Here is a 130,659-nt window from a genome sequence, read left to right on the forward strand (position 1 = left end):
GGCATGACTGAAAACTGAGGATTTACGGAGATGCTGTGGAGGGTAGGGAAGGGCAGCTCAGAGGAGAACAGTACTAGACTTTCACTGTTTCTTGAGACAGTTGTGGGTTAAAGGCATTTTGGTGACAATGATCAAATTTAATTTTTAATTCATTTGCTTTTCTACACTCTAAGTATGAATGTAGGTAATTGAAAGCAAAGTCACATGGTCTGTCAGAATAAACAGATGAGGAGAACCCGATCTGTGTTCCATTTCTACCTATGACCTGTTGTGTGACCTTCGTCGGCAAGACATTTCTCCTCTGGGGTCTCAGGTTTTCCATCCCTGATATAAAGGTGTGTGATTACATAACCTCCAAAGCTCCTTCTGGGTGTAAAGGTCTATGTGACTTATTATTAAATATTGACCCTGGAATGAGGGTCTCCATCCGTGACCCCTTTAATACGCAGTGTTTGAAATTTCACCTATAATGTATTCACCCCTTTGGCTTTTGAAGACTTTTTGACCTTTCATTAAAAGAACAAACAGCTAGCATCTCCATAGAGCTTTAAAGTTTGCAAAGTGATTTATTTTATATCATTTGATCCTTGCGACAATCCTTCAAGGAAAGTGCTATTATCGCCTCCCATTTTACAGAGGAGGCTAAGAGAAAGTTAAGTGTCTGCCCAGGGTCTCACACAACAATCCGCCCAGGCCGGATTCAAACTCGCATCTTCTTGAGTCTTAAGTCCAACACTCTGTTGACTAGGAAGCAGCTGAGTCCTACAGATATTCCTGGAAGAAAAAAAAAGCAAAGCAGGCAAGCGCTAACCAGCTCACAACTCTGTGTGAGCTGAGACCAAGACAGACATGATCATCAATCAGGCCCCTTCAAAAGATGGCAGGATTCAAAGATGGGGAGAATCGTAGAGGTCATTTAGTCCCATCTCCTCATTTTACAGAAGAGGAAACTGAGGCCCAGAGAGGGGAAGTGACTTGCCCAAGGTCAAACAGATAGCAAGAATCCTCAGTATTCTCTTCTGTAAGATGGGTAGGAGGTACCATAGTGCCCTTCTAGCTCTAAATCAATGATCCTATAACCCATGGTGTCTCTTTGACCTTAAGTGCTCATGGTGCTCCCAGGACAGAGAGAGGCCCATCAGTCTGTCAGTCAGTGAGCATTTATAAGCACTTGCTGTGTGCCAAGCACTGGGATAAATGCTGGAGGTACAAAGGAAGGCAAAACCACAAGTGCTTCTCATTCATTTCTCTATCTTCTCCTTGCAAGCTGGATGCTGTGGCTTCTGCTGTAACACTGCTCCCCCTGCCCCAAAGGGCTAACCCTCCTCTCCCCTCCCTCCCTCTTTCCAGCACTAAGCAGCCTCTATCCTGTCCCCTGGAGGCCCCCGTGTAGAGGTGAGGGGAAGGAAAACGTCCTTCCCTTCCTTCAGTCATTCCAAATCAGGTTTTGGGGGGTCCTTTTCCTCCTCCTGGGCTCTTGGCCTGGCAGCGGGAGCCAAGGAATCTGTTTTCCATTAGCTGTACTTTTCCCGGAGACTGAATCGTTCTTTGAACCTGTAGGAGCAGGAAACCCATTAAAACCCTGACAGGACAGGGACCCAACCCCAGCCAGCACATTCCTTCAGCTGCCTTCATCCCTTGGGCAAGGCCCTGCCGAGTTCTCAGTGGCTGCTGCTGCTGCTGCTGCTGCTGCTGTTAGGAGTGGGTCCAGGCCTCCTCTCCTCTTTGGAGACTGGTTCCCTTGCCCCACCAGCCCCTTTGGAATCTGGAGACTCCAATCAGCCTCCCCCTCTACTGGGAACGAGGAGGGGGCTCTTTGGGTCTAGACTTTCCCCAAGCTGTATCTCCTCCCCTTCTGGTCAGTATCATCACTTGGCGTCTGTATCAGACAGTGAACACCTGGGCAGGTGGAGTCCCTGCCTCCTAAGGGCTTCTAATACTTCTACGATAGCATGGAGAATACTCTGAATGGAATAAAAGAAAACCCTCAGATGTCAGAGCTGGAAGGGGGGTGTGGCAGCATGCTGTCTATCTCTTTTCACAGATGAGGAAGTAGGCTTTATAAGATTTAGAGCAGAGAAGGACCCTAAAATTTGTCATCTCACCCCTTCATTTTACAGACAAGGAAACTGAGACCCAGTGAGTGAAAAGGACTCAGCTGTCACAGTGGCCCAGAACTAGATCTTCTAAAACCAAATCCAGCATGCATTCCACAATGCCATCTTCCAGGAAGCCTTTTCTGATAGACTTGGCTCACAGCACCTTTGATGCAGACCTCTCTGTATGCTCTTCTCATGAGTAACTTTGTCTTTCCATTACTTGTTGATGTGTTTTAACTTTCTCTTATCTTCCATTATATCATAAATGGTCCTATTTAAATTTGGTGTCCCCCTCCCAGCCCCATGCCCCGTATACAGTAGGTGTATAATCCATGTTGAATGAATTGGGAAAACGAAACAAAACTGTTTACCTATTGTCCCCACTCAGATCCTGCTGGAACTTCTTGGAAGAAGCAGTAACGTGTGTTTTAGATCAGATTTTACCTGCTCTGCTCCAAAGCTGGTACAAGGCTTTGGAAGGGGCTTCAAATACAATTTAGTAAATTATGACTTCAACTTGACAGATCTTAAAGAAATACCCTCTAGGTACAAAGAATTTGATAAGGCACAGAAGAAAAAAAATCATCTAAATAGTTCCTGCCCTCAGGGAGCTTGTACTCTGTAGAATTCTGCTCCCACATACCATGGAAAGAACCCTGGATTTGGCATCAGAAGGTCTGACTATGAGCCCCAGGTTTCTCATTGCACCCTGTGAGACTTCCGTGAAGTTTTCTGTCTTTATTGAGCCTCAGTTTCTTATTTTTGTAAAATGAGAGGTGGAGGAGAGGGGGATGGGAGGGAATTTAGACCAAATGCCCTCAAAGATCACTTCCAGCTCTGAAATTCTGTGTTCTGGGAACCCATGAGGGTGTAGCCTAGGCACAGGATAAATCTGGCCCCTGGGGCAGTCCTCATTGCCCGTTGGAAGCTGCCCCCAGCCAGACTGTCTTCTTTTCCAGGAGACTCTGTTCCAATCCCCAAATACCCTTAATTCGTGTGGAATTTCTCCCCTCATCTCAGCCCTGGAGAGAGGAGACCCTCCGCCCCTTTATGAAAACAGAACAGTTATTCGGCGAAACCTCAGCTCAGTGCTTTTAAGGAACTGGCAGGCTCCAACAGGAAATTATTATAAGTAGAAACCACAGAGAGTGCACATGTTTGCGGCGGCTGCTGCCTCGGTTCCCGGGGAGGCGCCATGGGAGAACTTGGACGGACGGCGTCTCTCGCCACGAGAAGGTACCTGAGGAGCTCAGGCCCGCTGGGACAGGGGTCATTCATGGGTGACTGTACAGAGGCCTGGAAATCCCAGGCCTCCAGATCAAAGCAAATCAAAGGCGATAAAGTACATGGATGTTTACCAACTTAAAGTCTCTGACTTGTACCTGAATGAGAAGCTTTTCTACACACAGTCTCTAAAAGTGGTCAGCCAGCCTCCCTCCATCTGCTTAATCACAGGGGCTGCAAAAGACCTTAAAATCATTTGATTGCTTACCTTCCTACTTTACAGACGAGGAAACTGAGATCATTCATAGCAGGAATCACAACTTCCCAGAATCACAGAGTTGGAAGGGACCTCAGCAGCTGGGGTTGGCCAGCTATTGCCCATGGGCCAAATCTAGCCTGCTACGTATTTTTGTAAGGTCCATGAGCCAAGGATGGTTTTTTACATTTTAAAATAAAGTTTTATTGTGTTTATATCCTATTTGGACTATATTCTAGTCCAGCCCATACCTAGAAAGGAATCCCCTTTGTATTATCATCAGAATTTGCTTGGAGACCCTTCCAATGAGAAGACTCCATTTCCTCCAGAGGCAGCTCATTCTGCCCCTAACTAACTTTGCCTCTTTGGAGCTTCACTCCAAGCTCCCAGGTCCGTTGGCAGGGGAGGGGGGGGAAGGGGGCACGTAGAACAAATTGTATGTTTTTTTTTTCTATAGGTCAACCCTTCAGAGACTTGAAGGCAGTCATTGTGTCCCCTCCCCCGAAGCTTCTCTCTTTTTGACTAAGCATCCCCAGTGGCTTATAAGACACGAGCTCGAATTGAGCCTAGAATGTGTTTACTTTGAACAAATTTTCTTCGAAGGGCGAGTTCCTCCTCCTCTTCTTCTTCCCCATAGCATACATAAAGTCCTTTTGGTCTTTGTAGCCCCCGGTGCCCAGGACACTTCCTGCTGGCAGACGGCTAGATCTCCTGATGCCACACACCCAGGGATTTTTCTTCTACCCTGAATGTCATCACTGTGAACTTACTTCATCAGCTTTAACAGCAGCGACAATAGCAAAAGCTAGTAATTCTTTAGGGTTTTAAGTTTTCCAGGCACTTTACAAATCTTACCTCCTTTGTTCGTCACAACAACTAGGAGAATAGGCCCTATTGTTGTTATGATCTCCATTGACAGATGAAGAAACTGAGGCAAACAGTGGTTAAGTGACTTGATCAAAGGTAGGGAAAGAAATAAGTATTTATACAGATCCTACTTTGTGTAAGAAACTGAGGCAAACAGAAGTTAAATGACTTGCCCAGGGTCACACAGCTAGTAAGTGTTTGAAGTCGGATTTGACTTCTTGTTGTTGTCCAGTCATCTCAGCCCTGTCCTATTCTTCATGATGCCATTTGGAGTCGGCTTGGCAGAGATCCTGGAGGGGTTTGCCGTTTCCTTCTCCAGTTCATTTTCCAGATGAGGAAACTGAGGCAAACAGGATAAGAAGTGACTTGCCCAGGGTCACAGTTAGTAAGTGTCAAGGCCAGATTTGAACTCAGGAAAATGGGTCTTCCTGACTCCAGTTCCAGTGCTCTATCCACTATGGCACAACCCAGCTGCCCTAGGTCTAGCACTTCATCAATTTCCCTACTTAGCCTTTAAGCTCATTCCCAGGACTGGGGATGGACTTGCACTAGACCATCGATATTCTCAGCCCTCTTCCCCAGAGTTTTCTAGCTAAGGTTAAGGATGTAAAGTGAATTGAACCATGTGGATTCAAACCCATTGCTTAGGTTGTCTTTTCCATCAGAGGTGGAGGCAGGGTGGGTAGTAGAAGTTTCAAGGAAGTCACAGAATGGGGAGGAGCCTCAGAAGTTGTCAAGGAAGAGATGGCATTCAGTTTGGACCTTGATCAATGTGTTTAAGATGTCACCAAGCACAGCCTTGGACCTGTATCATTGAGGATTTGAAGAGGGCGAGTGAGCTAATGTCCATGGAGGTCTTTTAAAGATAATGTTTCCTAAATGCCAAGATTTGTTAATGGCGTGGGATCATACAGTGATTGAATTCAGGACATGACTGGAGCTCTTGGCCTGGCCATCGGTGGTGATGTAATCGCCGCTGTTTCATAACCTAGAAAATGCCTGATATTTCATTACCCTTGAAACACTTCAGCCTAAGTGCTTTCTGCTGGATGTGGGCACAGGTCACTCATTGCACAGATCTAGGCTTGTCCAGAGGAGAGGACGCTTGTAGGTGAGACTCCCAAAGTTAAGAAGTCCCTTTACTAGATTTCTACCAGTTTTGTAAATTCCATAATAAGACAGCAGTGATAGAACATGGACAGTAACAATGTCTTGGAAAAGGTCAGTGCCTTTTTATAGAAAAAAACTCATTTTGACATACGCAGTCTCTATGTTCATGGCACCACCCTAACATTAATGGATAAGAGAAAATAATATCTGATAAGAAGGCAACGTGGTACCTAGGGGGAAAAATCACTGTAAGTAGATGTACACTGTACACTGTAAAAATCACTGTAAAATACAGAAGGTAACACAGGTTTCGGATGTGGTCAATGAGAGGACATGTTTTGTTTCATATGGGAGGGGGCAAATTAGCCATGATAGGAATGCAAAAATAGATCAGCAACAAAACATTTAAAATGCAGAGGAAAAAACAGAAAGGAATTCAGAAGGGGACACAAACAAACAAGGCAATTTTGTTATTACCTCAGTAAAAATGAATACATGCTTTTAAAAGTGAAGGGTACATAAGACAAGTTCACAATTTAAGATAATTTTCCCTTTTTTGGTGTTCTTTGTATAGTAAATTGTGTTTGTGGATGGTTAATAAATTAATAATAACAAAAATATTTTTTTAAAAAAGCATATTGTGGGGCGGGGTGGGGATGAGAGTGGAGTGGTATTCCTTATATGCGCTGGTGATAATGACTGGGCCTGGGAGAGTAGATTGGTGTTTTCTAATGAAACAAAGAGGAGGTTGGAATTGGGATACAATTGAGTGTAGACCTAAAGGTCAAGTTAGTTTGGGAAACTGGGTTTCTCTGGAGCACCAAAATGGAAGGCACTGAGACAGAATGGAATGTTGAGTGTAGAAGGTCAATGTCAGACCAGGAGATGAGGATATTAAGGTGGCTTCATGTATTCTTTAATCTGACATTGATCACTCATGAGGTTATTGTATGACTTGGCCTCCATAAGAAACTGGCACTTTTTGTAGAGGTGAGGGCACTCTGGGTATGGAAACCTGCAGCACACTATTCAAATCCCACCACTGTCATGAAGCCTTCCATGACTGTACTACCAACTAGGGATCTCTTGTCTAGACCATCGGTTAGTCCTGTCTTGAAAGGAAACTTAACTGGTTCATGTCTGGATGTCTCATCCCCTTATTAAGTGTAAACTCCCTGAAGACAAGGGCCATGCCTCATCTCAGCCCTTAGAGTCACAGAATCTCAGAGATGGAAGGAAGAGATAGCATTCGGTGTAACCTACCCCTGGACAGAAATCCCCTCTATCACACACTCATCAAGTGGTCATCTTGCCTCTGCTTGAAGACCTCTAGAATGGTGAATCTCTACTTGCCAAGGCATCCCATTGCACTTTGGAGCAGCCCTAATTGTTGTTGATATCAAACCAAAATTGTCCCTTTACTGGTGCTGCCATGTCTCCTGATTCTTTCTCCTGGGACCAAACAGACCAAGTCCAATCCCTGTACCGCATGGCATCCTTTCAAATACTTGAGGACGGTTATATCCTCTCTAAAGTTTTACTCCTCCAGAATTAACATTCCTAATTTCTCCAGCTGATCTTCATATGTCATAATCTACAGATCTTTACCATTTTGGTTACTCTTCTCTGGACTCTTTCTAGTTTATCAATGTCCTTATTAAGACATGGACTCATAAATTCACATCCACCAAATGTCATCCTGTCCAAATGCTATTTAGGGAGCGGTGGGATGGAAAGAGGTCCCCCCAATCCTCGTTGTACAATAGTCATAAGGTAAAGTCCTTTCTTGGGTCTAAAATGCCTCTTGTATATAAGGTCCCATGGGGGAACCCAATGAATTCCTCATTGTACCCATGTAGGAGGGCCTCACAAGGAGTTGTTATCTGCCAGACATCTAAGGGCGATACCAGGACTTCCACAGACACTGTGACTTGGCTGAGCTGGGTGGTTTCTCCTTTATCTCTGTTCCTTGGCTCAGCTGTTGAGTGACCTGAGGGAGCTATTGCTCATGGCTGGTGTGGGCCCAGGCCTCCCTACCGGGAGATATTGAACTTTTAGGATGGTTGGCACCCACTTCATTCTAAACTTATGTTCAAAAATAGTCAACTTTAACAAGGCTTAATTGCTCAGCTCCTTTGGTCATGAGAGTCCAATACGAGATGGCACAGAAGATAAGAGCTCTAGACTTAGAGTCAGGAAGATCTGAATTCAAATCCAGCCTCAGACACTTACTAGCTGTGGTTGACTCTGGTTAAATTGCAACTTCTGCCTGCTGTGGTTTTCCTCATCTGTAAAAACGGGTGGCATAATAGCACCTCCCTCCCAGGGTCAGAAGAGATAATATTTATAAAATGCTTTGCAAACCTTAAAGCATTATGTAAATGCTAGCTATGATTATTTACTGATGTTGGTCCGATGATAATTATAATGATGTACAGGAATAATAGCAATATGGAACATTCATATATGGTGCTTTTAGGCTTGCAAAACACTTTATAAATATTGTCATTTTATACTCACAATGACATTGGGAGGTAGGGGTTATTATTATCCACATTTTTACAGATAAGGAAACTGAGGCAGAGCTGCCTCCTGTGTGAATGTAAAGGCATGTGCTGTTAAGAGATGCTGAGTATGACTGAGTTAGAGAATCATGGGAAAAGAATGATTTAATACATAGTGAAAAGAGCAGAATCAGAACAATTTATATTAGGATCACAGTGAAATAAAGCAAAACAGCTTAGAAAGACTTCAGAGTTCTAATCAATGGAGAGGCCAGTTAGGACTTCCAAACACTGATGCCATCTCAAACACAGAAGGGGACCATGGGTGACTAATGGGTGATCTTCATTTTTGGTCCATTTCATGGATCATTGTGGTACCACCTGGTGCCAACCCACTGGTGAAAAGCCACTTGTTCCTTAGCTAGACTGGGCTTTGGGAAGCAGATTCACATGATTATCAATCTATAAATATCCATTTAATAGGCATTCTTAATATATAGCCTTTGTCCATTGACCGAAGTCATCATATTAGCAGAGGAATCAAATGGCATCTCTAACATTAAGACCCTGAACCCGAAATTAAATGACTCCAGTTTGAATGCTGGCTGTAATGTTTGTCAGTGATGTGACCCTGGGTCAGTCAAATTGCTTCTCTGAACTAATGTTCTTATCTGTGAAATGGGGCTAACGCAACCTCTCAGAGCTAGAGGCTCCAAGACCATAAGTTGCTGAGAAGGTGCTGATCTGTACTAGTAGAGAGCGTTTCCTCTTCTGGAAGTTCTTTATGCTACTGAAATCCCAGGCCCAGTCTCTAAAATGAGATAATCACATTTTTACTACCTACCTCAAATGGCTGTTGAGGGGAAAGTATCTTTAAACTTAATCACACCACATAAAAATGAGTTATTATCTATACAGATGATTTTCTGCCAAAAATGAAACCAGGAGACATTGAAAGGCCACAGCTAAATTAGAGAGAGCTCACAGGTTCTCCTCAGAGGTGAGTGAAGAAATTAGCTTCATGTTGCAACCAAAGGCCAGGAGAAGTTTCATTTTGGGTGACCCTTGTTCATCTCTTCTCGAAATGCTCATGCTAAACATACACCCTCAAGGGACCACAGAGAAAATGGCAGCATGGACCCAACATTTGTTGTGGAGGATAGCTAGGAACTGGATTTCATTGGTAAAGAGAACTGTTGGACAAGGAAATTCCCTTTACCAATGCAGGTTGGCCTCTTGTCTGAAACACTCTTATAGAGTTGAAGAGGATGAAAAGATAAATGTATGAATGAAGAAGGATTTATTAAGCAGGAGAAAAATCCTAAGAATTTGCTATGAGATATTTGAAACTAAGTCAGCCTACAGCTAGGTACTCGATGACTTCAAAGTGAAGGCAAACATAATACAGGACGGTGGAAACTCTGGTTTGGAATCTGGTAATGAAAGAGCCCTAGAGCCTGTAGACCACTTAGAAGACTTGTGTCCGTACATTACAAATCCTTTTTTTTTTTTTTCCCAGAAGAGAATTGGAAGTCTCTGGTTGTGGTGAGCACAGTCATGCCAACAATATCACCCAAAATAAAACTATCTCTTCAGAGACAGGAAAACATTAGTTACAAATAGAGCCATATTTCCAGATCAGCTGTCTGTGGGCAATCAAAGTCATGCAAATCAGCGGTGTCCAACTCAAATAGAAACAAAGACCACTAAACTATACACAAGGATCCCTGTGGGCTGCATATTGACTTAGAAAACACAAATTAACATTATCTATGTTTTGTTGTATTTTTATTTATTTTGTCAATATTTCCCAATTACATTTTAATCTAATTCAGGCTTCCCTCCAGAATGTTGTCTCCCAGCAATTTAAGTTGGAGTATGTGACACCTCCAATCCAATCGGTTAAAGCAATGGTCAAGGTAAATATCCAATTAGAAGAAAGGGAAAAATAAACTTGGCTTAGGCAACTTCTGGGCTCTTTTGAGCTTCTTGTTGTGGCAACTAAATTTTTCTCGAAGATGGCAATAGGGCTGATGTCTTTACTTTTGACCATTTCCTGTTTTTTTGAGTCTATGGATTTTTTAAACAGGTCAGTTTGGGACTGCTGGAATCATAGGCAAAGTCATTTTCCGTTCTGTCTACTATGTCCTAGGCCAGTTGTCCTCAACCTTTTTGTGTGTCCTGGACCCCTGTGGCAGGCTTCTCTGTTTCATATCTTTAAATTCATAAAACAAAATGCATAGGGATTACAAAGGAAACCAATTATATTGAAATCCAATAATTTAAGTCATTTAAGGGACCTCAGGTTAGGAAACCTAGTCACACTATCTAGTTCCTTCTTCTTCTTTATTTTATTTTAAAATAATATTCTATTTTCCCCCAATTACATGTAAAGACAATTTTTAACATTCATTTTTGCTTTAAATTCAATATTTTATTTTCCCCAATTATATGTCAAAACAATTTTTAACATTCATTTTTAAAATGCTTGATTTCTAAATCCCCCACCATTGAGAAGGCAAGCAATTTGATATAGGTTATGCATTAATATTCATTTTTTTTTAAATTTGAGTTTCAAATTTTCTCCCTCTCCTCTCCCCTCCCTGAGATGGAAAGCAATTTGATATAGGTTATGCATGTGCAATCATGCAAAACGTATTTCCATATTAGTCATGTTATGAAAGAAAACACAGACCCAAAAGGAAGAAAAACCATGAAAAAACAAGTTTTAAAAGTCTGCTTTAATCTGCCTTCAGACCCCATCAGTTTTTTCTCTGGAGGTGGGTAGTATTTTTCATCAGAATTGTCTGGCATCCTTGTATTGCTGAGAAGAGCGAAGTCATTCACAGTTGATTTACAAACTGCTGTTACTCTGGACAATGTTCCCGGGGTTCAAACTTCTTCGTTGCTTCTACAGTGCTAGGGACCTAGTATGCGCAAGCCCCAGTCCTAGGAGGTGGGGGAGGGGGAAAGGCTAGATGAAACAGGACCCATCACGCCTTTGCTTAGTCCCCTGACCTTCAGGGTGCGGAGGGGATTTAGAGAGCCTGTTGAGAAAACTTCAGCTCTCCCTGTTCCAGACAATGACCCAAGACAACACCAAGGCGCCCATGATGAACAATGTTCTCCATCTCCAGAAAGAGGACTGATGAATTCTGGATGCAGATTGAAACAGACTTTTAAAACTTTCCTTTTCGTGTGTGTGTGTGTGTGTGTGTGTGTGTGTGTGTGTGTGTGTGTGTGTGTATGTGTGTGTTTAATTTTGTACCATGGCTAATATGGAAATGTGTTTTGTATGCCTTCATATGTATAATTGATATCATGTTGCCCTCTCAATAGATGGGGGAGGGGTGAGAGGGAGGGAGAGAATTTGGAACTCAAAATTTTCAAAAATGAATGTTCAATTTTTTTTACATGTAATTGGGAAATACTTAACGAAATAAACAAAAAAGGAGAAAAAAAGAAATTTCAGCTTGGGTTCCACCCTTTGTGGCAGGGAATGAAGGGATAGGGGCTAGATTTCACTGGAATAGGGAGCTTATCAAAAACCTATGAAAACCAGTCCTAGATTGGGAATCAGGAGTCCAAGGACTGGGATTCAAATCCGGACTTCGATCTTCACATGAGATAAAATGTGCAAAGCTGTTTGCAAACTGTCAAGTGATAAGGCAACCTCAGCTCCAAGTGATCTGTGTGACCTTAGACAAGGCTTTTCACCTTAATGGGCCTGTTTCCTCATCTGTAAAGTGGAAGGAGGAGGCATGCACAGGGGAGGGGGAGAGAGGTGGCTCTGATGTCAGAGGCTTTGGATCACACCCCATCTCTGACACAGCCTCAGTTTCCTCATCTGTAAAAAGATGTTTCCAGCACCAGGTCTATGATCACGACTTGATGGTCTCTTAGATTCCTTCTGGCTTTAAATCCTCTGACCCAGGCTTAGTTTTGTGACCCAGGGCGAGGCATGGCAACATTCTTGGACTCAGTTTCCTTATTCATAAAATGTGGTGGTTGGACAACCGTACTTTAAGATTTATAAAGAACTTTCACCTAGTTCCTGTACTTGACCTTGGGAATCTTTGCTAATCCCTCCTCATAGTAAGGATCTTTCTTCCTGTGATGTTTTGGGGTTCTGTTTTCCATTTAGTAGTTATTAGTACTTGTATACTTAGGGCAGCTAGGTGGCACAGTGGATTGGCCTCAGGAAGACCCGAGTTCAAATCCAGCCTCAGACACTTACTAGCTGTGTGACCCTGGGCAAGTCACTTCACCCTGTTTGCCTCAGTTTCCTCATCTATAAAATGATCTGGAGAAGGAAATGGCAAACCACTCTGGTATTCTTGCCAAGAAAACCCCAAATGGGGTCATGAAGTCAGACAGGACTGAAAATGACTGAACCCCAAGTGGGACCAGGAAGATCAGAGATAATTAAGAAATAACTAAACAACCACAACAACTTGGGTACTTGTCTTATCTCCTGTGGTAGATTGTAAACTCCTCAGCAGGGACGTATCTGATCTATCTTTGTATCTTCTCCAAGAGAACAAAAGGCTTTGCCTGGAAACTGGTACTTTAACAAATATTTACTTTTATGAAGGGAATTGAAGCTTGTGAGGCATGTAGAGCAAAGGATAAGTGACTTCTCTAAGGTCGCCTGGTTCTCAATTAATCAAAAAGTGATTTCTTTGTGCTGGGCACCACCGGTAAAAAAAAAAAAAGCAAAAATACATTGTCTGCCCTCAAGGAATTTACATTATAGTTCTTGCGTGTACACAGGTCTACACACAAGACATATACAGAGCAAATGGAAGGTGACTGAGAGTCTAGCACTGAGGGGGACAGGGAAAGATCTCCAGCCAAAGGTGAGACTGGAGCTTCGAGGGAAACCAGGAGATGGAGGTGAGGAGGGAGGGCATGGGGCAGAGCCAGTGAAAAGCATGGAGCTGGAGAATGGAGCAGCAAGAAAGCCAGTGTGACTGGATTGTAGAGTCCATGGAAGCGAATCAAGTGGAAGAAAATTGGAAAGGTGGGAAGGGGCCGGGTTATGGAGGGCTTTGAACCCAGAGGACTTTATGTCGGATCTCGGAGGTAATAGAGAGATCCTGGGGTTTATGGAGTAAGGGCGTAGGGCAGGACATACCCAGATCTGCTCTTTAGGGAGATCACTTTGACAGCTGTTGGAGGAGGGATGAGAAGGGGGAGAGATCCTTGGTAGGGAGTACAGCCAGAAGCCTATTGCAATAAATGGAAGGTAATGAGAGCCTGGACCGGTGTGACTATGTGAGTGGAGAGGACGGGGTGGATGTGAGAGATGGTGTGAACGTAGAAATGATAAGATTTGGTAACAGATGTGTGGAGTGAGTGCAAGGGAGGAGTCCAGGAGGCCCCAGAGGTTGTAGTCAGCCAGGGGCAGATCTAGGATTTGAACTCAGGCCTTCTGACCCCAGAAACACCAAAGGCTCCTCTGTGATCCTCTAACTCGGACCCCTGAAGGCTGGCCCCGAGTCATGAGGACATGTGGATTTTCCATTTCCTGGCCTCCAGGGTCCAAGGCCCCAGCACCTCCTTCTCCCCTCCTTCCCCATTCTCCAAGGCCGCCTCTCAAACCACTGGTGACCACATGAACGCGCTAGCCTTTCAAAAAGCTGAAGGAAAAGATTACAGATATTAAAACGAAACAAAACAGGGCAGGGAGGCCCTGAGAGTGTGGGCGGTGGGAGCCCCCTTCTCAAGCCCACAGAATTTTCTTTGCGTGTGTGGTTTTCTCCCTTCTGGAAGAAGGCATGAGCTCAGCCTTAATGACCCAGAGTCATGAGAGACAGGGACTGTGGGGTAACGAAATAAGTAGCCCTGGCATTTATGGCACACAGGACAAAGCCTGTCCACACACATTGTCTCATGCAAGTCACTCAACAACCCTGGGCGGCGGGGGGCGGCGGCGGGGAGGGCAGCAAAATCATGGGTACACTAGAGACTAGATTGCTCCTTGTCTGATGTATGATAGTGGAGATTCTTTGTGGGAATTATGGCCTGGATAATCCACAAACTGGAATAACAATTTCCCTAGATAAGAGTCCTAAATTCACAGGATCATAATACCCTAGATCAGGGGCGGGGAACCTGCAGCCTTGAGGCCACGTGTGACCTGCTAGGTCCTTGGGTGCAGCCTTTTGACTGAGTCCAAGTTTTACAGAACAAATCCTTTTACTAAGGGGATTTGTTCTGTGAAGTTTGGATTAGGTCAAAGGGCCACACCTGAGGACCTAAAGGGCCTCAAGGCCACAGGTTCCCCACCCCTGCTGTAGCTCTATAGTTGGGAGGGGCTTTAGAAGCCATTGAGTCTGACTTTATCATTTCACAGGGGAAGAAACTGAGGCCCAGAGAAATAATAGAACAATAGATTTAGAGCTGGAAGGACCCTCAGAGGTTATCTAGTTAGAGCCCCTCATTTTTACTGAAGAGAAACCAGTAGAAGTTTAAATGACTGAGTTAGGATTGTGAATTCAATTCTCTGACTCCAAATCCATCCCCTTTTCACCCAATACCACCCTGTGTTTGGTAATCAAAAGTTGCCTGCACAGACTCCCTCCGCAAAGAGGTTGTTTGATTCAAGATAGGAAGGAGTGTTGATTACCCTGAGCTGGGCCCAGCTTGAGAGTGAGAGCCTGCTGGGAGGCCCAGTGCGTCTACTACCTTGGTGCTGATGTTTGGGAAAGAAAACCTTGGCTTCTGCATGTCTCAGGCACCCACTCCTTAGGGAGTAAATCGTGGTCAGCAGCACTTCTGATGTGTAATGTACCCAGGCATTCTGGGTTGGCAATCCCTTGGCTGGGGGAACAGTGGGTGGCTGACATCATCGGACAATCAATGATGCTGAAACTGGGGCCATTTTGGGCCCCCAGTACCTCTTCTTATCTTGGTTCAAAGGATGAATCAAGGAACTGGGATTGTCTGATGGGAATATAGGAAAGAATATTGAGTGACAGCTTTTTATTAGTGACTTGGATAAAGACACAGAGGGTATGAAGGTCAGCTTTGCAGATTGATGCCAAGCCAGAAGGGGCTAGCTAATGCACTGGATAAACAGAGTCAGGATTCCAAAGCACCTTGACTGGTTAGATCATGTGACAGGATCTAATGAGATGAAATTTAGCAGGGCTCAATGTAAAGTCTTGGCACTTGGGTCCAAAATATCAACTTCATAAGTGTAACTTGGAAGAGGTAGCAGTCATTTTGAAAAAGATCTGCGAAATTCTAGTGGACCTCAAGCTCATTATGAGATAGCAGGGGCTGAGAAACGTAATGAAGTCTTGGACTATATTAGGAAGTATGTGACTTATAGAAAAGCCATTGTCTGTTTGCCCTCATCAGACCATATTTAGAATAGTATGTTTCATTCTGGGCACCATGATTATTAAAAACATTGATAAACTGAATAAGTGTCCAGAGGAGCACAGCCAGGTTGGTGAAGGGCCTTGGGTTCATGAGCATAGATTGAAGGAATTGGGCATGTTTAGCCTGGAGAAGGGAAGACTCAGGGAAAGGTGGGACATGAGAGCTGTCTTCAAGTGTCTGAAGGGTTGTTATATGGGAGAGAGAGAAGATTTGCTTTATTGGTCCAAGAAGTCAGAACTAGAAGCAATGGGTGGAAATAGCAAAGAGGAGAGTGGAGGCGAGGGATGGGATGGGAGGGGAAGAGGGAAAGGATGGGAGGGGATAGGAGAGGAAGGGGGAGGGGAGAGAAGAGGGGAGAAGAAGGGAGGGAAGGAAGGAAGGGGAGGAGAGGGAAAAGGAGGGGGAGGGGAGGGGAGAGGAAACCTACCTTGTGATTGGAAACCTTCTGAGAGCTCATATCTCTGTGCTTGTATGGACCCTCTTTACACCTGTACCCAGGCTGTGTGCTTAGAATTCATGCCCTCCTCACTTCTGCCTCATAGAGATTCTTTCTTCCTTGAAGACACAACTCAGGCATCATCTTCTAAATGAAGGCTCTCCTGGCCCCCTCCATGGCCTAGCGCTTTCTCTCCCAAACGACCTTATATCCGTTTGCATTTATTCACTTCATATTTATGCTGTGTATGTTTAAGAATATACTTCTCTCTACCATTAGAATCTAAGCTTCTAGGTAATAGGAATTATTCCATTCTCTGTGCTAGGATCCCCAGCCCTAAGAAAGTATTTGGTTCTTTCAATGGTTGACTGATTTAATTATGCCACAAGTATTGCTTAAGCACCTACTATGTGCGTGCCTGTTTTTCTAGCCAGATGGAGACCCTGAGAGTGACAGATGATGTAGTTTCTTTCAGAGGATTGTTTGAAGGAACTGAAGGAGTCTGGGGAGGGAAAGACCCAAGGAGGATAGAATCCTCATTTGCAAGTAATTGCAGGACTGACATTTGGGATTGGACTTGACTTTCTTGGCCACAGAGGGAAGACTTAGGAGCAATGAGTGGAATCCATACAGAAGCAGATTTTGACTTGGTACAAGGAAATACCCCCTAATAATTAGAATGGCTGCCCCTAAGTCCTCTCCCCCAAGGGAAATAGGATTCCCCTCCTGGAGGTCTTCAGGGCCTGAATTCCCTGGGTTGGGGAATGTTGTGGGTCAGATTCATGAGCTGGGTAGGGGTTGAATCAGGTGATTTCTGAGCCCCTATTCCTCCCAACTCTGAAAAATGATGTTCCTGTGGGGCCTTGGAGTTGGAGGCAACATCCCTTGGCATTTGAGAGTGTGGGGGACAAGCTGTTCCAGCTGGCACTGGGTAGGTGGGTCCATTCTCCACTAGTGTGGAGTGAGAGGGACAAGACAAGGGCTCCCATCGGGATGGAGCTTGGGAATGAATAGCCATGGACTGGACAGACCCAGAATCAGGAGACCTCAGTGTAAATTCTGGCTTAGGCCTTTAGGAACCTAGGCTCCCTCGTGCGGTAAGGTGACTCTCACTGCCAGAGAGAGACAGAGACAGAGATAGAGACAGAGACAGATAGACAGACAGACAGACACACACACACACAGAGACAGAGAGAGAGAGAGAGAGAGAGAGAGGGAGAGAGAGAGAGAGAGAGAGAGAGAGAGAGAGAGAGAGAGAGAGAGCTACAGACAGACAGAAGGGTCAGAGAGAGAAGGGAGGGAAGGAGAGAGAAAAAGAGAGAGAGAGATGGCTAGACAGACAGACAGACAGACACCTACATATGACAAAAGCCTCAAAAAAGAGAGGGTACCTCAGGTACTAGAGCTATAAAATGGGCATGTTGATAGCTGCCTCTGTCACAGGATAGTGAGGAAAGTCAGCAAGCATTTATTAAATGCCTACTATGTGCCATGAAGTGTGCTAAGAGCTAGATTCTGTTTGAACCTTAATCAAATACTAGATGTTTATTAAGTGCCTACCACTGAATCAACCTGTGGGAGATACAAAGACAGGAACCAGCCTCTGTCCTTAAGAAGCTTACATTCTACTGTAGAAGGTAATATGTACATATATACATATATATATCTACATATATATATATAATTATGTTGAAGTATATTTTATGGTGAGGAATAATGTTATTGTGGTAGGGAAGGTGTCAACAGTTGAGGGGATCAGGAAAGGCCTCATTTGGAGGTGACATGGGTGGAGTGTTGAGGGAAAGTGGGGATTCTAAGAGGTGGAAATGAGGAGGGAGAGCATATCAGGCATGGGGCACATCCTGTGCAAATGCCTGGAGGTGGGAGGTAAATGTATATAAGAAGGCAGTTTGGCCGAACCCTAGAATGTGGCTGAGTGGAGAATGAGAAAATGAACAGGAAAGTCTATAGAAGTGTAAGCTATTATTTATAATAATAGTAGTGTTGGGGGTGGGGGAAACTTCTCATATCCTCTTAGGTTATTTTCCTTTCCCCTGTCTTCTTTGCCTTGTTCTCTACCCCAAGCCCCAAACTACCCATTCTCTGGAAAATGCAGATGGAAAGTCGGTGCCATTCCCAGTCTTTGCTCTTTTTCCCAGACATCCGTCTCCCCTACTGCTTAGCAGTGAAGTCACTGCCTTTGTCTCCTGGAAATGGCTGTGTGCTCAGTCAGCATGTCTTGGATGCTCGGCCCCACCCTGAATCCAAACAGATGTTTTGGGAAGGAGGGGCCGGGCTGGGGATAGGGGAGGGGGGCTGCTGCTCAGTAACCAAACCTTCCCATTTTCCACTGGCAGAACAATTCCGTTCTCTCTCCCTTCGGGGGAGTGTGGGACGTGGGGAATGGGCACTGGCCTGCTTTGCCCCCTTAGGTTCATTCCTCAGCCTCAGCAGACTTCTCTCTGCCCCGAGAAATGAAGGGTGAGGATACAGGGAGGGGAGGGGAATGGCCGCCCAGCTCAGTCCCTCGGCCCTGACCCGGAAGTGACAAGGCTTTGGGATGGGGACCAAGGAAGAGAGAAAGAAAAGGGAGAAGAGAGGACAGAAGGATGGAACCTCACCCCGGGCGTCTTTGTCCAACCGATTTAACCCCTCCTGGGTATCTTCATGGGGAGGCGAAGGAGCGTTGAATGTTAAAGTTAGAGATCATCTGGTCCATCTCCCTCATTTCACAGAGAAGGAAACTGACATCAATTTAAATAACACCTACTATGTGCTAAGCACTTCAGGAATGTTCTCTCATTTGATCTGCTTGACCTGAAGCAAGAACCTTCCTTTCTCTGGGCCTTGGCTGCCATATCTAAAATGGGGGGGGGGGGGTATGACTGGGAGATAGGTGCTGCTATCATTCCCATTCTACAGATGGGGAAACTGAGGCACACAGAGGTTAAGTGACTTGTCCAGGGTCACACAGGCAGCAGAGACAGGATTTGAACCCAGGACTTTGGGCCCCAGGGGTCTTTACATTTCAGCATGTGTGTCGCTGACTTAAGTCTCCAACAGCGGCAGGTGGGAGATACTGAACAGTCGGAGATTGGAAAACGTTTATGGTGGGATTCACGTCCTGGTTCTTGCTAGCTCGGGGGACCCGCCGGCTTCCCGTAGGCTTGTGAGTCAAGGCTGGGGTGTTTTGGGAGGATCTGCAGGCTGGTGGAGGGCGCTCGTTTCCATAGCAGGGGGAATCATTGAGGGGATGAGCCCTCCTTCTCTGGGATCTCTAAAACCAGATGCCAACAGAGCCATATGCCCTTAACAGGAAGGTCTGTCATCTGGGGGGAGGATTGGACAGAGTGTGGGTAGAGGAGAAGGGGAAGGGAGAGGAGGTAGGGCCTTTAAATGCTAGATCCTTATTCAGAATCCAAGGGTCAGAAGGGCCCTCAGAGGTCTAATTCTCTGCCTGATTGGTGAATTCCGATCAATGAAAGGTTATCCAACCCATACTTGGATACCTCCATTGACAGGGAACTCATTACCTCATCCCATTCTTGAAAAGGTTTTATTGTTTAGAAAGCTCTTTCTAATAGAGAGCTGAATTCTGTATCTGTAACTTCCAGCTCTGCTCTGGGGGGACTTGCAAGATGAATCAAATCCCTCTTTGCCATGGTGCTCATTCCAATGTTCCCTCCAACACAGAATTTTGGGGTTCAAAAGACTTTACAAGTCACCCCTCATTTTAGATGTGGCAGCCAAGGCTCCAGAGAAAGGAAGACATTTGCTTAAGGTCGAGCGGGTAGTGAGTGATTTAGCTGAGACTGGAACCAAAAGATCCCAAATCTGGAGCCCAAGAGACTTCAAAGGCCATCTAGTCCAGCTCTCATTTTACAGACGAGGAAACTGAGGCCCAGGGAATGGCTTATGCAACATCACTCAATAAATATTGAGATCTGAACCCAGGTCCCGTGACCCCAAATCCAGGATTCTTTCTGCTAAATCATGGCTGTCTTGTTGCCCCTTTCTCTTCTTACTGTCTCTCATTACTTCAGCTTTCCCTCATCTGGCATGGTTTCAGCATCGCCCTGTGCTAGCATGGCCTACCTTGTCATTGTCCCATCCTAACATGCACTTCCCAGAAAGGAAACACCACCTTCCAGATGGAGCCTGACTCTGATTTCCCAGTTTGTTTGGTGAGCCATGTGTCTCGGTGAATCACTCAGCCTTTCTGAGTGGACCTATGGTCTGCCATCTGTAACCCTGCGAATAGTCCTCCGAGTTCTCGATTCGTGCCGTACCAGCGGGGTCAACTACCACCAGGGCCCATGGAACTGGCTGCCTTTTGGACACAAAGATGGCGCTATGTCAGGAGGAAGTTCACTTGCTGAGTTGTTTTTAGTGAAGTGATGATAGATTTGTGCTGGTCTAGACCCACCCTGTCATCTGACCCACCTATTGACAGAGGGTCCCAATCTACAGGATTACAGCTGCTAATCAAACAAACAGAAAAAGAAACTCACCTGGCACCGTGGAGATGGAATCAAAGTCTCCAGCTTCAACTGCATCATTGTTTGACTCCTTGGGATCGTTTCAGTCTTTGTACTTGTATCTCCCCAGCCTGGCACACAGTAGGTGCTTACTAAATGCTTATTAGCTGATGAATTAATGTCCTTAACTGAGCTCACCAGCATAGATGATCATTTCAGAATCCAGTGACCTTAGAGTCAGATAGTATGAGAATTGGGCACAACCTTAGAGCAAGAGTCCTGATCTAGGGTCACTTAACTTGTTTCACAAAAACGTTGATAATCATTCAGTTGTGAGCTCCTTGAGGGCAGAGACTGTCTTTCATCTCATTTTGTATCCCTAGCACTTGGCGTGGTGCCTGGCACATTTATTGTTCGGTCATTTTTCAGTCGTGCCCAACTCTTCATGACCCCATTTGGGGTTTTCTTGGCAAAGATCCTGGAGCGGTTTGCCATTTCTTTCTCGAGCTCATTTTACGGATGAGGAAACTGAGGCAAACAGGGTGAAGCGACTTGCCCAGGGTCACACAGCCAGATTTGATCTCAGGAAGATCAGTTTTCCTGACTGTGCTTGGCACTTTATCCACTGCAGCGCCACCTAGCTGCCCCTGCTTGGCACATAGTAGGTACTTAATGAAGATTCATCGGTGAAAATTTCCATGTAATTGATTTCTTTTGCCATCCTTTGCATTTTATGTCACGAATTTAAAAACATGATTTTGCAGAGTCCGTAGGTTTTGCCAGACTCATTGCCTGCCAGAGAGGTCGAGGACGCAAGACGTTGAGAATCCCTGCCTCGTCTGACCGCATTTGTCCGGATGACAGAACTGAGGCCCAGGGAGAGGAAATATCTGTCCAAGCTGTGTGGTGTATAAAGCGTTTTCTAATACATGTTATCATTTGATCCTTAACGATCGGACCTGTGAGGACCGTCGGCCCCCCTTGGACAGATAAAAACGCCAAGATGAAATGACTTCCCCAAGGTTGCCCAGGAGTGTGGGACAGAGCTGGGGCACATACCTGGCCCAGGGAAGATTCGAACCTGGCTCCTCTCATCCCCCGCTCCACACAGGGCTGCCTTTCCAAGACAGCGAGATCACAAGGACAGAGGTCACATTTTTTTATCCTTGTAGCTTCCTTCTCACCTACCAGAAAGTGGGGCAAGAGGGGGCCTCAGTCAGATCTCTCCTTCACATGACTCTCGTTTCAATATTTCTCAATGTCAGGTCATCTAGTCCAATTCCTGTACATTTTCTGCTGAGGAGTCTGAAGCCCAGAGTGGAGAATAGGCTGTCTCAAGTCGTTGTGGTCATCAAGTTGGTTTTCATTTTGTGACCCCATTTCAAGTTTTCTTGGCAAAGATACTGGAGTGGTTTGCCATTTGTTTCTCTAGCCAATTGATGGGTGAGGAAACTGAGGCAAACGGGGTAAAGTGGCTTGCCCAAGGTCACACAGCTACTAGGTGTCTGAAGCTAGATTTGAACTCAGGTCTTCTGGATTCCAAGTTCAACGCTGAACCACCAAGCTGTCACTATAAAAGGAGCCTTAGGACTACATGGTGCCTAGGGTTCCTTCCAATTTGAAATGGTTTGACCGTAAGAGTGCTGACTGCTAAGAAATCCAGTGAGGGGGAGAGCTCACACCCAGTTGGGAAGGTCAGGGAACGCTTCAGAGAAGAGGCAGACTTTTTGTTTTTATTTTTTTAGCGAGTCCTTGAAGGATGCAGAGAATGTTCTTAGGTAGGGATTTGAGAAGTGGGTTAGATACTCCAAGAAACAGCCTTTATTGAGTACCTGCTAAGAGCTTGGTTCCCCTTTGAAGGGTCTACCGATCACAGCAAATAAAAGATCCGGAAACAACAATACTGTTTTAGTCTTAAACTCATTTCTAGGCAGTGGATAGAATGCTGAACTTGAAGTGAGAAAGACCCGAGTTCAAATCCTGCTTCAGCTTACTGGGTAGCCCTGAGCAAGTGACTTAACCACTCCTAGCCTCAGTTTCTCTATCTGTAAAATGGGGGTGATAATAGCCCCAGCTTCATGTGGTAACATATAAAGTACTTTGCAGAACTTAAAACCTCTGTCATCACCATCATCATCACCAGGCTCTCAGATCCAAATCCCATAATGGGTCTGATGCTTCTAGGTTACATAGTGGGTCACAGAAATTCTGTCTTAGATAAAATCAGAACAGAAATAGTTTGGGAACCTGGGTCTCCTGTAGGTCTTGTCCAAGATAAGACAGAGTCCAAGACCTCCTCTAGGACATTTTGAAGAGGAAGAAATTGAGGCCCGGCAGAATGAAGTCACTTGGCCCACATCCCCATGGACAGGAAAGAGGACCTCTGTACGCTTAGACATATAAGGTCTGAGTGTCCTTATCTTGCTGATAAGACCAAGGTCCAGAGAGGGCAGGTGACTTCCCTGAGATGGAATAGCTATTAAGTGAAAGAACCAAGGTATGAGTCCAGAATGAAGGGAGTGGTGCAGAAGGAAGAGCTTGGCCGTTGAGGCAGAGACAGGATCTGCTGGCTCTGTTACTACCCGTGTGACCTCAGGTGAGTTAGTGACGTCCTCTGGGCTTCAACTTCCTCCTCTATGAAATGAGAGGGGTTGGACCAGATTCCTTTTAAGGTTCCTTCCAGCTCTGAGTTTATCATCTTATGACCTCCCTGGGCCTCACTTTCCAGAGGTCTAGGACCAAATCTATGGTCCTGTGACACCTGTGGGCCTCATTTTCTTCATCTGTAAAACAAGGTGGTTGAATTAAGTGGTCTCTGAGTTCCCTCCCAGCTCTAGAACTACGGCCCTTTGGTTCAGGCTTCAGTGATTTCTGGGGTCAAGAGCGAAGAGACAGGTCTGGTACGGACAAAAACCTCCGTCAGTCACTTGAGCCCCTTCTCTTCAACTAAGGTAGGCAGAGAGGGGAGGTTGTAAGGGGCAGGCAGCTTCAGCTATGGGAAGTGTTGGGGGCTGAATGTTTTCCCCGGAATTGCTAGGAAAATAAACCCCAAGCAATGCCTACTTCACCCTGGCTGGAAGCCCAGCCATTGACATAAGAGCCAAGCTGAGTCCACGAGGATAATTGACGCCCCTGCCCCCAAAGTCAGCCCTGCTCCCTACTCCACCCTGAAGCACCCCACCCGCCTTCCTATCAAAGAAGAAGCAGTGACTTTGTTGACTAGACATGCTAGGGTCAGGAGGCTGGGGAGAGGGGAGGCCTTTCATAAAAGCCGCTGCCCTGGCTGGGTCTGAGCTGAGGCAGGACTCAGAGACCCCGGGCCCAGAACCAAGGAAGGACAAAGCCCTCCAGGGCCCAGAACCAAGGAAGGACAAAGCCCCCCAGGGCATGGGAGAAAGAGCCTGGGATTTAGAATCTGGAGACCTGGGTATAAACTCTGACTGGGGGCCTTGTGCCCTGGGAGACCTGGGGTGGGGCAAAAGGGGGTGTTGGTTCTCTCTGCACCTTAGTCTCCTCTAAAGTTTTTTTTTTCTCATTTGCCTTTGGACACTATATGTACTCCTCCATATACTGAAGTCTCCCCTTTAAAATTGTAGGATTACAGATTGAGAGCTGGAAGGAAATACAGATAGAGCTGAGATTACTCTATGTTTGTCTTTGTCCAGGGCTTCTTAGCACAAAGATAGGCAATCTAGTAGGCAATCAATAAACGCTTGTTGTTGGGGGGAGCGGATTTGAACCCAAGTCCTCCTGATGCTACCTCCTGCATTCTGTCTAGGGAGCCATGCTGTCTCTCATGTGATCCTGTCCTCACAACAAGTTTTGTGGATGAGAAAACTGAAGGAGGGAGGGAGGGAGGAGAGAGAGAGGGAGAGAGAGAGAGAATGATTTCTATCAAAGTCTTATTGGACTCATTTCATGGACGAGAAAACTGAGGCTTAGGAAATTAAAGTGATTGGTGTCAGAGCCCTTACCAGAACCCAGGTTTCAGGATTCCTAGACCAGCGCTCTTTCGACTCTGTAAACATCCTCAGGATACCAGCTACCAAGTCAATGAACTCCTGGATTCTGGTCCTTCCTCTGCCACTTGGATGCCCCCACCTCTGGGCTTCTTCCTCTGATCTCTCATAAATGGCAGAAAGATCCAGAATTGGAATTTGTGTTGAGGGAAACAAATTCAGAAATTTTGCATGAATGTCAGCTTTGTGATTATTACATGGCACATGAAAAATATGGGTAACCGGGGCGGGGCAGGAGAATGTCCAGCTGGGACCGGGAATCCCTAAAATGGCTAACAACTAATATTTATACAGCCCTTACTATGTGCCAGGGACTGTGCTAAGTGCTTTACAATTACTGTCTCACTTGGTCCTTACAACCACCCAGGGAAGTGGGTGCAGATATTACCCATGTTTTATAGTTAGGGAAACTGAGGCAGGCAGAAGTTAAAGTGACTTGCCCAGGGACACACAGCTAATAAGTGACTAAGGCTGGATTTGAACCCAGGTCTTCCTGACTGCACTGTTCCACCAATATTTAGTTTATATTATTATGATATGCATACACTTGCATTATATAATGCTTATGTATTACATTTAGTTTAAATATACATTTCTATTTTTACATTTATTTACCAGTGAACATGTAAAAAATGTCATCTCCTTGAGGGAAGGGACTGACTCTCTCTTGTCTTTGTATATACCCCAGTACCATGTGGATGGCAGGCACTTAATAAATGCCAGTTAATTGATTGAAGACTCTGGGAAATGTTATAACAGTGGATGGAATGTGGGAACCCGGCCAGTTGTGAACTGGAAGGAAGGTCACTCAACAGGAGGCTCAGGGCTGTGGGATATGTCAGATCATAGGATCTATCTGGAAGGGACCTTCAAGGAGGTCATGTCCAGCCCGCCCATTTTATAGATGTGAAAAAGGAGTTATCTTCCAGAGAAGGTGACTTGCCCAAGGTTGCCGAGCTAGTCCATGTCTGAGATGGGAGCTGAATTCAGGTCTTACCGACTTACATTTATGCCTTTTGCCAAGCTAAGTTATTAGGTGGTGGAGGGTTACTGAAGCTGCCAAGCTTCCTCTGAGGGCAGAGGTGGAGCTTATTTTAGGAGGCACTTCTGCTAGGCTTGTCCCCAAGTCCACTCTTCATGACCCTGAGCAGCTCATGGCTGGATGAGGAAAGACTCATCAACCCAACTCCTATCAGAGACTAAACAGACCACGATTGGTTTTCCTTTTCCTCATCGAGGTCCTGCAGGGTCAAACTATCTGAGAGCTAATATTAGGGAACAAGATGCTTTTATCCGTCTGAAGTCCATGCTGTTGGCAGAGCGTCCACAAGCAACAGGGCTCTGTCCTCACTGGCTCTGGACTGACAGTCCCAGTGGGCTGGCCGCTGGCTGAGAGCCAGCCTTGGCCTCCAGAAATTCCCGCTGTCTTAGTCACTCTGCTTTCCGTGGAATCCGCAGCTGGGTGAGAGGGAGGCGGGAAACACCCTTGTGTAGGAAGGGGCTGAGGCTGGGACTTTGAACCTTTGTAATGCAGAGACTCATCGAGGCTGAGGTCTCCTTTGTCCCCAAGTCTGCTTTGGGGATAAATGGCAGTGGGAAAGGAAGGAAGGGGTGGGAGAGGAGTCAGCTGGTGGACAGTCAGTGGGAAAGGCTGAAGAGACATTTCCCTGGTGTTGGCTATGATAGAGTCAGACATACTCTCATGCTTTCTCCCAACTCAGGGTTATAGATCTAAAGCTGGAATTTACCTGGGATGCCATCTGGTCCAGGTCCCTCACTTTACATTTAGGGAAACTGAGGCCCCAAGATTTAGAGCCAGGGACCTTAGAGGGCTATCTGGTCCAAGCCCCTCACTTTACATTTGGGGAAACTGAGACACAGGTCTTTAGAGCCAGAAGCAACCTTGGAGTCCAGCAGTATCCAACTCAAATAGAAATGAAGGCCACTAATCCATACGTAAGGCTCTCTGATGGGCTGCAAATTGAGTTAATTTTCAAATATTATGTATATTTTAATTTATTTTGCTAGATAGTTCCTGATGACATTTTAATCTGGTCTGGCCATACTAGGCAGGGTTGTGGGTCGCATGTGCCCTGTGGGCTGCGTGTTTGACACTTCTAGTCCAAATCATTCAGTTAACAACAATGGAAATTGAGGCCCAGAGAGATTCAAAGAGGGGGGAGAAGCACAGTCCCTGACCTCAAGAAGCTTCCATTTTATTGACTATATTATTGATGTTATCCTCCCCATTTTATAGATAAGAAAGCTGAGTATCAATGGAGTCAGACAGTCAAGAAGTTAGGTGCCAGGCACTGAGCTAAACCCTGGGGATACAAAGACAGAAAAAAACTCAGTCCCTTCCCTCAGGAAGCTCACATTCTGATGGAAGACACTAATGTAGATAACAACTAGGGTCTATAGCACAGGCATTAGGACCTAGGGGAAAGGACAGCTGTGGGAACTCCTTAGAGGTAGAATCCATAGGACCTTAGAAACCAATTGGATAGGGGAGAGAAGAGTCCGGAATAATCTCCAAATCTTTCATGTGGGAGACAGTGAATATGAGTGCTGAATGGATGAAAGGGAGTAGATTTAGGGGGAAAGACAGTGAGCCCAGTCTGAGACATGTTGAGCATGAGGAGATCGTGGGTCATTGAGGCAGTGATGTCTGGAGGCACCCGGTGATGTGGGGGACCAATCATAAACACAGATGGCCTTGTGAAAGAGTCCTAGGTTATGTCATAGATCTGTGGTCTTATCAATGATGCAGATCCTGACACATCCATGCCTGACCACATATGAATCTTGTCCATGACCTCTCATGAGTTTGGCACGGGGAGGTGGGGTCCACCCAAGGAGCTCAGAGTTTTCCTCTAGATATCTTGATGTTGCATGAACACCAGTCCATTGGTCTTCCCTTGTTCTCATGGCATGAACAGGCCAGCTCTTTTCTGGGCCTACATTTTTCTGGAGACCTAAGATGACGGAAACATAGCTTTGGCGCTAACTGGAAGGGACCCCAGAGGCCATGAAGTCCAGTCTTTCATTTCATAGTGAAGGATGCAGAGGAATTAAATGGTTTGTCTCGGGTATACAACTAGTAAGTGACGGAACTGATCAATAAAGCAACATGCATTAATTGAGTGCCTACTTGTGCCAGGCACTGTGCTGTGTTCTAGGAATGCAAATAGGGGAAGAGAACACACAAAAAAGGTTTGAAAAGGGACTGGATAGCCAGAAGAGAAGGCAGGAGGGAAGGTTGGACAGCTTGGGTTCTTCCTTAAAATGGAGGCCCAGGGAGAAACTCACCAGTGGGAAAAGAGGCAGGTGGAGGAAGGAATATATCAGGGTGAGAAGGCTGAAAATCTGAAAAGTCAGAAGAAATGTCAGAATTTGAACCCAGGTTTTTTGAATCCAAAGATGTTAGAAAGGATCGTGTGTTATCTAAACTTTGTATCTCCATTGCACACACATTATAGGCTTAATAACTGAACCCCCAAATAAACCCATAAAAGGCCTGAAATTAGGAGATTGCTTGCCAGAGTAGCAGGTCGGTGTCAGAATGCCCGCTGGGGTCAGGCTGCCCCTCTTGCCTGTCGGCAGAGCAGTTGGGTGGTGGCCTTGCACTGGATGGGGTCTCCCCTGACCCTGCTCTGGGAGGTCGGTCACCTGGACTTTCATGAGGCCACGAGAAAAGAGGAACCTCTGCATATCTTTTTGGTGATGACACATGTTTTGGTTCTTTGGAGCCACTAGTGAAATTCCTTTCAAAGTTTCCTTCCTTCATTTATTTATTTACTTCTAGCCAAATGATTCAGCGAAATCACCTCAAAATCCATCACAAATGGGATGCTGGAGACAGGAAGGACCAAACCCTCAAAAAAAGGACCTCTGTGGGTTTTTCCTCTGGGGAACTTGACTTAAAATAACCACAATATGTGAGGGCCAGAGTTGAACACACGTGCTATGGTGGGGAGATGAAAAGGAAAGGCAGGAAGGATGGAAAAATTCAGAAAGGGCTCTGACGTCTCACTCCCAGCAATGAATTTTTTTTTAAACTACTGCAGATTACCACCTGCTCTTCAACTCGTCATCCTGAGAAATGTCTAGGGTTCCAGTGGGTGACTTGCTTGGGGTGCTACAGCCAGTATGTCAGAAATGAGATTTAATCCCGGGGCTTCCTGCCTCAGAGGCCATCTTTCTATTCATTACGCCATGTTGGCCTCTAAATTTCAGGGCCCTTGGACAGAGGCCCATATAGCCTACCCTAGTTTTGTGATTCCTTCACAGGCTCATTAGTACGAAAGTATAGAGCTGTAACAAATGGCTTTTGCATCTGGAGTGAATAGTATAAAACTCACCTTCAAATCGACCTTGAAAAATAAGTTTATTTTGAGCCTGGGTTGTTTGGGGTTTGGTTTTTTTTTTTTTTTTTGGTGTTATTCGAGCTGGAAGTACTATAGCCTCTCATAGGCCTAATCCCACTGCTGTTCACCAGGAGAGCTGGCTGGTTCTCCCCTCCTTAGGTAGGCCAGTGGTTCCCCTTCTTCACCTCTGGGATGCTCCATATCGATGTCAGACTTAGTTTAGATATTCCATTGGCCTTGGCCCCACTGCAGCTTGGAGACTCCAGAACTCAGCTCAATCGATTCACCAGCCTTAGCCTCCCCCGTAAAAAGGATTACAGGTGTATGCCATCACACCCAGATAAGAATGCATTTAAAAAATTGATCCGGGGCATCTGGAAGACAGATCCTGGGACACCAGGAAACTGCAGTTGGGAGGGCCTCAGAGGAATAGGGAAGGGTAGGGTAGGGTAGGCAGGGTAGGCTTCACCTATGTCCCAGCTTTTGGGGATTGGGGGAGGAAATAAAGTCGTTGGTAGCTTCTTAATTTTAGTAACTACGCTTGCTAACTAGTATTCAGCTCATTTCCCTCTCTGCTATTGGAGTCTTCTAAATTTTGGCATCCTGAGACACGACTCTGATTGTCCAGCCTTGGTGAACACCCAGGGGAAGCCCTTTATGTACCTTATAAAGCCTATGAAAATGGGAATCAGTCCTTTCTGCTCTATGTGACGAGGAAGACAGATACGTCTTCCTGAGTCTCCCTCCAGGGCTCACTGGCTTGACCAAGAGACACAGTCGACTCTGGGGTGATGATCTTAATAATTTTCCTCGCAACAAGCGGCCAGTCCTGGAAGGTTGTGGGTTCTCAGGTTTTATAAGTAGCCCTTCCCTTCCCTATTCCTCATCATCCTTATAAAAAAACACCCCAAACCCTCTAAACTAATAAACCAGACATGCGCAGCCTACTTTGAAAAGAAGAGAATCAGTCTCTGAGGCCATGCACACAAGAGCTCTGTTCTGGCTGGACGCTGGGGAGCGAACCAAGGAAGATAGGAACTTAATCTCCTTTTTTGGGATGTAGGAAGCTCCCCCCTCCCCCCCACCCCCTGTCTGCGAGGCTCCCCCTTCTCTCGCCCCCTCCCCTCATTTCCTGCTGGCAGATGGAAAGGCCCATGGAACCATGTGGCTTTTTGATTTGTCTGGAACCTTGCACATGACTGGTTCACGTGTTACACAAAGAATATGTGTGTGAGACACACACGGATATACACTGGAGAGAGAGAGCGTGTAAGGGGAGAAAGGGAAAAGCAGGGGTGAGGGTCATGGAGTGCTGGTCCAAGACCAGAATCTAAAATTAGCTCTGGGAACGGGAACGCTTGGGTCTCTGCGGAGGAGCTTCTAGTAATATCACTGCTCCTGATCTGGTCTCCCCACTTGGCTCAGAATATGGCCAGATCCCCAAGGCTGGGCAACAGGAATCCTCCTCCCCACCCCCCTGCCCACCCATGGCATCATCTTCTCCTCTGTTAACCACATGTCAATGTGACCCTGGATCTTCACTTGAAGGACGAGGTTCTAATTGGAAACAGGAAAGAGAAGGCCAGACCTCAGGCTCTGAGGGGAAGAAAATGACACCCCTGCCCAGGCTGGGGGATGATGAGGGACCGGGGGGCCCCAGGGGGGGGCACATGGGGAGAGGAGGATGGCGCACGTGGGAATGATCCCTTTGGAAAACTGGACACGTGAGGCCTCAGATTGAGATGGAAGAAGGAAAGTGGGAAGAAGAAGAAAGAGAGGTATGCTGGACCAAGGCAAGCCTCCACCGTCAGAGTCCCAATGTTCTCCCATGAAGCCCAGGGTTCCCTCTCCCCTTCTTTTTTCTTTTTCTTTCTTTCTCCAGTTCAGGACCTGGAGAGCTGGAAGGTCCATGTGATAGGAGCACATGTGGGGAGTGGAAGTCACGAGAAAGCTCCCTGTGAATGAGGGGCAGGGAGCCAAGGCCTGATGGAAGCAGCCCACAGGGAGCTATCCCTTACAGCCAGGACTGGAAAAGCAGGCCCCTGCTTTTCTAGAAGGCCTCGGAAGCTCCTCTCAGAGCCCCGCACCTCCTCCTTTTTCCTCTTTTCCAGATGGTGGGTCTTGGTTTTTAGGAATTTTGCTGAGACAAGGAGGAGGCTCTGCCTCCGTGGAGTCAGAGATTCAAGCACAGGCATCGCTAGGGGCTCTTAGCTTTGTACCAGCCTTAGGGAGCAGAGGAGGGGTGGATGGACAGAGAGTCAGAGGACCTATGACATCCATGAACTGTGTGACCGCTCTGATCCTTACTTTCCTTATCTTTAAAATGGGGGAGGGAGGCAGCTTGGGGACAGAAGGTCAGTCTGAAAGTCACAGCCCCCCTGGGTCGAGTCCCGTGTCTCTGACACACGTTGGCCTCAGGATTGCAGCGTGGTGGTCTACACCAACTTTCTAAGACTTTAAATCCGAGACAAATTACTGATATGAGCCAGGGAAGGGAGTTTCCACACTGAGAGTGGCCCCATGCTGATGACGTCCCCTGCACTGCCTGGAAATGTTCCCTTGAGGGCATTGCTGTGGGGAAAGCATTCCGCGGTCCTTAAATCCTCTAAACTTGTGAAATATTAATATTGAATAGAACTAATATACAGCAAGATGGTGAAGCGCGCCTAGTTTGTCTTGTTTCCCCCTCTATTTCCTATTTGGAAGATTCCTTAGGCCTATCACCCAAGGACTAGTACTTGCTTTTAACTTGGAATCTGGCAAAACAAGCAAATCCTGGCTCTGCCAGATAACTATGGTCAAGCCTCCACACTTTTGCCCAGGCTGTGCCCCTAGCCTGGAATGGACTCCCTCCTCCTCTCTGATTCCTAGAATCCGCCTCTTACCCAAGACCTTTCCTGATCACACTGGTCTCCAAAGAACACCCGCAAGGCCTCTGCTTCAGTTCTATTCTCTTGTAGTTAGTGTTTCTTGGATGTATTTTATTAATAGGATCTGGTCATTGAATATCAACCTCTTATCAACAACATTAAGAATAATTCAAGGGGCAGCTAGGTGGTGTAATGGGTAGAGCTCTGACCTTGGAGTCAGGAGGATCTGAGTTCAAATCTGGCCTCAGATACTTACGAGCTATGTGACTTTGGGCAAGTCATTTAACACTGATTGCCTTCCCCTCCCCCCCCCCCAAAAAAAAAGAAAGGAAAAATTCATCAGAAATGATCCAGGAAAGGGGCTAGGGCTGGGGTGTATCACCAGGTCGTTGTTGAGGAGGGAGGCCCTTGGTCTTCCATATTTGGCCCTGGGTGTGCTATTCGGTGAATGCTTCTCCTGTCTTCCTTGTGACTTTTTAAAAATCTTCCCAGTCGGGCCATAAGGGGAATCTTACTGTCTGGCTCCTTCTCCACAGCTTACAGTTTAGCTGCCTGGGGAGCTAAGAGGTAAGATGACCCGGCCCAGAGTCACACATCCAGTGTGGGTTGGAGGTAAGACTTGAACCCAGATCTTACTCACTCCAGGTCCACTCTACCTCAAGCTCCTCAGCATTAGGAAGTTGCATCCATAGTGGAAAGAACCCTGAACCCAGGAGAGCAGGGTACTAGCCCTGGGTCTACTGCGTATTATCTGTGAGCTGTAACAGTGTGGAGATAGTAATGGCCCCGGAGAGAGATGAGACCTCAGTTTGAATTCTATTGCCGTCCCTTCCTAGCTGGGTGGCCGTGGGCAAGTCTCTTAACCCTACATGTAGTGTTTGTGGTTCAGTTATGTCCAACTCTTCACGACCCCATTTGGGGTTTTCCTGGCATTGTTTGCCATTTCCTTCTCCAGCTCATTTTACAGAAGAGGAAACTGAGGCACACAGGGTTATGTGACTTGCCCAGGATCACACAGCTAGTGAGTGTCTGAGGCTGAGTCCTGAACGCAGGAAGTTGAGTTCCAGGCCATGAGCTCTATCCGCTTGACCACCTCGCTGTCTTCTATGTGTGTTTAACTTATCTCTAAAATGGGTGTGATGATACCTTGAGTCCCTACCTCAGAGAGCTGTCCTGAACATCAGATGAAGTCACGCTCGTAGAATGCTTTGCCAGCCTCAAAGAGGACTAAAGGCCAGCTGGTTTCCTGACTGCTCCCCATGCGTGGATCGGAGGCTCGTTTTAGAGAACGGCCCGGAGCCCACAGGTGCCTCTGAATGACTTTCAGATGGTGGGGTTTTTGTCTTCCCTTTGCCACCCAGCCAGGTTGCACATTAAAGTGTCACCAGCCAACACTGTATTCGTTGTTTTGTTTGCATCTGAGTGAAATGGAATCTCTCTCATCCCCAAGGGCCCTGGAACTAGATGAGATGGGTATCTCAGGATGCTGTCCCAGAGAGACTGATCAATGGGCAGCCCCACCACCCCCGCCCCAAGGCTTATCAGCACGCCAGCGCCAGCCCTGAAACAGGATCCCAGGGCGATTGTGATAAGTAGCTTGGAAATTGCCCTGGTTGCCATTGTATATCTTTCCGAGTCTTGGTATTTTCCACCCAAGTGCTAACTGAGATTTGGCTGGGCTCCAGGACCCAGGAAATCACAACATCGACTAGAAAGGACTACGGGAAGGCTCTCATTCTCTGCTCAAATCTTCACTGTCCTCTGGGGTCCCAATTAATCCTCGAGCCACCTTCGGCGACACGGGCTCCCACGGATGAGAGGTTCATAAGATTCTGAGTTGAAGGACTCTAGAGATCACACAGCCCAAGCTCTCCCCCTCCTAGAAATCTAGCTGAGGCAGCTGGGTGATGCAGTGGAGAGAGTGCTGAAAGTCTTGAATTCAAATCCTGCCTCATTCAGCTGTGTGACCTGGGTAGGTCACTTAACCTCTGTCTGCCTTAGTTTCCTCAACTATAAATGGGGGTGATAATAGCCCCTTCTTCCCAGGGTTGTTGTGAGCATCAAGTTAGATCATACTTTTAAAGCAGTTGGTGCACACAGTAGGTGCTTCATAGATGCTCATTCCCTTCCCCTCTCTCACCCTGGAATCCTTCCTCATAGTGTTATCTGCCTCATACACATCAGTCAATAAGTATTCATTAAGCACCTACTACATGCCAGGCACTATGCTAAACACCACACATTAGTGTCTTTTCTCTCAATTAGAGGGCAGGGATGAGAGTGGGGGTGGGGTGGGGGGAAGCCATAGCTCTGAGCGCTGTGATTTTTATACATCTATTTCTTGTTCTATGCTGGGCAAACCAACCTCTCTGACCCTCAGTTTCCTCATCTGTCAAATAAAATTTGTGGTCAGTCATTTTTCAGTTGCGTCCCACTCTTTGGGACCCCATTTGGGGTTTTCTTGGCAGAAGTATTGGAGTGGCTTGCCATTTGCTTCTCCAGTTCACCTTACAGATGAGGAAACTGAGGCAAACAGAGTGAAGTGACTCGCCCAGGGTCACCCAGCTAGGAAGTGTCTGAGACCAGGTTCTCTTCTCTTTCCTCACTTGTTAAATGGGAATTATTCCTGCAGCCTGTGCCTCGAGGTTCTTGGGAGACGCCAAAGTGATGATGAAGATAAAGGACTTTGAATATTCTCCCAAGTACAATGGCCCAGTCAGTTGGCGTTATTATAATGATGGTGGAAGAGGTGATTGGTCAACACGTGTGGATGGAACCAAGCCTAGTATAGGAAATTTCAGCATTTGGAGTTGGAGGACCTTGAGATCCAATCCTAGCTCTGCTAGGTGACTTTGGGCAAAGCCATTCTCCTCCCTTTTCTTACCTATACAAAGACAACTTTGGATTAGACCTCTCTAAGTACCGCACCTCCCCCTCCCCGCCTCCCAGCTATGGAGCTAGGGCATGCTTTGTTCTAAAGTCCTTCCTAGTTCTGACCTTCTCTGTCCTAACTTCTCTTCTAGTTCTGATATTCTGCACAGTAAGGACCTTCCCAGCCTCAGCATTCCATATTCCAAGCTCCCTCCAGGCTCTGACATTCTCCAGTCTAGTCTCCCTTCCAGCTCTGACATTCTAAATTCCTTCCCATCTCTCGCACCGTGTTCTCATATTCCATATCCTAAGGCCCCTTGCAGTTGGAAATCTATGATATGATGAAAGAATGGATGGGAGACCTTCAGTAATGCCCTTTTTTGGGTGGAATTCTTCCTCCCAGATTTTAAATTCCACGAGCGCATGGACTGTGTGTCTCATCTAAACTATTCATCTCCCCCAGCACCCAGCACAAAGCTTTGCAAATACTAGGGCCTGAATAGACTTTTGTTGAATGGAGAGCTTGTGTGTTTGAGATGAAAGAACATTCATTGAATTTGGAGTCAGGTGGCTGTATCTCAAATCCTGGTCGTGTTACTCAGTGCTTGTATGACCTTAGACAAGTCATTTCCTCTCTTTAGGACTCAGTTTCTTCATCTGTAAAGTGGGGGAGGGTGGATTAAGTGATCTTCCTGTTCTGACATTGTGTGAGTCTGTGTGTAATGGAGGTGGAGGGGGAAGGGTGGTCAGTGAGGGCCAGTCCTTGAAGCATGTACACCTCGTTTCAGTCCTCAGAGGATGGACTGATTTTCTCTGCTTGCTTCCAGTATAGTCCCTGGAAACTTTGTCGAGCCTGCTTCCGGCCATGTGTAGCTGAGGAGTGGTACCATGTGATGATAAAAGGTATTCTAACTGATTTCATAACCAGAAAAATGAATGATCTAGGACTCAATGAACCATGCTTACAAAAGGTGCTACCTGCCCATCTCTCAGCCTCCTTCCTTGGTGGCTTTCACTGAGAACTTTTTGATTTCCTGGGTACTGGAAAGGCAAGCAGCTGAACTTCCCCACTTGGCCACCATGTGTCCGTAAGCACATGGTGCCTCTATTTCTTTTATATATTTTTCCTTTCCTGATCTTAGACAAATTCATATCCTGGGATGGGAATGCCCAAACTACCTGATAACATTTGGAAATCCAGGGGTCCCACCAATAACTGGAAGTGGTAGCAGAATCCATCAGAGGTAGAAGTAGCCGCAGAAGTTGAGAACCAATGGTATAGCTGCCCTGAGATGTGCTCAAGAAGCTACACTCTGGGCATTTCAAGATCTGGAAAGAATGCAGGGCAGCAGCTGAGCCCCTCAAGGAATCAGAGTAACAGCTGGGTGACAGCTGGTATCTTCCCCTTTCTTGGAATCCATGCAGAAGGTTGGAGTGGGGGGCGGGGAGTGTATCAGAAGCAGGGGAGTGGCCCTGCCCAGTACCAGAAGACTCATGCTGAAGAGAACTATACCTAAGGGGAAATTCATGAGGCCCTGATGGGAAAAAAGAGCTTGCAGGGCCAAGAATTGGAAGGTACTCTGCTCACATGTGTTCTTTACTGGCATTTTTCTCTTTACTGTTCACTAGTACTATACTCTAAGTTTGAATCCACTCTCCCTAAAGAGTATGTGTATGCCTCCCAGGCCAGGAGGAATATTTTATACCAACTGTCCTTGCTACACTCTTTCAATACATCCTTTTTCTAAAAGCTAATGGAGTTCAACCTGTTGATTGAAAATGGGGAGTACACCGGTGGGGGCTCAGAAGCTACAATGGTAGGTAGGAAGGGAATAAGCATTAATTAAGCACCTTCTAACTACCAGGAAGTGGGTTAAGCACTTTACAACAACCCTGGGAGAAAGGTGCTATTATTTTCGCTGTTTTACACTTAGGGAAACTGAGGCAGACAGAGGTTAAATGACTTACCCAGGGATGAGCGTCTAGTATGTATCACCTAGCTCCCTTAGGGAAGGAGCCACAACTCCTCAGCATTTAGACTTAGAAGGGGGAGAAGAAATAAGTAGCTGACCTTTAGGGACTCCCACCTATAAATGTGAATGACCAGTTGGGAAAATGGCCCCACAGCGTTGTCACATATGAAATGGCCTTGGCTGCTTCCTCAGGGGTGACAGGCCTCTGCTAGTCTCAAAAGGGCCTGAATGCTCTTTTGGGTCGCAGCTCCCTAGTGAAAAAAGCATGAGGCTGTGGCTTGGGTTCAATGGGAAAAGCTTTAGAGTTTTTGTCAAAGGACCCTAGTTCAGATCTCCTCTTTGCCACTTACTACTGATGTGAGCCCGGCTAAATCACTTCTCCACTCTAATCCTTGGGCTTTCTCATTGGTAAAGCGACACAGTAGGATGGGATGGCCCATACATCCCTTCTGGATCAGAATAGTATGGGTTTGGGGGGCTTTTTGGTGCAAATTTTCTGACATTCTACTGGGAACCAATTTTCTCTTTAACCTCATGGTGGGGTGTAGAAGGCCCCACATAGCCAGAATCTGAGTTTTGCCCAGATTTAGGCAGCCATAGCAGGCATGGCCCTCAAAATAAGGAGTCTGGGAGAGGGGAAGGCCCTGGGGGAAGGGGGCAGGGTATTTTCTCTCTTTTGTCTTCTTTCATAAGCATATTTTCTTCTTAATACAGAAAGAGCAAACAGCAGGCAAGGATGCTTTTCTTCTCAGTGAAATATTCTCCCTTGTGATCTGCCACCCCCTCCTAATTTCTTGGAGAGTTTTGTTTTTCCTCAAACTTGTATTTGAAGGAAAATTCCGTGATGAGAGAAATATCCTTTCTCTGTCAGAGCTGCGTTTCTCCCTGAATTCTGTGGCTCTGAATATTATTTTAAAGAACAAACCTCATTTTTATATAGATCTTCAAATATAGGAGCAAAGGACCTAGAGATAGCAGGGTCTTCTAGGCCAACTTCCTCATTTTGGAGATGGGGAAACTGAGGCCCAACGAGGTGTTACTTGCCCACGGGAACAGATGAACTAGGATTTGAACCCAGGTCTTCTCGTTCCAATCAAATCTGTTCAGAATCTGTGGGTCTGGGGCCTCCTGACATACCTGTGAGGGGCTTTTGTTTAGGGGGATTCTTATCCCCGTTTAATAGGTCAGGCAGCCCAGGGCAAGGAGTTTAAATACCTTTCCTAAGGTTATGCCAATGGTATATCTGAGAGAGATTAATAATAGCTAGCATTGTATGCAGTGCTTTAAGGTTTGCAAAACTCTTTACAAATATTATCTCATTAGATCCTTACAGGAGGTGGATGGTCCTCTTTTATAGAGGAGGAAGCTGAGGCAAACAGAAGTTAAGCGACCAGCCCAAGGTCACACAGCTAGTAAGCGTCTGAGGCAGGATTTGAATGCAGGTCTTCCTGGCTCCAGGTCCAGCATTTGACCCAGTGTGCATCTTTCTCCTGCTTCTGCTATGTTCCTCTTCAAAAAGTCTCTCTTTATAAAGATGTTAAACCTTCCCTAGGATGCTGCTTTCCCAGAATTTCTAGAACATGGGCTTTGAGTCATTTTTTAGTTGTGGAAATGGTTTTGGATGAGTCAGCCACATACTTTCTCCCAGATTTCACTCTGATCAAATGAGATAACATATGTAAAGACTATCCCTTCCTTCTTTTGTGTCCTGGGCAATTGGCACAATGCTTGGCACATAGTAGGCACTTAATAAATGCTTATTGACAGAATGACTTGGTAAATCTTTTTTAAATTTAATATTTTATTTCCTGCCCTGTGAAAACAATTTTTAACATTTTTGATTTTTGAGTTCCAAATTCTCTTCTTTCTTCCCTTCCCTCCCCCCACTCCCTATTGAGAAGGCAAGCAATTTGATATAGGTTATACATGGGCAGTCATGCAAAATATATTTCCATGTTTGATTTTGTAAATCTTAAAGAGCTCTATAAATGATGGCTATCTTTATCATCATCCTCATCATCATTTTTAATTGTAGTACACATTGGCTTGGGCAGCTAGGTGGCACAGTTGGTAAAGTGGCAGACCTAGAGTCAGGAAGACTCATCTATGTGAGTTCAAATCCACCTATTGTGTTCCCCTACCTCTGCAGAGAAGTCCCCTAGACCAGTGAAATCACAAATCCACTCCTATATCCCTCTTAGACACTTACTAGTTGTGTGAACCTGGGCAAGTCACTTACCCCTGTTTGCCTCAGTTTCCTCATCTGTAAAATGAACTGGATAAGGAAATGGAAAACCACTCCAATATCTCTGCCAAGAAAACCCCAAATGGGGTCAGGAAGAATTGGACAGAGCTGAAATGACTGAGCAACAACAGCACACATTGGCTAGATGAATGGTCCAAAGGTTAGGGGTCCATTCTGGAACAGAAGTCTTTACAGGGTGGAGCTTGCTGTCCCATGCAACGAATGAATCCAAAATCTTCACTCCCCTGAATGCCAACTGATTGAGCTATTTGGCTTGACCCAGATAGTGTCAGAGAATCTTCACTGAAAGGAGCCTTGGAGCTCGTCTGTTCTATCGTAATATATGGTTGAGATTCCACAGGAGCTGGTGGTCTCTAACTGGGGGCAATAAGCATGGGTGGGGAGGAAGTGAATGCAGAAGGCTGGACAGGTAGGCTGGCGATGTTGGAATGCTGGGCTGATAATTTCAGGCATCATTTAGGAGCTATTTAAAAAACGCTAAGTGGTGGAATCTCTTTTCTTTTGCCTCCAAGGGAGATTCTAACTCATTTATTAAGCGCTTATGATACGTGGAGTACTATGCTAATGAGAAGTAAATAGTTGTTTCTCTACTCAGGGCAGCTAGAAAGTTGAGCTCTGGGAGCAGGAAGATAGCAAACAATAGCATTAGCTTCTTTCCTAATTTGAAGCTGCCTTAAGCTGGGATGTTTGGAGAAGGCAATGGCAAACCGCTCCGGTATCTTTGGATACCGACCCCAGTGGGGTCACGAAGAGGCAGACATGACCGAGATGGCTGAACAACAAACAACAACAAAGGTGGGATATGAAAGCAGGACAGCCTGAGCCTCAGGGCTGCTATCTCTAAATGAGCTCTTTAATCCTAGCTGGAGAACGGAATGTGTTGACTGGAAGGAACAGGAAGAGGAGCCGGATGATACCTTGTCACAGCAGAAACTGGGAGCTTTGGGGCAGCTGTTTATCTATGTAGTTCTTGTGGTTCTATGCTTGTTTCTCTTGTTTCCTGGGTTGGGCCCTGAGCTGTCAGGTCACAGGTACTGGCAACACTGAAGATCTGGGTAGTAGTGGTTGTAGATCATTCGTTTCTGAAGAGGACCAGTGGCATCATGGGTGATATCTTGAGTTGCTTTGTGAGTTGGATTGAATTGAGACAGAGCTACACAAAGTCTTCAGCTTCACTCTCTCTTCCTGAGTCATCAAAGTCTGGTGGCAGGACAAAAGTCACGATGACTTTTGGGTGATGGCCTGAGATGCAGTGGATGAATTTGTCATCTTTGATGCCCGACCAAGCCCTACATGTTCCACTGCTTCAGCAGTCTTCATGGCGTTCTCATCTGCCCATTCTGCCAGGGGAAGTCTTCACATGGGTGGGGTTGTGGTGATACGGTATCAGAAGCTCAGTGACAATTTCATCTTTGAACTTACCTTCTCTATCTTCATATGTGATATGTCATGGGACCTTAGCAGCAGGAAGTAGAAGCAAGCCGTGAAAAGAGCAGACGAGACCATACACAAGGAAGGATCAATCTCTGAACAATGGAGAATGACCATTTGGAACTGTCAGATGGTGTCCTCTAGGACTCCTCCCTCTCTCCCACCTACTACATCCTAACAGTTGTCAAGTCTTATCTATTGTACTCCTCCCATTTGTACAATGCACTCCAGGGACCACCCTGCACTCAGTACAACTAAAGCTCTCTCTTCCCCTCTAAAGTTAGCTTGTATGTTCTCTGTAAGAGATCTCTTGATCAATGAAATCACAGGTTCAATTCTTGTCCTTACTCACAGCACCTGGTACTCAGTAGGCACAGAATAAATGCTTGTTGATTAATTGGGAAGACTTGTACGAACTGATACAAAGTGAAATGGGCAAAGCCAAGAGAATGATATACAATGCCTACAACAATAACCAACCATCCCCCCACCCAATAAAACAAAATGAAAAAATTGTAAATGACCAAGATTGACTCTACACAAAAGGAATGAGGGACCTTATCTCTCTCCTTTGTTTTTGGACCTCTATATTCCTTTATCTCTAAAGGGAAGGTTTATATGATGGAGAAATGGATCAATTAATCCACAAATATTTGTTAAGGCTTGTGCTTCCTATGTGCCAGGCATGGTGGTAAGTCCTGGGGAGAGGGATAAGGAGTGGATTTGTGACGTCACTGGTCTAGGGAACTTCTCTGCAGAGGTAGGGGAACACAATAGGTGGAACCAGGCATTTACTGTCTTATTTGATTGATAGGTTGGTTACTCTTTTATTCTTTGTTATAATGGATGGCTCTTGGGGGTGGAGGATGGGCTAGTTAAGGCGATGTAAAGCAAAAGAAATCAATCCAGATTTTAAAACCCTAAAGTTGTTGGTGATCCAGTTCAGGCCACCTGTGGATATTACCCATACCCTCATTTCATCCAATATATTGAATTTACTTCCAAACTATCTGCGTCTTTGGAATTTAAAAAAAAAAAAGGCGGAGGAATTCGAACAATTTTGAGTCAGTCATCAAAAACTTTGTTCAGATCAGCAAAAAGAGTCAATAGCATGCCCACCCCCTTTCCAGTTCCCCTCCTTAAGGCTAGACTTCTTGAAAGGGTGTGTCTTATCCGGTGGTGATGGACAAAGGGCTGCTTCCTAGGCTTAAGGAACTGCTTTGAAATTCTGCTTGTGAGGTCTCTGTGGCGGTAGAGGAGAAAAACTCACCTACAGAGGAAATCCCCAGCCACCTTCAAAGCATAGCTCAGGTGCCATCTCTGACTTTCCTCAATCTCCTCCGTCATTAGCATGAGGCTTCCAAAGGAAATCGTATACTTTATACTTACTGACTGTATATACATACACACATATACATATACATATATACACATACATACATATATACATACATGCATACATGTACATATACACAAATACATATATGCACACCTATGCATACACAATATACATACATATATACCATACATATACATACATACGCATGCATACATGCACATGCATACACATACATACATATATACATATATATGGCATTCTACAGCCCCCTCCCGCCTCTAGAATGTAAACTATATGAGGAAAGGGGCTGTTTCTTAATTGCTTTTGCTTCCCCAACATGTCTCCTTGGACCTTTCCCAAAGGATGACAGATCTAGGGTGAGAAGGGTCCTCATACACATTCTAGTCTAACCCCCTTATTCTACAGAGGCCCTGGGAGGTTAAATGACCAACCCACTGCCCAAGGTCACACAGAAAATGTCCCCGGCAAGATTTAAACTCCAGCCTCTGATTCTACAGCCAGCCCTATTTCCCCTGTGCCATACTGATTTCCCCATACTAGGCATTTAATGAATGTTTGTTGAATTTAATTTAATTGAAAGAAATTAGCTTTGCAATGTGCTGACTTGCTCTTCTTTGAATGCTCACCAAAAGATCTCTCCCTGGTCAATAAAAAAAAAAAATTCAGAATGAATTTATTTTAATTCTGCTACTGATAGAAACCCAGTGAATCAATTTTAGCCCTGCTACGTACTAAGGCTAAGGGGAGTTATTCATTAATTTTCCACTTATTAGCCATGTGACCTTGGCCAAGTCTAATCCATTCCTCGAGCCTCAGTTCCCTCAGCTGTAAAATGGAGATAGTAATTCTTCATACTACTGACCTCACAGGGTTATAAAGAAACATAAAGCATATAGAAACGTGACCTGTTGTTCCTATAAGCTTGAGAAAGAGCATGGTGTAGTAGTTAGAATTCAGGCTTTGATATCAGGAATCATGCCTCTGACACATCAGATGTGTAATCACGGGTAAAGGTCAAGTCAACAAGACAAGTCAACTAGCACCTATCAAGAACCTTTGTTGTGCCAGAGACTGTACTAAGTGATGGCGATACAGAGAAAAACTGTCCCTGCTTTCAAGGAGCTTATCGTCTACTTAGAGAGACAACATGCTAACAACTCTGTACAAATGAGATAAATATAGGATAAACTAGAGATACTCAAGAGAAAGTGCCCCAGTACATTCTCTAGGATTATAAGTTGTAAATAAGTTGCCAATATGCATTGGTAGAGGGGGGCTTTTACAATGGAAATTCCTAATACCAGTGAAATCACAGAAGTTAACTAAAAAGCATACACATGTACTATTTAGTAACACGTAAAGGGAGCCCCTGATTATCACCTACAAAAGGCACTGAAACCCGACAGCTGTGGTTAAATGGAATGAATTCTGGAGCTCAGGGTTCTAATTTGAGCTTTATCGCCAATATGATGTGTAAGCTTGGGAAGAGTAATTTCACTTTTTTGGGTAGACTCAGTTTCCTTACACATGAAATGGGAATATAGCCATAATGGTTATTACTTAAATTTTCACCACGTACACACTCTCTGTGAAGCAGGTGGAGAAAGCACTGTCCGTATCTAGGCCAGATTTGGGCACACCCTGCGGCTCTCTGGCTGGACAGCTTCATATCCTGCTTCCTCCCCTCCCTCCCCCTTCTTGCTCCCCATGTTTCTGTTTCCACCCCTGGGAACAGTAATCAACGGTACCTTTAGGATGTGGCAATCCATTGATGTGACTTCAGGGACCAACCTGCCCCTCCCTCCCCCCGCCTTGGCTTCTGTTCCTCTGTATGTGTTTTCTTCCCTTATTAGAATATAAACTCCATACAGCAGGGGTTGCTTGCTTTTCAATCTCAGGCCTCCAGGGTTTAGGATGGTGCTTTTCATATACCAAATACTTAACAAATTTCCATTCATTCATTCATTCATTCATTCATTCATTCATTACCCATTTTATAGGTGAGGAAAAACTGGGTTTCCAAAAGATGAAGGAATTCTCCTAACTTGCTAGACCTCAAGCACAGGTCTCCTGACTTCTGTTCACTGCTTTAGGCACTCTGTCACCTGCCATCTGCTCTTTTGGCCTTTTAGGGAGGCTGTGGGATAATCTGGAGGAAATTATTTAGCAATGTCAATAAAAAGATAAGCAGTAATACGGGCATGGCAGTCTGGATGTTGAAGGAGTGCCATGAAGGGGATGGTACGTTAGAATGGCATCAGGAAGACCTGAGTGCAAATGCAGCCTCAGACACTTAATAGCTGTGTGACCCTGGGCAAGTCACTTAACCTCTGTCTGCCTCAGTTTCTTTTTCTGTAAAATGGCCCTTCTCAGGATTATTGTGAGGATTAAATGATAAGATAACAATTGTCAAGCACTTAGCACAGTGCCTAGCATGTAGTTCAAATGGAGCCCCAGACACTAACTAGCTGTGTGACCCTGGGCAAGTCACTTAACCCTGTTTGCCTCAGTTTCTTCCTCTGTCAAATGAGCTGGAGAAGAAAATGACAAACCACTCTAGTATCTTTGCCAAGCAAACCCCAAATGGGGTCACAAAGAGTCGGACGTGCCTGAAACATGACTCAAAAACAACAAAAATGTCTCTACACAATCAGCTGGGCTGCAATCTTTGGTGGCGGAGAGAGTTCACACACTGGGAGTTATCCCATGCTGATGAAAAATCCTTCCCATGTAGTGGTGGCATGGTCATCATAGTGAGTGTCACAATAATTATTGGCACAGTTATGGCTATACCACTAGTGAAATAAGGATATTATTAAATAAAGGTATTACTATAATAATTATTCTATTTCCGAACTTTCCAGTGTAGTATATGGGGTTAGATAGACAACAGAGACATTGAACCTGAGAGGCCTTGAGGTGGAGTAGATAGGGATTAGATGCAGAAACAGAAAGACCTGGGTTCAAGTCTCACTTTGGACACTCATTAAGTGTGTGATGGTAGATGATTTCACTTAAATTGTCTGGTCCTCAGTTTTCTCATCTGTAAAATGAGGAGGATGTTGGATTAAGTTGTCTCTAGTTTCCTTCTAACTTTAGATAGGGATTCTTTATATATCTATATCTATATCTGTATCTATATCCATCCATCCATCCATCCATCCATCTATCCAGCCATCCATCTCATGGTCCCCTTTGGCAGTCTGGAAAAGCCTATGGGTCCCTCCTCAGAATCAATATTTAAGTGCATAAAATCAGATCTGTAGGATTATAAAGGAAAACAATTATATTGAAATACAGTTTTCAACAATTTTTTAAAAATGTAGGTTAAGAGCCCTTGGAATAGAAATGTTCATCACAGGCACTTGATAATAAAATGCTTGGTAAGCACTTTATTATGGGCTATTCACCGGAAGGTCAAATATTGAAGCTGAAGCTTTGACCAAATGACGAGAAGATGGGACTCATTGAAAAAGGCCCTGATGTTGGGAAAAAGAAGATGACAGGGGATGAGATGGGTAGATAGTGTCGTGGAAACAATGAACCTGAACTTGGACAGATTTAGAGAGATAGTGGAAGACAGAGGGACCTGGCGTGCTGTAGTCTACCCTGAAGAGTCAGACATGACTGAGTAACAAAAAGCCACTGTTCTAAGGGCTGGAGATATGAAGGCAGGGTAGCAAGATGTCCCTGTTTTCAGCAAGCAGATAACAGGTGAAGAAAAGCCAGAAGTGGGGGTGGAGTGGGATGGAGTGGAGGCAGCCAGATCTGGAAATGCCTGCGAAACGATGGGGACTGTCCTACTGTCTTCTATTTGTAAGTGTCCCTATCCCTTCTTACAGTATCTGGCCCTGAGTAGGCACGAAATAGATGCTTCATCAATACTTTCATGGGCTCAGTTTGCTGGGTCCAGACTGGGTTCTGGGCAAGGCCAAGCTCAGATATCAGATCCCCAGGACTCAGGGAGGCAGTCCAGGTGGTTCTACTGGAAGGTGGGATTGAGAAGGATGGGCCAGAGTGGAAACGGAATGAACTTGTATTGGCCAAGAAGATGGGCGATTTCTCTGGGGGAGTCCAGAGTTGGTTGTAAGATGGGCATGTCTGGCTTAAGTTTTCCTCAGTATCATTCAGGGCTGGTTATGAAGCAGACCTCAATCCAGACATAAGGACCCCCAGGGAAACTTGGGGAGGCTTCATCTCCGAGGTAGCTGGAGCTCTCTGCTCTGTATTCCAGCAGTAGCTGGGCCTTGGTCAGACTGCCCCCCCTCTCATGAAGAAGGTGCTGAGTGGTCAGGAAATAATCTGGAGACAAGAGCTTGTTCCCCTCTGGCCTTGGCAGCTGGCCCTGGGGAGGCCCATGGGGGGCTGCTGGCAGGACACAAGATGAAAATAAGAACAACCGTGGAGCGCTTTGAAGTGTACAAAGTACTTTTTGTCCCTTTCTCCTTTGACCTGGGGCCTCCACATCCCAGAAAGGCAAGAGCTAACGAGGTTATTCATTCCGTTTTATAAATGAGGATACCAAGGCGGAGGCAGGGTGACATTTGTCCAGGGTCACACAGCTCAGAAGTCTCTGCGGTGGGATTTGAACCTCACCCTTCCTGATTTTAAATCCAGCCCTCAACCCTCCGCATCATGCTGTTTCATGGCAGGTTAGGTAAGAGACACATGTTAGCTGGACATGTACTGCTAGTCAGAGACAGTACCAATTAAAGGGGAAAAAATATTGATTCCTAACCTAGCTAGCCTCCAGAAGCTGACTTTGGAGATCAGGAGGGGGCCCTCGGGGGGGACAGAAAGAAGGCCCCTCCCTTGGCTCCTGCTCCCCAAATACTTGGCTTGGTCAAGCCTGGAAAATAGGATTCAGTTTCTGTTGGCTGCCAAGCATTTATCCCCAAATCAAATCTATCAACAGCTCAGAGCTCACGGCTTAATTAGCCAAGTCAGACTCCGACCCCCCGTTTCTGTTTCTCCTTAGACGAGAGAGAGAGAGAGAGACCTTAGAGGTGATCTAGTTAAGTTATGCTTCTTTGTATTCATGTTGGAAGATCAAGGCCTGGAAAAGGAAAATGATTTGCCCAACGTCATTCAGTGAGTAACATCTGACATTCAGGTCCCCTGACTCCCACACCTCACTGATAATTCTTTCCTGTTGTTTTTCCTCCTTCCCTCCCTCTCTTCCTTCCTTTCTTGCTCCCTCCCTCTCTCTCTTCCTTCCTTCCTTCCTCCCTGCCTCCCTCCTTCCCTTCCTTCTTTCCTCCCCTCCCTCCTTCCTTCTTCTCTTCTTTCTCTTTCTCTCTCCCTCGCTTCTTCCACAACTATTTGGATACTTCCTCTGGGCAATGCTAGGTGCTACATATCAGGCAGAACTGTGTAAGCCAGGCAAGCCTGGTCCTTCCCTTCCAAGACCTTACACTTTGGCTGGAATGATATGACATGCACATCACTACGTCAGTACACACCTCAGGATGTGTAGGAAGGAAGGAAGGAAGGCGGGATCCTGTGTGGGGCGGGGGAGATCACTTGTGGGGGAGGTCACAGCACGGCTGCTTATCTCAGGTGGAAAAGAAGTCAGCAGTCCTTGGTCCCACCCACTCCTCTTCAGGGATGCTCTAAACCGGACTGGAGACTTCCAGAGATGGGGCTCTGCCTCGTCTTCGCCTCCTCTGGAGGCAGCCCTGCTCACTTCGAGCCTCTCTCCGCTCCCTTTGGCTTCTCCTCGTTCTCCCCTCAGGGCCGATAGAGCCTGTCTCTTCCCCCTTCCTCGGGATGCCCTTACACATACGTGAAGGCAGCTACCTCGTCCTCCCCCTTCTCTTCGGCAGGCTAAATATCCTGTTCCTTCAGTCATTTCAAGGCAGAGTCTCAAGCCCCATCGCTGTTCCTTTGGGTGTACTCCCTCTTGTCTAGACACGTGCTAAAATGTGGCAAACACAGGACTCCAGGTGTGGTCTGACCAGGGCTGAGATCCTTGGGACAATCTCTTTCCTCGCTCTGGATATCATGACTTAAAAAAAAAATATAACCCAGCACAGCATTAACCATTTTTGTCTACCGTGTCACCACCCTGTTGTCTCATACCGTGCTTGCAGTCCACTAAGACCACTAGATCTTTCTCTCAGGAGTTGTCTAATCAGGTCTCTCCAATCCTGTGCTTGTACTGTTGATTTTTTGAATCAGTGTTGAACTTTACATTTATCCCTGTTACATTTTATCTTGTGCAGTTTCTCATCCGTTACTCTAACCTAAGAAGAACTTTTTGGATCTAGATTTTGCCATCAAACCTCGATGGAATCACCCTGGTTTTTAGCGATCATCGTTTCCTTTTCTAGGTGTCCACAAACAAACCATCCCCCGAGTTAGGATCGTGAATTTCCTCTATTGGGGAAGGTATTTCGTAGGAGGAAGCATTGGAGATGGACTTTGAAGGAGAGGTGGGACTGTAGAAAGCCAGAAGAGGGAGCAGCATGAGAACAGACCCAGAGACCTATGATGTGGAAATGTCAGATACTCCAGACAGACTGGGGCATAGGTTTGGTGTTGGGGAATGGTGAGAAATGTGGCTTGAAAAGCGTATTCATAAACTCATAGAAGGTCAGAGTTGGGAGGGATCTTAAAACAGACAGAGGTAACGGAGATGGAAGGAGACTTAGAACGTGGAACAGAATATCAGAGGTGGGAAGGCCCTTAGAACAGGGAATGTCAGAAGGATTTTAGAACAACTAGAGCTGTCAGAGATGGAATGGACATTAAAACAGAGACTATCAGAGCCACATGGAACCTTAGAGCATGTCATGTCAGAGCTTGGAGGGGCGTTAGAACAGGGAATGTCAGAACTGGGAGGGGCATTAGAACAGGGAATGTCAGAACTGGGATGGGCGTTAGAACAGGGAATGTCAGAACTGGGAGGGGCCTTAGAACAGGGAATGTCAGAACTGGGAGGGGCCTTAGAACAGGTAATGTCAGAGCTGGGAGGGAGCTTAGAACAGGTAATGTCAGAGCTGGGAGGGAGCTTAGAACAGGGAATGTCAGAGCTGGGAGGGAGCTTAGAACAGGGAATGTCAGAGCTGGGAGGGGCCTTAGAACAGGGGATGTCAGAGCTGGGAGAGACTTTAGAACACAAAATAATAGAACTATATCATGGAACCTTAAACCGTGGAATGTGAGAGCTAGGAGAAACCTTAAAACAGAGAGTATCAAAAGGAGTTTAGGAGGTTGGAGCCATTATGAGGAGCACCTTAAATGTCAGACTTGGATTTTTGGACTTAATCCCCCTAGTCTTTGAGAAAACAATAATATAATATTAATACCCTCCATATAAATAAAGATTTTCACCCTCTTAGAAGTGTTACATGAGAAACTCTTAAACACAGTACTGTTCTCTTAGACATCTTTCCTCACAGGTGTGAACACCTCCTCCCCTCCCCAGCCCAGCCACTTGGAGAATCAAACATACTCCAGTTCCTTCCCAGCATACATCTCTATTAAAAAAAAGCCAGGTTGGGGCAGCTAGGTGGTGCAGTGAGTAAAGCACCGGCCCTGGAGTCAGGAGGAACTGAGTTCAAATCCGGCCTCAGACACTTGATGCATTCACTAGCAGTGTGACCTTGGGCAAGTCACTTAACCCTAATTGCCCTGCCTTCCCCCCTCCAAAAAGGAAAAAAAAAAAGGTATTAAAAAAAAGCCAGGTGGTGAAGTGGGTTTGGGGTCAGAGACCCTGAGTTTGAGCCCCAGCTCAGCTACTTTTCAGCTGTATCACCTTGAACAAGTTGCTCCTCTCTTCTTTTCTTTTTTTTAAAGGAGGCTATGGGGTAAAATGACTTGCCCAGGGTCACACAGCTAGTCTAAGGCTAGATTTGAACTCTGGTACTCCTGATTCTAGGGGCTGGCACTGCATCCGCTGTACCACCTAGCTACCCCTGGGTCTCCTCTCCAGCCTTGGTTTTCCCCTCTGTACAATGGAGGGGTCGAGTTAGATGTCCTTTGAGGTTCTTTCTGGCTCTATGAACAAGGTCTCTGTATTGCATAGTCTTTACATTTGAGTCCAGCTCTAAATCTCATGAACTTGTGAATGTCTCCATCTGTATACAGTGATGGGGAGGGCAGAAAGTTGGGATTTCTTCAGGCAGAAGGGAAGCTGTCCCACCAGGAGATGCAATCTCCCACTTCCAGAGCAAATTCCTCCAAGATACCCAGTTGTTAATGGTCCCCAGAGACTGGCTCTGCTCTGTTCCTCCCCTCCCCAGACGGGGCCAGACTCTTGGCACTGACTCTGGAAAGAGGGAAGGAGGAAGAGGCTGGGGGTGGGTGGGAGGAGCCGTCCACCTGCAAGGATTTCACCTGGACAGTCTGCTTCCCCCTTCTCCCCTGGGGGGCCAGGTGCCAACTGGCTCTGCCAGCCAGATCTGGATGGGATCTCCATGGCTCCCTTCTGGCTGCTGCTGCTGCCTGGACACCGAGCTGCCTTAAAAATGCAAAGCATTCCAGTCATTTTAATTACTGGGTGGTGCGAGCACCAGAAACTGGTTCATACAAAGGAACAACAGACAGAAAAATGATTTTTCAAGCATACTCTCTCCCTCTCACCCTCATTCTCTCCCCCTTTTCCTCCCCTCTCCCCTCTTGCACCCCCAGTCCTGACAACTTCCTCAGCTATTTGAGATTTGCTGATGGACCTTCAAGGCCTTGGTTTTGCTCACCAAATACTTGAGTTAGAAGCAATTGCAGGCACCTTAAGAATAGCTGGGTACAGAACTAAAAAAGGTCTCAGAAATCAACTCAGAGATGAGGAAACTGAGTCCCAAATGACATATTATTTATAACAAAAGGGATAGTAGAAGTTGTCTAAGGCAACCCGCTCCATTTTATAGATGAGCACATGATGGTTGTATCCTCTAGAAAGAGAAGGGATATTAAAGGTCTTCTCATCCAGTGCCACTATTACTGGGTGGATTTCTCCACGGTAGCAGCAACCTCTCAATTCTCTAGATTCCTATGGAAGATGCCAACCTGCCCTGGCGAAGGTGGTTTCTTCATCTGGGATTTCCCCATATCAGCTTTAATGCACAGGTCCAATCTCTATCCTACATTATATCTCATAAAGTGTAACAGGCAACATGGCTCATTCTTTCATTTCTTCACTGCCCCTGTGATGCTTTGGGGTTTCACTTGCCTTTCTTTGTGGGTTCGCCTTCCCTGCCTCAAATCTCTCCCCTTTCTCTTCCATATAACTGCCAAACACACCAGTCTGGCTGCGCCACTCCTCCCCTCAACAAACCATAGAGGCTCCCTCTTCCCTCTAGGATATTTTAATGTCCTCACTGATCTGGCTCCAACCAACTTTCCCCTTTCATGCGCTCTTAGGCCCAGTAAAGCTAGCTTTCTTTAGTGCCTGGCCTATAGTAAGTGCTTTATAAATGTTTTATCTGATCTAACATTTCTATTCCCCACACATATTCCATCTCCCATATCTGTGCTTTTGGACAGGCTGTGCCCCATGCCTGCAGTGTCTTCTTTCCTCATCTTTGCCTCTTGAAATCAATGCCCAATTGAAGTCCCACCTTCTCCAGCTTTCCCTCCCTCCACCCTCCCCCAGCTTCTATTTGTCTTCCTCCTAGAAATCTGCCTTGTATTTATTTTATATGTAATGATGTATGTACATGTCTTCTCTAATCGAATGTAAGACCTTCGAGGGCAGGGACCGCTTCATTTTTGGCCCCGGTGTCTAGCACAGAACAGGTGATTAAAAAAGGTTGCTGCTGGATGGATTCCTTTGGAGATTCCATATAAGAATCTCCCCAATAGCCCCAAAGTGAGGGGATATCTCTTTAGTGAACCTTCTGGGGCTGAAAGATGCTAAAGCTGAGAGGGACTTTAAATATCATTCTGGAGCAGCCCATTTGTGGTACATGACGGTCCAGATGGCTGTCCCCAAGCCTAGAATGTTCTCTATCTTCATCTCTGCCTTCAGGCTTCCAGGGCTTCCTTCAGGTCCCACCCAGAATCCCACTGAAACATCCTCTGGTCCCCTTTCATTCTAGGGCGGGCGGGGGGGGGGGGGGGCTTTGGTTGGCTAGCTCCAATTTATCCTTGTTTGCATGCTGTCTCCCTCCTTAGAGAGGGAACTCCTTGAGGGCAGGGACCGACTTTGGCCTTTCTTTGTGCTCCTGGTGCTTAGCACAAAGCTGGGTACATAGTAGGCACTTAATAAATGATACTTGACTAACTGACTGAAGCCTGTTGAGGGCACCTGAGGGCACCCTCACATAGCTAGTAACAGTTGGTAGTAGAAAACCAAGGATCTCGGTTCCTTCTTCTTGTCTTCCTATTTCTCCTTCTCTTCTTCCTCTTCCTCCTCCTTTTTCTTCTTCTTCCTCCTCCCTTTCCTCTTCCTCCTTCACCTTCTCTTTCTATCCTTTCCTATTCTTCCTCCTTCTCCTCTTCTTCTTCCTTCTCCTCCTCTTCCTCCCATTTCTCCTTCTTTCTCCTTTTCCTATTCCTCATTCTCCTCTTCCTCTTCCTCTTTTCCCTCCTCCTCTTCCTCATGTGCCCAATCCTCCTGCTGATCTCCTTAGGATGTCTGATCTGTCTCACTCCTGACCTGGGTTGGTTCAGCCCTCCTTAGGCAGCTGGTGGCTCCCTGCTCCACTTGGGGATCATCATATTTGCCAGATAGTGCATACTCACGATCAGCTTTAGCTCACTCCAGCTCAGAACTCCCTAGCTCAAGTAATCCCCAGTCCCAGCCTCCCTGAAGCAGGGATTACAGGAATGCCCCACCATGCCCAGCACCGAGAGGGCTCTAGCACTAGCAGATGAGAAGAGCAGATGGGATAGGGAATCTTCTCCACTTAAGAGAAAGCCAGTTGGATTGAATCTGAGTGTGGGAAGGGGCGCAGTGTCCAGCAGGGCTGGAAAGATAGGTTGAGACCAGGTTGGGTAGGGCTTTAAAAGCTAAACAGGAGTTTATTCTATTGGATCCTAGAAAGCCACTGAGTAGGGGAGCCTCATGGTCAGATTTATATTTAAGGAAAATTACTGCGTAGGATGTACTGGAGGTGGTAGGAAAACAAGAGGCTGCTACAACAATCTGAACCAAGGTGGTAGCTGAGCGAATGGAGGAAGAAAAGGCAAGATTTAGTAACTGATCAGCCACATAGGGTGAGGGAGGTGGGCTTCTACCCACACACTTGTAGAAAGAGGGTGATAAAAATGCCCCCTCCAGCTCTGATTTTGTATGATTCTATAGCTGCAATATAAGATATGATGGTTACGAAGGAGGCAGAGAATCCCAGATGGACTTATATTAACTGATGAGAAATAATGAGTAAGTGGCACCCAGAACATAGTATGTACATCGACTACAATCATGTAAATGGAAACAACCACCACCAAAAATTATAGGCTGGGAAATTATAATGACCAGTTTGGTCCTGAAGAAGAGATGAGAAAATGCCTCCTTCCCTTCTTTGTGGAGGTGGGGAGCTATGGGTGAAGAACATTGTGTTTGTTGTCAGACTCAGTTGATATTTGGTTTAGTTTCAACCAACCGATTTTTTCCCTCTTTTTTATTTTTTGCTCCTGGAATTGGATCTTTGTATAAGGGAGAGGGATATACTTGAGAATGAAGATTATGTAAAGACAAGACAAATTGGTGAAAAAAAAAAATAAATTTAAAGCATCCTATGATTCTAAGAATCTTAGTCTTAGAACATGGTCTCTGCCCACAAGGGGCTTCTAGTCTCCTGGGGCTGCAGAGGGTCAGACTTGACTAGGAAGAGAACCAGCAAACTAGAACCAGCACACAGTGAGGCTCCCACAGGGCTGGGCAGCCCAGACTCCCCAGGCTGCAGGAACTTGGGGCAGGGAGAAATCAAATGTTTTGGCAGGAATGGAATCACTGGAATTTGAAGTCCAACCTGACCCAAGTCCAACAAGTTGGGCCCAGAAGAGCAGCCTGTGATACACCCAGTCCAGGGCAAAGCCTTCAGAGACGCCACAAAGAAGCCACTGACTTTTGTTTTCAGGAGAAACACATGAAGACTCTGGCATAAGGAAGACATTAGAAGGGGGGAAATCTGTCCACTCCCCTTTTTTTTTCTCCTCCCCACCCCATTACCCTTCACAGAAATATGTTTTAGCCCTGTTTTCTTTGAAGAAAAATGGTCATGGGATCATCAGACCATGATTTAGGATTGGAGGGGGCCTTGGAGACTATATAATCCGACTCTCTTATTTTACAAATGAGGAAACCAAAGCAGGATGAAGATCATAGATTTAGAGTCCTAGAGCATAGATTGAAAATTTAGAGATTATCTAGTCAACAGGGGTGGGGGACCTTGGGCCTCCAGGCCATGTGTGGCCTTCTAGGTCCTCAGGTTCGGCCTTTTGACTGAGTCCAGGTTTTACAGAACAAGTCGTTTTATTAAGGGCATTTGATCTGTGAAGTTTGGAGTCAGTCAAAGGGCTGCACTTGAGGACCTAGAGGGCTACATGTGGCCTCCAGGCTGCAGGTTTCCCCACCCCTGATTCTAGTCCAACTCACTTATTTTACAGATGAGGAAACGGAGGCATAAAGGAGAAAGAAGTCCTACTCTCAAGGAATTTATAAGTCTCCTCATTTGGAAACAGGCCCAGACAAGGTCTGTGGTAGATAGCAGGGTGGGAGAGTGGAGAGTGGAGAGTGAAGAGGGACTGGATTCAAATCTCACCTCTCTCACTTATGACCCGAGTGTTGGATTAGTTAATTACTCTCCTCATCCCATACTTTCCTCACCTGTAAAATGAAGGGGTTGGGCCAGATGCTTCTAAGGTCCCCCCCCGCTCTAGCTGTGAGCCTGTGAACCACTCCTGCGGACCCCCCCCCCCCAAACAAAAACATCACATGAAACTTTCCCACTAGGCTCATGGGATTTTCCTGAAGAAAAAACTTTGACCAGACAAAAACAAAAAGTAAAAGTCTGTAGATGTGACCCTGTGGCCAGCCATCTTAAGTTCCAGTGTGAATGGCCAGGCACTGCTATGGTGGGGTCGATTTAGTCCTCACCATGGCTAGGAGATAGTTGGGGCAAGGGCTGTCCTGAGAATTTTTTGTTCATTTTATATAGCTTTGAAATTGGCTCCGTATGGAAGAGAAGCAAGGTGTCGACTCCCTGCTGAGACCCAGGTACAGAGGCAAACCAGGAGGTCAGGGGCCAGGAGAAGGCCCGTCTCCTTGTTCCTAATTAGCAAGCACTGAGTAGGAAGGACATCCACCGGGCTTAGGTGCTGCTGGGGCCCCCTGCCAGGAGCACATGCCCCGGTGTGGACCAAGGCTGCCTGTTACTTGGAGAAGGCTATTTTTAATAATAATGACTTTCAGATGGTTGTGGGTTTAGGGCTGGGGCTTGTAGAGGGGGTGCTGTTGTCAATCCTCTTCTCTCCACCCTGTCCCCCACCCCACCCTCCTCCCAAAGGAATTTTCGAAGGCAGGATTAAGCTGGCTAGTCCTTTTAGTAGTTTGCCTTTGCTCTCCTCCTTCTCATCCCCGCTATTCTCTGTCCCTTCTCCACCCTGGACTAATGAGTCCCCCGCCCTTTGATTGCTAGAGTGCCACCCCTGTGCCCGAATGCAGCCAGCTCTGGGGAGGAACCTGGCTGCCTTCCTATCAGGGAGGGGAGTGGGCGGGTACAGTTTGCTGGGAGAAGTTTGCCATCTTCTCTGCTGAGTGTTAGATCCTTCTCCCCAGAACCACGGCCAACTTCCCCAACAGGGAGGGACCCGCTGCCTCGGCTTCCCCCAGGAGACTGATCAGGGACAATGGGCTGAGGTTTCAGAGGCAATGGGAGGGTTCCCTAGCTGCACAGTGCCCCCTAGCACTGGACGCAGGGATTGGACTAGGAAGCTGTCCAAAAGGACACCAGCACCTGTGGATGGGCCAGAGCCTTGGGAGCTCTGGGAAATGGGAGGTTCTAGGGCTGACCGGGCTGGGGACGAGGACTGAGAGATAAGAAGCAGCATCAGATGGGGTGGGATGGTGGATAGAGGGAAGGATTGGGAGGCAGGCAAGTTGTCCTTAAGTCGTTTTGCAGTTGTGTCTGACTCTTCATGACCCCATTGGGAGTTTTCTTGGCAGAGATCCTGGAGTGGTTGGCTGTTTGCTCCTCCGGCTCATTTGACAGATGAGGAAACTGAGACAAACAGGGTTAAGTGACTTGCCCAGGGTCACCCAGCCAGTAAGTGTTGGAGACCAAATTTGAACTCAGGTCCTCCTGACTCCAGGCCTGGCGCTCTATCTACTGCACCTAGCTGCAGGTGAGACAGGTGAGATCTGATTCAAATCCTACCTAAAAGCTGTGTGGCTCAGGGCATGTCTCATAACTTCTCTCGGCCTCTGTAAACTGAGGCTAACAATAGCACGCGCTGCCTAGGGTTGTTGTAAACATCATTAAAGAAGGCACTCTGTAAGTGGGAGCAGTTACTGTCTTCTTCATCTTCCTCATTTTATGGAAGAGGAAGGCAAGGCTCAGAAAGAGTCAGTAACTTGCTCAAAGACCTTGGTTATCATTTAGACCAAGGGATTTTAACTTTTATCGTGTCCTGGACCTCTTGGGCCTGATGCTGAAGCCTGTGGACTCCTTAGAACAAAGTTTGAATGGTTTTTTTTTTTTTAAGTTTAGAGTAAAGTTTAAAATTTTAATTTATTTTTTTAAAAATCTGAGTTCAAAAATCTCTCTCTCCATCCATGGAGAAGGCAAGCAATATGATCTCAATTATACATGTGAAGTCATGCAAAACATTTCCATATTAGCCATGTTATAAAAAAGCCAGAAACATAAAGAAAAATTTTTAAAAGTCTGCTTCAATCTGCACCGAGAGTTCATCAGTCCCCTCTCTGGGGGCGGGTAGCATTTTTCATCATGGATCTTTCGGAATAATCTTGGATCGTTGTATCAGTTAGAGTAGTTAAGTCTTTTTCCAGAATAAAGTTTTTAAATGCATAAAACACATAGGAGTAAAAGGAAATTGATTACATTGGAATGAAGTTCTCAAAATATTTTTTTTAATTCCTGTCATTAAGAACCCCTTATCTAAGCCAACTTCATCAGTTTATGGATGGAGAAACTGCAGCCCAGAAGGCAGTGACTTGCCTAACATTACACAGAGAGTTAGTGGCAGAAATCTGGATTTGAACTCGAGCCTTGCTGTTTCTCAGGCCAGAGTACCTTTCATTACACAATGGTTCCCACATTCCACATCTATGCACATGTTGTCCCCTTCTCTCCCTCCTAAAACCTGCTTGAATTTAATGCCTAATTCTCTTTCTTTCAAGTTGATTCTGGCACTTACCTTCTCCAATAGGTACGTTTTGCCTGAACAGACTTTTTTTTTTTAAAAGCTATTCAAGAGACGTTTGTAAATGCTGGCAACAAAAGAAAAAAATAGGCAAGAGAAAAGTTTCTTTGCAAAATGCAGAGCAGCATCCCCTCTGGGAGGGGGGACATTTAGTTGGAGTTACTTACTGAAAGGTGGGTACTGTTTGAACAAGATCAACGTGTTGGTGCTTAACATAATGCCTGGCTCACAGTAGGTGCTTAATAAATATTTACTGAGTTATTTCTAGAGCCTCAGATTCTAAGATCAGTGAGTGCTTGGGCCCTGTGTCATAGCAGAAAGAACTTAGCTTGGATATGGGGGAAGATTTTCTGACCAGAGACTGGAAGACAATGTTGGGGGCAGGGGCCCCTCTGGTCTTCTCCTCTGGAGATGTTTTCTGGATAGGGTCGATAGGATCAGCCTGGGATGATTCCAACACAGGAGGAATGGACAATATCTCCCAAGTGCCTTCTAGACCTATAAATTGGTCATTCTTCATTGCTGTCAGTGAAGACAGGTGATCTATAGTCTTATATTTCTCTATTCTCATCCTTAGAGGCAGAACCCCACTGTGTATGTCATAAAGTGATTGTTACTTATATGCACCTCACATATTGATGGATGAGAGGGTTCAGACTTGGTCTGCTTGTCCCCAGAGGGCAGAATCAATTTAAGGCAGCTCCTCTTTGAGGGGCAGATTTCAGGTGGATTGAAGAGGGGGCGGGCAAACAAACTTTTTAAATAATTAGACCCACCTAAAAGTGAAACGAACTGTTTCTGCAGGTAGTGAGTTCCTAGTTGCTGGAGGCCATTGAGCTGAGACCTGAAGGCTACTTGTCAGCAACATGGTAGAAGAAATTCATTCAAGTCCTATAGATTGGAATAATTGGCCTCTGGCTTCCATCCAGTTCCAAGATGCTGGGATTCTGCAACCCCTGCTCTTCTGAGAAGACTTCTCCAGGTGGGTGCTACCATGACCTCAATTTAAAAATCATTTATTGAGCTTCTACTGTGTGCAAGATACCACACTAGGCCCTGGGGCTACAAACACAAAATAAAACAGTCCTTTTGCTCAAGGAACTTGCATTCATAGAATCATAGATTTAGAATGGGAAGGGATCTTAGAAGCGATCTGTTCCAACCTCTCCCATTTTACAGCTATTTCATAATAATTTACCTTCATATAGACCTTAATGTTTCATAAAATGCTTCATATATTATCTCATTTGAGCCGCACAATAAATTCTGTGAGGTAGGCAATATTTTCATTCCAGTTTTACAGATGAGGAAACTGAGTTTGGAAGAGGTTAAGGAAATTTCATCCAGAGTTTCATGACTAGTATGTGTCTGAGGGGGGATTTGAACCTGGGTCTTCTGGACTACAGATCTAAGCTTGATCTATTACCAGACTCTGTTCTGCAAACTATCTCTCTATTGGCTATGATCTCATCAGATCTTAAACTTCGGCGGAAGATACTTATGCTAATTAGTCAAGGCTCTCTCTCTCTCTCTCTCTCTCTCTCTCTCTCTCTCTCTCTCTCTCTCTCTCTCTCTCTCCCTCTCTCTCTCTTTCTCTCTCTCTCTCTCTCTCTCTCTCTCTCTCTCTCTCTCTCTCTCTCTCTCTCTCTCCCCCTCTCTCCCCTCCCCTCCCCCTCCCTCTCCTCCTTCTCTTTCTCTCTTCTTCCCCCTTCCTCTCCCTCTCCCCATTCCCCTCCCTCTCCTTCTCCCCGTCTCTCTTCCCTCTCGCTCTCTCCTCCTCCTCTCACTCTCCTGCTCTTGCTCCGTCTCTGTCATACTGCTCAGGTCACAAAGGAAACAAAAATAACAGGAAATACATTTTCCTTACCTTTCAACAATAAAGCAATCTGATTTCTCTGCCCCCCCAGATTGCATAATTAAGAGGCGGCCTTAAATCGGAGGCTTTCTTTCAGGAACCCCACTCCTTAAATTACAGCCCTGAAGTTATCTGCAGCAGAAATCACCTGCCTGAGACTTATCTTCCAGGCAAGTTTCTTGGAACAATCTCCTTGGAAAAATTGTCAAGTTTTCACTTTGTCTTCTGGGCAAGATCTTACAATAAGGAAGAAAGGAACCAATGGGGAGGGGGTGATAAATCACTCAAGAGATTTGCACTAAGTGGATTAGTCTTTAAAACCTTGCAAAGTCTATGGTGACCTCAAATGTGGAGGATCAGGCTCGCACCATCTTGAGCCGTTCATCCAATTACTGATTTGGTTCATTCAACAAGCATTTACTTGTAGCCTCCCCCATTGGACTGAGAACTCCTTAAGGACACATGCTATTTTTTACCTTTTTTTTGGTAGCCCCAGAGCTTAGCACAATGCCTGGCACACAGTAGGTGCTACATAAATGTTTATTTTCTACCTCCCAGCATTGCTGTGAGAACAAAATAATGTATTTGTAAAGCACTTTACAAACCTTAAAGGCCATATAAATGCTTGTTATTAATAAATCATTATTATTATTTTAAAAAAGAAGGAAAAATACTTCAGCAAATCTAATTTTCTATTTGATAATGTATGTGACATTCTATGCCCCTAATGATCCACCCCTGTTGTTGTTGTGTTTGTCCTTTGTTTTTGAAGAGGATCACAACTTCAGGGAGATGATGACGTGACTTGCAGTTGACTTTGACTTGAGTGAGGGAGGGCTATGCAAGGTCACCAGCCTCGCTTTCTCCTCCAGAGCCATCTGGGTGAAGTGGCCAGATATCGATGAGGATGATGGGAGATGGCCCAGGATGCAATGGGAGACCCCTGTAAAGAAGGGGGAGAGGTACATTTTTCTTTTTCATTTCTTCTTCATGGCTGAGCATTTATTGGACAGTTACTGAATACGAAACCACCCACTAAAGACCTTCTGCCCTGATTCATTTTAACATGAAGGTGATCGTGGGTCCATAAAGCCAACGGCCAGTGGAGTACGAGTTCTAAGAGGGTCTGTGGTGGCTCCAAGTTGTCAAGACCCAGTGATGAATTACATATATACATAATATATATATATATGCACACACATATGTATATATGTATTTGTATATGTGTGTATAGGTGTGTGTATATATGTGTGTGCATGTATGTGTATATATGTGTGCATATGTATATACATATGTGTGTCTGTTTGTATACATACCTACATACACACACATGTACATACACACACACATATTGTCTGAGGGCCAACCAAGCTACTCATCAAAGACTATCTACCAGCTTGGAGAGGGGGCAGATCTGCTTCCAGATAGGGAGCATCCACATCTAAAGGCAGGAGGAATGCAAGGGGCTGGCATTTATATCAATATCCGTATTAATATTCGTCAAGGGCTTCTGCCTCATTCATCCTAACAACCACGGCAAAGGTTACTCCTGCCTTCGTTTTACAGATGAAGAAACATGGTCAGTGATGACTTGTTCATGGAGAGCTAGTAAGTATAGGTGGTGGTATTTGAACCCAGGTCTGGGCTGACTCCTAATCTAGCTCCCTTTCCAGTGTGCTTCTGTAGTACCAAAGCATATCATACATAAGTGTATACACACATATGATTGTTGTTTTTCAGTTGTATCCCACTCTTCATGACCCCTTCTGGGGTTTTCTTGACAAAGATACTGGAGTGGTTTGCCATTTCCTTCTCCAGCCCATTTTACAGATGAGGAAACTGAGGCTTCAGAGGATTAATTTTTGCCAAGGGTCATAGATGATAAATGTCTGAGGCAGGATTTGAATTCAGGTCCTCTTGACTCCACATCGGTGTGTTCACTGTACCAACTATGTTGACACCAGATTTTTTTGGGGGAGGGGGAGGAGGAGGAGATGGGAAATCAGCTGGTAAGTCAGTTTCCTGCTCTTTAAACTGAGGGTGTTGGATCATATGTCCATGAAGGTCCCTTCCAGTTGTAAATCTATAATCCTGAGACTTGGGTTCTAATCCTGATTGTGCTACTTACTACCTGTGTGACCTTGGGCAGGACACAACCTTCTGGATCCTCCTTTTCCTCTCGTGTAAAATGAAAAGGCTGTACCAATTGGCCTCTAAGGTCCCTACCAGTTCCCAATTTGTGATCCGCCTTGGGCAGGTGTATTCCTGCCACCCCCACTCCACAAGAAACAGATGAGGCCAGCGGCGCGGGGCTCATCATAGGCTCGGGCTGCGCCCTCCTGGAGAAGGTGGAGACATGACTCCATGACTTCCCCCGCAGCTCCCCTACGCCTCTGCAGAGCGCAGCGCCGGGGCGACTAGCCTAGCGCTCTCCCCTGGGGATTGACGTCTAGGGTGTACCGGCCTGCAGTCTGGGGGCGAGCTGTCCTGCATGGGGCTGACCCGCCGTCTGGGGGCGACCTCTCCTGCTGGCTAGCAGGATGGATGAAAGGGGAAGCTCCGCGCAGGGAGGGCGCGCAGGAGAGAAGCGAGGAGGATATTCTCCAGGTGGCAGCAATCGTCCCGGAGGGCTCCTGGCTCCAGCTCCCGCCCCGAGCTCACCCCCAGGAGGCGCGGAGAGAGACCGGGAGGGAGAGCAGGGCTTTCTTGGGTCGCTCCCAGGCAGCCTGCACACTCCCGCATTCCCTAAAAGGATCTGAAGCGTACCGGGCGGCCCCGCCCCCTCTCCAGCGGCCCCCTTTTCCGCGGGGGGGCGATGAGGTAATGCGGCTTGCCGATTGGTCAGGGGGGGCGGACCTCGGGCCGCAGGAGGGGGGCTCCCGGAGCCTCCCGGGCTATATAAGGCGGCGGCCGCGCCGGCAGCAGCCGGAGCCTTGGGACGGACGCGTTTTTGGTGTGGGGAGCGTCTTAGCCCTTGCTCGCAGCGCTCAGCCTTTAGCATTCAGCCTTTCCGCGCTCCCTCTGTCCCCAAGGGCCGGTGCTCGCTCTCCCCAGCCGGACTGTCCCGTCCTGCCCCAGCCTCGCCACCTCGCGGGCTGCCCAGACGCCGGGTACCAGCCTAGGAGCAGTGGGGGGAAGTTTGCGAGCAACTTAGCCAGAGAAGGAAAGGAGGAGAGAGAGATAGGAGACAGGAGGAGGAGGAGGAGGAAAAGGGGAAGGAGGAGAGCAGCCTGCGCCCGGCCCGCGCCCGCAGCGAGTTGGGAAGCCGGGCGCGCCGCGATGAGCCCGTGGCTCAGTCTCGTGGTGCTTCTCAGCAGCTGGAGCCTGAGGGAGCTGGGGGCGGACGCGTGCACTTGTTCCCCAAGTCACCCCCAGGACGCTTTCTGCAACTCGGACATCGGTAAGACACGCCGCCGCAGCCCGCTCTCCCACTCCCAGCCGGCTCCCATCTTCCAGCTGCAGCCCAGGGCTGGAGGGTGGAGAAGGGGGCGAAGGGAAATGCGGACTGCATCCACACTTTTGCCTCGATGCCTCCTTTTGCCTTGCTCCCACCTCCTCCTTGTCTTCTTCAGCTGCAGCTCTCGGCAGGAGGGTGGAGAGGGGGCGAAGGGAATGCGGGGGTGGGTGCCTAAGGCTGCATCCAGCCTTTGGCCGAGGCGTCTCCTTTCGGTGGTGGGGTGGCGGAGAGGTCTTGATTTTTGTCAAGGTCCTCTATGCTCGTAGATAGCTATAAAGTGCTCCCTCCCTCCTCTCTTTCCTCCCTTCCCTCCTCCTCCCCGCCCCCCACAGACTGGAGCTCTTCAGGTCTGAAATCTTTGCTTTCCCACTTCATCAGTTTCCTTTCCCACCCTGACCGGTGGCACAGGGCACTTGAGATTCCTTCTGGGTCCTGTTGCCGTCTGGAAAGTTCTCTCCTACAATGCCCTGCAGGAAGAATTGGTGGGGGTGAGGAGGGTGGGGGGCGTCATAGTTTTCCAAAACTTTGAATGGTAGGAGCCAGGAGCGCAGGGGATGAGGAGGTGGACTCTACTGGAAGCTGAACCAGCCCTGCGCGGAATACAGTGGCCCGCAAACGGGGAGAGCTTGCAGTGTTTGGGGGTTCACATGGTGGTCCTCTTCCAGAGAGCGAGCACTGCTGCCCCTCAATCTTTAGGCGGACCTCAAGAGTGATGAGACGGCTGGGCTGAGGATGTGCTAAGGGTAGTTAGTTCCGTGGTAGAAATGTGTACCATGAAATGGCTGCTTCCCCACTCCCCCCAAACGCCCCAAACATAAACACGGAACTATTTTTGAGGGTGTTGATAGCAAGCAAAAGGTGTTAATCGTGGGCGAATCGCCCTACCCAAACTTGTGAAAAGTCATGGACAGCATTATTTATGGGGTTGGGGTGGGGTGAAGGGGGTGGGGTGGAGAAGAGCCCTGGGAGCCAGAGGACAGAGGTTTGGAATTGGGGCGGGGGCGTCCCTCATCTGGTCAACTCTGGGCCTCAGTTTTCCCGCATAGCGGATGTAGAGAATAATATCCTAGTGCACCGCCTAGCTTCCAAGCTTGTTTTGAGGTTTAAATGACGTGACTTTCCCCCTTTAAAGGTTAATGCTTTTAGGTGCTGTAGAAATCCAAGCTGTTTTATTTGTTTGTGGCTTTGAAAAATGTTGCTTTGGGCTTGGGATGGGGGAGGGTGGGCAAGTCTCTTGGTAGGTAAAGATTAGCGACTCTCTCCTGGCTAAAGAGGCATCTTGCAAGGGGAAGCAAAACCAGTTGTGGGGAGCCTCGGCGAGTGACCCTGAAAATTCCACTGTTGGGGGTACCGTCGTTGGGAAGCCTGCGCTATTCAGACATTTTGGGAGCTGGGAAAGTTTCTATTATTTTCCTGCTCTTTTCTCCCCCAGGCTACAAGAACACAGTAACCTCTGAGCTTAAGGGAGGAGGATAAAGGAAAAGTGAGAGAGAAGTTTGGTTTTTTGGGACTACGGTGTTTCGGATGGGCTCCTGCACGTAGTAGGTCCTTAATAAGTGTTTGAGGACCAAAACGACTAGCAGGTTAGGGGAAGTCAATATTGAAGGGTGCTGAAATGGGGAAGAAAATCCTCACTGGGTCCTTCTTGCCTATGAGGTTGGCATTGTGCGGGCTAGTCAACAAGTGGGCTGGGTGTGGTAGAGGAGAGGCTAGAGCGAGCAGCTTGGCGATCAGGGAGCGGCAGGATCCTTGCGGCTGGTTGGACCTGTTGGCCAGCTAGCTTTGGTTTGGGAGAATGGCTGCCAGCCATCGGGTGGCTCTAAGTTGGAGGCACTTGGGAAAGCCTTGGGCACCTGGGACCCCACCCCCATTGATGCCTGTATTGCTATTGGGGTGGTGGAGCTCCTCTTTGGGGGTGGCGTTGGAAAGGCTTTGCCCAAGGTTTGTGGGGTGTGTGTGTGTGTGTGTGTGTAAGAAATGTATTTCCATGGTGCTGTTGCTACTTATGAGTGCCCAATGCCAGGGGTATGCCTTGTGATGAATAGGATCATAGATCTGTGTGACCTTAGCCAAATCACTTCACCCCTCTTGGACTCAGTTTCCCTATCTGTAAAATGAGGGGTTTGGATCAGATAGCCTCTGAACCTTCTTCCAGGATTAAATGTAGGCTCTTGTCACCTGGTAGAATGTAAATTCCCTGTGGGTGGGAACTATTTTTTAAAAATTTCCAGGACTGTCTTGTAGCAGGTTTTTAACAGAAGGGTGCCATTTAGCTGTACCTATTCATTTTACAGATGGGGAAACTGAGGCCAAGGGACTTGTTCCAAGGTCACACAGCAGTTGGCAGAACCAGGATTTGTACTCTGGTGCCTTGGTACCAAATCATTTACCAGATCCTTTTTGCAGAAAATCAAACCACTCGGGACTCTCTTCTTTCCCCATCCCTTCCAAAGCAGCTCAGCAGCACTCCCAAGACCTTCAAACATAAGAGGAGAGATTGTACTGGGGTGGAGGGTGCCCATGGTGTTTATATCTCTAAAATCAAGAAAAGCCCACTTGGTATTAGTGAGGAAGAAACTGGGGAGTTAGGGCTTCAGAGTCCATTGGAATCTAAGAATTCGGAGGGCATTTCATAGGAGTTTACTTTTTTTTTTAATGTTTCCCCACCCCCAGCCATTTGCTTCTGCACTCTTGAAAGACCCTGGGAGGTCTGCCAAGGAGAAATAGAGGCCAGTATAGAGGAGCGATCACTTGGGCACAAACAGGCAGTTTGGGTTTGACCCCAAGCAGCAGGTGGATGCCACTTCCCATGGGGGTCTCTTTGGCCCCTCCACCACCACCACTTCTGTTCAGCTTCCTCTCATCCAGAGCCTGGGCATGCTTGGGACTTCTGTGAACCTATTTATGAAATTGTGATTTAAAACAACAAGCCACTCCCTGGAAGGAAGCTTCAGCTCCCCAGTGACCATCACCAGAGCTGGCCTCTAGGTCTTTCAAGACCTCCTGGATAATAGAGTTGTAAAGGGATTTGCAAAGCACTTTCTTTCCTCTTTTGATCTTTAGGATTGTCCTGGGAGGTAGATGTTACAGACCCTCCTCTTATCACAGGATGATGGCTTTAGAGCCTGAACGGGTCCTTATAGACCCTCTACTGCAATATCTCCTTTTACAGGTGACAAATCTACCCTCCAGTTGAAATGACTCGGTCAGGGTCATGCAGCTAGTAAGTGCCAGAGGCAAGATTAGAAACCAGGTCTTCTGAGCCTAGAGTCAGTTCTTTTTCCCTAATTTATATAGGCTGCGGCTGATGCTCAGGAGAGTTGATATGTCTTCCAGAGTCACGTAGGTACTAAGTGGCCGGGGTCAGGATTTGAACTCCCATCTTCCTGACTCTAAGCTCAGCACTCCCAGGACAACATCACACTGCTTAGAGATCTTTAACAGATAAGATCAATCCATCAAATCACAGACTCTAAAGGGAAGTCAGAAGCCATCCAAGATTGTAGGGTCCTGGAACTGGAAGGTCATTGAGTTCAACTCCTTTATTTTACAGACAGAGAAACTGAGGCCAGGATGTTTACAGGATCGTAGACGAAGTAGGGGAGGAGACCTTTGAAGCCCTCTGGTTTTATTTTACAGATGGGGAAACAGAGTTAAAGTAACTTTCCCAAGATCACATGTTCATTAACAAACACAGGCAGGATTCAAACCCAAGTCTTGTGACCTAAATCCAGTACCCTTGTCATTGTGCTCTGCTGCATCCATCCATCTATCTAGTCCAATGCCTTCCTCAAGAAGTCTCCCCTCCGTATCTTAGCTAACAGTGGCCGAGGGGAAAAGCTTCCCCACAAACCAGGGCATTAAACTGAGGTTGGGCCATCCCAGCTGGGTCTGTCAAAGTTCATCAGCTCTCCGTGTTTCTGGAGAAGAGCCCTGATGTGCTCTAGTTGTGGGTCCCTGGAGCTGGGCTTCTCTTTGAATTCCCAGGTCCCTGGGTTAATCTCTTTGCTTTCTTTGGGAGCACCCTGCTGGCAAACAGGGGACAGCTCAAATTTACGCTTTGTTCTGAGTCTTTCTGGCTCCAAGTGCGGGCAGGAGGCTCCCTCCTCCCTGCTTTCCCTCCTTCCTCAAGGAGTTCCTTATATCTCTCCCCAACCTACCCCATTCCCCCAGAGCTTGCCAGTTCTTTGGCCCGTTCATTGGTTAGCTCTGTTCAGCTTACCCTCCTTCCCTGGCTCTGCTCACCATCCCTCTGTGCAGAGGCAGGGGGCTGAGCTGGGTCAGAAAGATGGCCCAGGATGTATTTATCCCTTTGAACATTTGGGAAGCCCCCTTAAAGCGCCCTCCCATGGCCTGAGCTTAAAATCCCAGGCCACAGGTGATGTTTTCTGCAGCCACTTGGGGGGAAGGGGGAGAGGGGGATTTGGAAACTTCTGGGTGAGCAGGAGTTAAAAGGTGTTTCTATGGCAACTCTGGGCCCTGTACCCAGAGTGTAGTGTTTGGGAGAAGAATAAACTACATGCCGGGTTATAAAACACGCTGGGGGAAGAAAAGGACTTGGCAGCAGCCAGGATGTGTGTGGTTCCTTGCCCCCTCCCCCCCCACCCCATTCCCAGTCATCTTCTCCTCTAAGTCCTTTAGAGAGAAGGATTGGGGGTGGGGGATGGAGAAAGCAGCAGGTGAGGCCTGGGAAGGAAAGAGCCAGGCCTAGCAGGCCGAATCCTGTTCAAGCAACTCCTTGACTGCCATGTGGAGAAAATGACCCAAGATGGGAGGCCATGCCTACTGCTCCCTCTCTTTCTTTCTCTCCATCTGTGTGTCTGGTGTGCTTATTGTGTTAAAGGCAGGACATACACGCTAGTAGGGGCCCTGGGACAATCGGGTTTCAGAATTCGGAGCCCTCTGAGGGAGAAGAGGAAGCCCTGTGGGCAGGGTGAAGTGGGAGCCTCCGAGCCTGGAATAAGTGGATGGAAGCCTCTGTGCCCCAAGGGCCAGCACCCTACGGGATGACCCTTAGCTGTCTGGAGACCAGGATGGGCATTAGTGGATCCTGATGCTACTTCTTTCAAAGGGCCATTTCATAGGGAACTAAGCTGCATTTGTGGGCAGGCCCAGGGGAACATGAAATACACCCTCTAGCCCTGAAGGGCCAGCTTGGGATTGGATCCCTCACTACCAGAGCAGGCAGGGAGCCGGGCTGTGGCCTTCCCTGGAATAAGGGGACCCTCTTGTTCACCAGGGCTGGGACAGCTCTCTAGGCTAGACCTGGGGCTGGGAGAAACCTCAGGTCACCTACAGCCCCCTAAATATTAGACAAGCAGTCTGGGCCTCCGAGAGGGAGAGCAGCCAGCCCAGGGACACCTAGGTCCTAGAGCCAGGACTGGGAATCGGGTGTTCTCATTCTAAACTGGTGATTTGGGGATGATATTTAGAACTTTTTAAGGAAAGAAACAGTATAGCAGTGTAGCTAGAGAGCTGGCTCTGAATTGAGGAAGACCTGGGCTCTAATCCTGCCTCTGACATATGCTGATTGTGTGACTCTGGGCAGGTCTCTTAACTTCTTTAAGACCAACAGAGGGGGTGATCTGTATCGATGGAGAGAGTCTACACACTGGGAGTGCTGAAATCCCAGGTCCCCCTGAAACAAAAAAACAAAGAACAAACACATTTCCCAAATGACTCTGGTGGGCAGATGTTGATCCTAATCTCATAAGAGATGTCAAGTGATTTGTTCCAGGTCACACAGCACATGGTAGAACCAGAATTCAGACCCAGGACTTATGGCTCCCAAGCCTGCTACTCTTGATTACAGTGTGTTTTCTTTTTTATGGGGGAGGGGAAGGGCAGGGCAATTGGGGTTAAGTGACTTGCCCAAGGTCATACAGCTAGCAAGTGTGTCAAGTGTCTGAGGCCGGATTTGAACTCGGGTCCTTTTGATTCCAGGGCCGGTGCTCTACTCACTGCAGCCACCTAGCTGCCCCTTTACAGTGTTTTCAATAATAATATGGAGCCTGAAGGAGTCAGGAAGATTCATCTGTGTGAGTTCAAATCCGGCCTCAGACACTGACCAGCTGGATGACCTTGGACAAGTCACTTAACCCCATTTGCCTCAGTTTCCTCATCTGTAAAATGAGCTGGAGAAGGAAATGGCAAACCACTCCAGTGCCTTTGCCAAGAAAACCCCAAACGGGGGCACACAGAGTCAGACACGACTGAAATACTTCTGAAGGAGGATTTGAATGTGAGCCTTCCTGACTCTAAGCCCAGCATTCTATCCATTGCCCCTCCTGTGGTGAGTGGAAAAGAGGAGATTTAAACCCAGACCGCTTCATATGCATCGCTGCCTGGGGAAGTCTTTGAAATTGATTGGTTCGTTCCGTCATTCATTTTATAGATGTGGAAGCCCAGGAGAGGACAGCGAGTTGTCTTAAGATCACAGAGCAAAATAGCGGCAAAGAAGAGACTAGGTTGAGGAGATGGGGTGTGATGGAAGTAAGAACTCTTCTGCTAAAACTCAGGATGTGGGCTCTAGGCTGCAATCCCATACCTCTCATGGGTAGGGTACAGGGCATATGCCCTTTGCCAAATTCTGGGGCACTTAAAGCTAGAGTGTCCATGGAAAGTGGCTGAGGTGGGGGCGGGGGGGGTGTGTGTTGTTCTTGGCTTTGCAGAAACATCAGGAACCATTGTGCTCAGGGGCCGATTGGTGCATTCCTACAAGGGGGGAGAAATCGAGTATCCCCCTCTAATCAGCCCCTCCTGGAAGCAAGCACACTCTCCTGGTCTGGGTCAGCTGTTAAGACATCCTTGTCTGCATGTGATCTGAAGAAAGCCTCCTTCCTTGCCTCTCCCTGGCTTTTATTTGGTACCAGGCATTTACTGTGTGTGTGTGTGTGTGGTAATGATGTTCAGTACTAGTGTCCATAAAGATAAACATGGACAGTCTTTGCCATCAGAGAGCTTCATCTCAATCGGGCTTGTTTATTTTCAGTTCTTCCTGATTTTTCCATCCATACTAATCGCAGCTGGCATTTCTATAGCATTCTGAGGTTGGCAAAGCATCTCATCTGACCCTCAGGACAACCCTGTGAAGTATTTGTTATTATCATTAATCCCATTTTATAGACCAGGAAACTGGGTGAGAGTGGTTAAGTGACTTGTGGGGGTGGGGTTTGGGGGGGCATGTGGGAGGAGAAGGCAGGGGAGGAGGTGGAGTTGTTACCCAGCTAGTAAACAGCAGAGGTGGGATTTCAACTTGGGTCTTCCTGGGTGCAGTTTGGAATGTAGAGTCCTGGATGACATCTGGCTGTCCCTAGATCAAAGGCTCCTCATGTAGGATTGTCCCTACCTATCACTCCCACCCCCAGGGGTCTGTAGATAGATTAGGGGGAGGAGGGGGAGAATTCGTGAACTTGGATAAGAAAAATATTTTGATATCTATTTCAATAAAAATTGGTTTCCTTTTGTAATCCTGCGTATTTTATTTTCTGCATTTAATAAAATTCTTCAGAGAAGGGATCCTATTATGGGCTTGACTAGGCTGCCAAAGGGGTTTATGATGCAAAAAAAATAAGAATCCCTGGATTTGATGATCCTTGGGGTTTTTGGACAATCCTGGCCACTGTACTTTATACATTAGTGCTGAGTTTAGCAAACACAATATACACTTATGTAATCAACTGTCTCCCTGTCTGGCCTAATCGATCAACAATCCTGTGTTAAGTATATCATATAAACGAATATAGATCTTTCAAGTAGAGTATATAAATGAATACATCTCTGTAGAGTGTTGGGTCTGGAGTCAGGAAGACTCATCTTCCTGAGTTCAAATGTGGCCTCAGACACTTAGCTTTATGACCCTGGACGAGTCATTTACCCTTTCACCTTACCGTGTTTGCCTCAGTTTCCTCATCTGTCAAAGGAGTTGGAGAAGGAAATGGCGAACCACTGCAGTATCTTGGCCAAGAAAACCCCAAATAGGGTCACGAAGAGTGAGACACAACTGAAAAGTGACTTACCAGCAAAAAACTAGGTTCCCCTTCCTTCGGAAGGGGTTTGCACATCTATCATACTAAGAAGGCCAAAAACCAAATAATATAACCAAAACCCAACACCGTGCCTCCCTCGCCCCGCTCCTCCCCCCAAAAACTGGTGCTTGCTCTCAAGGAGTTTACATTCTGATTTAAGGGCTACCCACAGTAGAAAAGGGTTTCTATTTATTTCATCACCGGTTTTAGGTTTGTTTCTGTTTACCTTTGGCCAACTACCTCTTCAGCTGAGGGAGCGTCATCGGGAAGGAACTCTGAACTCTTGACAGTTTGTTGATGCTTGGGGCATGATTTATCAAGAGAGGACTTTCCTCCTATATAATAAGCAATGGATGGGGCCTTTATTGTATTTTGGTTTGTTTGACTTTGGGGTTTTCACTGGGTAAGAGGAACAGGCCACCCTGTTTGAAAAAACAAACAGCGGCCACCACTCTTGGCCTTTGGTGGCACGCATAAGGAAGCCTTCTTTCCTGCCTTTGGGGCCTCCTTGACTTTTCCGTATTTAACCGGTTTCTGTAGACAATCCATCATGGGGTTAGGCAAGCCTTCTCTCTGGCTCCTGCACTACTTCTCCTCCCTGGTCTTCCTTCCCCTGCCTCTGTTAATATCCTGCTTCACCTTTTAATGATGGCATCGAAATACCATTGGTATTTGGTGGCAGGTGACTCTTTGGGGGAGGTGGGAAGGAGGCTAGGCTAGGCTTTAGATTCTTTCAGAATAGCAGAAATGTCCTTTACTATTAAGGAAGCCTGTCCTGAAAGGGTTTTTTTTTTTTTAAAAAGGAATTGTATATTCTTTTGGATATGTTGTTTTCTCTGATCAAATGGAGGCCGTTGAGGGCAGGTATATTTTGGTTTTGTTTTGTATTCCCTTACATAATGGATGCTTGAATGCTTGTTGGTTTTATTAAGGACCCCTTGCCAGGGATGATATGGGGAGGAAGGTAGGATCCTAGTTTAGGTACCAATTGGTCTAGGCAGGCCCTGAGGCTCTTTCCATTGTTTTTTTTTTTTTTTTAGTCATTTCAGTCATGCCAACTCTTCATGGCCCCATTTGGGGTTTTCTAGGCAAGGATACTAGAGTGGTTTGCCACATCCTTCTCCAGCCCATTTTACAGATGGGGAACTGAGGCAAACAGGGCAAAGTGAAAAGTTAAGTGAGGGCCACTCAGCTATAGTAAGTGTCTGAGGCCAGGAAGAGGAGTCTTCCAGATTTCAAGCTTAGTGTTCCATCCACTTTACCACCTAACTGCCCCTCTTCCCTTCCAACTCTGAGATGGTCATAATTGTGCCTCCTGAGGGGAAAACATTCATTAGATGGTTTTAAAACAAAATTTGGTCATATTTCTTTGTTTTTTGTCTCCTATAGGCCCAGAACAGGAACTCACTTTCTCCATTTCCAAGTAGATGTTTGATTAAATTCTGTGTGTATCTGTACATTTAACTAAATTGTGGCTTTTTCTCAATGTATTGATCTGAAGGGGGAGCAACCAAGCCCACTGTCTCCTACCAATGGGCTAACCAGCTTATGAAGGACTGAAGATTAGTTAGAGTTTGGTCCTTCTTCAAATTCCCTTCCCTCTTTTTGCAAAATATCCTCCACTTGACTGCCCCCCCCCCACTCCCCCTTCCCCAAAGCACTTCAGCTCCCCCATAATCTGAGTCAGATGGCTTTCTCTCCTATCCGGTTTATGCTTGGAGAGACTGTACCAGATCCCTCTCAGGAAATGACTATGTAGAGAGGCCCCCGTGCCGGTAGAGGCCCAGATGTGCAGGCCCAGATGTTCCTAGCCCTGACTCCTGGAGTTTCTTCTTTCCCTTATCCCCTCTACCTCTGGGCTCCTGTGGATGTAAAGACCTTTCTTCTCATTCCACCCTTCTATTCTCCTCTGCCCCTTGATCTTGGCCTATTGAAGGGGAGTGAGAATGGGGGGGAGGAGAAAGAGGGAGAGAGAGAAGAAAGAAGGAGAGAGAGAAGAGGGGAAGGGGGAAAACGGGGGCGGGGCAGGGAATGACTTGCTTTAATGCCATTTTGAAAACTGCATTCATGGGCAAATTCCCCATGCTGAAAAGAACGACTTCTGTATAAACCAGGGAATGTTCTTTGGGGAAGGGAGGGGCTGCTATGTTTACCAGTCTCTGAAGGAGACTTGTGAAAGCCTCAGAGCAGAAAGGCACCTCTTGGGTTGCCCCCATTACCTCACGAAAATACTGGTGTACAGTGAGAGCTCATTTCACTTTGGTTTGCATGTCCTGGGAAGACCTCCAGGGGCTATTTGCTTCCTGCCAAACTGTGCAGCCTATAGAAGGGTAGAGAGGTGTGTGTGTGTGTGTGTGTGTGTGTGTGTGTGTGTATAAAGAGAGGGAAGGAGAAGGAGGGGAAGAGGCTGGAGAAGGAGAGAGAGGAGATCGAGGAGGAATGGGAAGTTTTTTTTGTGGGGGGAGAAGTATGCAGAGATTTCAGAGATCAGAGGATCAGAAGAGTATAGAGGTCATCTAATTCCCTGGCTCCTTCATTTTCCAGATAAGGAAACTTGGGTCCAGTAGCAGATCTGTGATTTTTGGCTTTAATAGCTTAAAAATGGCCCTAAGACTTTTGGAACACCCTATAGAACTGTGCACAGAGAGACTTGAGGTGTTCACCATCCCAAAGAGCTGGCTTGCATGATCAGCAGGTGGGAAAGTGCCCTGGGTTTGGAATCATGGGACCTGGTTTGATTTTTGGTTCTTCTGGGCTTCAGTTCCATCATCTACAAAGTGACCTGGCTAACTGGCAAAGGATTTGGTGGGAGATGGTGCTTATTTGTTTTCAGAGAGTGGGATAAGGGAGGACTGAGAATGAATCTTCTACTTGATTTTTCTGTTTTGTTGTCATTTTGCTATTCTGTCTCAATTAAATGCTTCCATAGTCTTATCCAACTCTAAATTCTAAGCTGCTTCTCTGACTAAGGCAATTAAGTATCTTTGAATGCCAAATTAACTTTTACTTTCAATTTTAAAAAGATACTTTTGAATCTCCTCTCATTTTACCTATAGGTGTGGTAGAGAATGGGGAAAAAGAATAAGGCAGGTTTTATTTATTCTCCTTTTAGGAATGAGGAAACGCATAGAATAGACTTGAATTATTAGAGCTGGAAGGGGCAGTCTTGTCTTAACGATACGGAAATTAAGATCCAGCGAGGGGGAAAGTGACATTTTCCAAAGTCATCAATATTACCGTGGACCTAAGAGCCATAACTCTCTTCTCTTAGCCGGTGTTCCTTCTAATACATCCCCGATGAGGTCCCAGTTCTGTTTCTCTTTACTATTGAGTCTTGTCTAGCATTTGACAGGTAAAGTGGGGAGGGGATTATTACTGAAGAAAGTCACTTTTTGCTTTACTTTTCAAATACAAGTTATCCTGGAGTCTGTGGTACAACGGGAAAAATCACCCTCTCTGGAGTCAGAGAAGCCACGTTCAAATCCCACCTTGGATGTGTATTATCTGAGTGAGAGTTACCTAGCTTTATATTACCCAACCTTCTCAGGTCTCAATTTCCTCATCTGGGCATGGACCGAGTGACTCTAGTCCAGGTTTCAAGAATAACAGAACCAGGATTAAAATGAGCGGGAACTAAAAAAGTTTCCTTCTTTGTCAATGGCCTCTAAGATTGCCTTCAGCGTGATCTACGATTTCTTGGTGGCTGAGATAAGGAGGGACTGGATGGCAGCCTCAGCCTTTTGATTGATGTCCGGTTAGACCCTATTGCCCAACTGTGGTATTCGCAGACAGGGCATGGGACACTTGAGGCATTCCTGGGCTGTGACCACCTGGCTGTTGTAGGGGCAGGGGCAGCGTGTGGAGCTGGCCTCTGAGAGCTAAAGTTCACCGGGTGGAATATCAGAAAGTGGGATGGCTTGCGGAAGGAGAGGAGGGGAAATCCATCCGGCCAGGCGGTCTTGAGGCTTTGCCTATCAGAGTAGCCGTGTCTGTTAGCCATTCCGGAACCAGAGACCTTAAAAATAACATGGCAATTACCCCCCTCCTCCCTAACCGCAGCCCCCAATTTAATCCCCCTCCAAATGAGGGGCCAGTCGTCAAATAGCTTCTCTGCCAAACTTAACTGCTCTTCTTTAATGGAAATTGAGGAGATGGGTTGGAGAGAGCTGATGGTCAGCTTCCATCAGGGCTTAAAGACTCTGTTATCACCCTTGATGAGGGTGTGGCCTTATGGCAAATTAACGTTTCTGCAGCCTATTGGGGGAAGCAGCAGGTTGCAGTGGTAAAAATATTGGATTTTGACTCAGAAACTCTGGAATTGATGCCTGGTTTCTGGGATACTGGAGAAGCCCGTTCTTCAGTCTCCTCCTCCGTAAAAGGAGAATTGGGCTTATGTAACCTCTGCCGGTTCAATTCAACTCCCCAGATGACCCTGGGAATGTTTATAAGCATTTTCCACATGATGGGCTTGCAAGGTAGATGGAGAAAGCAAAATCATGCCCATTTTCCAGGCGGGAAAACTAAGGCTTTTCATGGGAGTTATATTGACTAGCCTTGGACCTGGCATTTTGGAAAACATTTAGCCCAAGCCTGTTTATTTTATAGATTGGTACAAATTGCTTCATTTCTGAGTATTCCAGTCAGCTGTTTCAGGACCATAATTTATCAAGCAGGTGCTAGGCAAGTGTTTGTTTGCGTTTCCTATACCGATGAAATCACAGGTATGGGTCCCCCATTCCTTTGCAAAAATGCATCCCTACACCTGTATTAGCAATGGTGCAGCGGCATGCATTGTGTTGTTATGAAGGACAAAAAGCCCTAATGGGCTCTGATTTTCTCTAACGATCTAATTGACCACAAAAGTTCCTATCAGGGCCTCTCATTTGTCAACTGGACAGGAGGTTGGGCAACGCAGCTGACTCCTAGGAGTGAGAATCAAGGTCACCCCAGAGTGGGATACTGAGAGCTGAATTCCACTCAGAGGGTGTGGATGGAGCCTGTGCCCAAATGGGAGGTCTTTAGACCATCCTCAATCATATGGAATGTCACAGAGGACTTCCTTCTTCTCTTATCTATAAGATCCTAGCAGGAGAGTGGAAAGGGATCCCAGGGGCCATCTTGTTCACTCCCCTCATGCTGAGGAAGAAACTGAAGCCAGACAGGTGAAGGGACACAGTGTCTATGACAGGATTCGAACACATCCAGGCCTTTACTGATTTAAAAAAAATCTTTTTAAAAATTAGTATTAGATTCAGGCCATTGTTAGATGTTGGAGCACAATTCAGTCATCTAACGAGTTAACTGTCCTTTCTAGTTTCATGGCCTCTCTAAACAATGTTCTGAGCTTCTGAGATGTTGTGATAAAGAATGGGGAACGTTTCCAGGAATAGTTCAAAAGTTACTATTAACAGGACACATTGAGACCATATGAAAAAAGAAAATAAAGAATTAATGCACTGGAGACATTCTAGAAAACTTGGGATCCTAGGTGGAGAGCTGGGTGGGACCTTAGAAATTATCTGGTCCAAGCCTCTAATTTTGCAGATGAGAACACTGGGGTATAGAGATGAAGAGACTTCCCAAGGTCACAAAGGTACTAATATAGAAAAGCCAGAATTCAAACCCAAGGCCTCTGACTCAGAATCATTGTTTTTGGTACCACTTTAGTGAGTTTAAGTCAAAACACTTTTGGAACCATTCCTTATTTGAAACAGAGGCTCTCAAACTCTGTAAGGCCCATGTCCAGTGGGGTTTTTTCCCTTTTTAATTAATTAACCCTGAACATCCTAAATTCTTTCTTAGCTCCATTCCCTTCTCCCAACAGTGTGCAGATAATGTATCCAAAGTGCTTTGCAAACTTTCAATACCTACTCTTCTTAGGAGAAACCACACAAAGGCTGAGGGATGGGAGAGGTGGGAAGGGGACAGATCCAGTTTTCAGGAAATCCTCTTTCTTCGTTTCTTCCTGGACTGAATGCAAGGCACCTGGCAGGTGGCTGGGGTGGGGTGGTGGTGGTGGTGGTGGTGGTGGTCATGCAGGAGGGATTGAGCCTGCCTTGTGCACAAACGTGGATGTTCTCTCCAGCCAGTTAAGCTTGGCTTATTTTTTTTCCCCCAAGTAGAATGTCAGCTCCTTGAGGGCGGGCGACTGATTTTCCTGGTTCTCTTTTGGCACTTATATCCAGTGTCCACATTGGCTCAGGGACCTCAGAGGCCATCTAGATCAAGTCCCTTTTACAGCTAGGGAAACTGAGGCTGAGAAAGCAATCTTAGGGTCATAGATTTAGGGTTGCAAGGGGCCTCAGAGGCCATCTACTTGAACTTTTTTATTTTATAGGTGATGAGACTGAGGCCCAGGGAGATTAAGTGTTTTGCCCTAGGCCATAGGTAGGGTTTGAACCTCTGTCCTCTGATGGCTGAGTCAGTGTCTACTTTCGTTAGGTCACTGGTAAATGGTCATTGAGTGCTATGCTGATGATAGTCTATGGACGTTTTGGAAAACTGAAGAATCCCAGAAGGTTAACACAGATTTCTAGACTTGTGAGGCATAAAAGGAAGTCGGGGGGAATCCCAGGGACCATCTAGGCCCAACTGTCAATGAAGGGATTCTTGCTATCACCCCCCTAGGGAGTGATCATCCGGCTTCTACTCAAAGATTCCCAAGAAAGGGACCTTGGAAATCCTTGTCGGCAAATGCCATGATGGAAGCTCGGAGGCCCTGGGAAGGTAATATTGCCCAAGGTTTTGCAATATCAATACATGGTGGAAGCTCGACAAGAAGCCCCACCCCACTGAATATAAGTTTGAGGATGTGGATAGAGTGATGCATATCACGAGGATCTGGGTTCAAAATGTGGCCTTTGAGATGTACTAGCTGTTACTTTAACTGCTGTCTGCCTCAGTTTCCTCATCTGTAGAACGGCAATAGTAATTGTTCTTGCCTCCCAGCTTTGTTGTGAGGATCAAACGGGATATTTCTAAAGCTCTTAGCACACAGTAGGCACTTAGTAAATGCTTCTTTCCTTCCAAGAACAATTTTGGTTTTGTCTTATACCTCTACACAGTGCTTGGCATACAGTAGGTACTAAATAAATGCTCGTTCAACATAAAAATAAATGAATGGGGTCTTGGATAGACTCCAAGCTGCCTGAGAATAGGCACAATTTGTCTTTTGTTTTGGGATTCCTGGCACGTGGTTGGTGCTTAATAATTTCTTGGTGAATGGATTGAAGAGGGTGGTAGTGATGTTCATCGTTCAAATGTATTTGTTAGAAACTGGGAACCCCTAAGGGCACTTGCAGCTCTGGAATCCTCTGACTGGGGTGATTTCTCATCCTCAAGGCATTTACACATGCTGTTAATGTCTGGGGTCTTGGGGAAGATAACTGTGTTGAGACTATGGCGTTGAAGAAAATGGGGAGGGGGATCTTTGAGAGGGAGGAATGAATGCAAAAGAAATGCAAAGTGATTTTTAGGGAGTGCAAGTGGATGGCCTTTTCTTTGGAGGTAATGGGAAGGTAGGCAGGAATTCCCTCCAAATCCATGTGTTCTGTGTTTCTAGTAGGAATCGCACCTGGATGTGGCCCTCTGGGAACCAATGCTTGTGAACGATTTAAAATAATACAACAGTGTCTGGGTTCTGAGTTGAAGCATAAATAGGGGAATACTAGGAGGGAGAGGGATTGGGTGGGACAGCACCTTGGGAGCCAGACCTGGTCTCAGACTCACTGTGTGACCTTGGGTCAGTCCTTTGCCCTTTCTGAGTATTGATGTAAAGGGACACTGGTGGCTAGGACTTGCTGATCTCCCAGGGTCCCTTTCTGTTCGGACATTTTGGTGACTTTCATTTTTTTCCGTGCCATAAGCAAACAAACCCTACAAGCGCAATTGGAGACAATGAGGAACCTACTAATGGATTTTTCAGGACCAGTCTAATTTTATAGCCAAGGGCTGCTCCACACTGGAAAGCGGTGGGGGGTTGGTGGGGCGGCCTTTGCTGGGCATCTGGTGGAATTCTGGGGGTTTTGCACTGTTCCGATGGGAATGGGGAAAAGCAGAGCCTTGTCTGTGTGGAGGGTTCAGGAATGGGGGTGGGGAAGGAATGAACAGGATGAAAGCAGCTTCCACCCAAGCAGAAAGAGGAGGAAACAGCCAGCCTGTGGGGAAAGTACCAGGTAAGGAGGACTGGGGCCAGCCTGCTGGTTAGCAGGCACTTGGACCTGGTCAAGCATTTCTTAGTCACGTGTCCTGACCTCTGCTCACAACTTGGGGAGGGAATGCATTCCAAGCCTGCAGGGTGCCTTGGCCCCTACGTTCCTTCCAGCGCCCCTCCTGGCCCCCTCCTTTATAATTTCCTATTTCCTGCCTCCCTCTCCTCTGACATAGCTATTAATAGTTTGTTACCAGCCCTTAGACTAAGTATAGGTGGATGGGAGGGAAGGGGAGAGACTGGAGAGGGGACCAGCTCTCAGAGCTGTTGAAGTGGCTGGCAATTGGGGAGGGGATATGGGGGAATTTCAGGTTGTTGAGAAGGAATGTTCCCCCTCCCTGCCCTGTTTTACTCTGGCAGAGACCTGGAGATGTGGATTTGTATCCTGAAAGAAAAGGCTTGAATGCGTATATTAAGTGGCACTCTAGCATCTTAGATTCAGACTCAGAGCCTGAAGGGCTGAGGTCTGAATCTTGCCTCTGATACTTAGTAGCTGTGTGACCCCAGGCAAGTCACCTCCCCCCCAGCCTCAGTTTCTCCATTTGTGAAAAGAGCTCATAGGTCCCTTCCTGTGACCCTATAAAATCCTTGCTCCAACCTAATTCATAGGATTACAGATTTAGAGGTAGAAGGAGCTTCTGAGGTCATCAAAACCAACCTTCTCATTTGATAGATGGGAAAACTGAGGCAGACAGAGGTCAAGCCATTTACCCAGGGTCACCCAGCTATGTAGTGTCAGGTAGGATTTGAACCCGGGCCTTCCTGACTCTGAGTTTAGGGCTATGTCCGTTATGCCATCCTCCATCCCAGCCTGGAGCCTTGTCCTCTCGTTGGGTTGGCGGCCTTGACATCTGGGGCTGCTCAGACCAGCCCCCTTTGCAGCTCGTGAGCAGTCTCCCTAGATTATGGCCGCATTAGGGAAGGAAGGGGTCTGTGGGCACCTTCATTTCCACCTTCATCAGGGTCAAGAGGTCTGTTTTTACTAAAGAGGGCTTGGTGGACAGGCACTGCCTTGATGTCACGTCGAGGCCACAATTAGGGGGCAGTGTGTTTCTGTGAAAACACTGGGTTGGGAGTTTTGAGTCAGAGGTCCTGAGTTCAAATTCCAGTCTTGCTAGCTGCTGCCTGGGTGACCCTGGGCAAGCCTCTTGAACTCTGACCCATAAAACGAAGGGGTTTGGTCCCTTCTAATACTGAATCTGTAACCCTGTGAATATAGATTTAGAGTGAGAAAGAACCTTTTGAGGTCAGAGTCCAAGCTTTCTGAGGAGGCCCTGGGGAGGTTAGGGAGATAACCCAGAGGCAAAAAAACTGAAGCACAGGATTTGAACTCAGGTCCTTCTGACTAAGGGCTGGGTTCAGTCCGATGGTGAAAGCTCTGATGAAGCCCCAGGCCCCTGCAGCATTGCATCTGCTCATCATCGTTCAGGTTGTCAGAGCGGCTTCCCAATGTCCATGGGGTCCTGGGGCATTAGAGCTGGGGCGGGCATCTCTGGGCTTGGTAGTTTCCTGGGGCTCCCCAAGGCAGGCTCCCCTCCTCCATCATCTGTGTTTTCCCTCTGTGCCCCTTCGATTTCCTCTGGAAACTGGGAAAGGGAGGGAGGAGGGCAGGAAAGAATTTGGGCAGAAGATTGCCTGGCACTCACCCCTCTCTCAGGCACACCCCCTGCTTACTCAGCAGCCCCACCACCACCTGCTGGCCTGGGAAACACGAGACCCCGAGCCAAGCCTGGAACCAAGCGGAGCAGGCCCACAGGGCGCCTCCCTGGCGGGGATTCCATGGGCCCTCATGCTTCTGAGAGGGGAGGGATTCTTCAGGGCCCAGGAGGGGCTGCATTTGGCTTCCACTTTTCTTCTTGCCTGTGAGTTGTGAATGTTTTTCCTTCCCTCCCTTTGGATGGAAAACAGATCACTTTCCATTCTAGGAATATCATGAACAACTGGATCCGTGTAGGTATGGAGGTGAGTATCCAAGAATAATCTTAAGTTCATTAAATAACAATAAATAATGAACTTAGGTTCATTCATACTTACACAGTCAATCAATAGGCATTTACTGAAGACCTACTATGTGCCTGCCACCGGGGATACAAAGGAAAGTGAAAACACACTTCTTGCCCTCAGGGAGCTTATATTCTAAGGAGGCCACTTGTAAACAACCATGTAAATACAAGATATAGACCATGCCAAGAGATGGTAGTCTCAGAGGAAAGGGATTAGTGGTGGGGGAAACCAGGACATCTCTCCTGGAGAAGGTGGGGATTTGAGCTAAGTCTAGAAGGAAGCTGGAGAGACTGAGTGTTCCAGACTTGGGGGTCATAGCCAGTGAAAAGTTTCAGGAGTCTAGAGATGAAGGCTTGCGTTCAAGGTGTAGAAAGCTGGGCCCATGGCTCTGGACTGGGGAGTGTTTCGAGGGGTACTGGGTGTGAGGAGACTGGAAAGGTAAGAGGGGGATAGCTTGGGGCATTAGAGGCTTAACTGCCAATTTTATATTGGATCTTGAAAGAAATAGGGAGCCACAGGAGTTTGAGTAGGGGTGTGTGTGTGTGTGTGTGTGTGAGAGTGAGTGAGTGTGTGAGAGAGAGAGAGAGAGAGAGATATGGTGGGGTCATGAAGTCCTGGGTTCAAGGTTTGCCTCCTGCTATGTTTCAGTAAGTCACTTGACATCTCAGTGTCGTAGATGAGGCACTTACCTATCTTGGTAGAGGGGGTTTCTTCACCCTGGAGTTCCCTATACTAACAAGGTCATAGGGCCAGTCTTGACAAATAATAAATGATAAGGGAGTGCCTGAAGGTTCATAGAGGTTCAATACATTACCTATGGTCACAGGTAAGTGGTCATAGGTTTGGGGTGGGAGGGATGACAGCGTGGTTCTGTGGAAAGAGCCCTGGGTTTGGAGGTTCTAGGTTCAGGTTCCAGTCAGAGGTCCTGGGTTCAAATTCCAGACCTGCCACCTTTTGCCTGTGTGACCTGGGAAAGCCATTTAAACCCTGATCTATAAAATGAAGGGGTTTGGATTAACCCATAGTTCTGAATTAATGGCCTGTGAATTGGCTCTGCAACAAAAGCACAGCTTCGTTTTAGAGATGAAGATGCTCAGGTCCACAGAGGGGAAGGTATTTGTTTGAGTCACACAAGGAGTAGGTGATCGTGTCTCAATTTGAACCCTGGTCCTCTGACTTTTAAGTCACTCTTCTTTCCACTGCACTGGCCACCATCCTGGATCAGAGGCAAGATTTGAGCCTGTGTCTTCCTGATTCCAGGTTCTGCTCTCTCCTCACTGTGCTGTGACTTGGGGAGTCACAGGAGTCTTGCTCTGTGTTCTGAGTTGTTTCCCTTTCCCTCTTGTTTGGATCTGTTAATTCTGAAGTCGAGGTCCTGGTAGCCAGGGATGGAGTAGAAGCACAAGTAGCAGCCATTCTTTGATGAGTCAAAGAGAAGCCAAAATAACTTCGAAAGCCTTTTTCTCCCCACTTAAGCCAAAGGACAAACAATAGACACTGACTTTTGTCATCGTAGATGGAGCAAGTCTTATTGAGTTCTCAGTCAGTGATATCCACTCAATCTGAGCATTTGTAATCTGGCCCCCATCATCCTCAACTGGACTGTAGCAATGCTCTTTGGATTGATCTCCTGCCTCCAGTCACCTCTTCCTCCCCACCCTCCATCTCTCTCTCACACCCTATCTTTCCTCCTTTCTGCTTCACTGTCTACCTCATGTAATTCATTTGCACTTATGTTGGGTCCCCCAAGTAGAATGTAATCCCCTTGAGGTCAGGCACTCAATCCGTCAATGAACATATATTAAGCAATTACTCAAAGCCAAGCATTTGGAACATACAAAAAAACCAGCTTCTACTCTCAAAGAAATTACATTCTAGTGCAGGGTAGATTGGCACCCTATATACAAAGAGGAACTGTAAGAGTTGTATTGTAGAATATGGTGTAAAATGTTGGTCTACACCTGATTTCTGCCAGACTCCCAGTTTTCTTAACAAATTATCAAACAGAGTTCTTCCTAGGTAACTTATGCCTTAAGGTTTAACAAATCCTGGATTTCAGAAAGATGGGGGATTTCTCCTCTTTTTCCTTGTCTGTGCTGCTGATCTCCTTTTCTGTTTTTTTGACCAATGCCGCATCGTTTTGATGCCACTGCTTTATAACGCGCTCTGAGATTGGAAGTGTTCGTTTCCCTTTATTCCCACCTCTTTTCATCATTTCCCTTGATATTCTAAATCAGGAATGAGGAACCTGAGCGCTGTGACCTTCTAGGTCCTCAAGTGTGGCCCTTTGACTGAATCCAAACTTCATAGAACAAATTTGTGGCCTTGAGGGCACAGGTAGGCTCCCCACCCCTGTTCTAGATCTTTTCCCTTCATAAATGTTAGCTGAATTCAATTTTGACTGATGGCGTTTGTTATTTTGTCTCAGTCTTTGGTAGGTTTCCCCCTCTCCCCCACAATGTTGAACATTTCTTGGGTCGTTCATATAAATCCAACTTGTTCATAATAAATGATTTTTTGTGATTACTATAGTCTTTCAGCCACAATTTTATTAAAATTTTTGAATATAGATTCATTAACACTATCATTGATCTATGGTTTCCTTTCTTTGCTTACTAGTTGTATGGCCCAGAGCAAGTAATTTAATCTCTATTTGCCTTAGTTTGCTCAATTGTAAAATGGGCAGCTGCTGATTTGTAAGGATCAAATGAGGGAATATTTGTAAAAAGCTCTTAGCACAGGACCTGCAACTTAGTAGGCACTATATAAATGCTTAATTCCTTCCCTTTTCTCTTCCCTTCCTTTTATCCTTCCCCAGCACAGGAGAAGATGAAACATGTAATATGTTCTGTTGGAAGATAAGACATATGCATATAAGTATTACTAAGCAAATAAAAAACTTAAATATAAGATAGTCTAGGGAGGGGGGTGCTTGAGGCTGGGGGGAGCAGAAGAAGCTTTCAAGTAGAAGGTGGTACTTGAACCACATCTTGAAGGAGATAGGGAATTCTATGAAGACAGGATATATGGGTGGGCATTCCTGGCGTGAATGAGGTCTGGGGCTAAGGCATGAGAGATGGAGCCCTGTATAGGCGCTCCACAGGGAAGGCTGGTTTCATTAGACCATAAGGCACAGGAGAAAGGAATAATGTATAATGAGGCTGAAAACTGGGGCCAGAGGAATTTAGATTTTTATCCTAGGGGCAATAGGGAGCCATTGCAGTTTATGGAGAAGGGGAGGGTAGATTATGATTTTTTTAAACTTTTGAGTCTTGTACCTTCGAGTCATTGAATAGAAGCTTCATAAATATTTGTTGAATTCAATTTTGGTTGAATCATCATTATCATCACCATCATCAAATATTTATATAGCGCTTGCTATTTGCTAAGGGCTTTGCAAGTACCTTATTTGATCCTCACGTGCTATTATTTGAATGTTACAGATAAGGAAACTAAGGCAGGCAGTGATTAAGTGACTTTCCCAGGGTCACACAGCTAGTAAGTGTCTGGGGCCAAATTTGAACTTGGGTCTTCATAACTCCAGGCCCAGCACTCTATCCACTATGTTACTTAGCTGTCAATGATGAATAAACCCCTCTCTAATTATAGAGCCATGGCCCGGCCCCATGTTGGGGTGGGGCCTGTGGGTTGGCCAAGTAGAAGTCACAAAACATGACTCACATGTCGTAGGAAGTCCTCAGCATCCTATGCTCTCCAGGAAAGATACTCCCCTCTGACTTTGTCTCTGCTCCCTTTCCTTAGAAAACAAGAGTGTTTGAAGTGAGCAGAGGTTGGCCTTGGCCATTCCTGGAGGTAGCATCTGTAGAACTGGAGCCAGTGACTAGAGATTGAGTGAGAGCCGCATGTGTGAAGAGCCTGAAAGAGGGTGGGCTTAGGAAGAGCTGGGCTGGAGAGCCAGCTGCCCTTCCATTGGCCCCTAAGCCCACAGGAACCTCAGATTTTATACTTGAGAGGGATATCTTATAAGAGGTAGGACTAGCTAGTATCTTCTATTATTATGTAGCTACTTTTATTACTGCTACCACTAATATAAGATATAAAGTGCTTTACATACACTTTCTCATTTGATCTCACAAAACACCCTGTGAGATAGGTGCTATTATCTTCATTTTACAGATGTGGAAACTGAGGCAAACAGGGTCAAGTGACTTACCTGGGTTCACCCAGTATACAGGCATGATTTTTCCATTTTAGGAAAATGAGACCAAGAGGGAAAGTAACACGTGCAACATCATGGAGCAAATTAGTGGGACTAGAGCCCAGCTACCTCATAACCACGCTACTGGTCTGATAGCACTTAAAAAACAAACTTTTTAGATCCTTTGTTTCAATATCACTTACATTTCCCCCAGCATCATGTCTGACATTTTAAGGTTTGCCAAGCCATTGGTTGAGGGTGTTCCAAACGTCTTTAGTGTAGTTTGAAGTTTTCATGGCTTGAATACATGAACTCATTTGTCTCTCACCACCCTGATAAGAGTCACTGCAAATATTTTTCCCTCTATTTTAGAGATGAGGAAGCTGGAGCTTAAGAGAGGGCGTGACTTGCTCTTGGGGATTTGAACTTTGGTCTTTCTGACTCCCAGCTCCAGCATTCTCTCCCGCAATGTCTTGCTTACCATCACCTGCTCACCCTCACCTGGAGCAGGGGGAAGCTTTGGTCCAGGAAGAGAGAGATTCTGACCATCTTCTCCTGGGTCCCTCCCTGCCTCGTGTGTCATAGCTTGGGGACAAGTCGGTGACTCAGACTGGCCTTGCCACCTTCCTATAATTAACCAGGAAGGTAACAAGCACCCTGTCCATTCCCTCTGACTCCCACTGTCAAAACCCCCAGGGGGCCCTCTGACTTTGGGGCTGAGTCGTCGGGACTTGGCCTCAGGCATACAATGAGAGTACTGGATTTAGAGCTGAAGGGTCTAGGTTCAAATCTCATCCCTGTGCTTTGTGGTATTGTGTGATCAATCAGTACTTATTAAATGCCCATTAGGTATTGGAAATAAAACCACAAAAAACCCAAAAGACAAACCCAACCTCCTTCCTCTGTGACTTAGTTTCCTCATCAGTCACCTGGGGTGGAGGATGATATAGATGACCTCTAAGTTCCTTCCAGCTTTAAATTTATGACCTTGGCATCTCTGCTTTTGAGAGGTCCTGTCCCTTGTCTTATGGGTTTTTCCTTCCTCACCCCTGTCCTCCTTGACATTACAAGCCCCTTCCTACCTTCCCCTTATTGCTTAGCATAGGGCCCAGCACATAGTAGGCACTTACTAAATGCTTATTGGCTGACTGTCTCTTTTATGTACTTTTATAGTTATTTTCATGTTGTTTCTTCCATTAGACTGTAAACTCCCTGAGGTTAGGGATTCTGTTTTTTGCCTTATTTCGCATGCCTCTGTGCTTTGCACATAGTAGGTATTCTCCATAAACGCTTGTTGATTGACTTGCCAGGGAGCTGAGAGGCTCCTGCTGGCATCCTTTTCTCATCCTTTTGAGCATGGCTTTTTTTTTCTCCCATTCCTTTTGGGAGGTTTTAAGCAGCTGTTGTGGTCTCTGGTCCCAGGACCCTATCATTACTGCAGCTGGACTGTGCTTGTTGCCCATAAAGTGGGATTTCCTCTGCCTCCTGAAGGATTTTGCAGGCAGCAGGATGTGCTGGAAAGTTGGACGAGGAGCCTGGAGGCAAAACTTTGAGTCTCGGCTTCTTTCCCACTAACCAGCTACGTACACTGAAGCAAGTCCCTCCCTTCTTGGGCCTCCCTTATAAAATGGCCAGAAGATTGCTTAGGCCCTATCCCCTGGAATATCTGGGGGCAGGGATATCTCTGGACTTGAAAGGAGTCTCCAGAAGGCAGAGAGACTGACCCTGAGGGATGTAAAGCTGGGCTTTCTGTGGATGGGTGGACTGAGGGAAGGTGTGAGTGGGGGTCTTCTCAGCTTGGCTCCCCAACAGATTGTACACGAGCCAGACTTGCTTTGGCTCAGCTGCCAAAGAGGCTTATATAACCCGTCATGTGATGGATGTCAGCTACTGCCCACAAATGGTCAGCAGGGGTCCTGAGGGGGGAGCAGAGAGCTGGCCTGGGGGGGAGGGGCAGAGGGAGTGGAGAACAGAAATAGCCACAAATGGAAAAATGGGAAAGAGTCACCCAGAGAACCTTCAGCATTAAGGGCTAGGGGCTATGGCACTTATAATCTCAGAGAGGCCAGTCTATTGGAGAGAATGTTGGCCCTGAAGCCAGGGGAACCTAATTTGAATCCTGGTGGCCACTTATTAGGTGGATGACCTTGGGCAAGTCACTGTAGAAAGCACTTAGGTTTGGGCGCTGTGAGTAGAGCACCAGCCCTTGAGTCAGGAGGACCTGAGTTCAAATCCAACCTCAGACACTTGACACACTAGCAGTGTGACCTTGGACGGGTCACTTAATCCCAATTGCCTTGCCTTCCCCCCTCAAAAAAAAAAAGAATGAAGAAAGTGCTTAGGTTTACTGCGTCTGTATGTAAAAGGAGGTGATTGCGTTGATTGGACCATCCCAGAAGTCCTTTCCAGTGAACTTCCAGCAGCTCTCCGTTGTCTCTAGGGCTGAATACAAACTACTTTTCATCACTTAGATTCCTGGTCCAAGCTGGCCTGACTTTTCAGCCTTCGTGTTGATCCCTGCCCTTCACTCACTGTCTGGTCCAGCCAAGCTGGCCTTCCTCTTCCCACTCACAACTCTCGTGAGATTGGATTCATAGCTTTTATTCTAAAGTAAGCTCCTTAAAGTTAGAGGAGGAAGCCATGTGGTCCTTGGGGACTATTATATATTGCCCCAGGCATAAAGTGAGTTAATAATTATCGTCACAGGGTGTCATAAGTCTCTCATCTCCGTGCCTTTGCCACAGGTTGGCCCCCATGCCTGGCATGCCCTCACTCCTTACCATCACCCCTTAGAATCTCTAGTTGGGTTCGAAGCCCAGCTCCTCCAGGGTCCCACCTCCTCCAAGAAGCCTTCCCTGATTTTGCCAGCTCTTACCACCTTCCCTGGCCCCAAATTACCTTAAATTTACTGATGATGTATCCTCCTTGAGGGCAAGGGGATACATTTTTGTCTTTTTGTCATTTTGCTCATTGACTAGCATATGCAGGGTGCTTAATAAATGCTTTTTTGGTAGACCGATTCTGGTCTGTTACTCTGACATCACTGCTTGCTTCCTGTTGGAGGAATCATCCTAATGCGAAGGTGGATGGTTCCTATTAATACTTCCATAGCTGCTACCTCCTCCTCCTCCTTCCTTCTTCCCCCCGCCTTTTTTTTTTTTTTTTTGGAGAAACAAGTACTTGGTGCTTTGCATGTCTTGAGAATTTGATTGCTATTTGTTAGAATGAAAGGAGGAGATGATATGAATCCTACCTTTGGCAGCTTTTCGTAGTTGAGAGAGGATGGAAATGAATCAGGAGACCCGAGTTCCATCGGGGCTGTGATTAGGGCCAGATCACAGAGCCACTGCTGGAAGTGGTCTTGGGGGTCTCCTCCGGGGCTTCTTAAACTTTTCCCACTTGAGACCTCTTCAGTGCTTCTTAACCTGTGGATCTTGACCGAGACCTACAGGTTAAGAAGCTCTGCGGATCCAGCCCCTCCTTTTCAGATGAGATGTAATGTGTCTTGCCCACACAGGTAGTAAATGGGATTCAAACCCACATTCTCAGACTCTCCAAAGCAATTTCTTTTTCAATTGGGTGGATTACTACATAAGTAGAATACAATTCCCTTGAGGGAAGGGACTGTTTCATTTTTTTTTTTGCCTTTATATCTCCAGGGTCTGGCACATAGTAGGCACTTAACACATTTCTTGTATTGGGAAAGAAAGAGTTGGATTAGGGAATCTGAAGCTCCAACAGAGAGTGTCCGCCTTTTCTCAGGAGGCCTAGAATAGTCTGCCTGCATGTTTTGACTCAAAGTGACCCTTTTCTCTGACTTCCTAGTAGTACAGCCCAGATATCTTTGTGAATTGCCAAGAGCACGTGGTGGTCAGGAGGGAGCCAGGTGTGTCCTGTATTGGGTTTTACAGGCAAGGCCTCAGCCTCTGACTTAACTACATCAGTGATTAAGGTCAGGGGGAGGCCTTTCCATGTGTTCATCTGTTCCTGGATTATTTATTCAGGCCTTGTAACTTTGAAATAGCAGCTTGCATTGCATGAGGCAGAAGAGAGAGGGAAGATGAGGGGTAGGGAAGATAAGCATTCTTTGTCACAGTACTTCCATATGCAGGGACATCTTTGTGACTTAGCGGTTATAGACAGTTGTGTGAAACACTGAGCTCTGAAGTGACTGGCCAAGGTCACACAACCAACATCAGAAGCAAGACTGGATTTGTTGGTCCCCTGACCCCACAGGAGGCTCAGTATTAGGATGGGCTTCTGTTTTCTAGGCCAAGATACATTGCAGTAGTAACCACAATTTTGCCTGGCACCAGGCAGGTGTACACAGGTTGTAATTTTTCTATTCAAAGTCCAATTTCAAGGACAGAGATATCTGGGCAGCCATTGGAAAACAAGGGCCCCCTTCTTGGTGCAGTGAAAAGAATAGTGTATGTGGATGAAGACAGCCTGAACTCTGATCCTTATATCGTGAGATGGCAATTCTTGGCCCAGTGCCAATGTTTTGATTTCTTTGGACTCTTGGTTTCTTTATCTGTAAGGTGGAGATGATTCCTTCCTGTAGATACTAGACTCAGCGATCTCTTGAGCTTAAAATTTTCAAAGGAGACAGAGAAGCAACCTGGTAGATTATGGGGTCATAGATTTAGGACAGCTCTAAATGGAGGCCATGGGGTCTAAACCCCTCATTTTCCAGATGAAGAACTGAGGCCCACGAAGCTCAAGTGACTTGGCCAAGGTTACAGAGGCAGTAAGCAGAACTGGGCTTCATGTCCAGATCCCCTAAGTGTGAAGCATTGCCCTTCTAGTCTAAGGTTCTAAGATTTGCCTTGCATGTGGGCAAGCTAAGCCGGAAAGACTCCTAGGGTTGCAGACTTAGCCGTAAGGGACCTTACAAGCCATTGAGTCCAACATTCTAATTTCATAGATAAACTGAGGGTTGAGTAACCTGTCTCCAGTCATGAGCTCATGCCTGAGTCAGGATTTGAACTCAGGTCTTCCTAGTTTTAAGTCCAGGGTTCTCAGTTTTCTAATCTATAAAATGAAGAGGTTGAACAACATGACCTCTAAGGTCCCTTCCACCTTTCAGCCTATGATCTATAAGTGATGACTTTGGGAGGCCATTCATTGACATTCCAAGGCTTTCCAGGTACCTTAAGCTCTGAATGATTGAAACTTCATTTCTCTAGCCTGGTGGGTGCTCCCTGCTTAGGAATCTCTGTAGAGTGACAGGTCTCAATAGAAGCGAACTCTGGCCAGGAAGACAGGAAGTCTGCATGTGTCCATTGGCTGCCTTGTCTTGCTTGGTATTGCCTTACTCTCGGGTCCCGTACAAGCAGGTAAAATGGAGCAGGGCACAACCTCGAGGACGCTCCCCTCAGTCAAATATGAGTAGTGTTGGGCCTGGACAGCTGCTTAGCCTACCATCTTCAGCGGCGTGGAATTTATCATCCTGCCCTGTTTTCTTGAAATCTATACAGTGCAAGTGTGGAGGGAGCCTTGCTGTCCCTGAGGGCAGAAATGCAGCTGAGAACTCAAGATGGGATCAGTCATTATGCCTGGCATGTAGTAGGAGCTTAAAAAAAGGTGACATGTTGACTTGATTTGTGACTATGGACAGACGGACCCAGGTCTAGAAGATGCTGGGGGGGGGGGGAGGGTGATCAAAGCAGATGTGGATGGAAGTTAGGACTTGCAAATGCTGAGGTATTTAGTGCAAGTCCCTGGTTAGGAAGGGCTGAATTCTCTTTGTATCTGTTGGTTTAAGCAAGAATGTATCTCAGAGATCCTCAGGATTAGGATACAGGATGTCAGGGGAATCTTGACATCTTGCCAGCAGCTGGCTTTAGGGGTTTTTTCCAGTAGTTGCTGGTTGTGACCAGAGAGCAGGCTTGAATTTAACCAAAGCAGTGGGCTCTTGAGATCATAGATTTAGGCCTGGAAGGACCCTAGGGGTCATCTAGCCCCCCCTTCCATTTTGTGATTTCCCAGGATCCTATAATACTTAGTGTTACATATAGCCCTTCCAGGTGAACTCTAGAGACCAGAGGCAGAACCAGGTGAAACTTGCTCCCAGAGAATGTTACAACTGAAGAAACTTTGGCAAACAAAAGTAGGCCGGAGGACCTTGGTGCCTCCGTTTGTAGGTAGGAAGCTGGAAAGGGACCGTAGTGCAGCTCACGTGTTTTTCAGATGGGGAAGATAGCACAGGATCGATTCAAGCGACTGTCAATCAGCATTTCTGAGGAATGTCGCGTTTTCGATTAACTCTCTCTCCCTTGAGTACATTGTCATGCTGTCTAGGATTGATTGAATAGCTCATCCTATTGGATTTATAGTTTACTGGACTGTGAAGTCCATGAAGTCCAAAGGTCCAGAGCTAGAAAGGGACCTTTGAGGTCCTCTAGTCCAATCCACTCATTTTGCCGATGAGAAGACTGAGGCCTGGGTGGCACAGTGGATAGAGCGCCAGGCTTGGAGTCAGGAGGACTCCTCTTCCTGACTCATAATCTCACCTCAGATACTTCCTCGCTGTGTGACCCTGGGCAGGTCACTTCACCCTGTTTGCCTCAGTTTTCTCACCTGTAAAATGAGCTGGAAAAGGAAATGGCAAATCCCCCCAGTATCTTTTCCAAGAAAACCCCAAATAGGGTCATGAAGAGTCAGACTTGACTAAAAAACAACACACAATTGGAAAGTAATCTAGAGCAGGATACATAACTTCATCCCCCTGACCCTTGGTTTCCCCGTCTATGAAATGGGGGTTATGTTAACTTGCACTCTTTACCCCATGAGATTGTTTTGAGGAAAGTACTTTTTAGTCCTTAAAGTGGTATATAAAGATGGAGCCATTCTAGGTGCCACCAAACTTCTTGGGTCTTTACCATGTGGATTATTTCTCTAACACTAAATGCTGGGCTGGTGGAATGGGGCAGAAAGTGGCGTTGACCTGAGGAATCAAGGGATCAATCAGTCATTTAGCATTTTATTAAGTACTCACTTTGTGCCAGGCACAAAGCTAATGGGGGGGGGGCGGGGTAACCAAGAAGGGAAAAAGAGTCCTACCCACAAGTCTCCAGTCTAATTGGGAAGATAACACACAACTATGTGAAAACTAGATCAATACGGGCTGAATAGGAGATAATCATGGAGCAGGCGAGCATGAAGGAAGCTGGGGAACAGTAAGAGGGAAAGGGATGAGGGAGGCATTGCAGGCATGGGACAGATGGTGTTCTGTGGGAAGAAACTGCAAGAATACTAGTGCATGGTGAGGAATGAAGAAGAGGCTGTGGGTTCAATGTCAGAGGACTTTGTATTTCATCCTGGTGGTAATAGCAGACCTCTGGAATTTATTGAGTTAGGAGGCTTTTGTAAGCTTTAGGAAAGTCGTTTTAGGATCGTTGATTTAGGTGGAAGGGATGTTAGTTTATTCAGTCATTTTTCAGTCATCTCTTACTCTTTGTGACCTCGTTTGGGGTTTTCTTGGCAAAGATACTGGAGTGATTTGCCATTTTCTTTCTCCAGCTCATTTTATAGGTGAGGAAACTGAGGCGAACAGGGTAAAATTACTTGCTCAGGGTCACAGAGCTAGTGTCTGAGGCTGGATTTGAACTCAGGTCTTCCTGACTCCAGACCCGGCATGCTATCCACTGCAAGCACTTAGTAGCCCTCTTAGTTTGGGGAAGATAATATTGTAGGAAATTCATCTTTTCTTGGGGCCTCAGGAAGGGCTTCTCTCACCACCTTGGTGTAGTGGTCAGTGGATGGAGGAAATGTTTGGAAGGGAATGAGGGAAGAGACAAAGAAGAGAAACACATGGGAATGTCAGTTTGGAACATGGGTTGACCAGAATAAATCAGTCCCAGTCCTTCGCCCCAGGGAGGGAGGGGGAGTGAGCCCACCAGCTTGTTTCTTGGCTTGGTTCTGAACTTGAACTTGGTATTGGGAGCTAGCTGGCTGAAATGCCTGCCATTTCCTTGTGGTCTTGTGTGTGAAAAGATTCAAGGAGGGCAAAGCCCTTTTCCCCTGAACATCACTCCAAAGATGAGAGAGCAGGCCCTAAGCTGGTAGCCTCTGCCATGTTGGATCTGGAATTGATGCTACCTTTTGCATGCATTCCCCTTTTCACTGCCATGGCCATTCAGAGGCATCGTGCCCCAGCTCCCTATCCCTGATCACAAGGGAAACAAAAGCTCTAATTGTTTCCAAATGGGATGGAGGAAAGCTTTTTTACACAGCTGGTTCCCAATTGGCACTTCATTAAAATAGAGACACAGAGTGAGAGAACCATCTTTTCTTTGTAAGAGTTGATTTCTGTTCCATATTGTCACCTCCTGACTTGGCTAGTGATCCATGCCAGCCTCCTTCCTGCCAGGCAGTAGGTGTCCCTAAGGCAATGAAGCCTACCACACCAGACTCTCATCTCATTAAGAATTACACCCAGTTCCAATTGGCCTCCAGCTGGTTTCATTCCTGGCTCTGCTGCTCACTGGTTGGGAAGCCCCAATTTGGGGGGGATGGGAACCATCCAATGCACCTAATCTAAACCACCCAATCTTTTTGGGTGCTTCTGAGAAGGCTGCAAGTAGACGTCTAGTAGCTCATTGTAGGTGACCATTGGGGTCCATCCTGGCCTTGCAGGGCAGGGAAAGGCGGCGGTAGGAACCTAACTCCCAAGAGGAAGGAGTGTATGTGTATATGGGTGGAGGGGTGTCAACCTATGACATTAGGCCTCTCCAAACTTCCTGTTTTTGTTTGTAGGGTGGTACTTGTGTCGGGAGGAGGGGGTGGTTTCTAAACTGAGGGGCCAGTTCATGTGACTGTTAATAAGCATTTCTGAGAAACGCTGGGTTTTCTCTTCACCCCCTCCCCCCAAGGATATTGTGATGTTGCCTGGGATTGACTGAACCGCTAATTCTTCTGGACTTTAGTTTACTAGGCTGTAAATTCCGTGAAGGCAGATTTCAGTGTTTTATCCCAGGGGTTCTTAATCTGCTTTGAGAGATTTCAGGACATCCTGGGTGGGGGAAGGAAGTTAACTTTACTTTCATTAGCCTCTAATCGACGTTTAGCATTTCCTCGAATTATTTAAAAACAGGATTCTGGGAGGGGTCCATACGTGCTTCTCCAGACCGCCAGAGGGGTCCTGGACACATGAAGAGATCAGAATCCTCATCTTATCCAATCCACCCAACGTTTCTTTGGCACACTGTACCAAGGACATGTGATAGGTGCCAGGGAGGTGATCCCCCTCCCCCTCCCTCCCCTTCCCCTCCTCCCTTCCCCTCCTCCCCTTCCCCTCTTCTCCCCCCCCCAAAGATTCTGGAAGTCTTGCCTTTTGGCTTTGCTCAGCATGTCCTTCAAGGTGTTTCCTGCCTGCAAATCATGCTGACCAGTCACAGCTGGCACAAAGTGGAGCTTGCACGGGCAGGACACCAGGATCTCCTGTGGGCAGGGTTTTGTTTAATTTATTTTTTTTGGAAAAAACATTGCCAAAGTGAAAATGATTGAATATGCGTTCTGTTTTCAAACCAGAACCTCTGGGGCTGGGATGTGGGTGAGCTACATTTGAGGATGGGGGTCAGAACAAGGTTGGGCTCAAGAGTCTGGAAGAAGATGTGGCTTGTATGTCAGATTCTTCTTGTCAAGGGGATCATAAGGAACAGCACTCAACAGAGAAGGATCTCAGAGCATTCTAGATGAGGCACACTCAAACACTTTACCTTATATAGAATATTGTAAAAAAGTTTGTGGGAATTGCTGTCTCCCCTTTTTTGTAGACATTTGTGGTCTCTGCTATAGGGAATTCTTTGCTCCATAACTTGGAGTATTAGACGATTGCCTAGGGCATCAGGAAGTTGGAGGGACTTGCCAGAGCACACAGGGGCATCGGAGGTAGGACTAGAAGCACCCACAGAGTTGACAAATGGCCATTCAGCCTTTGCTTGAAGACCTCTAGTGAAGGGGGACCCCCCCCTAGCCCCTTCTCTTCTGTATAGATGCAGCTGGTGGTTTAGGGGATGGAACACTGGACCAAGACTTAGGAAAACCTGAGTTTAAATCTGACCTCAGACACTTAATAGCTGTATGACCTTGGGCAAGTCACATATAGCTTGTTTGCCTGTTTCCTCAACTGTGAAATGGGGACAGTAAGAGTATCTGAGGCCCCTGGAGGTGAACCGGCTTAGCCAAGGTCAAACAGAACAGACCCAAGGAACCATCATGGAGAGATAGAAAGTGAAAAGTTCTTTCCTGCTCTAAGGATCAAGTTTTCAAAATGCAGAATAACCTTAGCAATTTGGGAAAATAGAGCCCAAGACCATTTCATATGGAGAGAAAAATGAGTAGTAATTCTAGATAAATAGACCATCTTTTCCCTCTCTCTCCTTTCCTTCTCCCCCTCCTTTTCTCCCCCTTTCTCCTCTCTGCCCTGTTTTCCTCCTCTTCCCCCTCTCCCCACCTCCCTTGATGCTGACTATCATACATTTTCTATTGCCCCACCAATGAGAGTCCCTTGTTCAGGATGAAATAGCCTTTATAAGTCTCACCAATGGGAGGTAGAGTGGGAAAGAAAGATGCTGTAGGTATTTTAAGAGGTTCAGGACAGAGAGAAGGCTTGACCTCAATGTAGGCAAAATGGGTGTGGAAGGGCAATAAGATTAGGAATTACCTGAACTGAAAAAAGGAGAGAGAATAATAAGGTAGCACTGATGAAGTGGGCTGTCTCTTTAAATCTATGGGCTTTGCTCTTCCAGAAACTTTGAGGGAGTATTTGATGCTTACCTTCTCCTGACCCACCTTGTCTGTGGACAGTATTTTGTTCTCAATTCTCCCCTTTGTTCTTCTGGTCATTGGGAGGGGCATATGCGAAGATCGCTCTATCTGTCTGTCTGTCTGTCTCTCTAGATGGGTAAATGGATAGGTAGATGTCTCTATCTTTCTACCTATATGTTTCCGTGTATCCATCCATTTATATGTATATTCATTCATTCATCAATATGTATATATATTTATTCATTTATTTATATGCATATTTATTTATTTATCTATATCTATCCATCCAACCATCCATCCATTTATCATTGATAGAAGAAGACTTCTTTGTTCTCTGGTTCTGCCCAGTTTCACCCTAAATTCCCAGGCAGAACCAGAGCCTGGGAATTGGCAGCAGTAGACTTTAACAATTTTACTCTCCGTAGCCGCATTTTAAATATTTCCAAATGTATTTTCTATGCTTATTACTGTTACCATGGTTCTATTTTTTTAAGTTTTAATGTAAATATGTTTTTAAGAACCATAGAGTCTTTGCTCCCTTGGAATCAAGGCTGTTCCAGGGCAGTGTGTGAAAGCTAGGTGGTGTCACTGAACTTGGAGTCTGGAAGACCCGAGTTCAAATTCTGCCTTAGACACTTACTAGCAGTGTGACTTTCCTTCTCTGAGCCTCCATTGCTTTGTTTGTAAAGTGGAGATAATAGTACCTACCTTACAGAGTTATTGCATGTCTCAGACAAGATAACGGGTGGAAAGGCTCTTTGCAAACCTTAAAGTTATTTAAATGCTAGCTATTATATTACATAGTAGGCACCCCCAAAGTGACAGGAGGCCCCTTTTGAAAGGAAGTGATCTAATGGGCTTAAGTGGCACCCAGGATCATGGATTGAGAACTGAATCAGGCCTTGTGGACCATCCACTCCCTGGAGTGGAATCTTCTACAAGGCCGGATGGATGGAGAGATGGAAGGATAGAGATGTAGATGTAGACAGACAGACGGACGGATGGATAGATGGAATAAAAATACTTTTATTTTGTCATCGTACCCTAAAGTGTCTAGCATATTCCCTTGCCCACGGTAGTGGCTGTTCCATAAGTGTTTCTTGACTTGAATTGAAGTTAGTCCATCCTTGTTTATCCTGCAGATAAAGAAAGTAGGGGCCGGAGGTAGTGGTGGAGTGGGATGGGGAGAATGACTGACCCAAGGTCCTACAGGTATGAAACAGAGCCAGGAGCCAAGATCTTCTGCCTCCAAATCTAGGGCTCTGTCTAGGACACCACTTCTTACTTATCACTGAAAAGCTCTCTTTAGTATGAGAAAACACGGATGCCAATCCTGGCCTCTGCCCCCAGCTTTCACCCTGGGACAAGAAAGTTCATCTCTTGCGTTCTCTGTTAGAGTGAAGGGGGCGGATGAGATAACCTAAGGCAGGCTTCCTTCTAGCTCTGACATCCCACAGGGCAATCTGCCCCTTCCGGCATTGCTTAGGAGACCAGCCTTAGGCCACTAAGCTAGCCGGTGGATGAGTCCGAGCTGGTGCTGGTTCAGTTCAGATGTTCTCCAGATGTCCTGTGTCATGGGAATTGGCTCAGTGGGACGATGATTCCCTCCAGGAACTCGGTGTGAGCCAAGTGCATGTGAACCATCGCCCTATCTGTCCCTCCTTTAGAAACTGTAACGAGATCCTCAGCAGCAGCCTCTCTCTTGCCTTGGCTTCTAGCAAGCCTGAACACAGCCTGCAGGCCTGCACAGGTTAGGCTGTGACTGCCTCAATGGGGGAGCATTAGGTCAGTCATGAAATGACGCTTGGGGCTTTCCCATAGGGCCTGAATTACATTAGAGCAAGCCTAAGAATACCACTCATATTAAATGATGCGTGGCATGGCGTCTTCGAATTTCCAAACTGTTCCCTATCAATTATTACATTTTGAGCATCACAGCAGCCTTATGGGGTAGTAGGTACCACAGGTATGATCACCCCAATTTTCCAGATGAGGAAACTGAGGGCACAGAGAAATTAAGGAATACCTGTGGTTATTTACGTCTAGTAACTGTCAGAGATAGGAGTCGAACCCAAGACCACAGTCATTCAAAATCACTCTGTGTCTTAGCATGACCAACCCTTTTTGTTTGGACCCTTAGGCTCATAGTTCCAGATCTGAAGGTTCCTTGGTCAAATTACTGGACTTCTCTGGGTTGTAGTTTCCTTAACTGTAAAATGAAGAGTTTGGATTAGATTGGGGGTTCACTACCGTGTGTGTGTGTGTGACGGAGCCCTTTGCCATTCTGAAGAAATCTCTTCTCAGAATGTGTTTTACATGTGTAAAAGAAAATATGTAGGATTACAAAGGAAGCCGGTTGTATGAAAATAAAGTTATCAAAATTGGAAAAAAAAATCGTTGACCCCTAGGTTAAGAACCCTTGGATTTTATGATTGTTAATCTCCCTTTCGGCTCCCCATCCATGACCATTGAGGCTTCTTAGAATCTTATGTGTTCAAGTAAAAGGCTTCCCATCCTCATCTGCTTCTTTCTCTTCTCCCAGGGGAACAGAGCCTTGGGTCAATGCTTGGGGATGTGGCAGGTACAAAAACCCGGAAAAAAGGGAGCAGCTGTGTCTTGTCTAGACAGCACCACCCTCAGTTCCATGGCCTTGGCTGGGTTCAGAAAAGTTAAAAGAAGAAGCGTCGGGGAAAAAATGATATATATATATATTTATATTTATATAATTAGATATGACATTTAAGACATAATTATTTATATTAATTAAAATACTGTATTATATATCTGCTATTGTATGTGTATTAATACAACATACAATTTTAATAACAAATATTTAATACAAATATACATATGTATTTGATGTTATATAGTATATATATTTAATATTTTATATATATATATATATATAAATAAACAAATACTCCATGGGTAAAAGTTACCCCTCCTTGCCTCCTTGGTAGCCATACTAAATAAATTCCTTCTTGGCTGGCCATGCTGTTGAGTCTAAAGCACAAGGAAGATCTTTTTGCCCTCCCCCGATATGTTTTAAGAAGATATTCCGTGACGTGAGCATCTGAGAATTTGAGACAATTTAGGAAGAAGAGGCCTCTTCTGGATGGCATGGAACAGGCTTTGGTTATCATAGTCGGCTCTCCCATGTTTAAAAAGGAAATCAAAATGACACACGGCCGGAGATGCAGCCAGCGGCCCTGGCCCTACCAAAAGACCTAGGCCCTGAAACTCCCAAGTTCTGAGAAACTCTCGTCCCCACGGTGTGTTTTTCTGGGCAGGGCTTCAAAGGGACTGCGGTTTAAAAATATGCAGCTATTTCAGTGACCACTTGTGTGGGATAAAATTTCTCAGGCCCGTAATGGGAGCCCAGGGAGGGACAGGGGTGGGGAATGGCTAGAGTACCCCTCGATGCTCTATCATTGTTGATGAAACTGGAGCTTTGGAAAGTAAACATGCCCCTCCTGAGTCTGACTGAATTGGAGTGTGGGTCAGCAGCTTTCAGAGATCTGGGGAACTTTGAAGAGGGTTAAGGTAAAAGTAACAGTGGAAAGAATCCTGGAGAAAGGAAGGGAACTCGCATTTATTAAGTGCCTACTGTGCGCCCGGCACTGTGCCAATCACTTTTTAAAAATAAGTATTTCTCATTTGATTCTGATGACAACTTTTGAAATGGGTACTGTGATTTTCATCATTTTATAGTTGAAACTGAGACAAACAAGCAAAGAGACTAACCCAGGGTCATGTAGCTAGTAAGTGTCTCAGGTGTATTTGGTTCCAGGCCTGGCGTTCTAGTCACTGCCTCAGATGTCAGAAGACCTGGTCTGCTACCTGGAGACACAGAGAACCTGGGTTCAAATCCTACCTTGGTATCCTGGAGGATATTTCCCTTGTCTGGCCCAGATTGACTCCTCTAAAATGAGTGGGGTTGGCCCCTGGGGTCCCTTTGAGCCCTGGTTCTGTGATCCTGTGCTCTGTGTACATGTTATTTCTTGCCAGGGGAATGTAAAGCCCCTTGAGGGTAGCAACTGTTGTCCGAGAGGGAGCATAGGCATAGAGTGCTAGACTTTGAGTTAGGAAGACCTAGCTTCAAATCCTGCCTCAGACCCTCACTGGGTGAGAATCACTTATTTATATAAATAATATAACATAATATAAAAATAATTTATTTAATAAATAATATAAACAAGTAAATATTATATAAAAATTATATAAAATCATTGATTTTAAACTAATGAAGACCATTCCTTTAGTCCTCACCTCACCACATAGATAGGAGGATGCGCGAGAGAACGTGTATATACTTTGCAATACTTGATGCCCCATGATGCACCATTTCTTATTTCATAGTACTGAATGAGATCATAGCCCTGCAAACCACATTTGGAGCCTTGGGCTCAGTTCTGGGCACCACACTTTAGGAGGGACTTTGACAAGTTGGAAGTCATCCAGAAGGGGAAAGCTGGGACAATCTGAAGGAGAACCTGAAACCATGCCATGTAGATGTTCTAGGAACTGAGGGTGTTTTAGCCTGGAGAAGACAATTTAATTCAATTCAGCAAACACCTGAGTGAATTTCATGCTTCTTTGAATCCCTAATTTCCTTTAGAGCCTCAGCTTAGGGCCCACCTTCTCCTTGAAGCCATTCCTGATTCTTAAAAGTTGTGTCTGTGCCCACCACCTCAAGTAACTGTAGTTCCTTTTGGTTCTCCCCCTGCCCCAAATATAATGTAGCCTTGCTGAAGGCATATATCTATCACTGTTACTTATATACTTAATAAAATGCTTGATGATTGATGTTGGAAGAGAAAGACTTTAGGAGTAAGAAAATGCCTGAAATTTGCACGAATTTGTACAAGGAACTTATCTTAATTTAAGCCTTCTCCCTCTGTAACACAAGGAAAAAAAAAAGAAAATCAAATCCAGACTTGGAAATGTTCTGTCCCTTTAGATGGTTGGTTTTTAGAGCCTAGATCCTTAGGGATCTTTAGAGACACTCCAAGGAGCCCACTGATGGGGAGTCACTGTTTATTGAACTCTTTAATTGATTATTTATTTTCAAGTTGAGGCGACAGGTGAGATCGATCATCTCCTGGAAAGAGGGAGAGGAGGGAGGGTTGTGAATCACTGGGACTGCCCTCACTTTGCCTGTTTCTCTTAGGATCAGAGGTCTTGAGCTGTAAGGTCCAACATCCTCATTTTACCAGTGAGAAAACTGAAGCACAGGCAGGTTGTGACTCGCCCAAGGTGGCACAGGCTTATTATTAGTAAGCATCCCTTAGCACAAAGTTAGGGAACAGCCCAAGCCAACGGAAGGAGGGAAAGAGGGAAGAAGAGTTACAGGCTTAAAGTCCAGTTAGTCTTCCCAATATCCCATCCAAGCTTAGGGGGAAGATTCTTCACTCCTGTCAGTTTCACAAAGCACCCCGCCCTCCCTTTTTTATTTGTGGGTTTCAAAACTGAGACCTGGCATTTAATATGAACTTAGTATAAAAGATAAGCCTGGAAATTCAAAGCCTCACTGAAGAACTCTTTCCGTTGAGTCAAAATATTAATCTTGGTTTTAGGTAAGGGGTTTTTTTGGGCACAGAACTCAGGAAGCTGAAAATAAACCCAAACATACAAAAAAGAAAAAAATCTGGAGAGATGTAAGTCATTTTAGCCTGAGTTTCCGTCTCTACAAAAGCTCTTAAAAATTAGACAGCTAAGAAACCTCTGTGGCACTCTTGGTTTTCTGGGGGCTTCCAGGTTTACTGGCTGAAAATGCTTGTTAGGTAGAAACACACAAGTATGTCCAGGTCCAGGGGAGGGTGGGAGGAATGGTTGGCAGGAGAATTTCTTCATCTCCTAAGTCTACCAACTGATCAGAAAGGTAGTAAACGATCAGGTGCCTTGATATTTAGGAAAAGAGCCTGGAAAGAGGAATTCAGAATTCTTCTTTTTCCAAAAGAAGCAACAATAAAATTCTTTCCCCTACTGCCTTCCTTTTTAAAAATGCTATTCTAATTTTTAAAATAAAATTTTGTCTTTATTTTTTTTTACATCAGCGTTCCTCCTTGTTTTCCCTCTTCCATTCCTGAAACAGCAATCTGATACAGGCTATACAACATATATTTTTAAAAGCCAAAAGAGGGGAAAAATCAGCAAAACTGATCAAAACATTGAAAAAGTCTTAAAACATGTGCAATGTGGACCTCCTACCATTGCAAAGGGGTTGGTTGGCACTGTCATTGCTATCCTATTTTTAAAATAATGTGAGATGAAGTTTGAGTTCCTAAGTTGGATTCCCTGATGACAAACCTGACATATTACTATAATTCTAGGCTTTTTAGAGGTAGACATAAAGGCACCTTGTAAGCCCTCTAGATCAACAATCCCCTCAGCAAAATCCCCAGAACGCTATAATCTGGCCTCTTGCACAGAGGATTCCTGGGCAGGTTCAATTCTCCGTTTTGTTACTTACTGTGTGGCCATAACAAGTCATTTAAACCTCTCTGGACTCTCATCTACAAATGAAGGGGTTAGCTTAGATGACCTCTAAGGGCCTTCCTAGCTCTAAATTTGAAATCCTATGACTCTAATAGGGGTATTTATGAATCCCAGGGTCGCTAATTGCGTTGCTGGACGGCTCATTGTTGGGAGGCGATCCTACCTAGTTGGAATCTGATTCTTCCTTATTCTTCAAGAAGGCTGGGGCTCTTCCTCATGACCCCTTTCAGATATTTGAAGGCTGCAATTCTGCTTCCTCCATAGCTCTTCCCAAGAGAAGATAACTCCTTGAAGGCTGTAACTTCTCATTCTTGCCATGGTATGCCTGGTGCCTGATTGCATTCAGTGCCTACTGTGCTGGAAACTGCCTGCCCTCAAAGAGTTTGTATTCTGCCTGGGGAGAAAACATGCAGGCATAAGGAGATTAAAGAAGGAATAATAAATATGTGTGTATTTAGTGGTGGTAGTGGGGGTGGAGGGTGGGACTAACTTCACATAGAAGGTGGTGTTTGAGGTCTTTCTTGAAGGATCCCAGAGATATAAAGAGACAGAAATGAGAATGGAGGACATTCCAGGCGGGGGTGGGGGGGGAATAGCCTGGGGAAAGGCTGAATGAAAGGAAAAGTAAGAAGATATGATTATTAATTAACAAGGTGGATAGCCGAGAGTCAGATGCACTATCCGTTCCTATGTGAGCAGATAAAGAAAAGCTGGAGTCTTTTAGGTGGGTGTATTTTAATGGAGACAGAATTAGACTCAAATCTTGTCCTCACGTAGGGGAAATGCTGTTCGGGCGGTTGGAGTAGGTGGCCTTTTAGCCCCCTAGACTGCTGGAGAAACGGGAATTCAATTATAAACCCTAGTAAAAGAGGTCTGGATTCAATTGACAGGGAGATGTGGGAGCGGGGAGGTGTCTGCCTCCCCTTTGAATATGCTAATTCATAGCATGTGGAAAACCTCTGGAAACAGGCTAATAGGCACATTGGCAGTGGGGCTCTGTTTGCCACCAGAATTCCATTTCTGTTCAAAGCCTGGGCTGCCTGCAGTCCACATGGAGGTTCAAAGTCAATAAAGTAATGATTTTATAGAGGAGGAGAGTGCCAAAGCAACGCCCTCCCCACCTCCCCTCCCCCCTCCTGCTGGGACAGAGAACCAGAAGAGAAAGCTGGGCTTGGAGTCAGGACCACCTGGGGTTCAGATCCCAGCTCTGCCCTTTGGTGGCTGTGGGATCATGATCAAGTTCCAGATCCACCAAGGTATAGATCTTCTAGCCTCAGTTTCTTTCTTTCTTTTTTTTTTTTTTTTTTTTGCTAATCTGAGAGCTTTGGGCTAAGATAACCTCAAAAATCATATTATCTTAATTGAATGGATTTGAAAGAGTATGGACTCTGTGCCAGGCACTGTGTTAGGGGCTGTGGCTATAAAGACAAAAGAAAACTCTCCCTGCCCTCAAGAAGCTTACTTTCTGTTGGGGAGGCTAGACTCCTGGGTTTGAATCCTGCCTCAGATGCATACTAGCTGTGTGACCCTGGTCAAGTCACTTCACCTCTGTGTAGACAAGACCACAAAAAAAGTCCCAAATAATTGTAGTAAAGTGATGGTTAAAAAGACAGGATTTGAACTCTGACCCTATGATTCCAAATTCTGCATTCACCTCAATGTGCCAAAGTGCCTCTCTAGTTGCCTCTCAGTTTCTTTATCTGGAAAATGGGTATTATAATGATAGCACCCACCTCCCTGGGTTGTCATGAGGGTCAAATGAGAGAATATTTGCGAAGTGCTTTACCCACCTTAAGAGCGCTGTATCAATGCTGGCTGTAACTGTGTGGTGTTCTCATTGTTGTGCTGGGTAGGGTCAGAGACAGGACCCGTGATTTCACTGCCACAAGGAGCTCCTAAATAAGCCTCCATTTTCTCACTCGTAAAATGAGAGGGTCTGACTAGGGTCATGATTTTTAGAGATGAGGGAACTCACGATATGTAGAAAAGTTAGGTGACATGTCTAAGGTCACATAACTCATGATGGCCAGGTCAAGAAACTGAGGTCTCATTCAAATCTGATCTCGTGTTCTTTGCCCAAAAGTCATCTCAGGATAGTCAGACTATTCTAGGAAAAATAAACATAAAACCTTAGTTCAGCTGTGACTTCTTAGAATTGGACTCCATCCATCAACTCGAGCTGGGTCAGAGTTCAGGGCTACCTGCTCAGAGTTGGGCAGCTGTCAGTGTCATGGCTGGGTTTTGTTTTGTTTCTCCAAAGGGAAGTGGCCTGCAGTGGGAGAAGAAGACTAGACTCCAGAATATCTGCCATTTTTATAGCAATTTAAGAGGGGGGAGGGTGAGTGGAAAGAGAGCTGGACCTAGAGCCCTGGGTTCAAGTCTTGCCTTGTAAACATATGGAGTAAGTGTGACTCGGCCAAGGCCAAAGCGCTAGTAGATAGCAGAGGGGTGGTTTCTCCTGACTCCAAAGTCAGTGAACGCTATTTTGGGAAGGGCTTTGTTTGTGAACCTTGCTGGGAGGAGAGCAAATGAAGACAAACTTGGGATTGGTACTTGTTTCTGTTCTTGGCCAGGGCTTGTGCTGATTTGTGGGTCTGTATGATTTCATTTCTCTTTGGGACCAGGGTGTTTTATCACACATACTCTCCTCCCCCTTCATCCGGTACATTAAGTCGCATTTAGTGGGACATTGGGGATCAGAGGTTTTTGAGCTAGACTGGAGCTTGGAGCTTATCTGGTCCAGCCCCCTGGGGTGGGAGGACTGAGAGTGTAAGAGCTTTTTGGGAGTTACCCTTACAGGTCATGGGATTGTAGGATATGCTATAAAGCCAGAAGGGAATTTTAGAATAATCTAGTCCTAATCTCTCATTTTACAGATGGGGAAATTGAGTCTTAGGTCATAGAATTGGAGATCCAGAGCTAACAAAGGATGTCAAACATTATTTTAGAAATGAGAAAATGGAGGCCAAGAAAGGACATAGGGATCATAGGTCCAGAACTGAGAAGAACCTCAGACGATATTTATTTTACAGATTAGGAAACTGAGGCCCTCATCCCTAAGGTCATGCCAGTGGTTAAGTGTCAGAGGCAGGATTTGAATTCAGGCCCCCTGACTTTCTACTGTCTCATACACATAGTAGGTTTTTAGCAGCTGCTTATTGAGTGATTGTTTTGTGACATAAAGTACTGTGTGAAGGTGAGGGGTGGTGGTGATGGTGGTGGCTGTCCCTGTAGCTGAAATGAAGAAATAATCTATAGTGAAAGTCTGGCAAAGAGGGAAGGGGAGGCTGAAGTCCATTCTCTCTGTTGCAACCTGCCTTTGGCTTTCCTGCCCTTCCAGATGCCTTAGAGATGAGTCCTTGTCTAGAGCGTGGAGGAGTTGCCAACAGCCACTAATCCCCTCGGGTGGATTGAGACTCACTGGGGGTCTTGGGCGGTGGTCTGGCCAGCTCTGCATTTAGCACAACCTTGGAAGTATCCATTTGGCCAAGTGGAGAATTGTGTATGAGTCGACACTGCTAATGCTGACTCCTCCTTTCTCCCCTTGGGACCGCTGAGGTCTTGTCCTCATTAGCAAAGCATGTGTGGAGATTATAAGCTCGGTTTGCATCTAGGTTACTCTTTATAGTTTACAAAATCCTTCTCAAAACTCACTCACAGATATGCAGAATATAAAATGTTCCAATTTTACAAGAAACTAGGGAAACATAGGCAAGTGATGTCTCCAAAGCCAGAGGGCTGGCCAGGAGCTTAAATCAAAGACCTGAGAGCTGGGAGAGGCCTCCAAAGCCATTAGCCTAACCTCCTTTCTTTACAGATGGAGAAACTGAGGCTCAGAGAGGTTATAGGGTCATTGATCTAAAGTTGGAAAGACCTTTAAAGACCATGTAGTTTAACATTCTCATCCGACATCAAAAAAAAGCCCTGAAGTTTAATCTTGTCCAGTGTTACATAGGTAGCAGGATTTGAACCCAGGTCTCAAGCTTCTAAATCCAGCACCCATTATAAAGCAAGCATCACAGTGCTTCCTTGCTGCAAACCACTTTGCAAGCCTTAGAATGCTACATAAACACAGCGAGCCCAGCTGATGGGAAGCCTGAACGTCAGTTTAGATACGATATGACAGGTAACAGGAAACCTCTTGTGGCTGCTGATTAGGAGATGACATGACAGCTCTATTTGGGGGAGTATTTATTCCGGGAGCGAAGGACAGGGCCCGCCCGGCTGCAGGAGGGGAACGAGCAAAGGCAGGGAGGGACTGGGCTAGGGTGGTGGGGGCGGGGAGTAGAGAAAAGAGGTTAAAAATGACACTAAAATTGGAAAGAAAAAGGAGCAGCAGTATAAAGGGAGGCCAGTGGGATATCATGGGATCAGGTCAGAGTTTGAGTCCCACCTCTGATACTATTAACTATGGCCCAGGCTTCTAACTTCCCTGGGACTCTCTTTTCCCACCTGTTAAATGGTGTCAATAATACTTGACTATCCTCATTTCTTAGAGTATAGAAGACCATAGAGTTAGCTGGAAGGGTCCTCAGAAGCCAGTTATGAAGTCCAATCCCTTCTTTTCACAAATGAGGAAACTGAGGCACAAAGAAGTGGGGTTTGAACTCAGGTCTTCTGGATGCTAACCTGCAATACCATGCCATCTTTCAATTTCAAGAAAAGCAATTTCGTCTATTTTCAAGCACTGTAAATATTTTGTTATGATCCCCTTGGGGGATAGTGGAAAAAGCACTGGCTCTTGGAGTCAGAGGCCCCGGGTTCAAACCCTGCCTCAAAATCACACTCTTTCTCTGCTCGGTTTCTTCCTCTGTAAAATGAGGGGGTTGGACTCGCTGGTCCCTGAAGTCGATGATCCCACGAAAGGTTTTCATTGCACTACAGCTCAGATGCCAAGGAGGGATCCACGTGACATTGCTTCCTAGGAGGTTGAAAAGAAGAGCGAGGGGTCAGTGGTACTGAGATCCAGAACCACAGGGGTACATGACTACCCAGGGACAAAAGCCAAGGTGCTAAGCTATGACTTAGTTGTGGAGTGAACTTGAACAATGCCAGTTTTCCCTTTCTCTTCACTCCCTTCAGAGTCTTTGCTCATGTAAACAAAATCATCTTTCCAGTTGGCTCCAAAAATACAAATGCATTTCCAGAGAAACTTGGGGCTAGAGACCTTCCCGTGAGACGCACGCTAGTGGGGTGTGGAATGGATTTCTCTGTCATTGGAAGCCTCTAGTAAATATCCCTTTCCATCTTTTTCTCTTGTTCTCCAGTGATCCGTGCCAAGGTGGTCGGGAAGAAGCTGGTGAAGGAGGGACCCTTTGGGACGCTGATTTACACCATCAAGCAGATGAAGGTGAGCGAGGTTGGCCCTCTGAGAGGGGTCTGCCCTTCCTTAAGCACAGCTCTGGCTTTTGTTTGTAGCCCTAACCCACCATCTTTCTGGAGGTGCAAAGATAATGTCAGGGAGTGTCGGTGCCGTCCTCCCCTTCAGGCTGAGTATCTCTCAAGCCTGAGAAGGGTGGCGTCATGGAAAGAATATTCAGCTGGGAATTCATAGATCTGGCTCAGCTGCTAATGAATGAACTGTGTGACCACAGATAGCCTGGTGCTTTAGAGGGAAGGACTTGGGAGTCAGAAGAACTGAGTTAGAATCCTGCCTCAGACTATGTGCTGCACATGGGAACTCAACCCATATCTACGGACACTCACTTTATGTCTTCGATCTCTGGACAGCTGTCTATGACCAAAATCAGAGAAGGTGCCAGACCTGCATTGCTAGAGGGAGTTTCTTTGTCCGAGGGTTCCCCGTGCCAGTGAAATCAGTGGTCTAGATCCTTTCTCATGCCCATGAAGGGCTTTTATTCCACATTCTATGTACTTAGCACATACTAAAACTTACTTGTATTTTACTCTTAAAATTGTTTATTTTTTACATTCATTAAAATTTTTTTTGAGTTCCAGTTCTCTCACTCCCACCCTTTGAGAAGGCAAACAATATGAGTCAGTGCGAAATCACGTAAAACATATTTCTGTAGTAGCCTTGCTGTACAAAAAAAAACAGAGAAAATGAGAGATTTTGTCTTCAGCGTACATTCTCTGTCTGGAGGTGGGGAGCGTTTTTTTCATCATGAATCTTTCAGAATTGTCTTGGATCAGAGTAGCTAAGGTGAGGCTTACTTTTAAATGCTTTTTCACTGGTTTATTCATTCTAAGAGGTAGTTACCATTATCGGCTGACTTTGTCAGAGTGGACGGCTGTCAGTTTCCTGTAGGGCAAGGTCTGCATCACCCTTTGTAGCCTGGATCTTTATGTGCTAAATGAATTAACACAAGTGAAAGACTTTGTAAACCTCAAAGTACTGTATAAATGCTGGCCATTATTATTATTAGATGCATGTATGTGTATATGTATATGTGTGCACATAATATAGACACGTACACTTTTTTTTTGCTCTGCATCCCAGATTTCATCATTGTAGGAACTCTCAGGGTAAAACTTCCCTCTACTTCTTCAAATCAGCAACCTCTCTGTAGCTTGTGGTCATAAACAGTTGTCTGGGGACACTGAGAGGTTGGGGAACTTTGTGGTCACAGTAATGAATCAGAGGTAGGACTTGAACTTAGGGCTTCTTGACCCCAAGGCGGAAGGCCCTCCATCTACTCTACCACTTTGGCATTTCTTCACACCCACAGACAGGAGGTTTAAAAGTGGCTGGTGAATGAATGAAAAAACAGCTAGGCTTTGAGTTGGCTAAATCTTGAAGGATTTAGATTTGGGGGGTAGGGGTGGGGTGGGTGAGCCATTGTCAGAAGGACTCCCTTCTCTGTGTTGGGTCTTTGTGAATGCCCTGGTGTCCTAAGTGGCTGGATGGGGACACCCCTGCATTGCATTCCTCTCCTATGTTCAGATTTCATGTAACCTGCCTCTTCAAATTTTATTTTTTTGAATTTCTGAACATACCCATTGACCTCTTGTTATGCAATATTAAAAATCCGCCCTGGATTGCTTCCCTTGGCCCGGGCAGCCCTGTCTCGAGACTAGTTTATATCTTTGTAGAAGGCGGCAGTGATGAGGGAGTGCCGGTGGCGGGGCCAGTGTGGGGCAGTTGGGAAACAGCAAGCTGAGTGAGCCGAGCCCCACCTCCCCATCTTTTAAAGGCCTTGGCGGTGGTCATAGCAAATCTAAAACAGATTAGACAAAGCAGAGGGTCAGAAAGTGCCTGCTCCATAACAATCTTGTTTTATGAGGTGCTCCTGCGCCAGCAGCATTGCTGTGGGGGGAGAGCTGGGATGAAGCTTCCCTGGGCTCCTGGGACCAGACTGGCCACAGAGCCTTCCAGGGATATGGCATGCCCTTCCCTGCTTTGGGGGCCTTAAAAACGGGGTGCCCTACACTGGGGGAGAGACTTAGGCTCTCTGTGGGCTGGTCCCTGAGTGAATCTGCACAACAGCAAAATCCAAGGGTCAATCTTCCTGGAAAGCCTGAGGTCAGAGATTCCTGCTGGGAGTACCCTTTTAGAGCCTAGCACAGTGACTGGAACACAGTCGGTGCTTAATAAATACTTGTGGCTAAATACACCGACATCGCACTGGGAAAGCTGACAAAAAGGGGTAAAAAACAAATGTTGGAGCAGCCATGGGAAACCAGGCACTTTAATTCTGTTGGTGGAGCTGTGAATTGGTCTAGCTGTTCTGGAAAACAATTTGGAACTATGCCCAGAAAGTTACTCAATTGATCAGCGAATGTGTGGAGGGAATACTCATACCCTCTCATCAATTGAGAAGATGGAGCTGGGGTTCTTCATCTAGGTTTCATGGACCCCTTTGGTGAGTTGAGCGGGTCTCTGGACTCCTTCTGAGAGTGGTGTTTTTAAATGCATTAAACAAAATACATAGGATCACAAAGGAAACCAATTCTCTTAAAATACATTTAGCAGGGCAAGTAGGTGGCATACTGGAAGACCTGAGTTCAAATCCGGCCTCAGACTTACTAGCTGTGTGACCCTGGGCAGGTCACTTAACCTTGATTGCCTACCCCCAGCCAAAAAAAATATAGTTAGCAAAAATAATTTTTGCAAAACAGACTCCAGGTCAAGAACCCCTGGATAGAGTATTGGACTTCCAACCCATGTCAACTACTTCATTGCTTTGTGACACTGGTCAAGTTACTTTGTTTTTGGCCTCAGTTTCCTTTTCTGTAAAAGAGATAATAACACCTTGTACCTCGGCCAGTTGTAATGAGGCTCACATGAGAGAATGTAACTGATGGAGCCTGGCCTAGGATTTCATAGGCATAGGGAACTCCCAGAAGAGGAAAACTCCTTTTACCGATGCAGAAAAGCACCTGTTCTGCATCTTATAGTCTTGGAGAGTTGTTTAGACAACTTCAGACATCAAGTGACTTGCCCAGGGTCATACATTAGTCTGTGTCTAGAGCAGTACTTGGTATTTTAAGACTCTACTGTTCCATGATTCCTCTTAATGCATGTGAGGTGCTTTGTAACTATTACAGCACTGCATAAATGTTGCGTGTTGTTATTCTTCTGTCTAGGCTTTGAGTTCCTCAGTTTAAGATCCTTCCCGAGTGGGGTGGACCTCCCCTTGCATTAATAGAATTCTGCGCATATCTGCAAACTTTTAGCCTTGGTCAGGATGGCAGTGTGTGTCCGAGGTGGGGCTTTAGCTGGGGCATTCTCCACTCTAAGACTGTTCTTCTCCCGTTATTGTCCTGTATTGGGGTGTTTAATACCTTATTAGCCTGATCTCGGAGGCTTCTCCTAATGAGGTTTTCACTGCCCTCAAATTAGAGAAGGCTCACAGCTCAATTTGGAATCAACAGAGAAAGGAAATCTGTCTTCCTCTTCCCCATCCTGTTTCCACCTGCTCTTCTCCTGGGTTACTTCATCATTTAAAGAGCATGAGATAATCTGGTACTCGCTGACCTAGAATCCTCCAGCGCCAGAGTGACTGTGGGTAAGCCTCTTCCCCCTCATCTGGAAAATGAGTGGGTGGGCTTAGGTGACTTCTGGGGTCTCTTCTAGCCCTAAATCTAGGCACTGGGTTTGAATCTTGCCTCTGCCACTCACTGTCCTATACCTTGGATGCCCTCTCTGGGTCTCAGTTTCCTCATTTGTAAAATGAAGCCATTCAGTGACTTCTAAGGTCCCTTCTAGTATTAGTAGGGAATGAACAGGGTTTGACTCTGGCCCACTCTCCAGCCACTTAGCACTTCCTCTGTGACATCTTGCCAAGGGTGTATCAGAAAAAAACATAGTGTAAGGGAGAGGAGAGACAAGTCCCACGTGTGTGTTGGCAGGAACTTGGGACCTGTCTGCAATCGCTTTGTTCCATGGGATTAGTGAGCCTGCCCCAGAGTTGGCCGGGGTGATGGAGGGCTCCCTCCCATCAGGATCAACGGAAGACTGAATGCAGGACAGAATGTCCACACTTTCTGTTTCTGACGAGAGGGTGGCCTTGACACCTCCCTGAGTGGAAATAGCAGAGACGGTTTCTCCAGGAACCCTCGGTCTTCCAGCCTCGTTCTGAAGTCAGGGGGCTGGGGCTTTTAGTCTACCTCCATTGCTTAATCTGGGCATGACCCTGGAGCAGCGACACCTCCCCTGGGTCTCTGTTGCCTTATTTGGGCTAGATGGTCTCTGAGTCTCTTCCAGGTCCAGATCTCTGACCCTAAGTCACGTAGACTCCCCTGGTCTCTGTTTCTTCATCTGTAAAACTGGTTTAGGTTTAGATGGTCTGGGAGGTGCCTTCCCAACCCACTCTAGATCAGTGGTCCTCAATGTCTGTAATGAGACCGTCATCCTGGAAAGGGCAGATGATGTCTAAGTGGAAAGGTCAAGAATTTGGGGAAATGAGGTTGACTCTGAAACCCAACCTGGAGATGAGTTGTGTCTAAATCATGAGGGTTCCTGGGGTAGGTGAGAGTGACGGCCAACCGGAGGTGCAGCCCTAATCGGCCCAAGCTTTTATCTCTCTCGGCAAGACCGTGAGAAAGCTGTCCCCTTGGCCGGGAGCTGTTGTCCTCGTTCTGTGGAAAAGTCTCTTGGGCCTTTGGTTGTGGGAGGGGCTGCACGTGTGAGACAATGTGTCCAGCCTGGACTGTGGGGCTGTCCCAAGGAGCAGGACACTGACTCATGCATTTCACCCTGACCTTGGACAGGAAGGACCCCTGGGCTAATCTGTTTGGCTCTAGCCGTGCCTGCTTCCTTCCTTCATCATCTCGATTCTGGCAAATACATAATTGGCGTGGGGCGGTGGGAGGGAGGAAGAAAGGGGAGTCTCTTTTGAACCTTGGGCTCATGGCGTTTCTCCTGCGAAGCCCTCCCCAGCTGCCAGGGATTTATCCTGCCCTGGAACTCACATATACCTCTACCGGCTACATCACTCATTGGGCACATTATTCCACGTATAGCTGTGGTCTGTCCCTTCACCTCTCAGCCTCACGTGCCTAATCTAAAAATGGTGCCAGTGATGACTTGTGCTCCCTACCTTTCAGGACCCTTGCAGGTAGGGGCTCTGGAAACATAATCCCCTGGAGGCAGGGTCAGTGTCTTCTACTTCTTCTCACAAGATGCATGTTCCTTGAAGTCAGGGACTGTTTTATTTTTGGTCTTGTAGCCCTACTACCTTGTGCCTGGAACACATAGTAGGTGCTTAATAAGTGCATATGGATCAAGTTTTCTTCCCAGAATGATTCTCTGCATTTCTCCCTCTCCTGTCTATCTAGGGATTTCATATAGATCTATACATATTTATAACTAAGGACCTCAAAATCCATCCCTTCCCAGTCACTTGGGGTCTCCCTTACCCCCCCTATTCACAGCACCCCTCAAATCATCCCCCTTTCCTTCACTCACAGGGCCAATACCTGGGTTATAACTTCATCTTTTTCACCTGGACTATTCCACCTCACTGTCCTTCCTGCCTCCAACCTCTTCCCCTCTCTACTCCGTCTTCCACACATTTAATTAGATAACGCACTTTCCTCAAACAGTCCTGTGAGGTGTGTCGAATAAGCATTATTCTTGGCATTCCCATTTGACGGGTGAAGGAACTGAGGCTCAAAAAATTCAGTTGAGTTCAACAGGTGCACGTTTTATTGTCAGCCAATTTGAACTCATGAAGGGGACTGTAAGCTCCTTGAGGGCGGTGTCTGGCACACAGCACTTAAATCCTTTGTGATTTGACTTGTCCCAGGTCCTACAGTGAGTGAGATAGCAAGACCAAGGTAGGACTCAAACCTAGTTTTTTGCAATATAGATTTTATTGTTTTGTTTTCCTAGTAATATCTAATGGAAGTGGCATGTCAGAGTTTGGCTACATTTCCCAGGTGTAAAGTAGGGCTAAGGTGGGCGGGGGGGAGCATTAGGCTGAAGCCTAAAGTCCCCCTCCCCGAGCTTGAGCAGATCCGCTGCACTTGGTGGGTCCCTGGACCCTCTATCAAGGCCAAAACGCCTCCAGCCCACTGAAACCACAGCTGCAGACAGAGAGGGGAGCATGAAGCTGCTTTTGATGAAACACCCATGAGGTGATGTCTGGTTTGTATTAATTAGCATAAGCAAATTAATAACTCTTGCCAGAAAAACCGGAACAGAGACTTTGTCCTGTTATAAACAACAATTCATTGAAGACCACCATGGGCCATAATGGGAAGGGGATTGGGTAACACCCATAATGCCCTCCTCAGCTCACCCACTAACAAGGTTGTTTTTGCCCTTGGGAACTTGGCCTGGTGGACTCAATGCCCTCCTGCTGCCCCCTCCCCTCTGCCCCTCAGTGGATTTGTAGTTTCTTGTCTGGACCGGATGGGCCAAATTAAGGGAGGATTAGGTACAGGGGGAAGAACATGGATTTCAGCATTTGCCATCTCCTCATCTGTAAAATGCAGAGGCTAGACTCGATGGCCTTGGAAGTCCCTTTTGAGTTTAAATCCTGGGATCCTTCCAACATCTCACACTCACAGCCCTCTCTGTAACCTCACCTGGAGTTCAGGTGAGGCTGGGTCTAGTTTCTGGAGGTGAGCAAGGGCAAGAAGAGGTCGTAAGGTACACTAGGAAGAATTAGATGGCCTGAGTCTGGAGTCTGGCTCCAATCACTTGCTACTTTGGCTGATCTCTTTGTCTCTCTGAGCCTCAGAGGTCCCTTCCAGCTCTGGAGCTATAAAGCTATGATCCCAGTGTATCCCTAAGATTAGAGGTTTGTTGTCTAATGCTTAGTTTGTAAATTCTTCCTCTGGGACATTGAGTTGAGGAGATGGGGCTCTCTGAGTTCTGCCCTCTGGGGCACCAGAGAACAAGTGTAATCTCTCTCCAAGGTAATGCCCTTTCAAATTCTCAAAGACAGCTGAGCACACCCAGTTCCTTCAGCTGATAGTCATGTGGAAGAAACTTGAGGCCCCCCCCACTTTCCTGGGTGCCCTCTTCTGGGTTCTCTTGAGCTTATCCAAAAAGAGCGTGCCCCAAGTGGATCTTGACCACCCAGGCCACACAGCTAGGAAGGTCTTCTGGTGCTGCAATCAGAATTCTTTGTCTTCTGTCTCACCTGACACTCCAATCTACTGTGTCAGCTCCTAAGAATTACATACACAGTGATTCAGCCCTGAAAATTCACATGTTCCATGGGTGTAACAGGGACTTGACAAATCCAGCTGTTCCTCCCTCTTGTCTCCTTTGGGAATCTACATGTCTGTAAAGGGAGCTGAGGAGCATGGCTACTGTGGGCAGGTGCTTGTGGCCCCTTAACCTGAAACTTGGGGAGGGGTCTGTGGTCAAAGCGGCCCACTTAAGGCATCTTTTTTGTAAGCCATGTGAATGAAGGAAAGGGGATATAGTAAGTCCTTACTGGGGGCAAGGCACTGGGTGATGATTCTGAATCATGGGATCTTGGAGTCCATCTTCCCTAACCTATGCAGGAACAGGAATACCTTTGATGTACTACTCTGCATTTGAATACCTCTAATTATGGGGAACTCAGTACCTCCCACTCACCCGGTTCCACTTTTGGATAGCTCTCATTGTCTCAAAAGATGTTTTTCCTTATCTTAACCTGAAATTTGCCTCTCTGCTCCTTCTATCCACTGTTTCAAAATTCTGGCTTCTAGCCAAGCAGAAAAAGACTAATCCCTCTTCTATGTATCTGAAGAGAGCTTTTCTATCACCCCCCCACCACAGTTAAAAATTCCCCTTTGCTTCAAAGAGTTCTCGCATCACATTTTCTTCAGGTCCCCTTCACCATGCAGGTCATCGCTACCAGTACCCCTCCTATACTGGGGTGCCCATTTTCTTTCTCAGTCAAAGACCATTCAGGCGCTTACTCTCTGCAGGCTCAGAAGAGACGAAGAAAAGCAAAATTACCGTCCCGGTCTTCAAGGAGCTCACATTATTATGGGGAATGGTGGGGGAGACGATACATAAATAACTTGGTGCCTCAAAGGTCCATATAGAGCAAATGGAAGGTGACTTGAGAGGGGAATCCAGAAATGACATTAATGTACAAAAGGTATTAACAAAACTTGTTTAAAATGTTTAAAAATAGAACCTAGAATTGAACACCGTATTTCAGATGTACCTCAGTTTCCTCATCCGGAAAATGAGGGGTTTGGCCCTGAGGGCCCTTGTAGCTCTAGACATGCAATCCCATGGGGTCTGGCCAGGGCTTCCTCTGAGTCCTGTGTTTCCCAAGGAAGCTTCAGATTTCACCAGCTTTAGAATCTACTGTTGCTTCACTGAGTACGTGATCTTTTAAAATCCTGAGATATTTTTGTTTCATAGTGCCAGGCGCTGTGAACAAGGAAAACCACCTGTTTTAATATAGGTTGAAACAAGGGAACTGCATTTTGGGGGTTTGGGAGAGAAGGAATAGGACAGAGAGAAGTAAGGCAGATTAATTAAAGGTGGGGTGAGCTACAGGTGCCGTCAGACTCAGTTGCGGTGTTGGTCAGTTTCGCAAAATTACTTTCTCTTATTTGTGATCACAAGGAATGGCTCTTAAGGGGAGGGGAGAGGGACATATTTGAAAATGAGGAAGATTTATAAAAACAAAACAAAGGCAATAGGGGTTTTTTAACTTTAAAAAAAAAAATAAATGACCACTGTCCTTGCTCCCATCCCCCAAACTACTCCTGTTTTATCCCAAGTCCTGCTGCCAAGCCTGGCATCTAACAGAGACCCCTCTCCCACTTTCCTTTCCCCACAGATGTACAGGGGCTTCAGCAAGATGCCCCATGTGCAGTACATCCACACGGAAGCTTCTGAGAGCCTTTGTGGGCTGAAGTTGGAAGTCAACAAATACCAGTATCTGCTGACAGGTAAAGGTCCAGCTTCAGGCCACCCCATCCCTCTAGGGGCCAACTGTGTGCCGAGGGCCACCTTGGGTGGTTACGGTGTCTGCAGTGGGGAGAACAGGAAGGAGGAATGGCTCACCCGGGAGGATGTGTGGGCTACGGTTCTATAGGATACTCCCCGACAATGCAGGACAGCGGAGAGGGAACTGGGCTTAGACCCAGGAAGACTTGGTTGTGTAATGCTCAGCAGCTCTGTGGACCTCAGTTTACTTATCCGTAAAAGAAGGACATTTGACTTCCCCTAATGTTAACTGTATGATCCTGTAGGGATCATAGATTGACCTCAGTAGGGGACATCAGAGGCTAGCTCATTCAACGCCCTCATTTTCAGTGAGGAAACTGAAAAGTTTCCTGAGAGATAAGTAATCAATTCCCTCTTCGGCTAGAGGCACTGGTTCACTTTTTGGTCTAACAGTACCTGGCTCATTTAGTGATTGCTTAATAAGTGGTTGATGATTGGTTGAAGGCCATCAGCCAGGCTACAGGCGCCACCCAAAGCCTGCATCCTCACCCACCCTGCCCTCCTGACATAAAACCTGTTAGCTGGTTCAGTGCTCTGGTCCCTCCTTAGCTCGATGCCAGGCAGACCCTCTGTTTTCCTTCTCATTCCCCCAGGCCGGGTATACGATGGCAAGATGTACACGGGCCTGTGTAACTTTGTGGAGAGGTGGGACAGGCTCACCCTGTCCCAGCGCAAGGGACTCAATTATCGCTACCACCTGGGCTGTAATTGCAAGGTAAGAGGATAGGAGTGGGGGCGGGGTGATAGGGCAACACAGGGCCGGGGTGGGGGCCTGGATTTGAATCTAGGCTCTGTCCCTCGCTTACCTATATGACCTTGGGTAACTTTTTACATCTTGGTTCCTTCATGTGTGAAATAAATGGCTTGGACTTGGTGGGTTGTGAGGTCCCTTACGGTTCTCCTTGGGCTTTAATCTCCCCTCTCAGTAAGGTGAGGGGATTAGACAGTGGTCAATGAATGACTCCAAAATCCTTTGGGAAGGATGCGAGAGCTGGGAGGGATCTGAGAACACCTAACGTCAGTTATGTAGGTAGTTAGTGATGGAGCGGAAACTAAAACCCAGGTCTCCTCTTTTGATTTCTTGGCCGTGTTTATATTTTGGACTCAAATTCAGAGTCAGGATCAAGACAACCCAGTGATCCTTCTATACCCCTTTGCCCTATGGGATAAGGGATCAGATGCTGGATGAGGAGGACCCGAGTTCAGATCCCACCTGGGATACCACCACTCTCTGCCTCAGTTTCCTCATCTTCAAAATGGTTGGATTCAGTGGCCTCCAAGGTCCCTTCTAGCCACTCACCTGCCTCCACTTGTTTCTATAATTACAGATCAAGTCATGCTATTACCTGCCCTGCTTCGTGACTTCCAAGAACGAGTGTCTCTGGACGGACATGCTCTCCAACTTTGGCTACCCTGGGTACCAGTCCAAGCACTACGCCTGCATCCGGCAGAAGGGCGGCTACTGCAGCTGGTACAGGGGCTGGGCGCCCCCGGACAAAACGATCATCAATGCCACAGATCCCTGAGCTGTCGTCCCTCCCCTTTCCCCTTCCCTCCCTCTTCAGGCTGAGCTTCCCTCGGACACTAACTCTTACCAGACGATGACAATGAAATTAGTGCCTGTTTTCTCGCCAGTTTAGCACTTCGAACACTTAAAAGGAAAAGTCTATGCCGTCATACTGAGTTTATTTTTAATCACTTTTCCCTCCCCTCCCCCCTTCTTTTTGGCTTTGACATCACCTGTTTCCACCTGGGGAAATCTATGATGGCTTGCCAGAAATGAACAAGGAGAGCAAACTTCTTTTATCGGCGTCTATATAATCTATATTTTTTTAGGAAAACAAAAATCTAAAAACTATCCCGGTGGGCATTGTAATCCCCTCTGTCCCTTCCCTTATCCCCTCCCTCTTTATCCCCAGTGCACAAATGATATACAGACAAGGCATTTTCTGAAGGGAGGAGAGCGATAGGATGGGCCAAGACCAGCAAGGAAACAAATCCCAAGGCATGTGGGGAATTTTAAACCATGAGGAGATGGGATGGGATCCCCTAACGGCCTCTTGGAACTCTTTGTCTGCATGCACGCCTGAGAGCGTGATATGAAGGGGAGGTGGGCATGTTTGTGTGCATCCCAGCCCCCCTGCAGATCCTCCCCCAGATGGAGGTGCTCTCCCTAGACTGCACAGTTTCATTGGTGCAGAGCCAGGAGAAAAATGTGCCTGCCTCTTAACAGCAGACCAGGTGAAAGGCTGAGAGCCCCAAAAAGTGCTCGGAGAAACTCTGTGGTCTCTGTTTGGCAGGGAGCTTATCATGTACATTTAAGAAATACATACACACAACTCTTAGCTAGAGTCCTCTAGAATGTTGCTTAGAGAACACCATTGCCAAATAGCTTTTAGCTCAAAGGGGGAGGGGGGAATGTATTAGGTGCACATATACCTATAGCCACACAGAGGGATAATCTAAGTTTTTACAGGACACAGAATTACATTCAATGCTGTTGAAATCCTCTTTCTCCCTGCCTTTTTTGTTTTGACATTCCAAGTTGTTGGCTTTTGATATTAAAATTTTCAACTCCTGAGAACTCCAGGGCAGAAGCCCAGAGCATTAAGAACCTCTCCTCCCTCCTCCAAAGCTGGTGGCCTCAACATGGCACCCGGGGCACGGAGATGAGAAAGGTAGGGGTGGAGTGAGTGCAGATGGAGAGAGGATGGAATCTGCCTCTCACCTAATGGAATGGCCATCCCCTCACTGCTTCCAGAAATGGCCGGATTGTACAGTGGCTCCTTTCCCAGCTTCCTGCTGCTGGACCCCATGGCCTACAGTTCGCTTCTTCCTTGTCCCCACAGCATAGCAAGTGGTGTTACACATTAAGAGAGGTTGATTTTGCTGTTTGCTGGAGGGCTTTTTGTTGTCTTTTGATTTTTTTAAAGAAAACTATAATATAAATTCTCTTATTAAATAAAGTTATTTTAAGTTTTAATGTTGATAAATAGGAAATACTGAGAAAATGGTTGATGATGTGCATTTTGCAGAGTTTTGGGGGTGGTGACATTTAACACAAGATTTTCTTTTTTTTTTTAAAGATTATAGTTATTTATCAAACATGATTTCGAACCTTCAGTTCATTCCACTTTAGGAAACAGAGCTGCTCCGCTTTTTGGTTTGGTTTTGGATTTTAAATCACCAACATAATACTTCTGCATGTACATATACACACACATACCCCAAACCCTGAAAAAGGCATTTGAAATAACCCTAGTTTATATGCATCCTTTATCCTCAGTACCCTTATTCCACCTTCCAGTCTTTCTGACCTGGAGAGCAGCAGCTTGGAGGGAATCGATGTAGATGAGGTGGTGACCAGACTGCTGGAGACAACAGTGGTGCCCACGAATGACTAAGGCTAGCTGGCCATCGGTTCTTGTTACCTCAAGCTAGAGTATTTAGCTTTTTTGTAGCCCCCCCAGGGCCAGCCTATTGGGTATCCTGAACTCCAGTTTCCTTGAGGCATGAGTGTTGCCTTCTTTAGAAGGTAGCCAATTATATTGGCCACTGGCCATCTTGGGTGATCTTCAGAGGCCCCCTCATGGTAATTTAGAGACTCAAACTAAGACCTTAAAAAAAAAAAGCAAATGCTGGATGGCCTCCAGGGAACACAGAAGCGATGGTAGGAGGGAATCCACCTCTCTTTCTACCAGCTCCAGGGCAGAGACAGGGGAGGGTCTTGGCAAAAAAAAAAAAAAAAAAAAAAGAAAAAATTCTCTTGTGTAATGTCCAAGGGTGATTACTGAGCTTGCTATAAACTACAGCTTTGTTGACTATACCTGTTCACTTAATGTTTAATTCAAGGTCATTTATGTAGCTGAGACATCTCACTACTTCAAATTATTGTTAATTTTTTGTTTTGGTTTGCTAAGTTCTGTGTTGTATGTAGGTTGTAATATCTGCGCAATTTTTTTTTCAAAGCAAAACTAGACTCTTCCCCTCCCCCCCACATGCCACCAAATTTTGTTAATATTTTGAAAGTTAAAACATTTGAAGTGTAGATAGCCAGACTGGCAAAATGTGGTTGATTAGAGAGTAAATAACTCTTTGCTTCCATTGGAAGAAGTGACATTTGACTTGGGCATGCCCTTGGGTGGCAAGAATTTTCCTGGTGGAAGAGAGAACAAGTCAGGGCAAAAAAAGTTGCGTGACTGGTAAAAACACGGGAGAAAGACTTGTCCTATGGATGTAAAAATAAATCTTTAGAAGGGGGATGAGGGTAGCTCTGGATTGAGCTTTTTCCTCTGACAAGCCAAGTCTGGCATCAAAAGTTTGACTGTCTTGGCCTTCTCTTTCACTCCCAAACCTACCTATTAGCAATACCTGGGTCCTGACAGACCAGGAATTTGACTTCAAATGCACTCCTCCTACTTGGCCAGGTGATGCTTTTTCCCCTCATCCCTAACACCAAACCGCAACCATGGTGGCACTAGAGATATCAGTTCAAGATCCTCATGAGCTCACTTTCCATGATTCTTGGGAAAGGACAAATTGGATTGGGGGAGGGGAACTAGAAGCCAACAGCCAATTGGAAACATACTTCCCAACAGACACAAGAGCCTGGCCTCTTTGGAATGATTTGTTTTCTGATTGTAACATGACAGTGGTGGCTCCAGTCTGTCATCTCTTACCATCCCTACGTTCTCCCCACCTCATGCATGGATATAGACCATTGACTCTGGCAGTGGTGATGGGAAGGTGGAGTCAGTTACCATAGGGTAGTGCCTAAGAGTTTCACTGCTGGCTGCGTCTTTAAAAAAGAGACAAAGGTCATTGGAGTAGCTGGAAGGGAGCCGGAAGTCAAAGTACGCATGGCTTTGGCCAAAAGAAAGAGTGACGGGGGAGTTGAGCAGACATAGAGTTTAGAGCTGGAAGGTCATCTCGTTCAATCCTCTCTCCTTTTACAGATGAGGAAACTGAGGCCCAGGAAAGTTGAGTGATTTCCTCAAGGTTACACAGGGAATAAGCGACAAAGCAGGGATTCAAACTCAGGCCCTCTGATGCTGAATCCAGCCCTATTTCTGCTACACAGACATCAACAGCTTTTAAATTAGATTCCCCCCACCCTGGTCAAGAGAAAGAGCATGAGATGGAGGGAGCAGATTCTCTGGCACTGATTAAGCCTTCAGAGAATGACCTGAATGAGCTTGTGGCGTCCACAGGCATCTAAACTGTCTCCAACCCTTCTGTGTAGGCAGTCTGCCGTCCTTGTGTTATGGGAGGGAAAACCACCAGGAGAAAACCTTGTCTGGAAGGAATGTATTTGTCGCTAAATTTTGTAGCACTGTTTACAGTTTTCCTCCATGTTATTTATGAATTTTATATTCCGTGAATGTATATTGTCTTGTAAGGTCATGTGGCATAATGTTCACTTTTTATAGTGTGTCCTTTATTCTAAATAGTAAAGTGGTTTTATCTCTATCACAAACACTATCTGGTCTCCCTTTTGTGGTGTGTGTGTGTGTGTGTGTGTGTCTGTACGCCCCTTGCTCTCTAATTCCTTCCCATCCAGTGGAACATATAGAAGTGGAGACTTAGGGAGCTATATTGCTATTGTCCAGAGAAGTGACTTTGCAGCAAACTCACAGGGATTGTCTGAACCTCATCTAATCTGCAATGAGGCGGATATAATCTGCCAAAAGTCACAACCCTGCTCAAGAAGTGGGGACCATGGTGACGGTTATTCCATAAAACCCTGGCTGCATGGCTCAGTTGTAAACATCATCATATAAATCTGTCAAGGACCTGTAATCTTATCCTTCCAAATGGAAAGTCCCTCAACTAATACAGCTCACAACCCATCTGTAATTTCCAATCTTAGCAAATTGCCTGGGACTCAGCACATGCCTGTGGTCATACAACTAATAAGAATCCAAGGTGGGACTCGAGTGGAAGGAACTCTGAACCTGGACGAAAATGGCAGCTCTGATACTCCATGAAGTTCAGTGTCCATAGCTGCCCTGTGTTTGAGCAGGACACCACTTCATTGGGCTTTCTCAGGTTTCCTCATTTGTAAGACAAGGAAGGGCAGACTAGATGCTCTCTATAGCTTACAGTTCCAAGTCTACCATCATAGGAATACAAATCAGCATTCTACCACCTGTGCCCGTTCTATCTCTTGTGATTGCAACCACACCAAGACATTATTCCAGCTCAGTCGCTAAAGTTTGCCCCGAGACCATTACTTTCCATGGGATTGTGCCAATTGGTTTCAAAAAAATGTACATTCAAAGACCCAGATCCTCAGCTGTGACATCCCCCCACAGTAGGGAGCATAACATTCCCCACCCACTCAAAGATAACCATAAAAAGCACATTCCTATAATATTAATAAATGCATGCCAAATAGGTAAAAAAGAACTCTACAGAAATCTAAAATAAACAGACATCACCTCAGCAATAATGAAAGCTGATCACGTGTACATGCCATTGGATTTGTCAAATGTAAATGAAATGATTTACCTCCAAATGGAATCTAAAAAATAGCTAAGATATAAGAAGGTAATCAAAAGACCCTCCACGGGTGACACCCACATAAACTCAGTCACCAGTATTTCGACAAGCACCAAATGGCTGGATTTACTTGTATATACAGAGGAATTTATTGTGGCAATTCAGGACTAAGCTACTGCCACCAGAAAGTATAGATGGATAGTAATCAATGCAGCTTATGACAGGAAAGGGGGAAGACAGTGGGACCCATTATTTGTTGGCTGTGTAAACTTAGCACCTACCGAAAACCAAGTACAAGTATGATCTGGTGGCTAGGATTATATATCAGAGGTTCATTCTTTCATGGACAGATGAACTGATAAAAAAATCTTTATATTACAAATACAGACCTCAAAATATCCTGGAAAATTCAATCAATAAACTTCTGGAATCAGACCATTAAAATAGACCAAACTGTTACCCCAAAATTACCCTAGACAAAAAATTGATTCACAAAAACTCTAGAACAACATTTTAAAAGATATTGCCATCCCAACTACTTAAGCCAAGCTGAATGAAATGAGTAGCTTTTGTAATACAGAGACCTGGCCAAGGAGATCACAATCATGCAGAGACAGGCTGAGCCTCATCATCACATTGGACTCATACCAAGGGTGCTTTCAATGAACCTACAGAGGAGGACCTTAGATTGAATACTTTTATTCAACTACAAAAAACAATATTCTATTTACCTGTGCAAGAGTTCACAGAATACTGAATATGAAGGAATTATAGCAAGATCATGACTTCAGCCAAGGTCGCTCTGAAACTCAACAAGAAGATGAATAATAAATAACCTTATGGGCAGCTGGGTGGTGCAGTGGATAGAGCACTGGACTTGGAATCAGGAAGACTCATCTTGATGAGTTCAAATCGAGCCTCACACACCTACTAGCTGGGTGACCCTGGGTGAGTCACTATACTTTGTTTACCTCCGTTTCCTCATCTGTAAAATGAGCTGGAGAACGAAATGGCAAATTGCTCCAGTAACTTTGCCAAGAAAACCCATGATGGAGTCAGACGTGACCGAAACAACTGAACAACAAAATAGTTCACAGAACGTTAAGTAAAAAGTGATAAGGGTATAGCAACTTACCAAGAACTCTCTATGTGAACTCCACTAGCAAAAGATGAGAATGAGAAAATAAGAACCCAATGACAATAATAATGACCACAATAAAACAACCCAGTTTGGAAGACTTGCCTCTGACATATTGCTTGGGCCACCCTGGGTAAAAGTCACTTAAATTCAGTCAACTCTACAAATCACAGAATAGTGCTCATACTCACTGGAAGAAGAAATTCCTTCCTCTGGGAACTCGGTACCACACCAATGAGCCAATGAACTCCTAGCTCCCATTCAAAACCATAATGACAGTAGATCGCATTTCTAAAGTGCTTTAAGAGCTACTAACAACTTTATAGGAATTATCTCACTGCATCCTCACAAGAACCCTATTGGTTAATTCTATTTGGATTTTCATTTTAGAGATGAGGATACTGAAGCTGTATCTGAGCTTTCCCAAAGTCACACAATTAATAGAGCTCTGATAAAGGATTTGAATTTGGGTCTTCCTATGTCCAGCACTCAATTCAATTTGCCCTGCAATTTCTTTGGGAGGAAAAGCTGATGTTGAGATCAATCCATTTATAAGAATAAGAGAAATCAGCTCTACATCCCAATAATGGACATTCTATTGGTAATTTTTTACAGCTTCATCTAGCCAGAGAGCTAAGAATTCCCAGATCCCTATCCATGATATGGAGCAGCCCCAGTGACGACCACATACACAATAAACCTTAAGCCAGAGGCTACCAGACCTGGCCCCAAGTCCTGAGTCCTGTGTACTATTCCTTAGTCCTTCTTAAAGTATCGGTGGTATCCAGTAGGGAAGAAAGAACCAGCGTCTTACTTTGACTTTTCAGTGATAGATAAAACACGAATAGTTGTGCATTTTAAACATCAAATGAGGTATATTATCTCCTCACCACTCATTACAGGTCTTTACCCACTTTCACGGACCACATACTTCTAGGTTTGGCCTTGGATTTACACAGACAAGGGCTCTCTCTGCCCTGCTGAGAACCCAGAACCGAAGAAACGGCTGCCTGCATTTACCACTTGACCTGCCCCGTGGCATTTAACCCAAAGAGATCATTATTTTCTGGGAAAAAAATGAGAACTCTCCCCACATGACTTCACAACACCTCTTTAGCTTTCAGTGGGTCAGAGGGTCAGAAAGAGCCAGAGAATGTTTTCTCATGCATACCCTTGTGCCCTAGTACCTCCTCCCCTCCATCTCCTTCAGTTCCATGTATACAATGGTGTTTTCTATATATGTTAGGTAAATTCTTTGAGTTCCCAAAGAGCCTTATAGACCCCTGAGCCAAAAGACAACTCAAGGAAACTAGTTGTACTTACTATTTGCTTGTGATTGGGGAAAAAATGTTCTACAAGTGGAAACTTCTCTGGACCCAGCGAATTGAAGATCTTAAGTAACTGGAAAACTGAAAGAGAGAACTTGGTAAGGGTTCTGAATTTGGAGGATACCACAGAGTTTTAGGGACCTCAGAGAACCCCTCATTTTACAGATGAGAAAAATGAGACCCCAGAGGTCTTGTCCAGGGTCCTACAGGTAGTAAGCTTCAGAGGCAGGCTTTGAATCCAAGCCGTCTGATTTCAGTTTTTTTTCCTCCCCTCATTGTGACTTAAAAGAAGCTCAGTCTCTCCTCACGCATCCTTCAGGCTGCCTCTAATGATCTTCTACGAGCTATAGAATAAAATTCACTTTTGCCTAGAATCCTAAACCTTTTTCCACCTCTACTTATCCCCACCTAGCAAACCTATGAACTTAGATTGAATTGTTCATTACCAGAAGCTTTCCCCTTGAGCCAGAATAATTTTCTTTTTTAAAAAAATAAATTTTTATTAAAATATTTTTTAAAATTATTTAAAAATTTTTAATTAAATTTTTTTGTTTCAAATTATATTTTTCCCTGTAGTCTTTCCCCAACCCATTGAGAAGTCAAGAAATATTACATCAGTTGCACATGTGAAATCATGCAAAGCATCTTAGCACAGTCCTCTTGCTTTCCTCTAAACTTGGACTCATTCCCAGCTCCTGAGGCTCTGACCGTAGGATTGCAGGATCACAGGTGGCAAGATCCGGAAGATCTTAGCAATCTCATCTATCCTCTTCACTGACACAGAGAAGTGAAATGGCATAAGTAGTGAACACTAAAAGTGGAATCTAAACCTGAGATTTTTGCCTCCAAATCCAGGGTTCTTCTTCCAAATCAGGAGTACACAAGACTTTCACCAAAACTGAAATAGGACGTGCTTCTCTTGGCATATTCTCTGGCTCTTAGGGTTCCTGACTCCTAATTTATCCCTCCCTTCAAGGAAGTCCTTTCATCAGAATCATACCAACAGTATCAATCCCCTCCCAATCAGAATGGAATTATAGAAATCTTTCCCCCTAAAATTACAGTATAACAATGTTAATGCTGACAGAACTTTAGAAAACATCTGGTTAACCCCTTTCATTTTACAGACAGGGAAACTGAGTCCCAGGAGGTTAAGTGTCTTACTTAATGTCATGTAAGTAATGATTTTTTTCCCAAAAGAACATACCTTGTTCAGCCCAGCATTTATCTCCTCCTCTGTTTCAACCTTCAACTAAATCATAAACACATAATTGAAAAAGTTGAAAACTAAATAAAGCATATTCCCCAAACTGTTTTGCATAAAAGGGATTTTTAGAGACTCCTTAGTCCAACACCTTCATTTTGCACATGACAAAATTGAGATGTAGAGGAATGAAATGCTTGGGCTTTGATGACAGTTTGGTGGATTAGTAACTGGATGAATGCCAAAAAGCAGCAGTTGGGAAGCTTTTTGATCTCAGGACTCTTAAAAGTTTTTGTTTATGTGGGTTATATCTATCAGTATTAATCATCTTAGAAATTAAAGTGTCTTATTATTATGAAAACAATTTTGATCTCACAGACTCCCTGAAAGGGTCTCAGGGAACCGCAGCTATTGAGGAGGGAATGATGGCATGACTTTGGGGGAAGTTAATCTCATTATAGAACACTCATGCTGCTGCTTATGCATCCCTTTCCTTTGTAAGTGTGCCCAAAGTATTTACTACATGTCCTTGTGATACACACTTTAAATTTTTTTATTTTTTCCAATTACATGTAAACAGTTTTTGATTCATTTTAAAAAATGTTGAGTTTCAAATTGTCTTCCTCCTCTCCACCTTCCAATAAAAAGGCAAGCAGTTTGATATGTTATACATGTGCAGTCATGCAAAACATATTTTCCTATTAGTCTTGTTGTGAAGGAAAACACAGACCAAAAAACCCCAAGAAAATAAAAGTAAAAAAAATATGCTTCAATCTGCACTCAGACTTTATTAATTCTTTCTCTGGAGGCAGATAGTATTTTTCATCGTAAGTCTTTTGGAATTGTCTTGGATCATTGTAATGATCAGAATAACTAATCAGGGGTGGGGAACCTGTGACCTCAAGGCCACATGGGGCCCTCTAGGTCCTCAAGTGTGGCCCTCTGACTGAATCCAAACTTCACAGAACTTAATTTGGATTCAGTCAAAGGGCTGCACTTGAAGACCTAGAGGGCCCCATGTGGCCTCAAGGTCACAGGTTCCTCACCCCTGAGCTAAGTTATTCACAGTTGATCATCACACAATATTGGTGACGTACATTTGATTTTGGTTTTCAAATTTTGATTTTGACTTCCCTCTCCAATTTGAGATCATCAGAGAGCTCCCTATGCAGCTACAATGTTCTTTTGAGATACTTGCTACTTTTCTTCCTCATTAGGATGATTCCTATGTGTACCATTAGAATTCTGTTCTTAAGAGACTTCCTGTCTGCGTAGGCCCCATGGCAGCTATGTAAATCCATGACAACAGCGGCAATGTCAGGGGCTCTCTAGCTGACGGGAATTCAGGAGAATATAGACGGCAGGACCCAGTCATTTGTGGCTGGATTTAAAACTGTTATAGGACATTGAGCTGGAAGTTTGCTCTATTGATTACTGAATTCTGGATCTCACTTCCTGCTAGTTATCCTGGACTTGGTTTTGCTTTTGATATGGGTTATTTGGGCAATGGCCACTTCCTCTGGCCTCATGATCTGAAACTCCAGCAATCAACCTTCCATTGGACTTCCGTTGGGAGCTATCGTCAACACCTGGTCCTTTTCAGTTCTAAGACTAGTTTTCTGGGCACCGAATTCACTTCACTCGTACTACAAGCCTGCCTCCAACCTCCCTCCCAACCTGTACTAAGGACGAATAGCTTTAACCTCTCATGCAGTTCATTTCCCGTTCTTCTGGAAATTTTTTTTGGTGTCTCAAGAACCATACTTAATGAATGCTTGCAGATTGACTGGTCATGTGGATCTTTTCTCTGTGTATTTCTGAAATCTCTTTTCCTGAAGTCTTGGCTACACATTTGAGCATGCTCAACATTATTTTCATTAGCAATCATGAACTCTAGGAGGGTAAAGTCCCCTTCTCCCTGGGTTCCTGTCAATTTCATTTTATAAACTCGGAATTGTGTTCAGAATGGAAGTACCTCCCAACATTCTTCAGCCCTCTCATAACTATAACCACAGATATTGTATGCCAAATCATGATCATAAAATTATATATAAAGATGGGGGCAACTTAACTGATTTACTGAATCAGCACAAAGCAAATAATAAGAATAAATCCCAATCAACAATAATCTTTATAGCAGGGGTTTTTATTCCTTTTTTGGATTATAGGCCCCTTTGGACAGTCTGGTGAACCCTACAGACCCCTTCACAGAATAATGTTTTTGATTGCTTAAAATAAAATCCACAGGATTACAAAGAAACCCAAAGGTTAGTGAAAATAAAGATGTAATATTTTCCCCCCTTAAGTCCAGGGCCCCATGAAATCTGTCCACAGATCCCTTGAGGGTCCATGGAATCCAGATTAAGAACCCCAGATACAGCCTAAGTGTGAAAAGTTCTGGAATGAAATGGAATGTAGCATAGGAATTGTGTTCAGATTGGCTGAAGAAACTTGATTATGGCTTAGGAGTCATCTGTAAAATATCGAGCTAGTTTAGAACAGAAGCAATTCCAGAGGTAGAAGCAAGTGCAGAATTTTAGTAAAATATTTGAAGAGGAACTGATTGGGGTGGGAAAGGAGAAAAAGGTAGGAGGAAAGGCTTTGGCCTAGGTCCCGTTCCCTTCCCATGATTTTGGTAGAGGACAGCCTTACAAACAAAGGTATTTTGAATTTCCCATCTAAACTATCAGGATCCTAGAGACATCCCTGGATCAGCTGACGGCCGAGTCTGCTTTGGAAACCCAGATCAGACAGGACATAGACTCATGGCTCAACAAGAAATCCAGCAAAGAAGTTTTATCACGCTCAAGGGGACCTTTATGAACATCCACAAAGCGGAGCAAAGGACTTCCAGGAACTTGGAGTTACCTCTTTTGCCCCACTTATTCCCTAAGCTTGACTCTACTTTCCCTTGGACTCTCTATTTATTGTAGGAGTGTGTCACAGACTTTTTTATACTTTGTATCGATGTGTCACAGACTTTTTTATACTTTGTATCAATTGTTCTTCTGTTTTACTTCAGTAAATAGCCCTTTCTAAAAGCTATTTAAGGCTGGCTGGCTAAGTTGATTCTGTTTATAAGCGTGGGGGAAAGCATGCCAGTGGGGACTCATGAACTGTGATATAAGACAGATACCCCCTAGAACCTTTCAGGGGTACCCCTAGAGCTCTGATGTGACATTTTAGCCATGTTCTGGGGATGAGAGTTGGGTTAAATAGCTGAACTGGACGTTAGAGGCCACGTAATTGAACACCTTCATTTTAGAAATGAGGAAAAAATGAAGCCTAACGAGATTCGATAACTTGCCTAAAGTCACACAAAGAAGCAAGAGAAGATTCGAATCCAGGTCTTCTGATTCCACACCTAGGACTCCTTCCATGGTCCCATTCAATCCCTGGAATCCTACCTATGGAGAAAGTTCCCCACATAGACCCATTAGCCTGCAGGCAGGTATGAGCCCTGTTCTCCCATCCCAGCATCATAAAGGAGCTCCTGTACATTTATGATGCCTGGCAGGGAAATTTGGTCATACAACCCACAGGCCAAAACAGACCTATTTTAATAGTCTGCAAACTTGATGTGTCCCAACAGGGTAAAACAGCAGTCAGAAGAGCTAACAGATCCACACGTGGAATTAGAGGAAGGTGAGGGGCCAGAAAGAGGGGGGAGGGGAGAGAAGGGCAGGGCTCTGCTGTATTCAGCCCCGCTCAGACCCCATCTGGGGTATCATGTTCAGTTCTGATTGACATGTTTTAGGAAGGAAATCTATGAGTGTCTAGAAAAGGGGGACAGTGAAGAGCCTTGAGTTCAAGTTATATGATAATGAAGATAAGAAGAAGAAGGAAGAAGAAGTAAGAAGAAAGAAAAAAGAAGAGGAAGAAGAGGAGGAGGGGGAGAAGGAGAATGGTAGCTAGCATTTCACAAACACTTTACAAACAATATCTCATTTGATCCTCAAAAGAACCCTGGGAAGTAGGTACAAATCTCCATTATGTAGATGAGGAAATGGAGGTAAACAGGTAAATGACTTGTCCAGGGTAACACAGCCAGTTAGTGTCTGAGGCTGGATTTGAACTCAGTTCTTCCTGACTTCAGATCCAGTTCCCTAGCCATCCTACCACTGAGCTATTCAGCCCAAAGAAGAAAGTTAATAGTTGTTGTCAGAGGAAAGAGGGATTAGTTTTGTTTTACTTGGCCTCAGGGGGCAGATCTAGGAGCAAATTAGAGAGAGGATGATTTTATAGGGGTAGTCCCTTTTCCTGAATGGGTAGG

At 45.8% G+C, this 130,659-nt stretch overlaps 1 protein-coding gene across 1 annotated transcript; it reads left to right on the top strand.

The window, feature by feature from the left end:
• Positions 1–61,640: 61,640 nt before the first annotated feature.
• Positions 61,641–121,696, top strand: TIMP3 (TIMP metallopeptidase inhibitor 3). The gene is made up of 5 exons (XM_036759480.1): positions 61,641–62,111; positions 107,106–107,188; positions 116,046–116,157; positions 116,809–116,930; positions 117,544–121,696. The coding sequence occupies exons 1-5, from the start codon at positions 61,991–61,993 to the stop codon at positions 117,739–117,741; spliced, it is 636 nt and encodes a 211-aa protein (XP_036615375.1). The 5' UTR covers positions 61,641–61,990; the 3' UTR covers positions 117,742–121,696.
• The last annotated feature ends 8,963 nt before the right edge of the window (positions 121,697–130,659 follow it).

The sequence above is a fragment of the Trichosurus vulpecula genome, chromosome 5 (assembly GCF_011100635.1).
Source record: "Trichosurus vulpecula isolate mTriVul1 chromosome 5, mTriVul1.pri, whole genome shotgun sequence".
NCBI lineage: Eukaryota > Metazoa > Chordata > Mammalia > Diprotodontia > Phalangeridae > Trichosurus > Trichosurus vulpecula.

Coding starts and splice junctions, on each gene's coding strand:
- TIMP3 (XM_036759480.1), top strand. CDS start 61,991: ATGAGCCCGTGGCTCAGTCTCGTGGTGCTTCTCAGCAGCTGGAGCCTG. Junction 62,112..107,105: donor TTTCTGCAACTCGGACATCG/GTAAGACACGCC, acceptor CTTGTTCTCCAG/TGATCCGTGCCAAGGTGGTC. Junction 116,158..116,808: donor ATACCAGTATCTGCTGACAG/GTAAAGGTCCAG, acceptor TCATTCCCCCAG/GCCGGGTATACGATGGCAAG.